At 34.1% G+C, this 141,610-nt stretch overlaps 16 protein-coding genes and 1 long non-coding RNA gene across 31 annotated transcripts; 7 read left to right on the top strand and 10 right to left on the bottom strand.

Moving 5' to 3' along the window:
• Nucleotides 1-1,792: 1,792 nt before the first annotated feature.
• Nucleotides 1,793-3,556, top strand: LOC131603930 (UV-B-induced protein At3g17800, chloroplastic). The gene is made up of 3 exons (XM_058876402.1): nt 1,793-1,952; nt 2,039-2,352; nt 2,573-3,556. The coding sequence occupies exons 1-3, from the start codon at nt 1,863-1,865 to the stop codon at nt 3,378-3,380; spliced, it is 1,212 nt and encodes a 403-aa protein (XP_058732385.1). The 5' UTR covers nt 1,793-1,862; the 3' UTR covers nt 3,381-3,556.
• Nucleotides 3,557-4,594: 1,038 nt separating this feature from the next.
• On the bottom strand, nt 4,595-6,773 carry LOC131603931 (purple acid phosphatase 3-like). The gene is made up of 7 exons (XM_058876403.1): nt 6,466-6,773; nt 6,234-6,390; nt 6,031-6,138; nt 5,807-5,934; nt 5,596-5,724; nt 5,387-5,454; nt 4,595-5,299 (listed from the first exon to the last, which is right to left on the bottom strand). The coding sequence occupies exons 1-7, from the start codon at nt 6,673-6,675 to the stop codon at nt 5,086-5,088; spliced, it is 1,014 nt and encodes a 337-aa protein (XP_058732386.1). The 5' UTR covers nt 6,676-6,773; the 3' UTR covers nt 4,595-5,085.
• A 749-nt stretch (nt 6,774-7,522) lies between these two features.
• LOC131603932 (annexin D5-like) lies at nt 7,523-10,679 on the bottom strand. Of its 2 annotated transcripts, none has more exons than XM_058876404.1 (5): nt 10,042-10,679; nt 9,482-9,843; nt 8,907-9,122; nt 8,724-8,813; nt 7,523-8,435 (listed from the first exon to the last, which is right to left on the bottom strand). In XM_058876404.1, exons 1-5 carry the CDS (start codon nt 10,115-10,117, stop codon nt 8,232-8,234), a joined length of 948 nt encoding a protein of 315 aa, XP_058732387.1. In that variant the 5' UTR covers nt 10,118-10,679; the 3' UTR covers nt 7,523-8,231. The 2 variants fall into 2 exon arrangements, with proteins under 2 accessions (XP_058732387.1, XP_058732388.1); XM_058876405.1 differs by having other exon boundaries at nt 8,278-8,455.
• A 1,821-nt stretch (nt 10,680-12,500) lies between these two features.
• On the bottom strand, nt 12,501-19,822 carry LOC131603927 (annexin D5-like). Its single transcript, XM_058876400.1, has 5 exons — nt 19,641-19,822; nt 19,195-19,556; nt 18,905-19,120; nt 18,722-18,811; nt 12,501-12,936 (listed from the first exon to the last, which is right to left on the bottom strand). Exons 1-5 carry the CDS (start codon nt 19,714-19,716, stop codon nt 12,733-12,735), a joined length of 948 nt encoding a protein of 315 aa, XP_058732383.1. The 5' UTR covers nt 19,717-19,822; the 3' UTR covers nt 12,501-12,732.
• Nucleotides 19,823-21,232: 1,410 nt separating this feature from the next.
• On the bottom strand, nt 21,233-23,806 carry LOC131608210 (uncharacterized). Of its 2 annotated transcripts, XR_009285533.1 has the most exons (4): nt 23,509-23,806; nt 22,901-22,953; nt 22,689-22,755; nt 21,233-22,411 (listed from the first exon to the last, which is right to left on the bottom strand). It is a non-coding gene; the product is annotated as an uncharacterized LOC131608210 (long non-coding RNA). The 2 variants fall into 2 exon arrangements; XR_009285532.1 differs by lacking the exon at nt 21,233-22,411 and having other exon boundaries at nt 22,418-22,755.
• A 1,919-nt stretch (nt 23,807-25,725) lies between these two features.
• On the bottom strand, nt 25,726-30,182 carry LOC131603926 (uncharacterized). 2 transcript variants are annotated; one of them, XM_058876399.1, is made up of 10 exons: nt 30,025-30,182; nt 29,759-29,933; nt 29,403-29,684; nt 29,168-29,306; nt 29,041-29,079; nt 28,873-28,947; nt 28,719-28,778; nt 27,821-27,885; nt 26,329-26,419; nt 25,726-26,096 (listed from the first exon to the last, which is right to left on the bottom strand). In XM_058876399.1, exons 3-10 carry the CDS (start codon nt 29,627-29,629, stop codon nt 26,046-26,048), a joined length of 747 nt encoding a protein of 248 aa, XP_058732382.1. In that variant the 5' UTR covers nt 29,630-29,684; nt 29,759-29,933; nt 30,025-30,182; the 3' UTR covers nt 25,726-26,045. The 2 variants fall into 2 exon arrangements, with proteins under 2 accessions (XP_058732382.1, XP_058732381.1); XM_058876398.1 differs by having other exon boundaries at nt 25,727-26,096; nt 29,767-29,933.
• A 1,641-nt stretch (nt 30,183-31,823) lies between these two features.
• On the bottom strand, nt 31,824-32,680 carry LOC131606023 (protein MAIN-LIKE 1-like). The gene is made up of 2 exons (XM_058878310.1): nt 32,231-32,680; nt 31,824-32,177 (listed from the first exon to the last, which is right to left on the bottom strand). Exons 1-2 carry the CDS (start codon nt 32,678-32,680, stop codon nt 31,824-31,826), a joined length of 804 nt encoding a protein of 267 aa, XP_058734293.1.
• A 16,263-nt stretch (nt 32,681-48,943) lies between these two features.
• On the top strand, nt 48,944-53,890 carry LOC131603923 (uncharacterized). The gene is made up of 8 exons (XM_058876396.1): nt 48,944-49,075; nt 49,211-49,467; nt 50,444-51,779; nt 51,958-52,237; nt 52,471-52,578; nt 52,663-52,941; nt 53,186-53,329; nt 53,424-53,890. Exons 2-8 carry the CDS (start codon nt 49,221-49,223, stop codon nt 53,610-53,612), a joined length of 2,583 nt encoding a protein of 860 aa, XP_058732379.1. The 5' UTR covers nt 48,944-49,075; nt 49,211-49,220; the 3' UTR covers nt 53,613-53,890.
• A 207-nt stretch (nt 53,891-54,097) lies between these two features.
• Nucleotides 54,098-56,613, bottom strand: LOC131603924 (putative D-cysteine desulfhydrase 1, mitochondrial). Its single transcript, XM_058876397.1, has 8 exons — nt 56,408-56,613; nt 55,958-56,329; nt 55,790-55,881; nt 55,623-55,715; nt 55,246-55,303; nt 55,058-55,171; nt 54,728-54,825; nt 54,098-54,576 (listed from the first exon to the last, which is right to left on the bottom strand). Exons 1-8 carry the CDS (start codon nt 56,576-56,578, stop codon nt 54,372-54,374), a joined length of 1,203 nt encoding a protein of 400 aa, XP_058732380.1. The 5' UTR covers nt 56,579-56,613; the 3' UTR covers nt 54,098-54,371.
• Nucleotides 56,614-72,397: 15,784 nt separating this feature from the next.
• LOC131606022 (uncharacterized) lies at nt 72,398-89,064 on the top strand. Its single transcript, XM_058878308.1, has 5 exons — nt 72,398-72,493; nt 77,643-77,750; nt 77,838-78,116; nt 88,612-88,752; nt 88,873-89,064. The coding sequence occupies exons 1-5, from the start codon at nt 72,398-72,400 to the stop codon at nt 89,062-89,064; spliced, it is 816 nt and encodes a 271-aa protein (XP_058734291.1).
• Nucleotides 89,065-90,176: 1,112 nt separating this feature from the next.
• Nucleotides 90,177-92,545, bottom strand: LOC131608209 (putative D-cysteine desulfhydrase 1, mitochondrial). Its single transcript, XM_058880130.1, has 8 exons — nt 92,318-92,545; nt 91,862-92,233; nt 91,693-91,784; nt 91,526-91,618; nt 91,287-91,344; nt 91,099-91,212; nt 90,769-90,866; nt 90,177-90,529 (listed from the first exon to the last, which is right to left on the bottom strand). The coding sequence occupies exons 1-8, from the start codon at nt 92,423-92,425 to the stop codon at nt 90,325-90,327; spliced, it is 1,140 nt and encodes a 379-aa protein (XP_058736113.1). The 5' UTR covers nt 92,426-92,545; the 3' UTR covers nt 90,177-90,324.
• Nucleotides 92,546-93,227: 682 nt separating this feature from the next.
• On the bottom strand, nt 93,228-97,060 carry LOC131603922 (uncharacterized). The gene is made up of 5 exons (XM_058876395.1): nt 96,671-97,060; nt 96,117-96,178; nt 94,274-96,010; nt 94,018-94,132; nt 93,228-93,939 (listed from the first exon to the last, which is right to left on the bottom strand). Exons 1-5 carry the CDS (start codon nt 96,789-96,791, stop codon nt 93,338-93,340), a joined length of 2,637 nt encoding a protein of 878 aa, XP_058732378.1. The 5' UTR covers nt 96,792-97,060; the 3' UTR covers nt 93,228-93,337.
• A 1,519-nt stretch (nt 97,061-98,579) lies between these two features.
• On the top strand, nt 98,580-105,102 carry LOC131603919 (pentatricopeptide repeat-containing protein At3g16610). Of its 7 annotated transcripts, none has more exons than XM_058876386.1 (4): nt 98,580-101,218; nt 102,294-102,405; nt 102,525-102,623; nt 105,061-105,102. In XM_058876386.1, the coding sequence occupies exon 1, from the start codon at nt 98,796-98,798 to the stop codon at nt 101,124-101,126; it is 2,331 nt and encodes a 776-aa protein (XP_058732369.1). In that variant the 5' UTR covers nt 98,580-98,795; the 3' UTR covers nt 101,127-101,218; nt 102,294-102,405; nt 102,525-102,623; nt 105,061-105,102. The 7 variants fall into 7 exon arrangements, with proteins under 7 accessions (XP_058732369.1, XP_058732374.1, XP_058732371.1 ...); XM_058876391.1 differs by having other exon boundaries at nt 102,537-102,623; nt 105,061-105,090; XM_058876388.1 differs by having other exon boundaries at nt 102,533-102,623; nt 105,061-105,090.
• Nucleotides 102,576-108,068, top strand: LOC131603920 (probable ADP-ribosylation factor GTPase-activating protein AGD15). 2 transcript variants are annotated; one of them, XM_058876392.1, is made up of 8 exons: nt 102,576-102,623; nt 105,061-105,155; nt 105,230-105,288; nt 105,364-105,454; nt 105,538-105,592; nt 105,789-105,885; nt 105,992-106,193; nt 106,502-108,068. In XM_058876392.1, the coding sequence occupies exons 2-8, from the start codon at nt 105,105-105,107 to the stop codon at nt 106,688-106,690; spliced, it is 744 nt and encodes a 247-aa protein (XP_058732375.1). In that variant the 5' UTR covers nt 102,576-102,623; nt 105,061-105,104; the 3' UTR covers nt 106,691-108,068. The 2 variants fall into 2 exon arrangements, with proteins under 2 accessions (XP_058732375.1, XP_058732376.1); XM_058876393.1 differs by lacking the exon at nt 102,576-102,623 and having other exon boundaries at nt 102,923-105,155; nt 106,502-106,679; nt 106,778-108,068.
• Nucleotides 106,945-108,101, bottom strand: LOC131603921 (uncharacterized). The gene is made up of 4 exons (XM_058876394.1): nt 107,594-108,101; nt 107,433-107,520; nt 107,256-107,372; nt 106,945-107,181 (listed from the first exon to the last, which is right to left on the bottom strand). Exons 1-4 carry the CDS (start codon nt 108,049-108,051, stop codon nt 107,137-107,139), a joined length of 708 nt encoding a protein of 235 aa, XP_058732377.1. The 5' UTR covers nt 108,052-108,101; the 3' UTR covers nt 106,945-107,136.
• Nucleotides 108,102-118,733: 10,632 nt separating this feature from the next.
• Nucleotides 118,734-138,527, top strand: LOC131603916 (rhodanese-like domain-containing protein 8, chloroplastic). 5 transcript variants are annotated; one of them, XR_009284551.1, is made up of 11 exons: nt 118,735-119,078; nt 119,155-119,208; nt 119,279-119,428; nt 119,716-119,878; nt 121,146-121,237; nt 121,623-121,726; nt 136,469-136,741; nt 136,870-137,011; nt 137,496-137,551; nt 138,235-138,254; nt 138,360-138,527. XR_009284551.1 is itself a non-coding variant. In XM_058876382.1 (10 exons), exons 1-9 carry the CDS (start codon nt 118,788-118,790, stop codon nt 137,502-137,504), a joined length of 1,275 nt encoding a protein of 424 aa, XP_058732365.1. In that variant the 5' UTR covers nt 118,734-118,787; the 3' UTR covers nt 137,505-137,551; nt 138,185-138,527. The 5 variants fall into 5 exon arrangements, 3 of the variants coding, with proteins under 3 accessions (XP_058732365.1, XP_058732364.1, XP_058732363.1); XR_009284550.1 differs by having other exon boundaries at nt 138,185-138,254; XM_058876382.1 differs by having other exon boundaries at nt 118,734-119,078; nt 121,146-121,233; nt 121,622-121,726; nt 138,185-138,527.
• Nucleotides 121,769-132,218, top strand: LOC131603917 (large ribosomal subunit protein uL5-like). Its single transcript, XM_058876383.1, has one exon. It carries the CDS (start codon nt 122,187-122,189, stop codon nt 122,727-122,729), a length of 543 nt encoding a protein of 180 aa, XP_058732366.1. The 5' UTR covers nt 121,769-122,186; the 3' UTR covers nt 122,730-132,218.
• Nucleotides 138,528-141,610: the final 3,083 nt, after the last annotated feature.

Genomic DNA, 141,610 nt, shown 5'->3' with positions numbered 1-141,610 from the left:
TTTGAGATGTTTTGGAGAAAAATGATGAAATAGTGAAGGAGGGAAATTTGTATATGCAGGAATATTTTCGGAAATGAACTTCCGAAAATATTCACGTTTTAAAATTTTTTTAACTTCGGAGATGCATCTCCGAAAACACCACTTTTTTGGTGTTTTCGGAGATGCATTTCCGAAGTTAAAAAAAATTCAAAAAAAAAAAAACTTCGGAGATGAATCTCCGAAGCAGGGGCAGTTTTGGTTTTTCGTTGGGGGTGACCCCCATAGGGAGGTGGGTAAAGAAATTTTCATAAATTTTATCATCTTTCATTCCACTCCATCAATTATTTGCACATTATTCCAAAGACCGGTCTAAAATTAAGTATCGAATTGAATATTCGTAAACCTGAGATCGTTTGGCCTTCGTGTGATGATAATAAACAACGTTGGGGAGTTGTTACTTTCGAACATTGGGAGGTCGATGTCGGGGATGAAGTTGCTTGTAGTGGCTATTAGTCGAGATGAAGACTTTATCGAGGGGTTTTCCATGAAAAGAGTGGTCAGGTTTGTTAAGCTAATGCATCTCTTGCAATAACTAAGTGGTTCTCAAAATGATTTTTCTTTACTTCGATCTTGCATGAGTATCACCAAACTCTTTTTGACCTAAGAACTTATAAACCTAACCATATGGAGAAAACAACTATTTGGTTTGATAAAGAGTTACAAAGGGCGGATGAAGACATCATGGTTGGTGGATGACTTTTTTTCGGGGACCTTCAATAGAAGGTGACTTCTTTACTTATTAGAGTTTGAGGATTGGGGTTGTGTTCGACAATAATGGCTTTCTCTTATGCTTTTGTGTCTTCTAGGGCCCAATGTTAGATGTTATAAGATCATATATTGAAAGACAACAAGATATATGGTATGAAACTTGATTTTGAGAAAACTTTGAATGATCTTAGTGTTGTGATTCCAGATTTTGACCTTAGTAGTTTTACTAGTAAGAACACAGTCTCTCCCAAAGCACAACATTTCGTGTGAATGCCCTTTTTAATAAAAATGTTCAAGACATGGTTGTAAAGTTTGACATGACGATATAGATATAAAGAAGTTTTTGGTTATTTGCAAGCATCGCATGCACATGATTTTCTCTTTGTCATTCCTATTGATGAACTAAGTCAACATGTGTCTCTGGTAGAGTACCGTATTATCCTTAAATATCAACTTATGATTTTGTCCTGTTTGTCGCAAGGTGAGCTTGGATACATTTGGGAGAACACACGATTCATTTTAGTGAGTTTACAAACTTAAAATACCAACATGCCTTTTTTAAGGATGTATTTGATATATTTCAGTGAGCCGAAGTATTCATAAAGAATGAGACGAATATGAGTTTCTTGACTGATTCGCTAAAGGGGAGATCAACACTTAGGCCAACAGATATTCGTGTGTACAGATGGATAGAAGATAAACATGTATATGCAGATTTGACCGTGGTTTTTCCACTAGTAGGTTTTACCGTGAAAGAGAAATTCCTCAAAAACTCTTAAAATAAAATGATCAGACATGCGAAGGAGGGTTCCGATAATCAGTATGTTTTATACACTTTTGATTTTTTAATATTTTGTATATCTATCGTTTAAATTTTGTTGTTGTTTATATATTAGTTGAAGTGGTGAGTTATTGAATGAGTTGATGAGAGGGTGTATATTTAATTAAAATGAAAGCAGGGGATTAAAATGAAATAAATAAAATAGGGGACGAAAGAGCAAAATAAAAAAGAATAGCGGGCATATAAGTGGTTTGGAGGCAGAGTCCGAAATAGAATCTAATCCAATCCGACAACAATCAAAGATCTAGCTAGACCTTTCTTCCTTCCATCAATTATGGACGTAGCAGCCACCGCCGCGTCAATCTTCGTTCCAAGACCTACCAACGGATCTCGCCTTCTTCACTTTCCTTCTTCTTCTTCTAAGGTAATCATTTCATTTCATCCAAACTAGTAATGCTTTCTTTATTAATTCAAAACTTGATTGATTGATATTAATGTTTGGCCTTCCAGCTATGCACTTCCAGACAAGTTCATAACCATCGGAGACTCTCCCTTGGAATTTCAACCACAAGAACACCAAGAAGACGAGGAGGAGGCTTTGTAGTTAGAGCTGCAACATCCGACGACAACACCAACAAAATTGCACCTCTTCACTTCCAGTCTCCAATCGGACAGTTTCTTTCTCAGATTTTGATCAATCACCCCCATCTTGTACCTGCTGCCGTCGATCAGCAGCTTAACCAGCTCCAATCTGATCGCGAGGCCGATCAACAAAACCCAGATCCTCCTGCTCCTACAACCTCCACCGATCTTGTTTTGTACAGGTTTCTTTCATTCTTTCATTTTCCATTATATACTATTTACTTTATTTTAGTCTTCCAAGAATGGCAGGGAGGTGGTTTCAAGCGTTGGCTTACCGAGTTCATACAACTTACTCTACTTTATGTTTTCTTTCTGCTTGCTGTTTTTCTATATGTCAACATTAAATTGTAAATCAACTTTGGTTTGGTGTTAACCATTGTTCTATCTTCTAAACTTTTCCAGGAGAATTGCTGAGGTCAAGGCTAATGAAAGGAGGACAGCTTTGGAAGAGATCTTGTACACGTTGGTTGTGCAGAAGTTCATGGATGCTAATATTTCTTTGATACCCTCTGTAACGGCAGATCCATCTGGTACACTAGATTCATGGTCAACTGAAGTTGGGAAACTTGAGAACCTTCATTCTCAAGAAGCCTATGAGATGATCCAAAACCACTTGTCTCTCATTTTGGGTAACAGAGCAGGAGATTTATCATCTGTTGCTCAAATAAGTAAACTCAGGGTAGGCCAGGTCTATGCAGCATCAGTCATGTACGGTTACTTTCTTAAGCGAGTTGACGAGAGGTTCCAACTGGAGAAGTCCATGAAAGTTCTTCAAAATGCAGCAGAAGAGAGTGGTGATCATCAAACTATCATGGATGATGTAAGACCTGGTAGTGAACTGGGCACTTCTCATCCTGAAGTATCAACCTGGCCTGGAGGCGACGCCAGTCCTGGTGGATTTGGCTATGGTATCAAGCCAACCAGGTTGCGTAATTATGTCATGTCCTTTGATGGGGATACCCTCCAGAGATATGCAACAATAAGGTCTAAAGAGGCTGTGAGCATCATTGAGAAGCACACAGAGGCATTGTTTGGAAGACCTGAAATGGTTATAACACGGGAGGGGGCAGTTGATTATTCAAAGGATGAAAACATCAAAATTAGCTTTGGTGGTTTAAGGAGACTTGTTTTAGAAGCTGTCACTTTTGGTTGTTTTCTCTGGGATGTTGAGGGCTACGTGGATTCGAGGTATCATTTTGTCTTAAATTGAGTTGTGCCTCCTCCCGAATCTCCGAAGGTAATGTTTTAGTGTGTCAGTACCTAGTACTGATCAATAGGATACAAGTTAATGTAGCTTGCCGTTAAAGATCCAAATGTTGTATATACTAATACTGTGATTGTGACTCTAGATTTAACCAATGAAGGTAAAGTTTTTTTCTTCTTCAATCGCTGCTTATTTTGTTTATCCTTTTTTACAAGTAACAAATCTTTATAGTGATCATGATTAAACTAGTAAAACACCAGTCCATTTGCACTAATCCGTTGCTTTGTTGTTTATATAAGATTGATAGTATTATTGATCGGTGAATGTGTCCCTAGAAATTATCTTGTATTTGTACCCTTCCGTTACTTGTTTTTGGGCAAAAACATCATTTTCTATATTGAAACATCATCATACTATAAAACTTACAGTAAAAGTTCTTAAAAAAATGTACTGCAAACTAGTTATATTGGTTTTTCTTTGCGATGAAATTCTTATATAGTATTTTCTAATAAAAACTAGTTGATTTGGCTGAGAACCTTTTCTTTTTCAAAAAAAAGTACTGAGTACTGATCAATATGATATAAGTTAATGTAGCTTGCCGTTAAAAGTACAACTGTTGTTAATTAATAGGTCTGTATATACTATATAGTGATTGTGACTCTAGACTTAACCAATGAGGTGAAAGTTATTTTCTTCTTCGATTGTTGGCTTGTTGCTTATTTTCTTTATCCTTTTTACCAGTAACAAATTTATAGTAGTCATGGTTAAACTAGAAAAACACCAGTGTATTTGCACAAGCCCGTTTATTTGTAGTCTATATAAGATCAGTAGTATTATTGATCGATAAATGTATCCCTACAAATCATATTGTATTTGTACCCTTGCATTACTTGTTTATGGGCAAAATTATCATTCCCTATTTCCTTTTCCCTCACTCTACCTTCCCCTTTTTCATACTAAAACATACAGTAGAAATTTCAAAAATCAAAATGTACTCTAAACTAGTCATTTTGGTTTTTCTTTGCTATGAAATTATTGTATATTTTAAAATATGAGCTAGTTAATTTGGTTGAGAACTTTTTTTCCAAAGAAAAAGCTATTTATGGGTAAAATACCTGAGGTTTTCAGTAATAGCTTGACGCCACACATATATGTACATTTCCTAAACTGATATAAACAAATACTGATACAGAAGAAAAAAAAAGTCACTCTGCAACCAATACTGTAACACGACTACTGGAACCATTAGATTATTTAGTTTTAAATAAAAGGCTGAATTGCCAAAAAATACATGTCATGTAATCTGACAGTAATTTTGGATGACATCACAGTTCTAATGAACAAATGCTATAGAATATAATTATATGTCCCAATATCCTAGAGTCTTCATTCTTCAGCTGCATATCAATCACAGGATTTGGATATGCAAGCTATGTGATACGTCCTTACTCCTTAGACAATATATATGCTGTGGTACAGTAAAACCCCCACAGACTATGATCACAGAAGCATTCTCTGGATATTTGGAATGGAAGTTTTCAATGCATCCCGCTGATGTTGTGTTGCTTCTTTGAATAATATACACACATGTATAATTCATTATTAAGCTAGTTAATATCATTCTTAAAGCGTCCTGATTTCACAAATTTCCCCAACTTATTTAGATTAGGAACCTCCTTAGATTATCTAGATGCGGATTCGACAGCCTAACTTATATTGCATAATGTAACCCCTTGGACAGATTCACAACATGCAACACTTTGCCAAAAACATCATAATAGACAACTTTGGCATTCATGTGGTCAAGTTCAACAGACATAAATCCTTGACCATCATAGTAAAACTTTACCCCATCTCCCCCATTTTTATCAATGTCTCCTTTCCATGCCTTTGAACCTCCACCACTAGTTAAGAACTGTATTTGGCTGCAAAACCACCCCATTTCATCAAGGTGATTGGTGGTTCAATAAACAAACAAACAGACCCAATTTTAATTAAGTTAATATACAGACCTGCTGGTGCTACTTATGTGTTCCAAGCAATGGTCGTGCCCGTTCATGTACATATCAACATTGTTGGCCTGCAAAATTTCATTGTAAAACGATAGAGATTCTAATCTGCAAATTAAAAATGACATACGTATACCTTATCTCTAGAATAACTAGGACAATGTTTTCTCATTTTGAGTGCTCGTTAAGCTATAGATAATATGAGTACTGACCTCAAGGATTGGCAGTAGGTGTGGTAAGAGTTCTTTCGTGTCGCCGTGGTGTCCTATGCTTCGCACAGGATGATGTCCCACAACAATCTTCCACTTGGCAGTAGAATCCCTTAATGATGTTTCCAGATCCTTTGTTTAGAATTAAACACAAAAAAAAAGGGATTAATAGATCTCCTTTTATCTTTACAATTTCTGTGATGAGGAGACTTACCTTCAAGAGGTTTGATAAATATTTCTTCCTTGGAAGTACACCTCTCCAATCATACTTGTGATCCTTTGGCTTCAAAAAGTACTTGTCCACAAAAGGAGTTGTATCCACAAAGAAGAACTCGGCGATTTCTAGCAAGTTTTAAGATTTGAACAAGTGTTAATTAATGATTATGCAGAGGCAGGAGCGTATTATTGAATTAACAAGTTAGATTAATGAATTGCTACCTGTGTGAACGATAAAAGATCTTTGGCAAAACCATCTGTGATCAATATTCTGAAGAATTGGATTTAATTGAGCTTCAACATCCCCCCTGTAGTCATGGTTGCCCAAGACTGAAGCAAACAGATCATGCAGATGGATTACATAAACGAGTGAATGAATATATGTATGTATTGGTTGCTAGCAGAGTTAGAAGTCACTCACTGACCATTATACCATTGCTTTTGAAGGCTGTTGGCAGTGTAGATATCTGAGAAGGAATATTGAAATGCAGGGTCATGTATACCGGTCAATCCATCATCGTAGAAGTTATCTCCGGTTGATACCACAAAGTCAATGCTTAACTTGTCAGCAACCCTTCCCATCTAAATAATAAAAATGGTTGTAAGTAACTTGTCAAGAGTGGAATGCATAAAACAATACAAAAAAGAATAAGAGACCTGATAAGCAACTTGAGATTGGTTGTAGGTTCCTTTCCTTCCCCAGTCTCCAATGACGAGGAAGCTGAGAGAGGCATCTGCTTTGCCAGAAGGGTGGTCAAAGCGTTGGAGCTCAGCTGATGCTACACTTACAGCAACAACAACAGTGATGAAAGCAGGAATCCATAGCCAGAAGGGGCTTACGCTAGTCGTTCCTCCTAAACCACCCATGTTATGTTGTGTTTGTGTGCTGTGCTAATAACAGACACCAGAACACTAGTTATATATAGAGAGAAGTGGGTTGGATACTTGGATAACATGATATAAGTATTTGCAACTGATATCGTATTTGTATTGTGGGATACAAGTAAATTATCCATATATATAAGAAAATGAAGACAAATAATTATAGCCAATAGGAGTTGAAGGTAAGCAAGAATATAAACCAATGGCATAGAGTGGGATATGGCATGCACATCATAGTCAAAAATGAAACTAGCTTGTAGTTGTAGGTACGTAGACGCAAACAAACAATGGTGTGTCAGTGGGTCCCATACCAGGCACCTTCCTTGCATCTTCTTACTTGAGTTTAGAAACAAGACAATATAATAATATACCTTACTAGCTACGTAATGCAATGCAACACAATACAATACTAGGAGTATATATAACTGAAGCAATGTGAGAAAGTGATACCGTATGTATCCCTAACTAGTACTAACTTGTAACTTATTTCTTGCAGGTTGTTGAATTCACAATTTGCTTGTTGTTGAATTCATTCCACCTCAAAAATAAGATTAAGACAAAGACAGGAGCTTAATAGGAATTCATTTATCATTCTGCTGAATCCAAACTCAATCATGTTGTGAAGAAAAAGGATTGATGGATGGATGTCTTATTGTCTCAGAATACAACAGACAGGCAAGTGACCGTAACTTGTTGTCTTAATAACAAATATATGTAAGAAAGGATAACAGATGTACACCACTAACAATATTCTCCTCAACAACTCAATATCACATTACCAAAATTATCACTACTGTCTAATAATTCTAGTTTAACATAGCTGTCAAAAAATTAAATTAATTTAATATAAAATATTTTGCATTCATATCATATATTTTTATTACCTTTATGAGGGAAACAGATATTCAATCAGGAAGAAAATTAGCAAAAATTTGAAAATACTGTGACGGGATTTTGTCAGAAAATCAACTGCATGGACCACCGTTGATTGATATAGAGTATTCTGTTGTGTTGTGTTAATCAACAATTATTGGTTGATGAAGTTAGAACTTCACGTACGCAATTGAATAACCAATATGCCACGCTCTCCATGAACAAACAACCATAAAATATACTCTATCTACCCAGGAATATTCAGAGCCTCTCTTAAACAAAACATATTTTATTATAATATTCGTATCATCAAATGTATTCTTACAACCTCAAGTATAAAGCTAAGATGGCTTAGCTAACTGTGGAACTGTAATTGATCATCAATCCCAAAAAAAAATGGAAAAGAAAAAGAATTCGGAGGAATCAAATTACTAACGTTTGCCATGGAAACAAAAAATCAATAACACTGAGAGCTACATACATATATACATACATACACACACATATATACAAAATGTCAATATGTGCATTATGGTACAACTTACAAGCATATAAACTCACCAAGCACCGCCTAATTCACAATATCAGTAAAGAAAAATTGGAAGTGCTTATATATTCAACATCATAGGTGAAAGTGAAATTATTCCTCAGAACATGTATTTTGGCTACTACTCGTTGGGACCTAAAAGTGAGAGCAGAAAAGCCCTGTAGTAGCCGGATGTTTCCGAGTGAACTGCATCATTTAGTGTCTTCTTGTATTTCTTTAAATATTCATCTTTGATATAATGTAGATCAAACTCACTCCTTGTTACAATCACCCTTGTGAGTTTCTTGTCATCGGTCCCCAAGCCTTTCATTGCTCTACGTAGGACCTGCATACATAGTAGCAAAACTAAAGAAATTGTAAAAGGTTTCCTCTATGCTTTAACACAACCAAATACCACATAAGTGCTAACGATACAAAGAGATCTTTCAGTGAAAATATTTTGTCTCCTAGAAACTATTTTAACATTAAGTCTAACACATGCATCTTATGCTACACCAGTTATCCTTAATTTTTAAAGTGAGGAACTGTCAGAGAATGCAAATTGCTTTTGTCGACGTCCAAGTTAATGGAATTACAAGAATAAATTACCAAAATCTAATGTCCAAGGGAGTACCTTTGCAAAATACTTAGCCGGATTCTCGGCACATTGAACTATTGTCAAAAGTGCACGACCAAAATATCCTGATGTTTCTTTCTTTATTGCCTGTCATGAATTCAGCATGGATAAGCATCGGAAAAATACCTTGATATAGACAAAGACTATGCTTAAGGGTATAAAATTGGGGGTTAGAAATACCTTTTTCAGTGAATGTCCATACTTGCTACGATAAAACTGATTTATTGCAACCAACTGTGCTGCACTCCGTTCACTGATTATTCGCACAAAAGTTTTCTCATCTGTTCCTAGTCTCTTCTCACCTGCTTTATATAGAACCACCGCATCACTCTCTCCCGTTTCTTTATCAACCTCAGGGCCTTCATGGCGTGGTGTGCTTACATATGCTAGTAAAATCTGGACAATATTTTTGCATAAGCTTATTAATAACAACAGCTTTGTGGTTTGAATATCTCCGAAGTAATTCATCAATGTGATTATCACCGAAATTATAAACCAATGGAAATATATGAACAAACAAGGTTTTCCTCAAAAGACTTATGCAGCGACACATACTTAAACATTGGAATTAAACAGGTAGACACGAATTTTAGTCGACAACCTCCCTAATAGATAGCATATCATCTTATAATTGTGACGAACATTTAGAAAACCATAGCAATTATGAATATTTGAAAAGCTTGAACCAGTTGTAGAAACTAGAAATAAACAAAAGAAAGGCATGCTCTCTATAATTGGTAGGAAAGAAGATAGACCTTTTTATGATCGCGAGAGGTATTTCTTTCAATATCGCGTTCAAGATAAATGCCGAATTTAGTAAAGTATATATGCCTTAAATATTGGAGTTGGGATGGAGTTCTGGAACATATAATTTCAGTGGCAGCTTCAAGGTTTTTGTTGACGGTTAGAGTCTGTTTAAGAATGACAGCATCGCGTCCAGCAGGGCAATGCATCCAAAGTAGAACAGCATTCTCCAACCGGCCAGAAAGTTTGGAAGAAATTCGTTTGAGAAGATCCTGAGAATACAATGATGTGTATTCATGTTGGAGATAGGCACGCTGAGTAGCATCTCGATGAGCAAGTATATTGATGACAGTACTAGTATCACACCTAAAACCTATGAAAGGAATGAATGATATTAGTATTAAAAAGAACAAGAGTTTCCAAGAATGAATGCATAAAAATGAAATGAATTAAGGGTATTATGATAGGAAAAGAAAGAAAGGTGGATAATTGGATGCGAATGAAATGAAACCTAGAAATGAATGAATGCAGAATGAATGAATGAATGAATTAAAAGAAGGTACGTAGGAACCTTTGAAAGCACGGTGAAGTTGCATGGCATCGTCTTTTGGAGAAGGAGGAACAGGTGGGATAACAAGGGTAGACATTGAATTGTATGGAAATTGTGGAAATCAAAATTCAAAAGCAGAAAAAGGTTAATGCAAATGCAACGCAATTAACATTGTAAACCAAAACAATAACGCGGTCCTATGTTACTATTATTTGTTTAATTTTTTATTTTCAAAGGATTAATAAAACTGAATCCGAAGCGGAAGATGTACCGATTTAGACAAATAGAATTACAACCATTCAAATGATTAACAGAAAACAAAACATAACCTGCAAACAAAATCGAACATGTCATATACACACTAAACAGCCACGTCCTCCCTGCTAGTTATATAAACAAAACAAACAAAATCGAACATGTCACCTAAACATTTCAGACACAATTTCAAATTCGTCAAACATGATTTTTGATAAAACAGTCTTCTGCATGCTCTTCTTCTTCATGATCAAACATCCATTTTCACTTAAAACCCTTAAAAAAATCTTCCATTCTCAATCAAAAGTTTTGCACTCCAAAACTTTATTCTTGTATTTCATCACATCAAAATGATGAAAAAGAAGCTGGAATTTAAGATATAGTTAATGTATCTCATATCTCATTGCTCACCCTAATCTGGTTTTTGAGTTGTAAAAGTTAGCGTTGGATTCGGAAATACATTTCAGGAGTTTAGGTGAGTTCATACGGAAGTGCATTTCTGTTATAGTTTAGTGTTCATTTCAAATTGTTTTTTAATTATTTTGAATATTTTCTATTATTGTTTTCTATGAAGTTTTTATTTTTAATTTTTTTATTAAAAAAAAAGTCTGTTTAGGGTTGGATAGCTCGCAGCCTATCTAGAGCCAGACTCGGGTAGTAATTTTTGAACCCATATTATAATAGAAATTTTTTGACGCGGTCTTAAAAAGCCTGAGACCTGCTAGGACCGGAAGGGCCGGGTAGCCCGTTTTGATAGCTCTAAATCATCCCATTGTATGTCACCTTATGTCTAAAAAGAAGAATAGCGTTTCTGACATGATATTGAATATGGTGCATCCAAAAAACATACTTGCAACATTGACATGTAAAAGACCCGAAAATATCTCAAATATCAAGCAAGTATACAATATTTGTGTCCTTAACAACAAGATATTAAGAGGAAATAGAACTAAAATGCAACAACCGTTAAAACTACCATATGATAACAATTATGCATCTAGGTACCGAGTGTGCGAGGATGGAGTAATTGTCTAGGATATATTTTCGACTCATCCTGATTCCATAAAGTTGTTCAACACGTTTTTTATTATACTCATCATTGATTCAACATATAAGACCAACAAGTACATGTTTTCACTATTGGAAATTTTTTGGTGTTACCTCTAACGAGAAGACTTATTTTGTTGGTGTTATCCTGGAAATTCCGACTAAAAGAAAGTCAAAGCAATTTACGTTGAGGAAGTGTTGAGTGTTAGTTTCTTCGAGCAGTTACGAATGTGGGATAATGGTCTTTTCAGCAAATACAAAGTCTGACAACGTTGAACCGCTTCAGAGGATTAAATTGCATATTTTTTTATAGTGTCTTTCTACTTGGAGTAAAATTGTCGGAGATGGTTATCTTTAGACTAGTATAAATAGAAAACTCATGCATTGTAGTCAAGGTCACAAAATTCATATACTTCTCTATAAAACTAGAGTACTTGAGTCAAAGAGCAAAATAGTTTGTGAGGAACATATATGAGTCTACGTCCCTTTTCATTATCTTTATGTTTCCTTAATTGAAACACTTTATTTTATGTCTTTTATTGTACTATTTGCTTAATATGGCTAGAAGTTTAACGAAGGCGCTTGATTAGAATCTCGAACTCAAACTCATTTTATTCATAACTAACACTACTTATAAGTGGCATGTTTAAAAGTAAAGTAAAACATATTTTTCGTTAAAAGTGGCATGTTTAAAAACAACCTATTTACGACTGAGAAGATGATAAAATTTGCACCCTCTTTTATCAGGAAAATAAACCACAAAGACAGATTTGAATACAAGAGAATCCAACTTAGTTTGATTTTAATGAGCATGGCCAAAAATAACGCTCTCAAATACTCGAGATTCAAAACTCTACATGATAGAAGAAAAAAAAAATAGATCAATAACTAAACATAACTAACACTACTTATAACACATGACAAGAAACAAAACTTCATCACCCAAATATGATTTTGAAAAGTTCGAACAATTTCAAACAAATGAATTTTTGTTTACCTAAAATTATTATTGACGTACTGTTTACTTTAATTAGAATATATTCTTTAATATCTTAAATTGTTTGTATCAAATTATAAAATTGAATAAACAAACCATCTTCAATATTTTATCTTTAACTAGAAATTGAAAATAAAAAAATGAAGAGAAATCAAATTACAAATGTTTGGCAAGGGAAACAAAAAAAATCACCCACACTTTTATACATACATACTTATAACAAACCCATCCATAGATTCATATACATATATGTATACAAAATGCCCGTTAATATGTGCATTATGATGCGACTTACAAGCAAATAAAATCACCAAACACTGCATAATTTACAATATCAACAAATAAAAGATTGGAAGTGCACTTATATTCAACATCATAGTTGAAATTATTCCACACAACATGTATTTTGAGTTCTACTGGTTTTGACCTAAAAGTGCGAGAAGAAAAGCCCTGTAGTTGCCAGATGTTTCTGAGTGAACTGCATCATTTAGTGTCTTCTTATATTTCTTTAAATATTCAGCTTTGATATAATGTAGATCAATCTCACTCCTTGTTACAATCACCCTGATAAGCTTTGTGTCATCAGTCCCCAACCCTTTCATTGCCTTACGTAGGACCTGCATACATAGTGGCAAAACTTAAGACATGCTTATCTCCTAAATTATCTTTGGCTATAAGAAATTTTAAAAGAATCTCTCAATGCTTAAACATAACCAATTACAGCATAATTTAGTGCTAACATTACCAACAGATATTTCAATGAAAAAAGAAATGTTACTCATATATCTTCAGCATGTTGTGGTACATACAAAATACATTCAATAAAACTAAGGGAGATTAAAGCTGTAATGAAAACAAATATGACAAAGCCAGTGAGTCACCAATTACACAGGTGGACCCACATGCAGTAAATGGAGGGAATAATTCTGTTGCTAACCAACCGGAAATAGCGGAAGCACGTAGAAGTGAGAGATTGCACAGGGAAAGCATCATGCTCAAGGGATACATGAGAACATGAGATATATTTAATGCTTGTAATAAGAATATTGAGGACATGTGAGATTTGTGATCTTTCTGCTATTCTCTCTCTCAAACTCTTGTATGAACCTTGGTTAAGTTGTCATTCAATACATATTTCCCTTCTATTTTCCATTGTTTAACGTCACTGTTTCATTGGTGCTTTCATTACACCATGGCTAACCCAAAAATAAAGGAAATGCAAGCTAAGATCAAGCGCAATGCAGAGGACCTAAGTAAGCTTCAGGAGGTGATGTTCGAGCGGTTCAAAAGGTTGGAAGCTGGAAACTCTTCCAGATTCGATCGTATGGAGGCGGTGCAGATGAGTTCTGAAGCCAAGTTTTCTCAAATTCACTCTGCGCTCGACATCTTGATCCAACAAACTCCATCAAAAACCAACCGTGGTGCTGGACTCACCAACAAACCGTCATTCCAGGTGAGAAACGTGAAACTCGAATTCCCTCGATTTGATGGTACGAACGTACATGAATGGATCTTCCGTGCGGAGCAATTTTTTGGCTACTACGATACTCCAGATTCAGATCGTTTAACAATTTCATCGGTACATCTTGATAAGGATGTGGTACCATGGTATCAAATGATGCAACGATCTAACCTTTTCAATCATGGCTTGAGTTTACACGCGTGTTAGAGTTGGATTTCGGTCCATCCATTTATGAATGTCCTCGAGCTACCCTGTTTAAGCTGACCCAATCTAGTACAGTTGTGGAATATTATTTGCAATTTATTTCATTAGCTAATAGGGTGTATGGTCTTAGTAATGATGCTTTGATTGATTGTTTCATTAGTGGATTAAATGTTGATATTCGTCGTGATGTGCTGATTCACACACCCACGTCCATTGTTAAAGCAGTGTCTCTAGCAAAGGTCTATGAAGAAAAATATACACCCATTACCAAACAACAAAAAACCAACCCAACCACTTATACGCCAAACAGATCCTTCCTCAACAAACCAGATAATAACCAGAAAAATATGGCCCCCATCCTCCATACACCTCCAACCCGACCAATGAGCCAAAACCAAAAAAAATCTTAATATCAAGAGAATGTCACCAGCTGAAATGCAAGTGAGAAGAGATAAAGGTCTTTGCTATTGGTGTGATGACAAATTTCCATTTACACACAAGTGTCCTAACAGGCAATTGATGTTATTACAATAAGATGATACTGATGCAGACCAACTGCTCGAGACAATGCATAAGCCACCAGACATACCCACTGAAAACCCCGAGACCACCCAAACTGAACACCATCTATCTTTGAATGCCATGAAAGGAACTAGTAACATGGGTGTGTTGAGATTCTCCGGTTCAATTGGACATATTCAGCTGCAAATTCTCATTGATGGAGGTAGTTCCGATAGTTTTTTGCAGCCAAGAATAGCAAAGTTTCTCAAATTACCTGTTGAACCAGCCCCAATCTTCAAAGTGTAGGTGGGTAATGGTGAGATAATGACTGCTGAGGGACTGGTCAAAAACTTACCAATTGAGGTGCAAGGACATAAATTGGAAGTGCCAGTCTACTTATTGCCGGTGGCTGGAGCTGATGTTATATTGGGAGCATCATGGTTAGCAACATTAGGTCCACATGTTGCTGATTATGCAGCATTGACACTCAAATTCTTCTTGAATGGGAAGTTTGTGACATTGACAAGAGAGACTACTAGGGCACCTGCTCCAGCTCAATTCCATCACTTTAAGAGACTTCACACTGCTGATGCAATCGCAGAATATTTCACCATTCAATTGCTAAAATCTCATAAGCTGGAAGATACTTTTAAAGAGTTACCTACTAACACTGAACCTGAAATGGCAGTATTGTTACACAGTTATAGAGATATTTTTCAAGCACCATCATCTCTACCTCCTGTCAGAGCACAGAACCACACTATTCCCTTATTGGAGGGGTCAAATCCTGTTAAGGTCAAACCTTATAGGTACCCTCATAGTCAGAAAACTCAAATTGAGAACATGGTTCAAGAAATGCTGCAGCAGGGGATCATTCAACCTAGCACAAGTCCATTTTCATCACCAATCATTTTGGAGAAAAAGAAAGATGGAATATGGAGATTTTGCACTGATAATAGAGCTCTTAATGCTCTAACAATCAAAGATAGCTTTCCTATTCCAACAGTTGATGAATTGCTAGACGAACTGTTTGGAGCTAAATACTTTTCTAAATTGGATCTCAGGTCAGGCTACCATTAAATATTAGTTCACCTAGAGGACAGGTACAAGGCAGCTTTTCGAACTCATCACGGTCATTATGAATGGTTGGTCATGCCTTTTGGATTGACAAATGCCCTTGCGACATTCTAGAGCTTAATGAATCACATCCTTCAAGATCCTTTAAGAAAATATGTCTTAGTATTTTTTGATGATATATTAGTTTTCAGCACCAATTGGATGGAACACTTGAGACATTTAGAAGAAGTTCTCAAATTATTACAAGAGAATACCTTGTTTGTCAAGTTATTCAAATGCTCATTTGGAGTCCAGGAAATTGAGTATTTGGGTCACATTGTGAATGGAGAAGGTGTTTCTATGGATAAAGACAAAGTCAAAGTTGTCTTGGAATGGCCAACTCCCCAAAACATCAAGCAATTGAGAGGGTTCTTGGGCTTGACAGGGTATTATAGAAGTTTCATTAAGTCATGTGCTAACTTAGCTGCCCCTTTAACAGATTTGCTAAAAAAGGATAGTTATGTCTGGAACCGGCAAGCAGATACTGCTTTTCAGAAATTAAAGTTAGCAATCACTTCTGCACCAGTGTTGGCTTTTCCGGATTTTAAAAAACCTTTTGTTTTGGAGACTGATGCATCAGGTATTGGAGTAGGAGCTGCTGCAACAAGATGGCCATCCTATTGCTTTCTTTTCAAAAAAATTAGTGCCTAGAAATCAGAAAAAGTATGCTTACTTCAGAGAAATGTTGGCTATCTCTGAAGCGATTTCCAAATTTAGACACTATTTGTTAGGTCATAAATTTATAATTCGCACCGATCAAAAGAGTTTGCGGAACTTGATGGAGCAGACCTTGCATACACCAGAACAACAACAGTGGTTGCATAAGTTTTTTGGGTATATGATTTCATTATTGAGTATAAGCCAGGCAAGGAGAACATCGCTGCGGATGCTCTATCTAGAATGATGGCATTGACTTGGTCAGAACCTCGATTAACAATAATTCAAAGATGCATTACAAACAAATCCTCACTTATTGGATATTATGTTCAAGTGTAGCACAAATACTCAGTCTCACCAGCACTACACAATGAAGGAAGGTTTGCTATTTTGGAAAAATAGAATTGTGATTCCTACTCCATCTGATTTGGTCCAAAAAGTGTTACAAGAGTATCACAATTCTCCGAATCAAAGCTCAATTTTACTGGCCAACATTGCAGAGAGATATACAAGAATTTGTGGAGCATTGTATAATCTGTCAACAAGCTAAGACAGCCAACACATTGGCGGCAGGGTTACTCCAACCTCTTCCAATACCATCACAGGTGTGGGAAGATATAGCCTTGGACTTCATTACAGGTTTGCCTTCCTCACATGGTTATACTACTATTATGGTAGTGGTCGACCGTTTAACCAAATATGCTCACTTTATGGCCATGAAGTCTGACTACACTAGTAAGTCAGTAGCACAAACTTTTATGAACAATGTTGTCAAGTTACATGGTATGCCTAAATCGATTGTGTCCGATAGAGATAAGGTTTTCACTAGTGCTTTTTGGCAACATCTCTTCAAACTTCAAGGGACTACTTTAGCCATGAGCTCGGCGTACCATCCGCAGTCCGATGGTCAAACAGAGGTGCTTAACAAAGGTTTGGAATTATTCTTGAGATGCTTCACATTTCACAATCCCAAGTCCTGGTTTAAGGCTCTGACATGGGCAGAGTATTGGTATAACACGGCGTTACAAACTAGCATCGGCATGACTCCATTTAAGGCCTTATATGGAAGATATGTATCGCAAGCTATGAAGCACAGACACCCCTAAAACGACCCCGACACCGACACGGCGACACCGTTAATAATTTTAAAAAATAAATAAATTAAACGTAATTGTAAGTGTCGGTGCAGGTGTCCGTCATCGACACGGACACGGACACGCCTGATTTTAGAGGTGTCGGTGCTTCATAGTTTCGGACCCGCCACCACTGCAAGAAGAGTTGCTGGAGAGAGATAGAATCTTACAACAATTGAAAAGCAACTTGGAAAAGGCTCAACAGTATATGAAAAAACAAGCGGACAAGAATAGAAGGGATGTTCAATTGCAAATAGGAGAGCTGGGTTAGTGAAATTGCAACCATACAGGCAGCAATCTGTAGCACTAAGAAAAAATCAAAAGTTGGGAATGAGATATTTTGGACCCTTTTAAGTTTTAACCAAAGTAGGTGAAGTTGCTTATAAGTTGAAGTTGCCGGACCATGCTAAGATCCATCCAGTTTTTCACATTTCTCAATTCAAGCCCTTTAAAGGTGTTCCTCAAAACCAATATATGTCACTTCCTCTTACTATGAGTGATAGTGGACCAATCATTTGGCCCGTAGAGATTTTGCAAGCTAGAACCGTCATCAAAGGGTCACAAAAAGTTTACCAAGTCCTTGTGCAATGGGATCAGCAGCCTATCTCTGAAGCTACTTGAGAGGATGCAGTAAGCTTGCAGCAGAAGTTTCCACTTTTCAACCTTGAGGACAAGGTTGATTTCAAAGAGGAAGGCATTGTAATGAAAACAAATATGACAAAGCTTCTAGAAACCAGTTAGTCACCAATTACACAGGTGGACCCACATGCAGTGAATGGAGGGAATAATTCTATTGCTAACCAACTGGAAATGGCAGAAGCACGTAGAAGTGAGAGAGTACGCAAGGAAAGCACCAGGCTCAAGGGATACGTTAGAACATGAGATATATTTAATGCTTGTAATAAGAATATTGAGGGCATGTGAGATTTGTGACCTTTCTGCTATTCTCTCTCTCAAACTCTTGTATGAACCTTGGTTAAGTTGTCATTCAATACATATTTCCCTTCTATTTTCCATTGTTTAACGTCACTGTTTCAAAAGCATAGTTTGAAAATAAAAGGTTTTTTTCCCAGTAACTCACAGCAAAACAAACAATAAATTAAGAATACTAGTTTCAAAGCAATCTAGTTTTTCCTTGTCTAGTAAGCGCATACAGCTATTTCAGAGGGAAAATAAATACTCTTTAACAGTTAGTTTAATATAAGCATCTTATGTTTCACCACCAGGTATCCTTATTCTTACAAGATGAGGAATTGTAAGAGAATGCAAATTGTTTCTGTCTATATTCAAGTTAATGGAATTACTTAAAATTAATATCCAAGGGAATACCTTTGCGAAATACCTAGCAGGATTCTCAGCACATTGGACTATTGTCAGAAGTGCATGAGCAAAATGGCCTGATGTTTCATTCTTTATTGCCTGGTATGAATTCAGCTTGGATAAGTGCCACAAAAAAATACCTAGATAAGGAGAAAGACTAGGCTTAACGTTATAAAAAAGGGTTTAGAATACCTTTGTCAATGGATGTCCATACTTGGTTTTGTAAAACTGATTAATGGCAGCCAACTGCGCCGCACTGTGACCACTGAATATTTGCACAAAAATTTTCTCATCCGTCCCCAGTTTCTTCTCACCAGCTCTATAGAGAACCACCGCATCATTCTCAGCCATTTCTCTATTAGTCTCAGGGCCTTCGTGGCGCGGTGTGTTTAGATATGCAAGTAAAATCTGGACAAGGAAATGAAAACGAAAAATAAACAACAGAAAGTGTCTAACTAACTAATGACGGAAAGAAGAAATACCTTTTTATGATCGCCAGAGGTATTTCTTTCGATATCATGATCAAGAAAAATGCCGAATTTGGCATGGTAAATCTGCCTTAAAAATTGAAGCTGTGCTGGAGTTCTGGAACATATAACTTCAGTGGCGGCTTCAAGAGCTTTGGTGACGGTGAGAGACTGCCTAAGGATAACAGCATCACGTCCGGCAGGGTCGTGCATCCAAAGAAGAACAGCATTTTCCAATTTGCCAGAAAGTTCGGAAGATAATCGTTTGAGAAGATCCTCGTAAAACATGGAACGGTATTCTTGTTGGAGATAGGCACGCTGAGCGGCATCTCTATGAGCAAGTATATTGATCACAGCGGTGGTATCACATCCAAAACCTATTTGTCATAAAGAGAAATGAATTAAACCTAGCTAATTGTGAAATAAATGATTTGATGATATATAGGAAAAGAAAAGAAAACCTTTGAAAGCGCGGTGAAGTTGCATGGCATCTTCTTTTGGGGAAGGAGGAACAGGTGGTAGAATCACCGTAGACATATTGTTCTGGAAACAAAAACAAACCAAAATGAAATGAGGAGAAAGAAGAAGAAAAAGCGTGAATAAAACGCAACCAGTAACTGACAGGGTATCGTGTCATTAATTCATCAGTTACCCGTATTTAAATACCAAAAAAGAAAAAAAACATAACGCGGTAGAGTTGGTAATATCTATACGTCATGTATTATTAGGATCTGTCATCTGTTTCCGTTATTAGCTCAATTCTGCCCTTTTAAAAATGTTCCGTAACTTAACCCAATTCACTTTTTGTTTTTTATTATTATTATTATTATTATTAGAGTTTAATTTATATCCACTGACAGTGTAAAATTATTTTACACTGTCATCCAATACAAAACTAACAAAGTGCCTTGTCATTAAAACAACTTTTAATTTAAAATGTGATTTATTCTGATACAAGGTTGTGATTGGTTGACAGTGTAAAATAATTTTACACTGTCAGTGCATATAATTTTACACTGTCAGTGCATGTAAAAGGTTCATGCACTGACAGTGTAAAATTATTTTACACTGTCAACCAATCACAACCTTGTATCAGAATAAATCACATTTTAAATTAAAAGTTGTTTTAATGACAAGGCACTTTGTTAGTTTTCTATTGGATGACAGTGTAAAATAATTTTACACTGTCAGTGCATATAAATTAAACTCAATTATTATTATTATTATTATTATTATTATAATACTTTTTATATTATAATTATTATTACTTTAATATTATTATTATTATCATTATTATTATTATCATTATTAATATTATTTTTTATTATTATTATTACTATTATTATTATTATTACTTTATTATTATTATTATTATTATTATTATTATTATTATTATTATTATTATTATTGTTATTATTATTACTACTTTATTATTATAATTATTACTATTATTATTATAATTATTATAACCATTATTATAATGATTATAATAATTATAATAATAATAATTATTTTTATTTTTATTATTAATATTAATATTACTATAAAAGAAATGATAATAATTATTAAAAATTTATATATTTGTAATTGTAAGTATTAGAATTTAAATTCTGATAATAACGTCAATTTTAAAATATTGAATTCTATCGGTTAAATTAAAGTTATAAATAATTATATATTACTTATAAATAATCAATATTTATCTTAAAATTATTAATGAAAAACTTCTATATATTCAATTCAATTTCAATGTTACTTTTCACATTATTTTTCTAAGAGTCTATTTATTCTCTTTCTTTGTTGATTTTTATTCATATATTTCACTTCACTTTTTCTCATGCAACAGCATGTATCCTTTCTCTACCATGTCGTTTCATTTTCAGCTTTTTTATACCATTTTTTACACCTACGTCATATAGGGAGAAGTTGTTGTTATTGTAGTTTATGTGCTCAACAAATGTACAACTAAGAGGCTAAAGGAAATCATTTCTTTAGATAAATGTACTCAAAAGAAAGCAAAATGTGAGCCATTTGAAAATATTTGGTTCTGTTTGTTACAAACATGTATCAAATGCTACTAGAAGGAAATTAGATTACAGAAGTAATGTCATATTACTTATAGGTTACTACTCTACAAGTGCCTATAAACTCACTAATAGAGTTGATGTAAGTAGAAATGTGATAATGAAAGAATCAGAAACATGGAATTGGAATAAGTTTGATCCTGCTTCTGGAGCTGAAGGTGTTTCGGAAGATGCCTCTGAAGGAGAATCTGCCTATAAAGAAGATTTTGCCTCTAAAGAAGACTCTGACGGAGATTCTGAGTCTGAAGGTGACTCAGACTCTTATGGTAGTTCAGTCTTTTATGGTGGTCCGGCATCTGATGGTAATCCAGTCTCTGGTGGTAATTTAACCTCTGAAGGTGATCAAGCCCCTGAAGGTGGAACTTGTGAAGGTGTACCTAGCTCTAAAGGTGAACTTGCGTAGTTCCAGAGACCACAAAGAATTAGACAGATACCAAGGAGACTCGCAAATTTTGAATTATTGCATGAAACTGAGATTGATTCTAAAGGAGAAGTCATACAATGTACCATGATGGTGGATGTTGAACTAGTCAGCGTTCATGAGACTCTCAAGAATAAAATATGGGTGAAAACCATGAAGAAAGAACTTGAGGCCATTGAAAGAAACAAGACATGGGAACTGGCTGTTCTACGAAAGAACAAGAAAAGGTGCAAATTAATTTTCCAGGTGTACTACAATCATAATTATCAGAGAAAAGATGCAAACTGTTTTATAAGTGTACTACAGTGTTTGTTGAAAAGCTTATTCCAACAGGCCTATATCTTATTTAAGACCATCATTTCAACTTTAATTTTTTGAGTTTTTGTTGAAAAGTTTATTCAATTTGGCTCATAGAATTGTTTGCTGATGTTCCCTTGATTTCATGTTTCAACTCTAGTAACAGCCTCTCTATTCATGTCATAAATGATACTTCAATTAAGCTGAAAGTTATCCTCCACAAACACCAAAATGAAAGAGGCTAATGCATTAGGCTGCAATTAAGTTGTCGCAGTGGTCTAGTCCATAGTCCCTTCACATTTAACAAACAATTCAACTGATGGCCTCAAGCTGGAAGTTAATTTGACCATGGACCAGACTTAAATCTCATTTTATAGCCATCAAGTTCTCAAATAAAACACTGATAGTTATATAGCAAAACCGTTTTGATCTGGAAAAATGGTTAAAAAAATATCAGGGGGGGAATCTCATTTTTATAATAATATAGAATTATAGATAAAGAGGGATTGAAGAGATAGATATGGCAAAAAGTTCACTTGAATAGCTAGAAAAATATGATAGTATTCATTGATAATGTGCGGTAACACTACACATAAACAACATGCAAGACTCATGTATTTTTAATTTAAAACAAATTATGATGTTCAAAATTAATAAATGGCTAGTATATTATGCCTAATGATTCAATGTCTAGAGATGTTTTGTACCTCAACTTCAAAATAATCTGCATAAGGTACGTCAGTGACTTCTTACGATGTTTGTATAACCAAATGACTGGATAAAGTAACAGATACATGTCAATATAACACAACTTTCTGAAACTTCATATATTTCATGTTTCAGTGCAGTAACGTTATTCCTAAAAAAAAAAGGAAAACACAAAAGGGAAGATGAATTAATCAAAAGTCATAGCACTAACCTGTTCTTATAAACTCGATATTTCTGGACCTCATGGAAGCCACCCAATTGTGCCTTTGAAAATGAAAAAAAATCATGTTAAATAGCAGAAAGGAACAGCTCCTCAAACATTGTCAAAATTCCTTGAATATATTAGAGAAAGATTATTAATGTCCAACATAAGTCGTAGGTATCTACCTGTTAATAATTTTTTATTAAAAATGAAAAACAGAAGCTGGAAAATCTAGCATAAACCGTACCCATGGTTCCAAGAAGAAGAAAATAAGTCCTTTAGGCTTTGTTTGGATTGATGGAATCGGATGGAGCGGAGCGGAATGGAATAGAATAAAATGATATTCCATTGTTTGGATAATATAAAAACGGATGGAGCGGAGCGGAAATGAGTGGTATGGATTTCATTCCATTCCATCACTTACCACCATATTCCTTCCCCTCCGATTTGGGCGGAATGAACATTTTGTCTTATTCCGTTCTAAAATTTCCAAACAATGGAATGGTATCTTCGTTCCGCTCCGTTCCATTCCGCTCCATCCCGCTCCATTCCAAACAATCAATTATTTTTTAAAAAAAACTATGGAGAATGAAAGTTTTAAGTTGAAAGAGTGTTACTTGAAGAATTTGATTCAGATTCAGAATATGAAGGTTATGAAGTTTGAACTTCATACGCTTCTTCTTTGAAATAGCCTCTATCAACAACATCTTCACATCACATGATTTTTCATCTTCGTCAGACTTTTGGTTTGAAGAGTTTGCAGGACGAGACGGGTGTGGGTTTGTCAAGAGGAGAAGGAGGGGATTTTTGGTTGCCAAGAGGAGAAGGACGAATGGGGGCGGCGACGGTCTAGGGTTTAGGGGAAAGAAAGGCCAAACCCTAAGAGATGAGGTAGAACAGAAACTCGGAAGAGATGGAAGAGAGAGAAAGCGACAAAAAGAAAAGAGACGTGGCCAAACACTTATTCTTTAACATAATGCACCACTTGTCATGCTTTCATTAGTCCAAATTAAAAATGGATGGTTAATTTGTTAGTTACCAAAATATCTAATTTATAGTGTAATATTTTTTAGTGAAAAGGACATAATTGACCGTTTGGCCAATTGATTAATAAAGGCTTGATAGTAGAATGGTAGAATAGTAGATAGATAATATAGTAGAAGTAGATACTAGATAGATAGGAGAAATAAATAATTCAATATTGGTAAACGATACACTATAAAAGTTGAAGTTAGATGTGAATTATAACAATAAAGTATTCCCTCCAGCCTGAATTATAAGCATTTTTTTTAGGTTTTATTAAGTAATAAATGTATGTGGTCTACATAAACGACCATATACATTCATTATTCAATAAATCTAAAAAAGAGAATATTTGCTTATAATTCAGGCCGGAGAGTAAATATTAGTAGGGTTAATATCTATTTTGCCCCCTACCATATGGGGTCGGTTTGAAAAACCCCTTGCCAAAAAAAAAAGTTGCAATTATTGCCTTAACAAATTTTAAAAGTTTCAATTTGTACCTTTACCAGCCACATAATCAAAAATGCTGATTTGACAGATTTTTTTTTTTAATTTTTAATGATTTGTTATTCCACCTCATTTAATCACCCAGAATAATGACTTTATTACCCTTACTTCTAACACTATTAAAACACATTTTTTTTTGACATTTCTAGTTTCATTTCAAACCCTACTTTTAGGGTTCTTAATCTATTCGTCTTAAAAAAAATCCTTAAATGAAACTAGAAATGTGAAAGAAAAAAACATTAATCAACATTGTAGAGTGATGATAACAGAAAACCCAGTTCATTAAGGATGGTGTCGACTACAAAGAACACAAGTTGTGTTACTCCTAAAGAATTTACAGCAAGAACCTCCTAACACTCCAATTTTCATCTCTAATTTCTCTAACAACAAACAATAACAATAGCAAACCATAAAATTACACACATAACTAAACACCCCAATCAAACCAAACAAACCCTAATCCCTCACTTCTTCGCCTTCTTCGCCGGAATTTTAACGCTATTCACCTTCTTCGTCGGACTCTTAACACTCTTCGCCTTCTTCACAACCTTCTTAGCAACTGCCTTCTTCACCGGAGTAGCCTTCACACTCTTCGCCTTCGGCTTCACTACAACTTTCGGCTTTGCAGCGGTTTTGGCTTTCGGCTTCACTGCAGCTTTGGCTTTCGGTTTCACAGCAGCTTTGGCAACAGCCTTTGGCGTCTTGGTGTCAGCGGTGGTTAAATGAGGTGGAATAACAAATCATTAAAAATTTAAAAAAAAAATGTCAAATCAGCATTTTTTATGACGTGGCTAGCTAAAGATACAAGGTGAACACTCTGATACCCTTCTGTTTTGTTGGGTACAAGTACCCTCATCCAATCAAACAAGATTATTCATTGTCATGTCATCTTTTAAATTATTTTTATTTTAAAATAAATTAAAATTTTTAATTAATTTGCACTAAAGGTTCTAGTACCCAACTACTTATCATGGGTAGGGGTGGAAATAGGCTAGGTTAAGCTTTATAAGACATGGGTCTGACCTATGATAAATTTGAAAGATTAATCGTGCTAAATAGGAAACAGTTACATGTTCAAACATAATTATCAAACAATATTCACAAAAAGATTCCAAAGGGGACATAATCACCTTGATCAATATATGTTCTAAAACGTTTATTTTTTTACTAAAACATTTATTCCAAAGGGGACATAATTTGGGGAATGAATCTTATGAGACCAAATTGAAATGTAAAAAAAAAAAAAAAAAAAAAAAAAAAAAAAAAAAAAAAAACTTAAAGGGACTAAAGTGAAATTTAAGAAACAAGCTAAGCGACTAAAACCCCTTATTTAGCCTAAACAATATTTTTAATTCAACAAAAAAGTATAGCATTATACAGTATAAAATTAAGTATTCCATCTTTGAATTATTTACTAAAAACCAATAAATCTTCAGAGGAATGACTTAATTCAGCAGCAAAAATATGTATGCATTAAGACCAATATTGAGATATTTACAAATTTTAAGAGTGGTGCTTGTGATACTCTGGAACTGTTTTCCTACACATTGCTTTCCTTTAAAATTTTCAACGAGCTCAAAATCCAACCTATTCACCAACCACCATCATGAAAGGAACCACTTGGCTATTCCTCAGCAATATCAGATGGCAACTTATATGTGCGGATGACACGAATCTGAAGCGAAAACAAAGAACCAAAAGTGGAATTCAGAAAACGATCAAGTAATGCTCTATGGAACCAAAAATCAATAAGTATGCTATGTTTGAGAGGCAAATTTGAAAAGATATGGAGAGGGGAGTAAATTAAAAGAACACACACGCATGATAAATCACCAAATAAGCAAAACACAGAGAGCAAAGCAAATCAAATTGGGCAGACAAGTTAAAGTAGAGCATATAAATATTGCCTGAGCTAAAGCATAAATTGTTCGCAAGATTCTAGCATAATCTGTTCCCAGCATTTGAATAACCAGATCAGCCAGAAATGTTCCCCAAAGCCTGTTCCAAATGCAAAAACAAAAAAGATCAGAAATACCCCTTTAAAATACCTCAAACAGTAATAAAACATGAGAGCAAGGAGGGAATAGATATGCCGCTGATAAATCTTAAGGGTACATCGTACTGAAAAAATATACGGTGAACGGAGTTCCCTGATAACTCAACAATTATTTTCTCACACTACCAATTATTCATGCAAAGAATTTATTTTAATCATAAACTCTCCCAAATAAACTAAGTCACCAAATGTAGAAGGTAGAGAATTCATTTCTGTCCAGCGACAGCTAAGACTAACTGAAATTGAAAAAAAAAAAGGCTGCTTTGGACACGGATTGAAATAAAAGCAAGGGACTATGTGGTACACATAAAAAATGGTTTACCAGATGCACAATATATAACACATTAGATCTACAAATTTATAAATTAACAGTCAAGATTAAATGTGTGCACCAGGGGTACAATGGTCTCTCTCACTTCCACATTCTACCCCGCCAGCCAGTCCGTGCATCTTCCCGATGGCCCCTTTCCATAATCACACATACTGCCGCCACATTCCACACATGACTCTTGGCTACCCCTCCCCTTTCCCAATACTGCTTCCATAGTCATTGAAGAGATAGCAGGTTATAATCCATATTGTATATAAACATTAAAGGTCCTAGGATTCTAAGTCTGTTCTCTCACCACAATCATGGCATCTATTGTTGAGTTTTCAGTGCTTGGACGAGGGTTTTAATGGAAAAGCCTAGAAGTGTAAATATGCCCAAGCATACACACGTCATTAATGGGCTTGTTATTAATAGTGGGTCCATCATATGCATTACTCATGGAGCAGAATGAGATAGAGAAGTTGTCTTATGTAAAGAACTGAAGTTCCAGGTAGTTTTCTTGGGGGATTTGGGGTAAGTGAATTTGGTTTGCTTCAGGCGCAATATGGTAAAAGGACCTATGATGTAGAGAAAACCTTGCACAAATCTCAAATATAAAGCCTATCACAACTAATCATTAAGAACGAGAACAGATCTATTCATATAATAAACAAACAAATCTAATAAATTCTTCTAAATAAAATACGAACAAGCACAGAAGCTGAGGTTGTTATTAATATGATAATATCTAAACGTGTCTGGTGATTTTTGTCAGTGAAACAACGAAAACCTATAAAGTTAAACCATAAAAGAAAATGTAAAAGTCAATGATTTTTCCTTAAACATGAATTATTATAGGACAAATCATGGTATCTGTGCAGCTAATTCAAACTAATGAGAAAATACTTGCACAGTTGTTGAACAAACAATGAATTTACGATTTAATTTGTTACTTGTTCAATTAAAAGAAAGTTAAGTGTACACAGATGACTGCTAGAAATTGAAAGTTATTAAAGCAAGGTGTAGGACATACACAGGTCCAAGTAATGTGAGCACGCTTCTAAAACCCAGATATCTTGATGCAGCACCAAGAAAACCCTATAACAGGTCAAACTTCAGATGATAAACATGTTATAAAATCAACACAAACTGAAAGACTAACTTATTTTTGAAAAATTAAAACAAAATACACAGTAAGAGACAAAGAAAATAACTATTTTTTGAAAACAACTATTTTTGTAAATATCAACATATCATTGATTATTTTTGAAAAAATAATTAATGTTAAGTGATATTTACATTTTTTTTTCTTTTATACTAGAACTAAACCATATAATAATATTATGTCCAAGAGGTGTCTGCTCATGCTAAGAGCTTGACTTCGTACCCTAAGATATTAGAACTAAACTGTATAATAATATTATGTCCAAGAGGTGTCAGCTCAGTCCTAAGAGCTTGACTTTGTACCCTTAAGGGACAAAGAATAAATCTCACCGAAAACGTCTGTAAAATGAGCATTAGTGCCGCCGTGATTAGTATAAATTTCTCCTTCCCCAATTAATTTTTAAAAAAACAGTAATAGTATTATGATTGCGCAGATTCAGAACTCTCAAAATAAATTGGTTGAACCATGTATTTACTTAAAGAATAATTTTAACACAAGAGTGAATTTGTACTCCTGCATCTTACTACAAGGTTCTATGATGAGAAAGAGTCTAAATTTAAATTCATTTCATGTTTGGGTATTTAACAGGTGCTTAGGAAGTTGAAGTTCCAAAAGATTGCTTACAACATAATATGTTTTGTCTTCAAATAGTCCAATTTTATCTATAAATCCGGAAATATACTTGGTGCATTCTTGCCTATGAATAACATTTTTTTATGAAATAATTGACAACATAAGAAGGAAATCAAATTATCATGTAAGGCACCTGTTTAGCTGCAAGCAAAGCAGTTCTGGATTCTAAATTGATCAAAGCTAACTGTCCACCCTAGAAATCATTTAGAGCAAAATACATGTCTAAGTTATTGTTGAGAAAGATTGTTCACATTACCAAAACAACTATTACAGGTACCAATGCATACCTTCTTCAACAACTCTTTCTTAACCTGGTAATTAGCAGCTTCTCCAATCAATTTTCCAGATAATTTCCTTGCCAACTACAAGTCATCGTCTAGCCATGAAGAAGTGTAAAAAAAAAACCAAAATGCTTTCTTTTGGAGAATAAATAAAAGACAAATATATTGTTTTACCAATTGATAGATCTTTGCCAACGTAAGTATACTACCTCCCTATGGATGAAAAAAATGAAAAGAAAATATCACCTCAAGTTTACAATAGAAAAGATAGTGAAGCTTAAAGTGAAAAAATAAAAACAACCTTTAAAAGAAGAGATTGAAAGTCTTGTTTTCCAACGTTTGACTGCATTTTCCATTGATTGAGTCCAAGCTGTAGAGTTCCTTGAGCATCAGACTCGGTGGATACATCCAATAAGGCTGTATCGTTTTCTGATTCTTCACTACAAGAATATTGAAGCTTTAGTTGACTATAACTATTAACTAGGTAAACAAGTATAGAAAATTGATTTTGATATTAAAAAAAAAAGGTTGATTACTCTGAGTTATAGTGTAAAAGGTGGAGGAATATTTCTAATTCAAGGTCGTGAGTAGAGAGTTTGGTTGAGCAGGGAATACTCAATTTATTCCTTAGTTGAAGCAAGACATTTCTGTAAGTGGGTCTCCAACCCCTTAAAGTTGAGCGTGCATCGGCTGCTAAGTAGAAAAATCGGGACTCGAGTGTGGCTATAAATTGTTGGCGGAGTTGAATGTCTTGTTCAACCATGCTAGTTGTAGTTGGAGTTGTTAATGTGATGGATTTGAGCAAAGGACTCAAGTAGCTGATGATAAGTAACAGTTATTATTAATATTATGAGAAAAACAAGAGTAGCTAGCCAGTCAGTGACAGACTCACCCACCCACCTTGGACCGAAAAGGATAGTTTGAATTTCACATAACTCAGACTGAGTAGCAAGTTCAAGGGCGGAGCGCAGCTCGGGATCGAAGTCATAAGAAGAATTAACATTTTCCGTATTTTGACAAAACAACTTCACACTCTGACGGCGATTCAGCTTCCGCGAAACCAATTCCTACAATTGAGTTGGGGAATGCGTAAATAAACAAGGGAATTGAATATTCAGAAACGGAGAAGAAAGTTAATTTCAATTTCAGAAAGTGTACCGTTGTAGGAGGAGGAGGAGGGTAGAGTTTCCATTTCCAACAAGAGCAAAAGCAAGATGGGACGAAGAGCACTCCCGCTGTATTTCCACACCACATCATCAACATCTTCTCCTTTCAGGTTCGGGGCTCAACTTTCATCTTACAATTTCAATTTACAATATCAAAATTATCTCTCTCCTCCATTATCACAACCACCCTCCATGTTGGCAATTAAAAACAAAATTAAATTTTAAATAAATTTAAATTCTCTTTCTTCTTATTGGTTGTTCCTAAATATATGGATTTAGGTCCGTGTCCATGCAAGAATTGCTATGTGTTTAGTGAAAGCTTTTTAAATTTTCTTTTTTTTTCTTTCCAATTTGAATCCCCTTTTAGTATCTTTGTATTCTGGAAGGTGACTTTTGGAGAAATTTACCTGCCACTAGGGGTGGGAATAGGCCAGGCCGGCCTACAGGGGCCTATAGCCTAGCCTACTTAAGGTCAGGCCAGGTCAGTCCTATTTGATAAAAAGGCTAGGCTTGGGCTTTTTTAAAAGCCTATTTAATAAAATAGGCCAGGCCCAGGCTATTAAAAAAGCTTATAAAGCCTTGTAGGCCGGCCTATATTTTCATATATATTAAAATTAGTCTAAATAGGTTGGCCTATATATTAGAAAAAATGTTAAATAGATTGGTCTATATATGCATATATATTAGAAAAAATGCTAAATAGGTCGGTCTAAATGTTCATATATATGCGACCTATAAGGCTTCTTAAGTAATATGAATTAATTAAAAATATTAATAAGAAAGAGGCTTTTAAATAGGCTTTCAGGCCAGGCCAGGCTTTTAAAAAGGCCAGGCCAGGCTGAAAAAACGAGCCTATAGTAGGTCATAGGCCAGGCTTAGGCCTTGTAAGTTTATCGTAGGCCAGGCCCAGGCCTTATAAAGCCTAGCCTAGCCTAGTTTATTCCCACCCCTACCTGCCACCCCTAAATTGTACCTTTCATCTCTCAATTTTTGTTATTCCAATTTTATTGTTGGAAAAAAAATTGAAAAACAAAGAATTTTCGAAATAAATTTCTCGTATGCACATAAAAAATTCCGGTAAAAAATATCAGAAATTCTGTTAATTTTAAATTTTCGGTACGACGTACCGGAAATTTAGTTTATTTGAAATTTCTGATATACTAGAATATTGAAATTTCAGGTATACCGGAAATTTCAAATAAACTAAATTTCCGATATATTTCAATTTTTTATTTTTTAAACGGTTGAGATTTTGCCGACACTTTTGGAGGGTCCTGATTGTCAATTTTATGCTTGTTGTTTGTCATATGATGTTTGTTAACTATGTTTGTTTGTTATTGATGTTATTTTCTTTATCTACTCGAAACATGTAATAGCCAAAAAGATTATGCAATAAATAAGATGTTTGTACAAAATATACAAATAATACAATGATAACAAGATAAATCTACATAGGTCCTCCACGGGCAACATCCGCCAACCTAGCTAAAATATTATGGACCTCACCATCAGGGTTCACCAGATCCATGAGGCTATCCAAGTGAACTGCGATGCACTACAGGCGGCTATCTTGGTCACCAGCAGGAGGTGGAAGTAGTGGTGGTGGTGATGAAGAAGCTCTGGTACCTGAAGATCCTGGAACATCAGATGTTGCGGCAGATGGGGGACTGGCCCTAAGGTGCGACACTCTGAAGAACCACTCCAGGTATCCATCCCGACACTGCCTAAACTACTGAACCGCAACGGTTGTATCCATGATCTCACAGGGGAGCTGAGGATGTGACTTTGAAACTAGCGATCAATGCCACCAGCTGGAGCCTCCGGGACCGGCCGTGGGGTGCCCTCTATATAACCAAACTGGCGTAGACACCTCGCAGGCAAGTGTCTAGCCACATGGCTCTCCCATCTGACATAAACTGAATATAAGGAAGATGCATCAAAAGGACGGTGCTCGTGATGACCTATATACGGTGTCCAGATGACATCATCTAGTGTCAGAGCATCCAGCCTTTGTCTGTACTCCATCAAGGGTGCCTCTCCTAGAAGGTTCTGTTTGGCCTTCCACCTCATCACACAGGGGTTAGAAGCCGCACAATGTTGGGTCCTCTGCTCACAGATGCGAAGGAAATGCTTGTAGATCCAACACTGCCCATGCAAAATAAAATTAAAACACAAAAAAACCATGTAAGAATATATACCTGTAGCAAGCTCAAAAAACCAGCAAGTTGTCTGATGTCAGGACGAGATGCGGCATCAAGCGTCGTGTATATCATCGTCAGAGCAACCATTCCCCAAGCCCAACACGGAGTATCAAGGTCGCTAAAGAGAGTAAGATAGCGTACATCTATATAATAAGCAGACTTGTCCGCAAAGAGAGTACATGCCACTAGATGTAGCATGTACGCCCTAGCGGCAACCTCGTACCTCCCTGCATCGACAAGCTGTTGATAAACCTTCCTCAGCCAAGACATCCTGAGGTGAAAGCCCCGAGTGTCACCAAACTCCTTGAGCACAACTAGCTCATCAACCTCTAACGCATCCCTCACCATCTGCACCGCCGTCGTCTGGTCCCTATGAACTGGTGTAAAAAATGTACCAGCTATTGGAAGGTGAAACAGGGCATGTACATCATCCAAAGTCACTGTCATATCCCCGAATGGAAGATGGAAGGATGATGTCTTTAGGCGTCATCTCTCTACAAAAGCTGATAATAGAGGGGCCATCCAGCATCGTCAGGGAGCATCCAGCAAAGTCCAACAAATGGATCTCCCCAACGATCCTCGCCACCTCCTCAGGCATCGGTCACTCGGGGAAGTTCTTCAACTTCGACCCGTGAGAAGTGAGCCTCAGCACTTGAAGCTCCTGTAACAAAAAAATACAATTAAAAAAATACAATTAAAAAAATACAATTAAAAAAATACAATTAATACACAATAATATTAATCAACGTTACATACCTCGCCCTGCCATATCCAAAAAGCGACATGGTCAGCATAGCCTATCAAAACGGACCTGTCAGAAGGTCCTCTTGGAAAATCCTCATAAGCGTGTACTGATGGCTCTGTAGATGCACCTGTGGTGGTGTCCGTATCATGCATCACCCGCTCCTCAGCAACCCCCTCATCAGCCACAGTCACCCGCTCCTCAACTCTAACCACCCCTTCATCAGTAACAAGTACCTCTGGCTCAACCCGAGCAACCTCCGACTCAACCCTAGCAACCACCGACTCAACCATAGCAACATCCTCTCTAGCATCCTCACCAACCTCATCCTGCCCGTCCACAACAGTGGAAGCTCTACCACCCCGACGCCGAGGTGCACAGAACCCCCTACTCGCCTGTGCCTCCTTAGCCCTCTGTTTCCGTTAGAAACCGGTCGGAGCAACGCGTCCAGCACGTAAGAGTGACGTACCAGCCTCATCAGCATGAGCACGAGCCTCGGCTCTATCGATGGCCCGACCCGCAACTGTACTATCCTTGCCTCTAGTCCTCACTCTAAAAATTAAAAATTTAAGAAAAATAGAGTTTTTTAAAAAGATACAAAATACCGGGAATTTCAAAATTTACAGTATTTTTAAAATTTTATGATACCGGAAATTTTGCAATTTTGGGTAAAAAGTACCAGAAACTTCATAAAAATACCGGAAACTTACTTGTATTCGCAAAATTTCTGGTAAGCTCCTCAAATTTTCGGTATCTCCCAAGAATTTGAAAAACCCGGTGCTCTCTGGAGTTTTCAGAAAATGTGGTAAATGATTTTTGTTGGGCATTTTGATCTTTTCATGCATTTTGGAGGTGCCATGGCTAATTTGGGGGGTGGCAAGTTGAATTCTTGGGCTTTTGGCTCACCCAATGTCGAGCACACCTCAATTCATTTCTACATCCAGGACAATCTAAAGTGATGGCCCAATCTGTTGGAATAGTGGAGAACCCATTTCCCTTGTGCACTTCACCTAATGACACTTCACCAACTGCACTCTCAGTCTTTGTGTGACTGGTGAAACCGTTTTCCCCTTCATAACGGACAAGTCCATCCACGATCTAGGTATTGTAGGGCAGTTGACCCAACACGATGAGCACGAGCTGCTCATCCTTACTTTCATGTGGAATTTCTGACAGTCACCATTATGGGCCTGAACACTCTGCCTATAACAGAGACCATTGGTCAAGCACTGAGCTCATTATGAATACTCTCCTCTGCAGGAGGGTCAGGTATTCGATTCTAAACCCTTTTTCATTTACCTCTTCACCCAAATTGACTTAAACTTCGGAATGCTTGCACGGCTTCAAGGTCATATAAAATTAATATCTCTGCCTCTTAAGATACACACTAGTCTAATCCTAAATATCTCTTATTTAAGATCGTCACTAACTTGAGTGTCAAAATTATTCCAATTACACTCCCTCCATTATGGTCTCTTCGTTGTGAATTTGAATTTGGGATCAAAATAAATTATATTTCTATCAAAATAATTAAAATTGGATCAGACATTAAACCAGAATAAACATAAATTCAAAGTTTAAAGGTCAAACCGATATTACATGAATATTTTAATTTTATTTTTCAATAGAATATATTATATGATAAAAATAATTTAACAATCATAATTTTGTATCATTAAATAATTAATAGTTTATATTATTGAGTAGTGAAAAACTGTGATTAAATTAAACTAGAAGAGAAATATTAAATAATAAAATAATTGAGACAAATGAAAAAAAATTAAGAAAATCTACTATATTTTATTTATTTAAATATTTTTATAGGGATTAAATATTAATGTTATTATTATTTTTTTATTATTATTATTTCTATTATTATTGTTGTTAATTTAATTTTATCCTTTTTTGGTATTTAAAATAATTTAAATATGTTGTTGCTTATATTAGTATTATAAATAGTGAGTAAGGATACTCTTCATTTCTCAAAAGAAATGGAAGTGTCCATTACTATAGTTTTCAAGAAAATAAAAGATATAAATGCACGTATTTTTAAACGCGGTGACATTAATTACACATTTATACACCAAAACTATAGTAATGGACACCTCCATTTCTTTTGAGAAATGGAGAGGATCCTTACTCATAAATACTCTACTTGGTTAGCTTTTTATTGAGTCCCACATCGGACATGTCGCGTTTAAGAATGTGCATCATGCATTATAAAGAAAAAAGTGAACATCTTATCACACACTTATTAAATGGGCGTACTTGAAAATCTAAAAATATTTTTGGGTAAATTCATAGATGCATCTCCGAACGCATCAAACACCAATTTTTGGAGAAAAACGATTCACAGATGCATCTTTGAATTTTTCCTAAGGTAAATTAGAAGATGCTTGTTCGTAGTCATATTTGTTAAAGTTAAAAAATTTTAATCACTCGATAGACATTTGATGCACCAAAACACTAAAATCAGAGAGAATGACTTCATAGCCCCACCTTACATTTGTGTATTTCAATGGTCAGAGACAACCGCTTCTGTTTAGGGTCATCGAGGAAACATTTGCATATCTAATATCTAAAATGAATACTCTTCTGCGCTTTCCAGAAAATTGCAGAATTGTGAAGCTCGAGTATCGCTCACTGCGAATGAAATTTTCTTTTCAACAATATTGAAGTGAAGACGGATGAAGATCTAAAGGTTTTGTGGAGTATTTTTCTCTGTTATGAATCAAATGATCTGATTGAAGTGGATGCGAAGATTTAAAGATCCTTCGAGGATATGATCATTATGTTGCAACATCCCGATGAAATGGTTATTTAATGTTGAATTTTATTTCACGACTATCTATGTAATGAATGTTTTTATTTAATGAAATGTTGGTGTTGTTGTTGGTGTTGGTATATTTTTTATTTTGCAGTCACAAGGGGAGGGGAGGGATTTTAAAATCAATTTACCTTTTTATCCTTATAAATATTATTATTTGTGCTTAGTAAAAATAATTCTTAATAAAAACTTATTCATTCATAAACCATAATATAACCGTAAACAACAACACACATTAGTTGAACTATATATCTTCAAAGCAAATCAAACTATTATCTGATCTTATGATTCATCTAACCCAATAAAACAATTCCTATAGTTAAAAATAAATAAAATAAGGTTAGAATATTAAAAAAATTAAATAAATAATATTAGAGTTAAAATTTTTATTTATAACATAAATATATTATATTTACATATATTGTATAGTGATATTATTATTATTATTATTATTATTATTAATATAATAAAAAGAGTCTTATTACTATCTACAATATAAGAAAAGAAACTGTTCTGGAAAATACCAAAATACCCCACTGCTTTTATATGCTGCCACATGGACACCTTCTTCTATCAACCAATATTTGTCTTGCTTTCTTTCCTTTTTTATCATCACGTTTCATTTCATGATGATACATGCATTGTTTTTACTACTTCATTTGCTTGTCTTTTCAAAATCTTTTGTTTTTTTTAAATTGTTTATAATTTTTCCCTACTTCCAACACATATACCTGCTACATGCTGCTCATTCATTGATATTTGACCTACCATATTTTTATTTAATTATAGTTTTTCAAAAAATATCAACAAATACATGAGACACATATTTATTACAATTAAATAATAAATATAAAATAATTATAATTTTTATAACATTCTAAATAATTTTTCAACTTTTATTTTTTTATATATTATTATATAAATAACTTTTTATTTATATTCTGATATTATAGATTTAACATATTTATTGTTATTAATATTTTTGTAACATTCTAAATATTTTTTCAACTTTTATTTTTTTATATATTATTATATAAATAAATTTTTATCAAATAATAATTTATCAAAAAAAATGAGTTTTTTTTAACTTAATTGATGCCACATTATTCTAAGTAATTTCTCCAGCCAGGTAACCAAAAATACCTAAATACAAATACAATATTTTACATCAAATACCTATCTTAAGACCATTAATCAACTATATTGTGCAATAAAAAGTAGTACATACATGTTTTCTTTCTCTATTCATATTATCTCACATCGACACATCGGACAAGAATAAAAATGAGAAAGTCTTGAACATCGAAAAATCCATTTGACAATACATTCCTTATGAAAAATATGCGAGCATTTTGTATAGAAGAGCTCTGTCGGAGATCCATTGCAAAACTCCTCCAAACAAATTGAACATTGATCCATAAAATCTAAAGTAGTATCAACATCCAATTTTGGTGACAAGCCCACAATTTTTTGACCATTTAAATTATCATGATATTGATCAAATCCATCTTCTTCTATCGTGTGTAACGTAACATTTCGAATCAACACATTCATCTCTAATAATTTATGTCCACTGCTCTTAAGAGCAGCTATTCTAGCACACTTTCTCATGGAATGTAGAGTTGTGTCTATCATGCCTGTAGGCACACCATTGAAGATTTCACACAAGGTGCGGGTGGTGTTAGCATTCATGATTGTGTCGGTGTTATAGTTGCATAAGATCTCCGAAGGAATCAAAAAGTAGTCGTCTTTGAGTATTCTATAGTTAAAGATAAGATTTTTTGGATCATTGAGTGTAGAAGAAATTGTTAATTTGGTGTAACGAAGATGAATGGAGACATAATCATTCAAAGAATGAATGTTTTGTGAGATGGATTGAATCAGTTCAACAAGAGGAGTTAAACGTAAATTAAAAGATGAATCCATGAATAATTGATCAAGTCTAGATGAAAAATATGAGGTAGAATTAGAAAATTTGTGACTTTGAGTATATAGTGCTTTTATAGGCAAAAACTAAATAATATATTTAATAAGATTTCAGCTCATTATAACAAACCATATCTTTTAAGATTTTATCCCATAGTTTGATCCGAAAAACATTAATTTTAAAATATACCTAACAGTAATATCCTAAAAAATATAACAAAACTTTTTTTTACTTTATCTTTTTATAACAAACATAAGGTGGAAGATTGAGATAGAATCTAGCAACAAAAATAGAAAAACACTTTAAATTAAAAGCAAAAACACTTCTAATTGATATCTAAAAATTAATAACTTCTACTATGAAGTAAACTTGAAAACAAGAAAAAGTCTCCTCAATAACCGAAGCACCTGATAATATGGACATGGATATCGGAACTATAAAACATATATTTGACGATATTGAACTCGATGAATTTAATATAGGTATGAATAAAAATAAAAAATGTAGAGAATATTAGCATATATACAATATAAAAATAGAAATTTTAAAATAGAAAATAAAAGTCAATTTCAAATCAAAATTTGGTCGACAAAAACAAGTTGATTTGATTTTTTTATTATTTTAAAATAATCTATAATATAAAAAAATTAATGGTTGTGGAAAAGTAAAAAATACCCTTATTTAATTTTTTGTCACCATATTAAAATTATAATTTTTTGGTCTTTACACCATAAAGTTCTTAATTTTATTATTAAAATAATACAACTCTTATATTTTATCAAACTTATCAAATCTCTCTCAATTCTCTATTTTTTTCTCATTCATCACTTTCTCACTGCTTTCTTCCAAAAAAAATCTATTATTGATTTTTTTATATACGAAAAATGGTATTTATGATCGAAATATTTTTTAGTAAAAAATGATATACGGGAAAAATTTATTCAAAAAATCTATTATTGATCTAAATATTTTTATATACGAAAATTTAATATTGATCCAAATCTTTTTGTAAATGATACCAAAATAAAAATAATATTTGTATACGAAAAAAATCTATTATTTACGAAAAATGATATTTATGATTCAAATATTATTTATTCAAAAATGATATACGGGAAAAAACCTACTATTGATCTAAATATTTTTATATACGAAATTTACTATTGATCTAAATATTTTTGTAAATGACACCTAAACAAAAATGAAGTTTGTATACGGAAAAAAATATATTATTGATCTAAATATTTTTATATACGAAAAATGTTATTTATGATTCAAATATTTTTTATTCAAAAATAGGATATGCCAAAAAATCTATTATTGATCTAAATATTTTTATATATGAAAATTTGATATTGATCCAAATATTTTTGTAAGTGACACATAAACAAAAATAATATTTGTATATGAAAAACAAATCTATTATTTACGAAAAATAGTATTTATGATAAAAAAAAATATATTCTAAAATGGTATACGGAAAATAATCTATTATTGATCTAAATATTTTTATATACGAAATTTACTATTGATCCAGATATTGTTGTAAATGATACGTAAACAAAAATGAAGTCTGTATACGGAAAAAAAATCTATTATTGATCTAAATATTTTTATATACGGAGAAAATGGTATTTATGATTAAATATTTTTAGTCCAAAAATGGTATACGGGAAAAAATCTACTATTGATCTAAATAATTTTATATACGAAATAATCAAATATTTATTCAAATACGCGTAACCGAACAGAACCCGTGCGTATGCACGGGTTTGTTACTAGTCATATATAAGAACCGATATAAGTATAAGTATGTTATTATTATAAAAATAATAATATAATATCAAAAAGGAACTTCAACAAAATAAAAAGAAAAAAACTCACTTGAGAGGAACAACGCATCAATAGCAACCACACAGTAGAAAAAATAAACGCTAAATAATACGGAGAAAAAAATCTAGTATTTAATAATTCAATAAGGACAATTTTGAAATTAAAAAAGTAACAGAGGTTAAAATAGGGAAAATAATATAATTATGATTACTTAATCTTCCCTCCCCTCCGAATTCCTCCAATTTGGAGGGGAGCAAAAAGTGAGTCTAGGAGGGATTTTGCTCCCCTCCCCTCATCTCCCCTTATAAAAAATGAACCAAACACATATTTTTATAAATATCTCCTCCCCTCCCCTCCCCTCCATCTACTCCCAACGAAACGAACCCTTAATATCGTGACAAGGATGATCACAAAACATTACGAATGACGTGACACTCCTATCTTTTACTATATTTCTGTCAACATTTTCCTCATTCATTTATCCATCTTCTCATTCGTATCCCTTTTAATTCATAACTTCTTTGGTCCATTTTTACTTTCAATTATCAATTCTCTTCAACTGTCTACTTTCACTTATTCCCGTAAACGTTCATAAAAAATATGAATTGATTATGAAGCTTTAGATTATTTCAATTTATGAATAGCTAAAAGGGTTAATACCTATTTTGTCCCCTGCCATATGGGGTGTAGTTGAAAAATCCCCCTGCCCAAAAAAAAAGTTTCAAGAAGTGCCTCGTAAAATTTCAGAAGTTTGATTCTGAACCTTTTTCACGCCACCTCATTAAAAAGTCTGATGTGACAATTTTTTTTTAATTTTTAATTTTATTTTTAATGACGTGGTTGGCTTAGGTGGCATTTTTATTATTTTTTATATATTTTAATTCCATGTGGCATTTTTATTATTATTTTATTGTTTGGTTTTTGGTTAATATAAGAAAACATGTTAAAATTTTGTTGGAGGTGGAAGTTGAACCCACGAGCACCTAGCCACTGGGCTGGAAGCTCTGAGTTGTTATATGTTTGCATTTAATTGTTCTTATAGTATTCAACTAATTATTTGCATTTAATTGATAATTATATACAATTAATTATATACTATTTACTGTAACTTTTTTAATATATATTTTATATACCAAACTAAATTTAATAACGTTAATAGGAAATTAAATTAAATTAAATATAAATTGTTTAAATTAAATTAATTAACATGAATATAACGTTAATAGAAAATAGAAAATAGAAAATATAAACTAAATTAAATTAATATAAAAAATATTAATTAATAACGTTGACAGTAAAATAAATTAAATTAAATTAGATATAAATTAAACTAAATTAATATAAATATTATTAGTTTATATTTTATAATTTAGTTAACTTTAATAGTAAAACAAATATTAATTATTATTTTGTAATTTAATTAATATTAATTAAATATTAAATTTGTTTTACTAATAATGAGTTTAGATAAATATAAAATATAAATTTGTTACTTTTTACTAATAATATTTGTTTTACTGTTACTGTTAATTTGTTTTACTAATAATAATATTTGTTTTACTGTTACTGTTAATTTGTTTTACTATTAATTAATAGTTAGTTATTATTAGTTTGGAGATATGGTTGTTTTACTAATAATATTTATATTAATTTAGTTTATATTTTATAATTTAATTATTAACAGTAAAATAAATATTAATTATTAATTTATAATTTATAATGTAATTAATATTAATTAACTGATAAATATTAACTAATAACTAATAATTATTAACTAATAATATTTATATTAATTAATTATGAAAACATTAATTATTAATGCTAATAACGTTAACATTACTTATTATAATTTCGCTAAGGCATTTCTATAACAAAAATTAAGACGCAGTCTAGTGCTAATGGTGCTGGTCATGTATGCTTTGTGTCCTGGGTTCAACACCCATTAGGACCAATTTTTTTGTTCAAAATCAAACTTCTGAAATTTTACGAGACACTTCTTAAAATTTTTTTTTTGCAGGGTTTTTTCAACTACACCCCATATGACAGGGGACAAAATAGGTATTAACCCTAGCTAAAGTCTAAAATGTTTGCGGCAAGTAATAGCGTGTGAAACAATATAAGTGGTGTAAACAATTTATTTCTTACCCTAACCTTTTTTTCAACTTAATTAAAAAATGGTCGAGAAAAGGACTATGGTGAAAATGGTTCAGGAAGATAAGAAGAAAAAAAACAGGAGTGTGAAATAAAGTAGCATTACTCTATTACTAATGGGCTTTAATACTAAATTATTTGTAAGAATAAAAATTGTGAAATTCGCAAAATAAATCTCTTCCGCTATATAGCATTACTCTAAATAAAATAGGAGCAATTCTTGCATGGACACGGTCATAAATCTATATTCTTAGTCACAACCAATAAGAAGTTAGTAATTTTAATTTTGTTTTTAATTGGATTTATGGGGTGGTTGAGATTATGAAGGAGAGAAAAAAATTTTAATTTATTTTTTAATTAATTAAAATTATGTGATTGGTTGTGTGTAAAACAAATTCTTAGGTCCGTGTCCACCTAAGAATTTTCCATAAAATAGACTCTTGTTTTTAAATATGATTGTGTGATATTTACTAATAGACACAATGAGTGGGATAAACAAAATAAATTTATACCCTTCAAAAATAGAAGTATTTAATGAGAGATTTCTTTTCTATATATATACATAGATTTCTTTTCTACTAAGAAAGTTCATTTTTTTCTTGAAAGAACTATATATATATATATATATATATATATATATATATATATATATATATATATATATATATATATATATATATATATATATATATAATTTTATTTAATAGCATTTTAACTAGGGAAAAAAATTATAATTTTACATTTTCTTTCATTAGAATATTTTCATTAAAATATTTCATTTAGTTTATATTTATTAATTTAAACTTATCTCTTCTCAAATAAAAAAGACATTAAATTAAAATGTATTGCATACAAAGTTTTCAACATATGATATCAAACAAAATACAAAATAAAAAAGGCATACTACTTGGTCAAAATGATCCTATATCTAATTAGCAAAAAGAAAAATATGAATCATAATTAAATAATACTCATATTAAATATTAAGTATAATCTAAAAAGCATACCATCAGTCTATTAAGAATTCAAAATCACCTAATTCTTAATACATAATTTCTTATCAATTTTCTTGACAAAACAAGATGATTCAGTAGATTGGTGATTTTTTAATCAATAGTTTTTGTATAAGTAAACAATAGAAAAACTTTACGTATCTGAGTAATGATAACGAGAATCATGTGATCGACCAGATAGACTTTCATCTTCAACAATATTATGATTACCATATGATATCATATTTTGTGGCATATTGTTGCACCAATTAGGATTTGGTTGATAGTACCAATTAGGGTTCAATTGATTATTTGGATTTTGAGAAATCAAATAATCAATATTATAGTCATTTCCTTGATCTTGAATTTGGTTTCCACCATTTCTTGAAAAACCATGATTAATCCATCCAATTGTAACATGTTTTCCACCTTTCTTTAGGATGGATAAAATTTCCAGTGGATCTGCTTTCCCTTTCAGATAAATTATTCCAATAGATGGATTAACAATGTAACTCAATTCTAGCAAAGAAAAGAAATATATTGTTAAATTATTTTTAATATATTTCAAAATGTTTATATATGCTAATGAGAATAAAAATATACCTTCAAAATTTTCCAAAATTGTAGTCACAGATTTTTCCCATCCATCTGAAGGATCAACTCTAAGTTCACATTCCTTAGAAAAACGGAAAAATGTAGTTTAAATTCAAATAACTTTGCTGAGTTAAATGAGTATAATTTGTTCATATAGAATGAATATTTAAAGATTAATAACTTAAAAATTTACCAATTTATAAAATAAGAGTAATATTGAGTTTGAATAAATACCATGTAACTCAGGGAAGGCTTGCATATTCCTATGTAGTTCAGGCAAGTCATGCATATTCCCATCTGAAAATTCAAAAACCAAGCTAAAAAAATTATCAATTTTACTTAATTTAATAAAAATTACTTTTATTTTTAATTCATTTTTAATTATAACTAATTTTACAAAATTAATTAATTCAAAACAAAAATAATTTTTGACCAAATACAACATTTTTCACTATCAATTTTATATTTTATATTTTATATTGAGCGCAAAGTAACAACTGCCCTTTATCACGAAGAAATCACTATTTTAATAGCATTTCCTTTCTTTTATACAAGTATTTAAAATCATATTTTACCATATAATTTTCAATTTATTTTTTATGATTCTACCTTAATTTAAAAATCTGATTTATTTTCCATAATTCTTTTTGATAATTCACTTTAATTTTTTTCATGGTTAAACCGATTAATCCGGTTCGAATATCAGTTGTGATATCAAGCAATTTCAATCTCCTACTAATAGCAATTGCGGAAATCGAAAATGTGATCTTTTCTATCAAATTCAATGCTGACCAACTAATTATCGATGATTCTTCCTTAATATTAAAAAATTAATTTTCTGAAACTATTTTTTTTAATAATCCTCTCTGAGCTTCAATTGCACTATTTTTTTATTCTGTACATTGTACAAATTAAATTATTGTGATGTCAATTTCAACGGAATGAAAAAGAACCGAAATAAATATGAACTTGAACACTCGTTTAATTATAATAGCATAATATATAATATGAACAGTGACTTTACATTCAAACATTGTCAACCATGATGCTTTACCTATTGCAATAAAGTAATAATAATTCGAAAACATCAAAGAAAAGAAGAAAAAATAATAATAATAAACAAAATAAAAATTTAGAAAAAATAGCATACCGGATTCGTAAAGTTTTGAATGTTTTTTCTTTCTTTTTATCTCTGTTTTCTCTTCTTCGTTTTTTCTCCACTTTTACCAATTCCTTAAACTATTATTTATAGTAAAGTTTTGGTTAACTTATTTTAGGAAAAAAATTACTCATTATTATTTAATTATGGTAAACAAATTAAATCCATTTTTCCATTGAAAACTTGACTTAATGAAATAAACCATATACAATCAAATCAGTTTACCACTTATTGGAAATACTTAAATCAGTCAATTAAAAATTTATATGTCTCATTTTCTAAACTTTAGAAAAAAGTTTATGAGTTAAGTTGAGGAGACTCACCAGGGTCACAGATCATCAACAATGAGATAAATTATAATATTTTACTATTAAAATTAAAGAAATACTAACAAGTATTTTGGAGGTACTGTTTAAATGATTAAAGTGATAAGTTTTTTTAAAAAATGTGTGTATTCAATTCATTTTTAATGTATTGAAAATTAAAATATTTACATATATAAAAAATACTTTTTTTATTTAGTATCCTTAAAGAGTGCCCTGATGACATTCGTCAGGATGACCCCTTAATATTAAAAGAATTAGATCCTAATTACATTTTTTATTCATTTATATTTATAGCCGCATTAATGCATTAACATTGGATTCATCAAGAAAAAGAAATTAATAGTCACATTAATGCATTAACATTTTCTCTCTTGATGAATCCAATGATTGATATTTGTTCATCTAATCTCTTATTATAAAAAGCTTTCATATATATATATATATATATATATATATATATATATATATATATATATATATATATATATATATATATATATATATATATATATATATATATATATATATATATATATATATAGGGAGCGTATTCGGTGAGAACTGATATCTATTGTGAGAAACGAGAACTAACGATATTAACCTTCCGATTTAATTAACGCTTCAGATTTCTTTATTCCATATGAAGAGCATCTTATAGAAATTTTTTCATTATACTTAACATTTAAAAATTTCATAAATAGAGAATCTAATCATAATTATTTTTTATTTATTATATTAATATTTGGTATAAATAAAGACTAATATTTTTCTTATGTTAATATTTGATATAAAAAAAGATTAATATTTTTTTATTTAAAAAATTAAATAAATAATAAATTTTTAGTTTGCCAATATCTAATAAACTCCATAATTAATATATTATTATTAGAATAGTAAAATTTATTTAAAATGCTGGTAATTTAAAAATATGTAAAAGTAAATTTTTTCAATTTGCTGATAAATAAATCAACTCAATTAAAATATAGGTGATAATTTTAAATTCTTTTCAAATTAATATATACGTAATAAATCAATAATTGTTTTCTTATGGTAAACGGTCACAATAGTTGAAGATAAAAAATAAATATTTATTAACTTGAAAATAAATAAATTAACAAAATTAAAATATATGTTATCATTTACATTTTTTAATATTTTAGATCAAATAAAAATATAAGTAATAAATCAATAATATATTTTTATTTAAAATGTCACAATAGTAAAACATTCAAAAATAAAAAGTTGGTTTTATTTACAATAGATTTATTATAATTGAAAATTATAGATCAATATATTAGAACGTTATACTTTTTTTATCAAAACAAATTATAGATTAATATATTTATAATTATGTAATGAATAAAATTACACTAAGTCTAAAACATAAATTAAAGATTATGTATATAGATTATTCAAAAATAAACAGTGAATTGAATTATATCTATTTGAAAGTATAAAATAAATATATTATAAATAATTTGGAATGTTCATTTAATTAAAAACACAATATTGATTTACATCTATATATTCATTCGATTAAAAATATTAAAGAATGTGAAATCATTATTTAAATATTAATTTTGTTTTATTTTTTGTTTGCAATTTCGAAAAAAATTATATTTCCAAATTCTACAATTGTGAGCATTTAATATAAATTTCACTATAGTGATAATATTATAATAATTATGGCGCCTTTTGGATATTGGCAAACTAAAAATTTAAATATTATTTATTTAATTTTTTAAAAATAAAATGAATTGAAAAATATTAGTCTTTATTTATATCAAATATTGATATAATAAATAAAAAATAATTATGATTAGATTTTCTATTTATGGAATTTTTAAATATTAAGCATAATGAAAAAAAATCCTGTAAGATGCTCTTCATATGGAATAAAGAAATCTGAAGTGTTAATTAAATCAGAAGGTTAATATCTTTAGTTCTCGTTTCTCATAATAGATATCAGTTCTCACCGGATATGTTCCCTATATATATATATATATATATATATATATATATATATATATATATATATATATATATATATATATATATATATATATATATATATATATATAGGGGACGACTCAAGTGAGAACACTTGGTTATTATGAGAAATGAGAACAATGAATCACGACCATTAAATTTAATTTTAATGGACTGGATTGGTTTCTCTTTCTAGGATCCAGTCCATTAAATATTAAGGATCCTAGAAAGAGAAATCAATCCAGTCCATTAAAATCAAATTTAATGGTCGTGATTCATTGTTCTCATTTCTCATAATAACCAAGTGTTCTCACTTGAGTCGTCCCCATATATATATATATATATATATATATATATATATATATATATATATATATATATATATATATATATATATATATATATATATATATATATATATATATATATATATATATATATATATATATATATATATATATATATATATATATATATATATATATATATATATATATAAGAGTAAGTGTAGAAGACTTACTCCAAATCTTAACCATTGATTTTCATTAATCTAACGATTTTAATTGATAATTTAATCTAACTATTTTTGGAAATATTTTTCTATTTAAAAAATTAATTAAAGCTGTTAGATTAATGATAATCAATGGTTAAGATTTGGAGTAAGTCTTCCACACTTACTCTTGAAGTAAATATATCCTCCCTATATATATATATATATGGGTTAATGAACTTTTTCGTCCCTTTAAATATTGCATATTTTGTTTTTAGTCCCTCCAAAATTTTCCTTTAAGAAATCGTCCCTTCAAAATTTTTCTTCCGAACTATTGGTCCCTAACGTCAAATTTCGTAGCTAATCGGTGGCTAAAGTCGTAGCTAATTTCTAGCAAATTTGACGTTAGGGACCAATAGTTTAGACGAAAATTTTTGAAGGGACGATTTCTTAAAGGAAAATTTTGGAGGGACTAAAAACAAAATCTGCAATATTTAGAGGGACCAAAAAGTTCATTAACCCTATATATATATATATATATATATATATATATATATATATATATATATATATATATATATATATATATATATATATATAGGGGACGACTCAGGTGAGAACACTGGGTTATTATGAGAAATGAGAATAATGAATCACGACCATTAAATTTTGATTTTGTTGATTTTAATGGACTAGATTGATTTCTCTTTCTATGTTGATTTAAAATAAATATTAAGGATTCTAGAAAGAGATACCAATCCAGTCCATTAAAATCAACAAAATCAAAATTTAATGGTCGTGATTCATTGTTCTCATTTCTTATAATAACCAAGTGTTCTCACCTGAGTCGTCCCCATATATATATATATATATATATATATATATATATATATATATATATATATATATATATATATAGGACGACTCAAGTGAGAACACTTGGTTATTATGATAAATGAGAACAATGAATCAGTCCATTAAAATCAACAAATCAAAATCTAATGGTTGTGATTCATTGTTCTCATTTCTGATAATAACCAAGTGTTCTCACTTGAGTCGTATTATATAACCAAGTTTTACTTAAATTGCATAAGCTGACAATACGTAATAATTTGAAATGCCTGTACGAAATAGAAATGTTTCTGTAAGCATTTCATCTTTCAATTATTATTTTTTTCTTTTTTTATTATGAGAATTATTAGTATTGTGGATTATCAAATAATTTTTCGAAGATTATGTTTGGATAGAGTAAAATGAACGGAGCAGAATGAAATTAAGCGAAATAGAATAAAGATGTCATTATATTGTTTGGGTATTTCATGATGGAATAGAGAAATTTTGTCATTCCGCCTAAATCGGATGGTATAAAAAAATGATGGAAAGTGATGGAATGAAATGCATTCCATCTGATTCTGCTCCATTTCCATCCGTTTTAATGAGTTCAAATAATATAAGTTTATACCATTCTACTCCCACCCCGTAAAAATGTGTTAAACACTAGGAGTAGTCAAATATATAAATGTATAATTTATTTGAATTATAGATTGGTGTGTTGTTTCATGAATACAAAATATATTGATGGGGTTGAAAATAAAAATCCATATTTTATAGTGAAAGAATAATAACATGTTATTTAAATAAGTTAGAAAATGAAATTGAAATAAAAGTATTATGAGAGACAAAGAAGTGAAAATATATTGAATCCAATTTAGAAAGAAAAGCAACAAGTAGGGGACCAAAAACATTTAAAAGAAAAGGAGAGAATATTGGAGTCCCGACAGGCAGCAGAGGCAGAACTCAACTCATTCAAAGGTATTTTCTAAATGCCGCTTAGATCTTTGAGATTGCCCTATTTTCTTCTTCTTGTTGTTGCTGTTGTTGGTTTAATCATAATGGTATCCGTACGTACTTGACATAAAGGTTGTTGTTATTATTTATGTGTTACAGCTCTACTACAATGGCACAAGACACAAACTCAGTTGATGTCATTTTAGACTTTCTCAGGAGAAATCAATTCACTTCTGTTGAAGCAGCATTACGAACTGACCTCAATAATCATAATAATCACAAAAAGGAAGTGAAATCAAGTCAGATTATTAAAACACCTATACAACAACATCACAAGGAAGTGGAAGACTTTCCACCACTTCAACTCCCTTTGCCTCCTCCTCCTCTTCCTATTCAACTACAATTTCAATCTTCAGGTTGTTTCTCCTTATCATAACAACTGTGTCATTTCTATCTTGTGTTATTACTTTAATCTATAATATTCTGGAATCACATATTTTATCTACTTCTCAATAAAATTAGGATTGTCCATGCCTTATAGTACAAACTTCTATGTCTTTACTTGATCTAGGGCGCAGCAATGCCAATTAATTCATTGAAAGAAGCCTTTGCCTGTTCTTAATTGGTTAGTTTGTTACTATAATTAGCCCCTCTTTCTGTGTGCACACCCAACCCAACCTGTAGCAATAATTCATTAATTTGGGTCTGCCCTATTAAGTCTCGAGTCAGACCCAGCTTGCGGCTATGCAAACAAACAGTACATGATACCCCGCGTCTTGAAATTTACAACTCAGGGTTGTGCTTCAGATTTTCTTTAGAACAAAATTTTGTGTCTAAAACTCTTTCCCAAGGAAGTTTTTGGAAGGCTAACTCTATATTTTAACATATATTTGAGAATTTAAAAAACTTGAAAGAATAACACACTTCATTCATTTTTAGAAACATTTATAGCTTGTTTAATTTAGACAAGAAAACAAGTCCTCTCCTCCAAAACCCCCTTCCCAAACAGACCTTTAAGCTCTTTCATGTAAATTTGCCACAACCTTCATGCCGATGCGACAAATGTACTCTGTGTGCTGCTATTATAACTAGATACTCATCCTTAAATGATGGCTCGGGCCTTTGACTGTTACTGAAAATTCTGGATAAGCAGAAGAACTACAAGCTTTCTAATTCCACCCCTTTATAATCTATCCAATAGCTTCTTGAGCGAATGCATGCTAGTAACACATGCAACATGGGATGGTATTCAAGTAATTAGATCGGCTGTATTCAAAAGTTAGTTTTTATATTGTTATGATACTTTTATTTTTTGAATTTGATTGCGCATACCAAGTGATTTTCTGACTCACGTTATGAAGGTTGGCAGTGATTCTTTATTATGTGATTCAGGTATGAAGGGGGCTGCAGTGGGCAGTTGGTTATCCATAAGTCAGGGGATATCAGAGGATACGTCCGATCTTATATCAGGTTTTGCAACAGTTGGTGATGGGTTGAATGAATTTGTTGACCATCCTAACGAGTACTGGGACTCTGATGAATATAATGATGATGATGATGTTGGGTACATGAGACAGCCTATTGAGGACGAGGCCTGGTTTTTGGCACATGAAATTGATTACCCTAGTGACAATGAAAAGGGGACTGCTCATGGAAGTGTTCTAGATCCTCGGGAAAGATGTCCGGCCAAAGACGAGGACGATGATCAATCTTTGGTTGAGGAGGATTCTTACTTCTCTGGGGAGCAATATCTTCAGACAAATAATGTTGAACCAGTCACAGCTTCTGATGATCCTATTGGCCTAAGAATTACTGAAATGTATGGAAGGACTAATGGTAATTATTTAATGGCTCAATATGATGGACAATTGATGGATGAAGAAGAATTAAACCTGATGTGTGCAGAACCTATCTGGAAAGGCTTTGTCCCTCCAACAAATGAGCTCATCATGCTAGGAGAAGGGAATATATTGAATGATAGCTTAAGGTCACAATTAGAGGATATTTATATGGACGATGATCAACATGGTTCAGTTAGGTCAATTGGGGTGGGGGTCAAAAGTGATGCTGTAGATATTGGTAGGGAAGTTCGTGAAGATTTGGCTGGTGGTAGTAGTGAAGGGGGTTTAGAATATTTTCATGATCATGATGTTAGGCTTGGTGGTTTTAGACACTCTAATCATGATTTGGATAAGAGAAAGAAAAAGGGAAATGACAAGAGCGTGTCAAATAAATATGTCATAGGGGGTGATAAAGATGCACAGTTCCAGGTGAAAACACAAAGTGAACAGAAATTTGTATTTCCTCTATCTTTGAAGGATGGCCAGATGATTCAGCCTACCTCCGACAAGGCCCTGGGGTCAAATAACTGCATTGCAGATGAAACTGATAACTATCTTAATGCATTTTTGGAATCTGATGACACTCTTCCTTCGTGGAGGCGGAAGAGTACGGATTCTTTACCCGTTAAAAGTTCCAGGGATGCAAATAATGCCAATGCAATAAGATCAACAAACTCTTCTCCAACATCAGTCTCAAATTATGGATATTCTAAAAGAGATCGTGTCAAGCTAGAAGAGGATGAAAAAGTTGGAGTTGTAAGGGAAGATGGTCTAGGAACTCTAGAGGATGAAGAGGCAGCTGCTGTGCAGGAGCAAGTAAGGAAAATAAATGCCCAGGAGGAGGAATTTGAAACCTTTGATTTGAAGATTGTGCACAGGAAAAACAGGCACGTCTTCATTGTGTGTGCGTGTGTCCATTAAATTTTACTCCTTTTATTTTTGCTCCATGACGAGTTTGTGATGATTTCTTGTTAGGTTGCAAAATAAGTATGATTTGTTTATTGTTTTATATCTTCCATATTTTTAGCATTTATGGTCTTTAAGAAACAATGACTTGTTTCTCAGAACTGGCTTTGAGGAGGACAAGAATTTCCACGCTGCTTTAAATTCGATAATAGCCGGAAGGTATCATGTCACAGAGCATCTGGGATCTGCTGCTTTTAGCAAAGCTATACAGGCTCATGACATGTATACTGGCATGGATGTTTGTGTTAAAATTATAAAGAATAACAAAGACTTCTTTGATCAAAGTCTTGATGAGATCAAGCTTCTCAAGTACATCAATAAGCACGACCCAGCTGACAAGTATCACCTTCTTCGATTATATGATTATTTCTATTATCGAGTAAGTGGATATGCTATAAATCCTGCTAAATTGCAGTTATTATTTTAGACAGATCATTATTTATATTTTTTCTTTAATTTATTTTTTATTTGTGTTTCTACATTATCCATCGTCTGGACTTTTATTTATACGGTGTCACCAATTATATTTACAAATGTCTTATTTATCAATAGTTCAACACAATTCTGGTCAGCTGATTTTAGTGCTCCATTATTTTTTCTGTTCTATTGCAGGAACATTTGTTAATAGTATGTGAACTACTTAAAGCAAACTTGTATGAGTTTCATAAATTTAATAGAGAATCAGGGGGTGAAGTTTACTTTACGATGCCGAGATTGCAGGTTTGTGGTGTGTCATTTACATCAAAATGTCCAATGTTCGTCTTATCTGTTGTTATTTTAAAACTCATGAATTCACCTGTGCAGTCAATCACCATTCAGTGTTTGGAAGCACTTCAATTTTTGCATAGCCTTGGACTGGTACATTGTGACTTGAAGCCAGAGAATATATTGGTTAAAAGTTATAGCAGATGTGAGGTGAAGGTCATTGATCTTGGAAGTAGTTGTTTTGAGACAGATCACCTTTCCTCATATGTTCAGTCAAGGTCCTATCGTGCTCCTGAAGTTATTTTGGGACTTCCATATGACAAGAAGATTGATATCTGGTCACTTGGCTGCATCTTGGCAGAGCTTTGTACTGGCAATGTAAGAATAATAGATAATAACTACTATATTTCTATATCACTGTTGTTAAAATCGCAATTAAACTTATGTGAATGACCTGCTGAGTTTAACCTGTCAATCAATCCCGGGACACCTCAGTTGCGGGATTGTTAATATTAGTTTTGGGGGGAAATCAGTTGCAGAAATTGTTCTGTTCTATGTTGTGTTTCTTTTTTTTTTGTTTGTTTGTTAATATGTGTGACTTTTTGTATCCTCAATGTTGTAGGTTCTCTTCCAAAGCGATTCACCGGCAACACTACTTGCTCGTGTGATCGGGATAATTGATCCAATAGATCAAAGTATGCTTGCAAAAGGATGTGATACATACAAGTACTTCACAAAAAATCATATGCTTTATGAACGGAATCAGGTAAGAATTGTACATGTTTGGCACCTTAACTAATTTATATTGAAATTGATGTTTGGTGAGTAAGTGGTTTATTAATAATAATAATAATGTACAGGAAAGCAATAGGTTAGAATACTTGATTCCGAAAAAGACATCGCTGAGACATAGATTACCTATGGGAGACGAAGGGTTTGTTGAGTTTGTTGCTCATTTGCTTGAGATCAACCCAAAGAAGAGGCCGTCTGCTTCCGAGGCTCTGAAGCACCCTTGGTTGTCTTACCCTTACGAACCTATATCATCTTGAAACTTATTTTGGGAGATGTTAAAATCTTGTTGTACATGTTGTATTGTTGTGTAATGATTCTTTTATACTACTTAGTAGTAACATTTTTGTTGAGTGTCCAATTTTGCACCATTATTGGGAGCACCAATCAAGAAAAGAAAATCAAAGCTGGTGATAATGTATGGAACATGAGACCCAGATTGCATATACTTGTGTTTGGAGCAAACTAACTGGATCTTGTTAGTGCAAAGAAGAGCATTGTTTGATTTTATGAATTGCATTACAGATTTGCTTGCAAATGAGTTCATGCTGCATTAAAGGATAATATATTTCTCTATCTTATCTTATCTTATCTTATCTTATTTATATAAAAAATTAAATGCACTTTTAGTCCTGGTAAATTAGCGAGTTTTTAATTTACGTCCCTGTAAGTTTTTTTTTTTTTGGGTCAAATTGGTGTTTTTCAATTATGTTTTTCTGCTTTTTTTTTTATGCAAAATTCTGGATATAGTCATCCGACATTATTCCGGACATGCATCTCTGAAATAATTGGTGTTATGGTAAATATTTAGTGCGTCTTGATATACATCTCCGGAATCTAAAAACATTTTAATATTTTCGCACGGTGCATTCATGAAGTGCATTAACAAATTCGCCTTGACAAAAAACATAGCCAGAGTCACTTATTTATGTTGACATATGTGAACTTGAGGATTCAGTGTGTGGGCACTGAAATAAAATAAGATACTAGAAAAATAGATGCAAGCCATTGAAGAGTATCTAGAACATCTTTCCAGTTCCATCCTTCCTAGGAACAGATTCACTAACATCCATTCGCTGCCAATTCCCTACAAGAGAACCCAGCTGATCAACCTTGTCATACAATCCTAGGAGGCCGCCCGTATGTATGAACAGGATCTTCCTCCCTTCCCATTTCTTTGGATTTTCATTTATATTTTTCACCATTGCATAAGCAGCCTTACCACTGACAAGGAATAAACAATATTCAATCAAAACATGGCCTATAGGATGCACAATAGATGACCTTTTGTTTGTGGAATAATAGAGAAGACACAACAGTCTTAATGGATTCAAAAGAGCACTGCGACAATATACAAGGCGGGTTAAATAAATACCTGTATACCGGGTCAAGAACAACCCCTGTAGCTTCAGCGATTTCTTTTACAAATTTAAGTTCCTCAGAAGTGTTCATTGCATAGCCAATACCCTTGGCCTGTAAACAATTAAATTTTCGTCATCAATAAATAAACATAGCTAAGCCAGATGATGAACCAAGTCTTTCAGACCACAGACATGTGTTTTAAGAACCTCCGTGTTATGACTTGTCTTGCAAGCATATAATGTTTGCTGGAGTGTGATCATTGATTTTCATAATAAGAACCAGTATGTATATATTTTCACAAAAAGAACCACATATTGTCACTACCATATTAACATACACTCACATTTTGTATGTGGACAATATCTCTAGAGTTAACCCCGGCTTTGAGGCCATCAAGCAAGTCTTGGACAAAGTTGTGGAAGTAATCTGGGTCATCACAAACGGAGAATGCATGCACCTGCAGGAAGTGCCTAAATGACTTAAGCATCATGTAAAAAATTGTACTACGTGTGTTCTAAGCAGAAGGCATACCCTTGCTTTCAAGGTGCTCAATGATGAACCCAGTCCTAAACCAGCAATTGTGGCCCCACTGAAAATAGACAAATGTAGGTTGTTATTAGATGAAAATATACTTGATGACTGAATAGACAATGTTCTTTCATTATAATACAGCCTAAACTCACGTTCACTAGTAAGTTTGGTTGTAAATTCTGACATGAAAGCAGAAACATACAATTTTTCTTGGCCAGATCTTAATTTTTTATATTAAACCACAGTTTCAAAAGGAACTCATTATTTGCTCTAGAATACGTGATGCATTATAAGATGCCTGAAAGTTGTTATGGAAACAAGCTACTCTAATATCAAGAGAATTCAACGAAACCTAAATAAATGATGTAGAGCAGAACCTGCCACAAGCGACAGCGATATCATCAAACTTGAGATTGGTTGTTCCACTTTGAATCTGCTGCTCAATTTCCCTAATAGCTTCTATGTAACCCCTGAATAGAATAATTTAATCAGTGTGAGAATCTATTGAAGATAAAATAGTGTTATGTTTTATTCTGCGAGTTACCATGTTCCGAGAGAGTTTGATCCGCCAACGGGAATAACATATGGGTTCCTCCCTTGATTGATCAACTTTTGTTTGAGGAGACCGGCAAGAGTCTAACAGAAAAGCAAAGCAGGTCAGCATTGAATATTGAGAAATGAATTGCATTCGAGAAAGGAGATAGATACTTACGACACTTCCAATTTGTGAGTATTCTTCTTTGGATATAAGGTGAAGTTGAGCTCCAATCAAACGCTCAACGAGGAGATTACCAGTGAGAGTGGGATCTTGGTCGACAAGGAGCTTAGAAGTGCGGAGAATAAGAAAAGGGTCGAGATTCAAATACTTAGCGGCAACTGCAGTGGCACGACAGTGGTTGCTTTGAATGCCTCCAACGGTAATAACAGAATCAGCACGTTGGGCAATAGCATCGGCCATCAAGAACTCCAGTTTCCTGACTTTATTTCCACTCAATTGCATGCCGGAAAGGTCGTCGCGCTTGAGCCAGACTTCTGTATTGGGTGGGAGATTGGGAAGGTTCCATCTGTGAATTGGAGTGGGAAGCTGACACAAGAACAAACAAACATTGGGGATTATGATAATTAGAAAAACAAGAAGAAGAAGAAAATAATTACAACTTACATGAGCAAGAGAGATGATATTAGAAGGAATAGGGTCGAGGTGGGATGCCCACGAAGGAGGTGTGTAAGTCTTGAGACTCAGAAACTCAAAGCTGCTTGATGATGCCATCAATGCCTGCTGTTGCTTCAGAAGATGATGAATATTCTTGCCCTGGATCAACCGACCATACATTACAATATTTTTTTTTTTTAAAGGTGAGAACTAGCCTGCAATTTAAGATATACCCAACTAAATTCCGACACATATATTCTAATAATAGAATATATATATATATATATATATATATATATATATATATATATATATATATATATATATATATATATATATATATATATATATATATATATATATATATATATATATATTGACAAAAACAAACTCAATGAAATTCATTCAACACATGATGTTCAATAAAAGGAGGAATCATATGGATAACACTGCGTCTAGCCCAAAAATTGGCCGCCTTCGCGAGGGAATGGGCAACCGAATTCGCTTGACGCCTAATAAACTTCACCTCTAAGTTGGAAAAAGCATGTAATAAATTTTTAATAGACATAATAATCAAACTAAACTCCGAGCCACCCTCGTGGTTGGAGTGGATGGCTTGAACAACCGGTTGGGAGTCACTTTCGAAGATAATATTATCAAGGTGCAGAGCTATAGCTCCTTCAATAGCTTCTTTAAGGGCATAAGCTTCTGCTTCAAGGATGGAGAGGGTGCCAATATCCCAAGCAACACCTGCAATAATGAAATTACCCCTTTTATCACGAATACACCATCCCCTATTAGTAGTCCCAACATGACTGTTAAAACCCGCATCCACATTGCACTTTAACCATCCTTCCATTGGCGGGTTCCAACACGTGACATTCTGATGGTTATTCTCTCTCCCTTGAATTTTTTGTGCTGTAAGCCAATTCTGCCAGTTATGAAAAGCGATCACACCAAATTTAGATGCTTCCTCTTTCTCATTATGCCAAATAAAATCGTTTCTATTCTTCCAAATCACATCCATCATAACTGCAAATCTACCAACAACCATCCTATCTTCTTATCTACATATATCAAATATTAGAGATTTTACATCACTAAAATTATGTAAACGGGGCTCTAGAAGATCCGACAAACCTGCTGTCCTCCAACACTGAATAGTCGTATCACAACCAAAAAACACATGCCAATCATCTTCAATATTATTTCCGCAGAGCTGACAATCTGATGGGCAAGGTACCTGATGTTGACGAAGTCTGGTACGCGATGGTAAGCATCCCATACATATCCTCCATAACAAATGCTTGGTTTTAGATGGAGCTTTAATTCTCCAAAGACTATTCCAATCCTCCTTCCCACTATCATTATTTTGCCTCTTTTTAGAACCTATCCACAACTTGTAGCCAGACCTCACACTATACTCACCATTTTGTTCCTCTTTCCATACCAATCTATCTTCGACCACCTCTTGCAACAACGGAACCTGTAATATATCGCCGGTAGCTACATAATCAAACAAATCCTCAATCAGCCTTGTATTCCATTCTTTCGCATTAGGCAACATAAGATGTTTAACGGTAATATCGTACGTACCTTGCTTTTGGGGTCCAACAAGGCATCCTTCTCTTCTTCCCCTAAGCCAAGGTTCGTTCATTGCCTTGATTTGACTACCATCACCTATACTCCACCTGTACCCTAATGTTAAGACATCTCTTGCTTTCCACATGCTTCTCCACACAAAGCTAGGGTTATATCCAATATTTGCATCTAAGAAAGAAGTACGGGGATAATACATTGCTTTGAAGATTCTTGCCACAAGAGTATGCGGCCTTGTCAACAAATTCCATCCTTGTTTTGCAACCATAGCCATGTTAAACGCTTTATGTAGCGGGGAAAATCTGATATCGAAGCCATGAAATTGACTCGAATCAATATTTCGTTTTGAAATCGCCACCACGCTTTATTTTTTCAAAGGAAAAGGGAAAAGAACGTAAAACCCAAAGTTTTGTTTTTAAAACAAGAAAGAGATCTCAGGTACGGGTGTTGATTATATGAGGGGAAGGTTTAAAGCACCCCTCATATCCGTGGTACTCCACGGGAACCTTTTTGAAAATCTGTGTGTGTGTGTGTGCTAAAAAGGGTTTGTTTTATTTTTAAAATAAGCTCGGCAAAGCGTTAAGCTTTGGGCCTACATACCTCCTCGGTGCAATGGAGAAGTCAGAGCTAATGTAGTTCCGCTTTTGGGAAAAACGTTTTTAAAACGAATAAACACTTTGTTCTCGTTAGAGAGAAATACTCAGCCATTGATCTTGAGCATGAGAACAAACAAGTTCTTTGCATCGCAAATGAAAGAAGGGCGCCAACTCGGATAAAATCAACGAGTATGCCACTAACTCTCTCACGCGGAAAAGATCTCGTTATTATCAATCAATTTCAAAATCGTGGGGTATAACCACTCGTTTCGACAATTAACGGTGTCTAAACTTTTGAAGAAAAGCCATTAAGGGCGAAAGATATTTTTAAGAAAAGAGAAAAAAAAGTTTTGAAAAGGTTTGCAAACATAAGAATATTTTGGAAAAAGGGAGAAGATTTTGAAAATTTAAGAATGGGAGGAGATGAAGAGGCTAACCTAATGCATAAAATAAAAGCTAAGGAAAGAAACGGTCTAACCGAATAAGAAGCCAACACTTGACATTAAGAGCCAAGGTAGTTTTCCCATCCTTTGGATTTATCAATACCAACACATTAACACTTGGGGATCCAGATGAACTTATTGTCTTAGCACCATTTTTCATTAAGCACATTAAGATTCTGACGAAAATCGGGCAGAGTAACGGCTGTTTTCGGGTAAAATCCTTATATCAGTGCCTTGGAATTAACCATCAAGGGCTTTCAAGGAAATACCTGCACACATAAACATACAACAGAACAATGCCAGACAGACAGAACAATCACAGGATAGTAATAGAATGAGTCCAAAGGTACTAGGTCCATAAGTCCGAATCTCCAAAGTGCTAGGGATAGTAACCGATAGTCCAAAGAGAACCTTATGTATTTTTTAGATTTTGATTATTTATTAGTGTTTTAGCGAGAAAATAAAGTATGGTCCAAGTGGACAAAAGAAAAATAACAGAAGCATAAACATATGTCCAAGTGGACAAAGAGAAAATGACGGAAAGTAAATATGATGAAATGATAAAGTAAAGCGATAAAGCGAGAAATATAAAGAGCGGTAATATAAAGAGCGGTAATATAAAGGTGCGGAAATTAAAGTTAGTTGTTAAATGTTAAAGATAACCATCTTGAAACTTGTCAAGTATGTTATCAAAGTTAGTAGGAAGATCTATGGTGAGTGAATGATGTACTCGGATTTAAAGTCAATGGGGCTTATCAGAAGCTTGATAAAATCATAGCGACTACACGATAAAACCTCCACAAGTCTTAAATCAACCGCATACAATTCTCTTCCATGTTTGATCATTTTGATTCGGGACACGAAATATTGCGCTATGTTAAGCAGATCGCCAAGTGATTTATGTAGAAATCACCCTACAACGAGGCCGGTCAAAACTTTATGTGCTAATGTATGCGAGAAGAACGATATGTAGATCGCCTTCTGAAAGCAATACCGCACGAAAAGAAAATAGGTAACGATCTAGTCTTTACTAAGAATCCATAAGAATTCTCAAAGTATTAAGACTTTCATCGATCAAAAGAAAAAAAAGGAGAAGGAGAAGATAAAATGCATAAAGATAATCAACTCACACTATCATTAATATCATTCATCTAATATTATGGATTTGGTTCTTTCAAACCTATCAACATCCTAGATCCAATGATATTAATGAAATGGAGGAATAAGAATAAAATTCACAAAAGATAATCAACTCACACTATCATTAATATCATTCATCTAATATTATGGATTAGGTCATTTCAAACCTATCAACATCCTAGATCCAATGATATTAATGAAGTGGAGGAAGTAGGAAGCCAAAACAAGCATAAAAAAGGCAAAAAACCACATTCTGCCAGCAGGAAATCGATTTTATGCAGAGGGAAATCGATTTCCATAGTGCAGTTTTCAAAAAAAACAAGTCACGCTCAGCAGGAAATCGATTTCAGCCTTAAGGAAATCGATTTCCTCAGTGTAAAAATCAGCAAAAACAGCATTTAGAGGCATAAAACTTGACTTGAACAAATGTACAAACACCTTATGATCAAACATCAATTAGAGCACGAATTTTCCATCAAATCACCATCAAATAGCACCAATATAGCATCAAAGATGCATCACACACAAGCAACAAAGATCTACATCATGACATACAAAAAGGATGAAGAAAATTTACCAAATCTTGAACAAAACTTGGATCTACTTCAAGAATCACCAACACAAATCTTGATCTCTCAACAATTGAAGGAAAAAAAGTGAAATGGATGGTGGTTTAGCTCAAAGTTTGTGAGGTTCAAGATGTAACTCACAAACTTTATGAAAGAATGAAGAGCTTTCGTGAATTTGGTAGGAATGAGGAAAGAAATTGCAAGAGGTTTTTTGGCTCTCAAAAGCTTGAGAAATGAGAGAGTAGTGGGCTCTATTTATAGGATGAGAGCAAGAGTAGTGGTAATTTGGTCTTTTTGCATTTGGTAATTAGCTTGTGTTTAATTGGTAATTAAAGTGGCAATTAAATGGTAAAAAGTGGTAAAATGGGGTTTAAGTGGGTTTAATGAAGGGGTTAATTTTGATGAGGTGGAAAATTGGTAAAATGATCAAAAATAATCAAAGAAAAAGGTGCCAAAATGATGTCAAGCTTCCCTCCTTATATTTTTTGAATTTCGCCTTAAGGAAATCGATTTCCCCAGGAGTGAAATCGATTTCACTCTGTTCCAGAAGAGAAATTGGCGCAAAATACACTAGGGAAATCGATTTACCCAGGAGGGAAATCGATTTCATGCTGTCCAGAATGTGATTTTGTTGAAGATTGCTGCAGGGAAATCTATTTACCCAGTAGGGAAATCGATTTCATCAGTCAAAAATGTGAAAAATGCCTTGCTTATTGCATGTCTTGGCTTGGTACCTACAAAACAAAAGCCTACAAAGAAACAAAGCAATATTTTTGGTATTTGGGTTAGTATAATATGCATAAAAGATAAACAATCATTGGTGCTTGATGGTCCCTCTCATTGATGAGGTGAGTGCAACACCATAAACAAACTTCCAAGTGAAGCTCTTGATTAGTGATTGGGATATGAATGATATATGATCTTAGGGTCAAAAATTGGGGTATGACACTTTAAGATCCCTAAAGCCCAACCCACCTTCCGCCTTAGAATAAGTTAGCTTGTCCCACGCCATCCATCTTATACCACGAGTATTGTTATTTCCTCCCCCCCACCAGAAAGAATTCATCATCTTTTCAATATCATTGATTACCGCATATGGTAGAATAAAGATGCTCATGATATAGGCTGTAATAGATTGAAGAACCGATTTTATCATAATCTCCTTTCCCGCTTTTGATAAAGACCTACCCCTCCACGAATTAATCCTCTTCCAAATACGATCCTTAATAAAGGAAAAAGTGGCCTTTTACTTCTTCCAATCATTGATGGTAATCCTAGGTACTTTCCGGTCCCCATAACATGCCGAACTCCCATATTTCTTGCAATATCCTCTTGCGCTGGTTTGCTCAAATTCCGGCTAAAAAACACTTCAGACTTATTCATATTAATCTCCTGGCCTGAAGCGTCAGCATATGTATTAAGCAAATTCATAAGACGTGTCACCTCCGTGAGATTGGCCCTGCAAAATAGAAAACAATCGTCAGCAAAAAGCAGATGGGACACACTCGGTGCCCCTCTGCACACCTGGAATCCATGGATATCACCACTCGGTGCCCCTCTTCCTGGTTGAATTGGTCTGACACGGTTTGAGTTAATAATAACAGAGTAGTGCACCGACGTAACACACATCATAATCCAATGTATCCATTTCTCTGCAAAACCCATTTTAGCAAGCATGCCTCTCAAAAAACCCCAGTCAACTCTATCATACGCCTTACTAATGTCTATCTTAATAGCCAAGTGAGCCTTGTTCCCCGTGGTCTTCCGCTTGAGTGCATGAATGATTTCTATAGCAATCACCGCGTTATCAAGAATAGAACGCCCCTCAATAAAAGCCGATTGTTCCTCAGACACACACTTTTCAGGTAAAACCTTCATTCTGTTCGCAAGAACTTTGGACACTAATTTGTAAACCACGTTGCACAAAGATATTGGTCGGAAATCCTTCATGTCGTGTGGTTTAACGCACTTAGGGATCAGGCAAATATTAGTATCATTTAGAGATTGAGGGAAGAAACCTCTCTCCAACCAGTTCGTAGCCGCCTTCCAAATATCCACTCCACATAAGTCCCAAAAATTATGGAAAAAAGCAGGATTGAATCCGTCACGTCCGGGGGCTTTATCTGGATGCATCTCAAAAGCTGCTGTATGAAGCTCTGCCTTAGTGATGGGTAGCAGTAGCCTGTCATTCTCTTCATTAGTAACCCTCGGCTGAATGTTGTTAAGAACTGGATCATAGACACCATTCTTAGCTCCATAGATGTTCTCAAAATAGGATCTTGCAATTTCACACATGCCCAATTGATCCCGGACTTCATCTCTGTTTTCCTGAACCAAGATGTCAATTAGCTGTCTATTCCTTCTAATCGTTGCGGATAAGTGAAAGAATTTTGTATTGCGATCACCGTCTCGCAGCCAGTGCATTTTAGCTCTTTGCTTCCAGTAGGTATCCTCTCGAATAAGGGCCTTATTATACTCACTTTGAGCCTCGATAAAACGAGACGTCGAGACCGGATCCTGCTTATCTCTACATTGTTCCATTGTTTCTTTATTTCTCTGTAACTCTTCTTTATTTTTTCTATTTCTGTCTCTGCTCCACCTTCCCATCTCTTCTGCACATAAGGAAAGACGTTGCTGCACCTCATTAGATTCACCTCTTCGCCACCCATTGTTAACAACTTCCATAATACCCTCTTCTTGCAGCCAACTATTCTCGAACTTGAACGTATATTTCCTACCACTACGATGGACAGGATCACAGTAGAGAATTATGGGACTGTGATCAGAGTGAGATGCTATAAGATTAACAAGCTTGCTGTCCGGAAATAACTCCATCCATGTCGAGGTCGATAAAGCACGGTCTAATCTTTCCTCCAAAGCATGGTCCGTACCACGACTCTTAGCCCAGGTGAATTGATGTCCTTCAAGTGGAATGTCAGTGAGCTCACAGTCACTAACAGCTTGTTGAAAACCGGCGCACAACCAATTTGGGTGAGGGTAGATACCTCGTTTGTCTTGTTGAGTCAGGAGATCGTTGAAATCACCAATGATACACCAAGGCGCATCCGACATTAACCGTAAGTTTCGTAGTAACTCCCACGCTTGTCGCCTTCTGCCCCTATCAGGATATCCTTAGTAGCACGTGAGTCTCCACATTCCTTTAGTTTCATCTCGAATCTCCATATTAACATAATTCCTTTTAAAGTTCACAACACTGCAACTTTTAGTGTCCCTCCATATAACCGCTAAACCGCCACTCCTACCTTCTACATCCACAGTGAAACAAGCTTCGAACTTCAACGAAACACGAATTGTCTCCATCTTACGAGCTTTAGATAACGTTTCCGATAAGAACAAAATATCTGGTTTGTACTGTTGAGCCAACTTTCGTAAGTTCGGAATTGCTCTGGGGTTGCTCAGCCCACGGCAATTCCAACTTAATATTTTCATAATTCCCGGCAGTCCTGGCTGCCAGGACTTGCCGATAAAAAATGCTGACTCTTTGCATCACTCTTTGCTGCTTTCTCTTCCTCACCATCTCTTCTTCTTTTCTTATATGCTTGATCTTCTTCATTGGCTTGGTTGTAGGGGTTTGGATGGGGTTCAAAAAGATTGTTGTTGATGATACGTAGTTGGTTATCAGGTTGCAGGGTCTCAATGTTCAGGTTACGGTTTAAGTGGTTTTGTTTCTGGTTACTATGGGATGTTTTTGTTTGCAGAGTTTTGCTCTTGAATTTGAAAGGTTTGGGGTTAAGGGCAGATGAAGCTGGGCAAGTATTATTTTTAATAAGGCTTTGGTTTTGGATGGGATTGGTTATCGGGTTAGAACAAATCAATTCTTGTTTGGAATTTTTATGAGATGAGGGGTTACGGCTGTCATGTGTGGATGGAAATATTTCATGCACGTAAGGGTTGTTTTGATTGGTTAAGGTTGTTACTGGTTGGTTGGGGTTTGTGGGGTCGTGTCCACTAGGTGGGGTCGGGGTCAAAATTGGTTCATTGATCATAAATTGGCTTTTTTGTTTTAATGGTAGTGGGTATTGGGTGGGGAATGATGAGGGAAGAAAATTTGTCGGTTTGCTGTTTTGGAAAGATTGGATTTGGGAGAATTGTTGTCCCCCACTCAGCGGTGCACTATGAATTTGCTCATGATTGAGAAATAATTGTTGGCTATTAATATTCTGATTGAGAGATAAATGATGTGTTTTATTGTTGTGTAACGCATCATTAATGCCATTATTATGCACAATCAATGTCTGGGATCTTGTCGGCATTATCGCATCCGTGTCTCCATCTACCAGTGATACTTCTTCACTTGCATCTCTACGGATTTGACTATCACGCGCCTGGGTAGAAACTGCAGCATGCTCACTATTTGTTCCACCTGAATTTTCATTCTTTAGCCATCTCGATGAGGACCCACCCCCGTATCTCCTTTGATCTGCCCGAATGCTGTTAGACCACCCCCGGACTCCATCATCTTCCGCCATAGCAAATCGCACTTCACACCTTTGTTCTGAGTGACCCAATATGCCACAGACAAAGCAAAAGAGACTTAGTTTCTCGTATTTGAAGTTTACAATGCACCACTCACCTCCTTTATTTTTTACTCTTGTCTGCTGCTTCAGTGGATGCCTGACATCTATCTTAACACGCAGTCGCATGTATTGACGCCAAAAGCTCGTATTGTTGTTTTTATCATATTCGATAAACTCACCACTATAGTTAGCCATTTCTCTTCCTACCTTCTCCAGCATGAGACCCGCCGGGAGATTATGAACTTGCACCCAGAAGTCCACCTGAAATAAAGGGATGTTTTCAATTTGTACTCCCATCCTAACTTTCTCAAGAATTAGCAGATGGTTGTCAAATGTCCATGGCCCTCCCTTTACTGCTGCCTCCATATCAAGGGGATGTGAGAAATGAAATAAGAATAATTCATTCGTCGCTTGTTTAATAGTAACACCCTTTACCGGTCTCCACATATCCGCCACTCTCAATTTCATCGACTTCACATGAATGGGCTTATCACACAAGAATCGCCCAACTAGACACCATCTAAGATCCACCACTTCTCCACCTTCTTCCTCCAAGTCAAAACAAAAACCTTCCTCTTCACCTTCCTCTTGAATGGATAAATTCTCAATACTTGGATTAGCCATTCTGAATCACTAACTCAGACGTTTGGACCAAAAAAACCAGGAAAGAAAACTGACCAGGCTTCTCAATAGAGAAGAAAAACGGAAACCCTAGCAGAGCCAGGAAAACTCTAATTTGATTTAGTTTTATTTGTACACAATAATAGAATATATATTAAAAATCTTATTCTTCATGTTAATAACTAGTAACAAACCCGTCGTTTGGAACGCGGCGCGTATTTGTTTCACAGGTATATTTTTTTAAAAAAAATATTTGGTTATCCGTAAAAAAAATAATAATTGAATGTATAGAAAAATGTTGGTACTCGTATAAAATAATACTTTTATGTATATAAAAATATCTGGTACCAGTAAAAACATTTAGATCAATAAGATCATTTTATAAAAAAAAAACTAAGAAATATAACTAAAATGACATATTTTTATAAACACGTTTAAATATCTATGAAGTGTACATTTTATATATATATATATATATATATATATATATATATATATATATATATATATATATATATATATATATATATATATTTATATATATCAATTATACAGGGGTGTAAGCGGATCAGAAAAACCAATTAATCCAAACCAAACCAAACCGAAATAAAACCAATTGTTTATGAATCGGCAAAACATGCATCTAGAACCAAACTCCAAAACATAAACATGCATCTAGAACCAAACTCCAAAACATAAAAAGTAGAAATTATAAGTCACAAAAACTTGATTTCACTAAACTACTTCTCTAATTTCCCGCCTCAAATGTTGCTCTCAATATCGTCATTATGATATGTTATAGTCTCCTTCTTCGTATTCAAGTTTTCTTCGTTGAAAACCAATCAACCGAACCAAACCAAACCGGTTAGTTTGGTTCGATTCTATTTTTTAAAAATGTTAAGAACCAAACCAAACGGATGAAGATATTATCGGTTCGGATCTTTTTTTTTTAACAAAAACCGGTCCAAACCGATCCGATTACACTCCTATTTATACAAACATTAATAATTAATTTCTATGTATACTTAAAATACAAGTTGGTATCCAACTACCATCACTATCATAATTCATGACAGAGTATTGTTTTTTATCCTATAGAAAATTATATTATTTTATCTACTGATTTAATAAAAATAATAAATTTATTAGAATAATTGTTTTAATTACGGGAATAAATTTGAAGATAAAATTTTTCTCTCCTTGGTTACTATAAAATAAAATCTATTTAAGTTAATGATATTTAATATTTTTTCTTAAAGATAAATATTTTCTCTCTTAAACAATTTCTAATTTATAAAAATATTTTCTAATAAAGTTATAAAACAAATATGATCATTACTGATTATTATCATCGATTATTAACTATTAAAACAAATATGATCATCAACTCAAAAACAGTAGAATAAAAAATAATGGAAAGATTTGATTTTAATTAGTTAAAATATTTAAAATTGATAGCATAGAATCAAATAATTAAAAAAAAAATTATTTTACTAGGAAATGAAACTAAATAGAAATAAATATAATTGAATTTATTTGTCCAAAAAATATTTTGAATTATAATTATTATTTTCTTAAAATATAATTGTTATTTTCAAAAAAAATATAATGCAATTTCTCGATGCAAAGTACAACAAAATTAAAATTGGTATTTATTTGATTAATATATTTTTAAGGGGTAATTTATTTATATTAAAAGTGATATGATACTCATTTAAAATGAGAATATAGTAGGGACAATGACATGATGATTAGTAAATGTGAACAAAATGGTATATGTTATAAAATAAAGAGAAATAAGATAAAAGGGAAGAGAGAAAGATATAATGATTTTGTATTATTTTATCGGTGTATATTTTACAAATGAGGTTGGTCCTATTTATAGGACAACATAGAGACAATGTAATAAATACACAATATTATAAATAAGGAATAAGATGCTTGTGAGACAATCATCCAATTATTCATAACACTCCCTCTTGGATGTTTGTTTTGGATATGCCTCGTTAAAACCTTACTAGCAAAAACCAAGTGGGAAAAAAATCTAGTGAAGGAAAAAGAGTACAATATCCTTTTAAAATAAACTTATTTCTCCCCCTCAGCTGAATGTTTATTTCTCCCCCTCAGCTGAACAATTATTTCTTCGACGATAAAGACCAATCCTTTTGCACTGAAAAGTCTTATGTAGTACTAAAAGTTTCTGCATGATTATATGAACTTGTTTCTATTGCATCTTTCCCCAATCTTCATGAAATAGTTGTACCACCACATGTAAATAAACAAATAACCTGTTTGTGATCTACCATTATGCGGATCTGGCAAGTAACTTGCATCTGCTTAACCTGTTAATTCGAATTTGGATATTTTGGCATAAAATAGACCAATGTCTATTTTACCTCTAAGATAATGAAGCATATGTTTGATTTTGTTCCAATATCTTCGTGTAGGTGAAGAACTGTGTCTTGCTAATAGATTGATAGCAAGATAAATTGGTGCTTAAATTACACTAGGATATGGTACTTCAGGACCAATTACTTTTTCATTCTCTTCTCGAGGTCTAAAAAATCGTCTGCAAATTCCATGATCTAACATCATAGAGGTAGACAACATACGAGATTTGTCTATCATATAAGAACATTTTAACATTTTTCTATATACGAGATTTTCTCATATAGAAATGTTTTAATTTTTTTATATAACCTTCTTGGTATATAAAAGTTTCATTTTCTAAATGTTCATTTAGTAAGAACTTTTTCTTTCCCAAGTCTTTCATCTCGAATAATTTCCTTAAACAATTTATAGCTTTTGGAATCTCTTCAGGAGTTCCAATAATATTTATGTCATCAACATAGATAACTATTATTGGAAATTATTTTCCCTGTCTGTTTATAAAATACAAGGACAAATGGAGTTGATTGTATATCACTCTCTAAACAAATATTTACTAAGACCGTTATACCACACGTGTCTAAATTGCTTCAGCCCATAGAGAGATTTTTCATTTTATGGAGTAGTTTCTCGAGATTCGAAATTATGTGTCTCTGAGATATAAAATCCTTTAGGGAGTTTTATGTAAATGTCACTATCAAGTGAGCTGCATAAATAAGATGTTACAACATCCATCATGTTTATATTAAGCCCTTCATGTACTACAAGGCTAATAAAATATCAAAAAATTAATTAAATCCACTACAATTGGATATGTTTTATCAAAACCAATCTTAGGTCTTTTTGAAAATCATTAAGCCACAAATCAAAATTTATACCATTACAAAAAATCATCTATATCCCATTGATTTCACACCTTGAGGTGTTCGGACTACATGTCCATAATCAAGTCACTTGTAAAGTGAGTTTAAATATTATTCAATTGAATATATTCATTTTGGGCAATTCTCACTTTGTCTACAATATTTAATAGACTTTGATTTATGATCTGTTCATTTTGACTAATTCTCACTTTGTCTATAATCTTTGATAGACTTTCTTTCATCATCCTCGTTATCATTTATCATATTTAGCGCTATATTGATACAAATACATTGCCAATGTCGAATTTATTTGGCTATCTTAATTTTGGTTCCATTTCAATTCATCCATGACATAATTTATCGAGATCTCTTTATTGCATATTTCAAGTACTTGATTAGTTCGTCTGGAACTAAAAATAAATTATGTCAAAGTGTTTTTAAAATTTTCATATCCTCACTTGGGTCATCTTTAACTTTAATTTCTTTTCTAGGTAGAGGACTTTTAACATTGAAACCGATTTTCATACCACGCTTCAGGCGCAGTTACAACTCATTTGCAATATTAGATTATTCAATAGTTGAATCCATTGTGAGTGGAATATTGACAGATGATAATTTATTTCATAAACTTTGCAAATGAATAATATTTTGAACCTTTTGCTCATATTGGTTTGTAAGATGATCAAGACAACAATTTATTTTAAATTGTTCATTTGAACTTTTGGTTCACTCTTCAGATGCACAATCTCTCCCCTAATATAGGAAAATTTAATTTCTCAATAAATAATCAGCCTACTGGGCTGCAATCAAGTATCCATTTGTTTGCTCAAATTATATCTCAAAATTGGGATTTATCTGAAATATATTTTTCCAATATTCTTTCAAGACCCGTCTTAGTGTATTATATTGGAGCAATTGAAAACTACACAACACACCCAAAAGTTCACTTAGACGATAAGTATAAGGTTATTAACCTAAAATACATTATACATCAAGGAAGGAGAAATATATCAAAATGTGTTGGCATGATGCGCATAAATATCTTAATATTCATGTTTTGCGTGTTTCAAATATCTAATTTAGAATTTATAATCTCACAAGTATCAACCATACAAATTAACTTTAGACGTCTAAAGAATGGATCTTCAAGTCCATTTTTTTCATGAACATATGCTACAAGATGTTCAATATTAATTTTAATAATACATGTGATACAAAAAAGTTCTGAAAAATTCAGATGTTGAGATCTTAGTCTTAGAAAACAATTTCACAAACTGCTGGTGTAATACGGTGAACTGACTTTATTTGAAATGTTGCGGATAGAAAGAGTCGCCACCGACTTTTATTTTATCCAAATATTCAGAAAGGCTAAAAGAACAGGAAAAAACCTTTTTTGAGAAAAACTGAGTTCGGGGGGGTAATTATGCAAAGGGAAGGTGTAAGGCACCCTTTGCATCCATGGTTTTCCATGGGCTCTTAATTGCTTTGCTCTTTGAAGAATTTTAGAAGAAGTGAATATGGACTTTAGCTCGTAAATGAGCGTAGCCATTTTGAAGGTTTATGAGAAAGAATATGAAAAAAAGTTTTAGCCAGAGCAAGGCAATTAGGGGCAATTACCTTAATAATGTAGAAAACAGTTCGTTTAGCCTTTCAGGGTGAAAGGGTCTGTCCTTGCCATAAGAGGGCATGAAGCCTTTCATTTGGAGGTTGAAGGGTCATCGAGAGTTCGTTCGCCATAAGACTGTCCCATGCCATAGAGAGGCAGGTAGTCTAAGGGAAGAACCAGAATAGCCTTTCGTAGGCAGCCAGAGGATACCTCAGCCTTTTCGTAGGCAACTTCCGAGGGTCGAGATCATGTTTAGTGTATCGAAGACAGCATCATTAGGGACCCATGATCTTAATCGAGGCAACATGGCTGAGGTATCCTCGTATTCGAGGGACATGGCTATTCTGCAAAAAAAACACAAGGCAACAGGCAATAAGCAACAGGCAACAAGAGGGGTTACCAAAAAAGTGTGCGTGGGTGCAACAATCATGTGGTTCAATTCTAAATACATTATCTTATAATTAATTACTCTAAATTGATTAACAGGCTTGCACTCCCTAGGATTACTAACCACAATAATTAATATTACACATTTTAAGTGCCTTTAAGGCCAATCAATACAAACCAGAAACAGATACATAAGAATATGGGGAAGGGAACAATGAAACCAGCGGGTTTGACATAAGTAATAATTAGGCAGAGAGATAAGAGTTTAGGGTTACCGATTATTTGTGCTTTGGTGGTTGGCAAACCCTGAAAATTGGAAAAGGGAGAAATAAACAGAAAATGGGAGTGAGTGCATTATCAATTCAATGACAAATAATGTTAACCCTAATTTAATAAAAATGGCAAAAAGAAAATAAATATGAACAAAACTTAGCTTTGGATTTGATCTGATATGGTTGGCAGTCTCGGGGTAGCCTTGGGGTCAACCCTGAAATTGGGCAAAACAAAGGCAAACAGAAAAAAATTGAGTGTAGGCGGAGTTCATTATATTTAAAGGTAAACCCTAAAATAAAAAATAAAAATATTAAGATAAGGATTAGATTGGTACTTAGCTTCGTAAAAGGCGTGGCGCGTAATCGGAAGGCATCTGATAATAAAACCTGAAAAGAACACAGAAAAATAACATTTTTCAGTGTAGGGCAAATTCTCGCAAATATTAAATCGAGTGAAAATTGAATTGAATAACAATCGAATTTAATTAATTATTGGTCTTCTACCTAATTAATTAAATCGATTAAAAATAAAATATGGATCTTTAAAAGGTCAAAATATATTTTAATTGATTAATCACAATTAATTTATGAATAAAAACAATTCAAACAATTTTTAAACTATTTTAAAATAAATAAAATAAAAATCGAATAATCGAAAATAAAAATAAGTTAAGATAGAAAAAGAGTTTTTTATAATTTGTAGAGAAAAAAGAAATTTTTATATAATATATAAAAATATTAGCAATATTAAAAATAAAAAACAATGTTATGTAATAAAAGAGAAAAAAATTGAAAACTTAGCTGGATGATCCAGTGTGGTAGTTCCTTGAGGGTACACCATGAGGCAGCGTTTTTGATCCTTTTGATCAGCGCTTATGAAGATCTAATGGCAGCCAGCGAGGGTACACCATACGCCTGATGAGGACGCGCACTGTTGATTGCCCTACAGAATTTTGCAAAGACAATTTCCCAAAACAATGCAAGAGGCAGGGATCGAACCCCTGCCCTTGCGTATCAAACACTTATATCCAACGCGCTCATCACCAGACCACCGCCCATTCGCTGCTAACCTGGTAATTAACAAGCATAATATATGAAATTAAATGAACAGAATTTTTGAATCAAGATCGCGCGCCCCTGGCTTCGTCCCTGTCCTTCAACATTCTGCAAAACCCAAAGGCTTTTACCTACGGTTCCTAAACGTGGTTGTAGCCCTTATCAACCATAGCTACGCAATACGCAATGGAAATTCAAAGTGAGGCCATAGATCAACTCGTTTTGACCTGCCGAACACGATGATGACCCTGTTTCGGTCTAATTTCAACTCCAACGCAAAGCCCTAATTTTGGACCTTCACGACCTAACAATGGCGGATGAGTGTTCCTGCGCTTATACTTAAATCAAACAATCCAGACACGTTGTATAGGGCCTCACGGTTAAGAATACATAATCAAAACATGTTTATGATACTTGTATAACCAAAATCGAAGATTAAAAACGAAAGGCAAATCGTGGCTTGGTGGTGATGATTCTCGGCGCCTTAGGACATTGCAATTATCGTCACAGCTTCAGGAGTGATCCATGAACATCAATTAATCTTCAAATCTCCTTGAATGAGGCTGCAACTACAAAAACGTTTCTAAAAATTTCTTCAAGTTTGCACTTGATTAGGATTCTTTTTAGACCGAATTCTCCCCCTGGGCATGTGAATGAGTCCTCTATTTATGTGTGACTGAACTAGGGCAACAAAAATTCATCAAATCTTGGTGATTTGCTTGATTGAAATTTGATTTTTTGGATGAATATTTTGATGTAAATCTTGCCATTTTGACCAATATTGTATCTTCTCTTGCCAATCTTGTATCCCACGAATTTTGGAACAAATATGGAGTTATTTGAAGATTAAAATTGATCAAAATAATATCTTTAATTAATTCTTTGATTTCCCTTTGATTTATATGTATTATATCACTTTTAAATGAATAAAAATCCATATAAAATCAAATAAAACTCACTAATTCGTGAGAGTTGGATTGGATGTCTTGGATATCATAAGGAACAAGATTGGGCCAAAAAGGCTGGGTCCCTTTGCAAGAAAATTCATTTTGAGGCCCTTTATTTCACATTTTCCTCCTCAAAATCGCCCAACTTTGACAAGGCATATCTCCCTCAATTTTTGAGGTATGGAGGAGTTCTAGAATTTTTTGGAAACCTCAAGATGTCCTCTACAAGCCACTTTGGAAGCTTTTTTCCATTTGGAGAATTTATCTTGATGATATGGGCTTTGACAAAAAACTGCTTTTGGTCGACTTTCAAAAAGAACCTATAATGTTTTAAGTCATATCTCTCAAGTGAAGCATTTTTAGACTTGGCATGTGAGAGACAAAGTTGTAGAGAATTCAATTTCCTTAAAAATGAGCTTTGGATGGGAAATTGCTGATGTTCCATGTAGGAGTTATGGCTGGTCAAAGTTCAGTTGACTTTCTCCTATGAAAACCCTAATTTAGAAGTTTTTGGATTTGTTGATTTCTGATCTTTTCTTGATGAACCATGATCAATTCTTGATCAAATGGTTAATTATACTTCATAATAAGGATGTTGACAAAAAATCAGGAATTTTGACTGTACTTTGACCACAGTTGACTTTTAGGTCAACCTAGTCGACTGTTGACTTTCTGAGCAATTGAGTGATCAATCTTTTGAATTGAGACCTGAGATTTGTCATGGAAGTAATGTGGGGTATCATAGACCCATATAGGATGCCTTGGAACCATTGATTCATCGATTTTCCTTTGAACAAACCAAACCCTAGTCTATGAGCCTTGTATAGGAGAATGTTTTATGTATTGATTTGAATTTGAATAGGAGAAATAGTATGGGCAAATTTTGGGGTATGACAGCTGGTGTTGAGTAGACAATAAATATTTGCATCATATTTTAATCGATGCAATAATTAATGTCATCAATAACTCAATTTCTCGTATTTTTTATTTTCCTTTAGAAACACACAAAATTTATTGGATTGAAGAAACTTTCGGTTCTTCAATACTAGTTTTTCAGTTCATAAACATATTCTTGATCTTTTAGTTTAGAAAATAATTTCACAAACTTCTGGTTGTGAGTAGACAACAAACATATGCATGATCTTTTAGTCGATGCAATAGTTAATATCATAAAATATTTATATCATCTACATGATTGGTGTATTGATTCACAAATACCACCTTACATATGTTATATAAAAACTCAACTTATAAAATTTTAATTTTTTTTAGGAACATACAAAACTTATTGGATTGAAGAAACTTCAGGTTCTTCAATGCTAATTTTCGCATCATAATACATTCGAGATGACCCAACCAATTTTACCAACAATACACTTAAGTGTGATTTATAAACTCCTAGTTTACAATAATACATATATGTATTTTAATTATTATAAATTGTTTGAATCAACCATATTATTATCTAATAAATAAATCTTCATAAACAATACATACATATTCTTATTTGATTTAATTGCTTTAAATTAAATATAAATTTATTTCATAATAATATTACTCAGGTCACACACATTTATTCAAAAGAATTCTATGCAATTCAATTTTATTTTATCATAAAAATTAAATAAATTTCATACAAATATAGAAACCACATTATTACTAATTAAGCGTGATGGTCAATAAGGAATGAGTCAAAGTAATAAGATTGTATTATTTAATTACTATAAACTATAACTATGTAATATAAATTTAAAAAATATATAAATAAAATTGTTGCACCAACTGACATTAATTAACCAATATAAAAACTATGTTAAAATATCAAACACATCTTAATATTTGACAAAAGTTTCTTAATTTAGAAATCAAATAGCAGCAATAAAATATATAACATTGACTAATTGATACATAAATATATTAAGTGATATATTATACATAATAAAATTTATTCAAGTAAAATATTTTAATATCAAACACATATACAATGCCTCAATCATCAAAGACAATAAAAAAATAAATATTATATAGCCAATTCTTTAGTGAAATATATAGATTTATAATCTCAAACATATAACAAATTATATTCTAACAATTTTAAGAAGATTCTAACACAGTCAAATGTTAGAGGAAAAAATTAGAATAATATACATATTTATAAACAATAATTTAAAATAAATATAATCATCTTTCTGAAATGCGTTAAAATTATTAGTTTATAAATGATGATCAAAGAAAAATAAGCATCATTTTGAGATGCGTTAAAATTATAACCATCCTTTTGGGATGCGTTAAAATTAATTGTGTCATTCTTCTAAAATGACAATTATTTTATGAGCATGTTACAAATTTTTAGATCAATATAACAAAAAATATTTATGAAATCCTTCTAGGGTATTCAATATTATTCTTTCAATTTTTCTCGAATTGGATAATATTATTGATGTAATCCTTTTGGGATTCGTTAATATTATAGATGCAATCCATTTGGGATTCGTTAATATTATAGATGCAATCCTTCTGGGATTGTTAATGTTATCCTTCAGAGATGCTTTATATAATAAACTCAATATTATCCTTCAGAGATATTTGATAAGTTTTTCAGGAACTATATATAAACTCATTACTATCCTTCAGAATATTTGTTAAGTTCTCCAAAAACTATATATAAACTCATTTTATTCAATTTTTCATGAACTCATTTTGTAGTTCTTCAGGGACTCAATCACAAATCTTTTATTAATAAAAATAATAATATTTGCATTTTTTTTAGGAATGCTTGATAAGTTCTTCAAGAACTATATAAAAATTGAATATTATATTTGATAAGTTCTTTAGGAGCTATATAAAATCTCAATATTTGGATATTTGATAAGTTCTTTAGAAACTATATAAATCCTTATTACTATCTTTCATGGATATTTGATAAGTTCTTTAGAAACTATATAAATCCTTATTACTATCTTTCATGGATATTTGATAAGTTCTTCAAAAATTATATAAATAATTTCTTTTGCTATCCTTCAGGATGTTTAATAAATTCTTCAGGAACTATATTAATAATTTGTTTTGCTATTCTTCGGGGATGCTTTAACAAGTTCTTCAGGAACTATATTAATAATTTGTTTTGCTATCCTTCAGGGATGCTTTAACAAGTTCTTCAGGAACTATATTAATAATTTGTTTTGCGATCCTTCAGGGATGCTTTAATATTATTCATGCAAATTATCAGAGATGCATGAAAATCATCACTGATTTTCTTTTTCATTTTCTAATCAATATATTTATAAATAACGCATAGAAAATATATAAAATATGAAAGAAAAATAAAGTAAATAATAGTACCTCCTAAGTCTCAAAGCTTCGTGCTGATAACGTGTTATAAAATAAAAAGAAATAAGATAAAAGGGAAGATAGAAAGATAGAATGATTTTGTATTATTTTATCGGTGTATATTTTACAATGAGGTTAGTCCTATTTATATGACAACATACACACAATGTAATAAATACACAATATTATAAATAAGGAATAAGATGCTTGGGAGACAATCATCCAATTATTCATAACAGTATATAATATATTAATGCAAAAAGAAAGCATAGCAACATCACGAGATGTGTGTTGTGTTGTCCTGTCACAACAGATAAAACTTAGTTATAATAAGTCTATCTTCCCACGTGATCATTACTATTAAGAAATGCATTGATATCCTCGCATCACATTGAATTTTAATCTTTTTTATGTGTCTTTGATCTATTCCACTTCTTTGTATTCTCTCTTTTATTCTCACACCAATTAATTTATTTACACTAAGTAATAAAAATATTATTTTTTAAAAAATCATGTTGTCCTCTTTTTTTTGGTAAACATGAATATACTTATAATTACCATAAATATCAAATATTGATATTAAATTAAAATAAATCACACAATAATTGTAAAAAAAAATTAAAAATAAAAATTAATGTTGCATTAAAAAAGAATATTAATTTTTTTTGTAATGAAAAGTAATTATGTGATTACTAAAACAACTTTCCATCCACTTTTTTATATACGATACGCAAGGTTTTTGAGATATTGCAAAGAAAAAGAAAATATAAATTAAGAGACGACACTACAATATAACTTAGGCACACAAATAATCATTATTCATCAATAGTTCAACACAATTCTGGTCAGCTGATTTTAGTACTCCATTATTTTTCCTGTTCTACTGCAGGAACATTTGTTATTAGTATGTGAACTACTTAAAGCAAACTTATACGAGTTTCATAAATTTAATAGAGAATCAGGGGGTGAAGTTTACTTTACGATGCCGAGGTTGCAGGTTTGTGGTGTGTCATTTACATCAAAATGCCCAATGTTCATCTTATCTATTGTTATTCTAAAACTCTTATGAATTCACCTCGTGCAGTCAATTACCATTCAGTGTTTGGAAGCACTTCAATTTTTGCATAGCCTTGGACTGATACATTGTGACTTGAAGCCAGAGAATATATTGGTTAAAAGTTATAGCAGATGTGAAATCAAGGTCATTGATCTTGGAAGTAGTTGTTTTGAGACAAATCACCTTTCCTCGTATGTTCAGTCAAGGTCCTATCGTGCTCCTGAAGTTATTTTGGGACTTCCATATGACAAGAAGATTGATATTTGGTCACTTGGCTGCATCTTGGCAGAGCTTTGTATTGGCAACACTATGCCATAAAAGACCTACAACAGCGCTTTTTTGGACTTTAAAACCGCTGTTGTAGGTGGCGCTGCTATAGGTTTTAGCAGCGCTTTTGATTTAGGCCAAAGCACTGGCGTAGGTAGGCCTAAAGCAGCGCTTTTTCTTAAAAAGCGGTTTCATATATTGGCATAAGGCATCGCTTTTTCTTAAAAAGCGCTTTCATATCTAAGCCTAAGGCAACACTTTTCTGAAAAAGCGCTTTCGTAGGTGTTTTTAATAAACCTATTATTTTTATAATTTCTAATATTTTGACATATCTCAAATTCTCACAAATATTTTGAGAAATATATTTATTATATTAAACAAATAAAAATTAAAAACATGAAGGCCTGTCATTGAATCTTGAACATGGTTGTCAAATTATGAATAAAAACATGAAGGCCTGTCATTGAATCTTGAACCAAAACTAACCATAAACTATAAGATTATTTCTTTTGGATGAATAAACTATAAGATTCTTGGTCAATTATTAAATGACAAAAAAATATCATCCTCCATATTAAGAAACATTATAAACATGATATAAATAAAAGTGAATCTAGATTTTGCAATAAAATAAGCTAACAATTGTTAAGACAGTCGAAAATATACTTTACTGTAGTGCTAGCTAAAAGACAATTTTGCAATATTGAATCACAAGGTTGGAAGTAAATTTAAAGGTTTGATCCCTTCAATAAATAAGTTATAATTTTTCCTTGTAATTGCATTGGCTACAGCGCGTGATAGGATACACATACACACACAAGGATAAACAAAATATAGAAAAATATTCATACCTTTAGATCAAAGGTAAATGACATGTACCCTGTTAGAGGACAGTGAAACTCCAAAACATCGTTGTTGTGAAAAACGATACCAATAACAAAGTATAATAGGGAATTATAGGGGAGAAGAAGAACACAAGAATTGGTTATAACTGCTATTCTTTTACTTTCTCTTAAAACAAGATTACAAGTTTACAAGAATAACAAATAACCTCTCTCACCCTAAATTAGGATTTGCAGCTTAGCAATGATGAGAGACTAGTATGCTATTTATAATAAAACCTAACATACTAACTAATGGGCTTTTTCCACAAGGCCCATTACACAAGTCAACTTAATAAACAAGCTAACTTAACAAATTAGGGTTTAAACACTAAAACCTAATTTAACATGCTAACAACCCTAGCATCTTCGACACAAGCATGTGAACAACCTTCGACTTCATGCTTAACCCTGTCGAACCAAGAAGCTACCCTTCGGCCATACTAGAGTTCGATCCAAAATCTCACAAATCTCCACCTTGGATCTAACTCTACAACATCAAGGGAACAAACTAGCTTTCTTCATGCAGCTTTATCAACTGCATACAGTGGAAAAACTTGCAACTCGACAATGTCTTGGTGATCATATCAGCAGCATTGTCTTCAGTCGAAACCTTCAGCACTTGGACTTCTCCACGCTCGATTACTCCTCTGACGAAATGCAGCCTCACATCAATGTGCTTAGTTCGCTCATGATAGGCTGAATTCTTCGACAGGTGTATTGCACTTTGTTGAACTTCACTCTGCAAGATTTTCCAAGTACACAGGGTTCACAAAACTTCAGCTTTTCGACTTTGTCTCCACCAAGCAGATTTTGTTTCCCTAATTCGACCAGGCCCCTTTCACTGACATGGCCCAATCTCATGTGCCAGATTTCTGTCTTCGACAAAGGTTTCGTGGATACAACATTTGTCGAACCACTTACAACTTCAGCCTCAAGGGTATACAAGCCTTGTTTCTTCACGCCTCTCAAGACTTCCTTCGAACCCTTCATGACTCTTAGGATACTTTTCTCTCCTTGGAAAACATATCCTTTCTTGTCGAATTCACCAAGAGAAAGCAGATTTCTCTTCAAATCAGGAACATACCTGACTTCAGTCAACAACCTTATTGACTCATCATGGAGCTTGAATCTCACAGATCCAACACCTGCAATCTTGCAAGCCTTGTTGTTTCCCAGCAATACTGATCCACCATCTTGATCACATAATTCCTCGAACAAGTCTTTGTTTGGAGTCATGTGCCAAGTGCAACCTGAATCCATAATCCACTCTCTTCTCGAGTCACTGCTTGAAACTACAAGAACATCAGATGATTCAAAATCATCTTGAACGATGGCTGCATTGCCATTATCCTTACCTCCATGATCTTTCAGGCGTTCAGGGCACACCTTTCTTGTGTGACCCTCCTTCTTACAATGATAGCATCGAATGCCAGATGCTTCGCCACTGTAAGACTTTGACTGGCTTTTGCCCTTCTTGTCGAACTTACCATTCTTTCGTAAGAGTTTTCCTTTAACGGCCAAACCTTCGCCAACAGTCGAAGGTTTATGCTCCTTTCGTTCATTCAAGTCCTTAGAGTACAAGGCTGATTGAACTTCTTCAAACGTCAGGGACTCCCTTCCATACAAGAGAGTTTCTTTGAAGTGAGCATGTGATCTAGGCAAAGAACACAATAGTAACAGCGCTTGATCTTCATCATCGATCTTCACATCAATATTTTCAAGATCAAGAATCAGCTTGTTGAACATATCCAACTGCTCAGCCAATACTTTGTCTTCAATCATCTTGAATGAATACAAAGCTTGCTTCAGGTAGAGTCGATTTACCAGCGATTTGGTCATATACAAACTTTCAAGTTTCACCCATAACCCTGATGCCGTCGTCTCCTTTGATACCTGCCGGAGAACCTTATCACCAAGGCTCAACAAAATTGTGCTGTGTGCTTTCTCGATCATAGTTGTCTTCTCCGCTGCCGTTAATGCAGCATTCACGGCTGCCTCTCCCTTCAACGCTTCCAAACAACCCTGCTGAACCAGTAGGGCTTTCATCTTCAAGCACCACAGACCGAAATCATTCACTCCGGTGAATTTTTCAATCTCATACTTTGTTGACGGCATCTTCTCCATGCTCACCGCACCAATTTGTTGTGAAAAACGATACCAATAACAAAGTATAATAGGGAATTATAGGGGAGAAGAAGAACACAAGAATTGGTTATAACTGCTATTCTTTTACTTTCTCTTAAAACAAGATTACAAGTTTACAAGAATAACAAATAACCTCTCTCACCCTAAATTAGGATTTGCAGCTTAGCAATGATGAGAGACTAGTATGCTATTTATAATAAAACCTAACATACTAACTAATGGGCTTTTTCCACAAGTCCCATTACACAAGTCAACTTAATAAACAAGCTAACTTAACAAATTAGGGTTTAAACACTAAAACCTAATTTAACATGCTAACAACCCTAGCATCTTCGACACAAGCATGTGAACAACCTTCGACTTCATGCTTAACCCTGTCGAACCAAGAAGCTACCCTTCGGCCATACTAGAGTTCGATCCAAAATCTCACAATCGTCTTATGTCATTTATTTTGTCGTCAAACGTTATTCACACACTTGTTCATCTTTATGAGATGAGAAAAGAGAACGATGATTAAAATTGGTGTGCATATGTTAAACTACGAGCACAGTCTGAGTGTAAAAATTGAATGACAGGGGTCTGATGTAATTTAGTTCAATTGGCTACTCCTGCCTTCATACGCATAAACCGAACATAGAGATCTAACTTTATATCAGCAACATAAATAATGAATCAGATAAAGAAGCATGCAGCCACTCTAAACGGCAAGAATAAAAAAACAGTACAACATACTCTTCATTCTGGCTATGAACAGCAACAGTTGGAAAAAGTGGACCCTTAATGTCTTTGTAAATGTGCCAATATGTAATACCCCGATCCTCCGACATAAGTTAATTATCATTTAATTGGTTAAGTGATGATTAGAAGGCATATTGATATTGGCTTATGTTAATTATTTAGAATTATTATGAGAACAAGTGGACTAGTTAGAATTAAAGGGATTTGGTTGGATATGAACAAAATGGCATTGTTGTAGATATGGCCTAGTTGGAAGGTAAGTTGGGTATTATTCTTCAATTGCATGGTCATAAAGTGGTAGTAAAGACTATATTCCTTCCAAGTCAGAATTTTTGAAGAAGAGAGAGCATAGGAACATGGAAAGAAAGAAGAACTCATGAGGCAAGCTCCATTTTCGCTACTATTGATACAGCTCCACTAAATCAGGTATATCTCCCAACTCGTAACTCCGATCGTAACGACTCTGGTCCCATTGGAAAGCTAACGAATTTCTCTTCGATTTGCACCTATGGTTCGCGTTCATAGCTTGGTTATTGGTGGAGATAAACGCATTTGAAGATTGATGATTGATGCTGAAAGTGAGTACAAGAGTGATTACGGGTTTGATCATATTAGAGGTGAAGTGTTGGTCAAAGAGAGAGTTCAATGGCAGCAAGAGTATTCTCATAACCTCCATTAAATACATGGTGAGTCCTTAGTTAGAGACTTTGGGGAAAATCATGGGAATTGCATGTTTGGGGTTTAGGGATTGTGAGAAATAATTATAAATCCATGACACTAACATGATAATTGTGCTATTTGTTGGTTGTTAATTGTTATTTGTTGGCTGGATATATCTTCAAATCGTGCATGCAGGTGGATTCACGGGGTTAAAATACCCCAGGACAGAACTGATGAGTTCTGCATTTTTCTGTGTCTGCTATGGTCCGCTAAGCGGGCTAAGGCCGCTAAGCGGATGCTGAGCATTTTTCCAGAAATTCGCGGTTCCGCTGAGCGGACCCAGTTTGCCCGCTGAGCGGAGGATGCTGTTGTGAAGAAAATAGAAATCGCGAGCCCGCTAAGCGGACGTGAGGCCGCTAAGCGGGGAAACAGTTGAGGTTCGCCCCTGGAAAGCCCGCTTACAGGCCGCTAAGCGGTCAGTGCTGGGCAGAATTATATTTTTCCTTCCCCTGAGGGCAGTTTCAGATTCTAATCATAATCGGACCCCTCCTTAATTATTAATATGCATATGAATGTCTGAAGAGTGGTGTTTTATGACACACATTACCGATAATTCCATTCATTTTGTTTATGTGGAATATTATACCTAATGTTGGATAAGTTTATTTCATCAATTCCTTGTCTATTCAATTGTGATTGATTTTGATTACCTTGATGAGATAAGTATGGATCTATGTTGATGTCCAATGTTTTGGTTGAACATTCGGATTGGTTTGTGTTATGATATTACACTTGATGCGTGTACGTATGCTTGAATCGAAGTGGCCGGGGGTTAGGTTGGGATATACTTCTTACTATGATGTAAGGTATTATCCTGGATCATGTGGTCCGTGGAATAGTCCGATGTTATGATCAGAGGTCGCGCACCTGAGCTACCGTTGTAGTGTTCTCGTGAGTGCCGTGAGGGGCCTATACTCATTGACGATGACACATTTGCGTGCACGGTATGGTGGGGTTATGTGGCCATGTAGGCTATTACATAATGATTGTAACTCACCTCTAGTAAAGTCATGTAGACTAATACTAGGCTTTCGCCCGGTGGGACCATGCGTCAAGGTGGCGGTTTGTACTCGGTGTAACCCACTTGCGTGAAGAAGGTTAATGGGACAATGACGCCATTTAGGCTAATGTCATCTCGCGGCCACTTAGGCTTGTGCGAACCCGTTTAACCATCTTGCAGTGAGCTTGTACAAGTCCCTTGACACTAGGCATGGGTGGACTCATCGAGGGTGCGTTCGTTCCATAATCTAGCCGAGGTTTATTTCACTTCTTGATTCCCCGTATATGGATACGGGTTTTGCATACTTGTTTGTGACATACCTGGGATATGATGAGTCCTATGGTGGACGATTCCTTGTTTTCTCCGTACTTGTACCGGGTGTGAGGATAACCCCGAATCAATGGTGGATTCGGTTTTGATGCATGTACCCTGTAGTACCGAGTGGACCCATAGGATAGGAGGACTCACTGAGATTTAGTAATCTCACCCCAATCAACTTATATTTTTTTCAGGTGCAGTTTAGTAGCTTTTGGCAGATAGTAGGTTCGGATTGATGGCTTGAAGTGGTGTTGGCTCGAAGACCTCGTCAGATCTTATCTTTCCGCTGTGCAAGATCCATTGAAGGCTCATGCATTATGCTTCTTAGTATATTTTCCATGTCTTATTCAATGTAGATCTTCTTATGTATTTGGCTTTTGTATGTACTCAATATCAATTTTAACGTTTCATGCATAATATACTAGTCAATTATGTGTGGGGTGTTACACAATAACTCGCCCATTTTTACTGGCATCAAACAAAAGAAGTAAAAAGATCTTGCCATGGAAACAAATGTGAAAAAATGTGTAAACAAGTAAAAAAGAATGATGACTATCCACAATTTTGTATAATCAACCACACAATTACCTTGTTTTTTAATGTCTTATCAGCGCCTTTAATCACCAGAAGCTTTACTACATCATTTCCCTGAGTTTGAACTGCAAGATGTAATGGTTTCCAGCCATCCTAAGACATAGCGACTGAATTAAGTTTTCAAACAGTGCTCCACAAAAGTATAAGAAATAGATAAGCTAAGTATTAGAACAATTCACCATACATTGTCCTGAAGATTTATATCCACATTATACAACAAAAGCACTTTAATTGTTGGGACAAAAGCTGTTTGTACAACATAGTGCATTAAGCTTCCGCAATAAGAAAGTCCTCAAAGCATCCTGCAAATAAGAAGACAATTTAGGGAATATGCATATGCATGAGCCAAATGTTAATTCCATAAAACAAAGCATCCTGCAAATAAGAAGACAATTTAGGGAATATGCATATGCATGAGCCAATGTCCGAAGGAGTTAAAGCGGCATAATGTAATCAACTTAAAAGAGAATTTACTTTGGCATAGAAAGATGAAGCTCTAAAATAATCTTTGGAGGAAAACGCGGCTTCAGCCTGCACCATAAACTATTCTAGTAAAAAACTAAATCGGTGTTATGGTATAAAATACCTTGAATTTATGTTGCCAAGCAAACTATATGAAGTCACAATAAATGCAAATAAATGTTACCTGCACTAAATATACTTGGTCCCTTTGAAAAGGGTCGCGACAATTTGCTAAAGCGGCAACATATTCTTTCATGTCAAGATACACTTTCCACATATCTCGACCTTATAGTCAATTTATCATCCACTAGTTAAATCAATTTATCAGTAGCATCATAAAAATCAGAAAAGGAAATTATGATGAAATAAATCTTACCTCCTTGATAGGGTGTCCAGGTAAAGGCTTCATAAACTCAGAAGGGTAAGGGTAGTTAACCATAGCCAAATAACTATATGCAGACTACAACCCATCGAATAAATCTCCAGTGCTCTTTAATTTCCTTCAAGAAATTTTAACTAAATCAACACACTTGAAATAATATAGATATTATTATAACTCACAATCATGTAATGCAGAAATAGAGACAACTCTTGGAAAAAATGGCTTACTGACAAAAGTTGAATGTTTTGCTCAGAAATTCAAGGCCATCGCTAGTTTGACCCTTAGATTCTATTTCATCCCATGACTGTTTTATATAGTTAAACAAGTGGAACTTTCGCGCTATAATGATACAAATAAAATTGTTAGTGCTATAAATAAATTCATAGCATGTACAACTAACAGAGCAATGAACGACGACGACAATCTCACTTGCGGACTAACTAACCTTAAAACCATTGGAAACAATGTCATAGAAAGTTTCTAGTGGAACAATATCTTCAAACTCAAGAATTGGAGCTGAAGATGCTAGTGCCCCAATAGCAATATGAGGATACTTTAGTCTCATCCATGCTGCTAACATTGTTTCATACAACGTTCAGATAACTCATAAATAAATCAACAAGCCAATTTATCAATTTTTATGATGCTAGTGGATGTATTTAGGTCGCGACAATGTATTTATTTCTATACATACATTCCCCTAATCTCTCATTGTTTCCAACACAAATAAATCAATAAGAATACAAAGCATTAACCTAAAAACCCTTATTCCAGCAATGCATAAACTCAACACCTTGAACACTCTTAATAACAACAAACGAGGTTGCAAATCGCACGCACAGAAAACATACAGTTGAGAACAAACACATGATCTTGAAGGATAGAAAAATACTTAGAAATGGGGGGTTTGAATAAGTGTAGCTTTAAAACTTGTAAGATAAAAATTATTTGCACAATGATTTTTATCCTGGTTCGTTGTTAACTAAGCTACTCCAGTCCACCCCCTTGGAGTGATTTACCTCACCTGAGGATTTAATCCACTAATCACACAAGATTACAATGGTTTTCCACTTAGACAACTTCTAAGTCTTCTAGAGTATACTGATCACAACCTAATCACTCTAGGAACAAACTGCTTAGATACCCTCTAAGACTTTCTAGAGTATACTGATCAACAACCTGATCACTCTAGTTCTTACAACTTAATGTAAACAAATTCTTTTAAGAGTTACAATGCTTCTTATAAAGCTATAATCACAACTGTGATTTTCTCTTAAGTTTAAGCTTAATCTCACTAATATATTACAACAACAATGTAGTGAGGTTGAGGATGAAGTTTGAGAGCTTTTTGAATTTGACAGCGTTTCTGTATATTTGCGCAAGTGTTATCTTCAGCTTCTCATCAGAACTTCAATATATAGGCGTTTGAGAAGATGACCGTTGGGAGCATTTAATGCTTTGCGTAATCCGTACAGCATTGCATTTAATGTTTCACTCTTTTGTCAACTACCTCGAGCCTTGCTTTCGCTGTGTCTGCTGATGTTGCCTTTAATAGCTTCTAACATTCCTTTTGTCAGTCAGCGTAGCCTGCCATCTTGTACTTGCTTCTGATATGATGTTTGTGTAAACAACGTTTGAATATCATCAGAGTCAAACAGCTTGGTGCAGAGCATCTTCTTGTCTTCTGACCTTGAAGTGCTTCTGAGCGTGATACCATGAGAACTTCAGTGCTTCTGCTTCTGATCTCAAGTTCTTATGATGCTTCCATAGACCATGTTCTGATTCTGCTTGACCATCTTCTGATGTCTTGTCATACCATGTTCTGATGTTGCATGCTGAACCTTCTGAGACAGTGCTTCTTGCGCTGATTTTGTGCATACTCTTTATGTAATTCCTGAAATGGAAATTGCGTAGTATTAGAGTACCACATTATCTCATACAAAATTCATATACATTGTTATCATCAAAACTAAGAATATTGATCAGAACAAATCTTGTTCTAACAGATCTCAACCGCCGGAACAGTTCCAAGCTGGAGTTTTCTTCACAAAATGAATAACCTCCCTCTTCCTCTGATAATCCTCGTTCCCAACTTTCTTCCTGAAGACTCCTTTAGCCGTACCCAATTGCAATTCAGCGCTGAGAGTAGGGAAAAATGGAACAAAGACCACATCAGCGTCACGTGCGTCAAGAACCCGTTTTGCAAATGACCCAGATCGTAATTGAGGAAGAGTCATGAGATCCCCCATGACCAGTACTCCGCACTATACTGTTTGATAATTGGGTTCTCCGGATACGGTGGAATTTCTAGGGTTTTACCCAAATTGGTGGATCGAATTTCACGGTCGGCATCAAAGGACCAGTAGCGGTTGAGGAGGCCGTAGTTGAGGGATTTGGGGAGATCGGCGATGTAGACATTGTTGCGATGAAGAAGAAGATCGTTGTGACGGTGAAGGAATTGAAGGGTTTGAGTTTTGGGTTGGAAGGGTTTGAGTAGTGGGTTGTGACGGTGAAGGAATGAAGGGCGGGGGAGAAGGAAACGAAGAAGAAGAAAACCTGGATTTGAAGTCTGAACTTTTTAGGGCTTTTCAGTGAAAGAGATTGTTTTCTAATTTCAGTTTTAATTATTGTTTTTTAAAATAATTTAAATTAAAATAAAATCTAAACCCCTATAAGGGTAGGGGTTCGATCCCTGTGTTGAATCTTTTTAATTTTAATTATAATCTAAACCCCTATAGGCTTTGCCAGCGCTTTCAGAGAAAAGCGCTTTTTAAGGTGTATAGTGAATATGGCCTTTAGCAGTGCTTTTCAAAAGCGCTGGCTTAGGGCCCCATATAGCAGCGCTTTACATAAAACGCTTCCTACAGTTCACCTGCCTTAGCCCTTTAGCAGCGCTTTCTATAAAAGCGCTTTCGTAGGACCCTCATATAACAACGCTCTCTTTCTTTGTTTTTTAGTTTTGTTTTTTGCGAAACATATAGCAGCGCTTCTTCCATAAAGCGCTGTCTTTGATGTGCTGCTAAAACACAATTTTGGCATAGTGCAATGTAAGAATAATAGATAATAACTACTGTATTTCAATATCACTGTTGTTAAAATCGCAATTAAACTTATGTGAATGACCTGCTGAGTTTAACCTGTCAATCAATCCCGGGATACCTCAGTTGCAGGATTGTTAATATTTGTTTTGGGAGGAAATCAGCTGCAGAAATTGTTCTGTTCTATGGAGTGTTTCTTTCTTTTTTGTTTGTTTGTTAATATATATGACTTTTTGTATCCTCAATGTTGTAGGTTATCTTCCAAAGCGATTCACCGACAACATTACTTGCTCGTATTATCGGGATAATTGATCCAATAGATCAAAGTATGCTTGCAAAAGGATGTGATACATACAAGTACTTCACCAAAAATCATATGCTTTATGAACGGAATCAGGTAAGAATTCTACATGTTTGGCATTTTAACTAATTTAAATTGAAATTGGTGTTTGTAAGTAAGTTGTTTATTAATAATAATAATAATAATAATAATAATAATAATAATAATAATGTACAAGAAAGCAATAGGTTAGAATACTTGATTCCGAAAAAGACATCGTTGAGGCATAGATTACATATGGGAGACGAAGGGTTTATTGAGTTTGTTGGTCATTTGCTTGAGATCAACCCAAAGAAGAGGCCGGCTGCATCCGAAGCTCTGAAGCACCCTTGGTTGTCTTACCCTTACGAACCTATATCATCTTGAAACTTCATTTTGGGTGTTGTACATGTTGTGTAATAACTATTTTAGGCTATATTTTTGTTGAGTATCCAATTTTGCACCTATGTTGGTTGGGAGCAGCAGTCAAGAAAAAAAGCAAAGCTGATGATAATGTATGGAACTTGAGACTCAGATTGCATATACATCTGTTTGTTAGTGCAAAGAGGAGCATTGTTTGGTTTTATGAATTGCATTACAGATTTGCCTGCAAATGAGTTCATGCTGCATTAACGGATAATATATTTCTCTATCTTATCTTATCTTATTTATATAAATCAAGTTTGAGTCATTCTTAAGTTAAATAAACATAAATAAGTTAAATATAAAAACTAGAAAAATCTACTGAAGTATTATGTTAGGCAAAGACTCCTAGTTCTCCTCCTCGTGTACTACAAAGCACACCTTTGATTGAAATATATTGTAAAACTAAACATACATGATTGATTGAAATGAAATTTGTCATAAAATGTAACCCTTGGATGTTTGATTTAATAAAAAAGCATAGATTTGATAAGTGAGAATTTTTTAGAGACTAGTGATATTAAATTTATAAAATGAAGAAGGAAAAAACAGGTTGGTATATATTCATTCTTACTCGACATATTTATCAATTTTCTTTAATAATTCATCAATTGGTTTATGAATTTGTATATTAGTTTCCTATAGTTTAATAAAAAAAACAAAAAGTATAACAAGTGGATACACTAACTATTTCCTTAATTTATCTCTTCTTTTTCTTTTTTGCAATGAAATTTTAATTTCTCTAACTTTATAATTTTGAAAATTAAGTTTTCTAGGTAAATTGTAAAGATATACAAAAATAATGTCTATAATATTTAATTAGAATAGTTTATAAAAAATATGTAAACATAATATCATTCCAAACATTCATATAATATATTGAGAAATTGAATTTTTTTTATTATAAAATCTTAAGCACCATTAAATAAATCAAACATGAAAAAAAAACTAATAAACCAGTCAAATATTAACTTGTAATTTATTATTTTTTTTGCTCAATTTATTAAATTCATTTGTGCTTTATAAAAAAATGTGAAAAGTTAATTTTGATATTTTCTTCTGTAACTCTTTAGACGTCCAAACATAATGATAGTGTCACCATCGTTTTATTCTCATGACTTCAGAGATGGTTTTACAAAATCAATATATATATGCGTCTTATTAACAAATAACATAGCCGAGTCACTTATTTATAATGACATATTTGAACTTGAGGAGGAGTATCTAGAACATCTTTCCAGTTCCATCCTTCCTAGGAACAGATTCACTAACATCCATTCGCTGCCAATTCCCTACGAGAGAACCCAGCTGATCAACCTTGTCATACAATCCTAGGAGGCCGCCCGTATGTATGAACAGGATCTTCCTCCCTTCCCATTTCTTTGGATTTTCATTTATATCTTTCACCATTGCATAAGCAGCCTTACCACTGACAAGGAATAAACAATATTCAATCAAAACATGGCCTATAGGTTACACTTACCAAGGAACTGTGAATAAGGAATTGTTAAGTAGAGAGCCAATCCTACTATAATAAGTTTGTGAGCAAGATATTCGTGTGATGCACAATGGATGGCCTTTTGTTTGTGGAATAATAGGGAAGACACAGTAGTCTTAATGGATTCAAAAGAGCACTACGAAAATATACAAGGCGGGTTAAATAAATACCTGTATACCGGGTCAAGAACAACCCCTGTAGCTTCAGCGATTTCTTTTACAAATTTAAGTTCCTCAGAAGTGTTCATTGCATAGCCAATACCCTTGGCCTGTAAACAATTAAATTTTCGTCATCAATAAATAAACATAGCTAAGCCAGATGATGAAGCAAGTTTTTCAGACCACAGACATGTCCGTGTTATGGATGCAAGCATATTATGTTTGTTGGAGTGTCATCATTGATTTCTCAATAAGAAGCATTATGTATATATTTTTTCATGAAAAGAATCATATACATCTTTAAACCATATATTTTCACTAGTATAGTAACAATACACTCACATTTTGTATGTGGACAATATCTCTAGAGTTAACCCCGGCTTTGAGGCCATCAAGCAAGTCTTGGACAAAGTTGTAGAAGTGATCTGGGTCATCACAAACGGAGAATGCATGCACCTGCAGGAAGCACCTAAATGATGTAAGCATCATGTAAAAGGGTGGACTATGTGTCTTGTAAGCAGAAGGCATACCCTTGCTTTCAAGGTACTCAATGATGAAGCCAGCCCTAAACCAGCAATTGAGGCCCCACTGAAAATAGACAAATGTAGTAGGTTGTTATTAGATGAAAATATACTTGATGACTGAATAGACAATGTTCTTTCATCATAATACTCATTATTTGCTCAAGAATACATGATGCATTATAAAATGCCTGAAAGTTGTTATGGAAAGAAGCTACTCTAATATCAAGAGAATTCAATGATATCACCTGCCACAAGCCACAACGATATCATCAAACTTGAGATTGGTTGTTCCACTTTGAATCTGCTGCTCAATTTCCCTAATAGCCTCTATGTAACCCCTGAATAGAGTAATTTAATGAGTGTGAGAATGTATTGAAGATAAAATAGTGTTAAGTTTTATTCTCCGAGTTACCATGTTCCGAGAGAGTTAGAACCGCCAACGGGAATAACATATGGGTTCCTCCCTTGATTGATCAACTTTTGTTTGAGGAGATCGGCAAGAGTCTAACAGAAAGACAAAGCAGGTCAGCAATTGAATATTGAGAAATGAATTGCATTCGAGAAAGGAGATAGATACTTACGACACTTCCAATTTGAGAGTATTCTTCTTTGGATATAAGGTGAAGTTGAGCTCCAATCAAACGCTCAACAAGGAGATTGCCAGTGAGAGTGGGGTCTTGGTCGACAAGGTGGTTAGAAGTGCGGAGTATAAGAAAAGGATCGAGATTCAAATACTTAGCAGCAACGGCAGTGGCACGACAGTGGTTGCTTTGAATGCCTCCAACGGTAATAACAGAGTCAGCACGTTGGGCAATAGCATCGGCCATCAAGAACTCCAGTTTCCTGACTTTGTTTCCACTCAATTGCATTCCGGAAAGGTCGTCGCGTTTGAGCCAGACTTCTGTATTGGGAGGGAGATTGGGAAGGTTCCATCTGTGAATTGGAGTGGGAAGCTTAAACAAGAACAAACAAACAAACAAACAAACATTAGGGATTATGATAATAATTAGAAAAACAAGAAGAAAGTTAGAACTTACATGTGCAAGAGAGATGAGATTAGAAGGAATAGGGTCGAGGTGGGATGCCCATGAAGGAGGTGTGTATGTCTTGACACTCATAAACTCAAAGCTGCCTGATGATGCCATCAATGCCTGCTGCTGCTTCAGCTTCTGATCTGCTTCCTCAGGCTCAGGCTCAGGCTCAGATGATCAATGTTCCCGGATCACCCGACCATACTTAAAGGTCAGACCTAGGCTGCCATTTAAGATATATCCAATTAAATTACCACACATATATTCTAATAATAGAATACATTTAAAATCTTAATTATACATTATTTTTTGTCCTATTTATAAGAATTTTTTTTTTAAATATATTAAATTGATAATGTATTTGGATATTGTCCAAATACAATATTTATTCCATATATTTTTAAAAAGTGAATTTTTTCTTATAAATGAAACCAGTGAGGAAGTATCATTTATACATTAACCATATTTTAATAATTTGAAATTCAAACAAAATCAAACGCTCTGCTAGGGTCGAAAACATATTGTGATCGAAAACATATTTTGGCTATTTGCACTTACCCTATATCTGTTATCTCAGATCTCCACTCTTGTCGAATATGCTTGAGTCGACAATCTCAAACTAATCAGATGAGTCAAAAATTTCAGGTTAACAAGGGTATAAATTAAATTTTGCCGTGACAAAAACCATATTTTAGCCAAAAATTATTTACCAAAGCATATCTTATACCAGTAAGTTGCTTTGCTTCCTCCTATAAATTACTCACAAACAATGAATTCACCACCACTTGTGTCCACAAGCGATTAAGCGAATAGGCCTCTCCTCCCAGAAGGATAGGCTGAGAGGTGCACAACACAACACTAACCGTTGTCTTTGGATTTGAATGTAATGTCAACAAATCATTATATAAGAAGTGTATTAAATTTAAAATGAAAGTTCTCTGTTATGAAATCCTTACCAGTTCCAATTTACAAACAGCAACCAAAATTGTATTCAAAATAACATGATCACATAAAAAGGTAAAATTTTCACTTTAACATGCAATAATCTTTGGTGATTTCATCCACTAGTACACTAAGGATATGCTTTTCCGTATCCCTTATAACATCATATTTTTCGATAAATGCAAACGTTTCATCATTCCAACCAAAATCCCACATGCAGTCTATGTCTGGACATTTATCATGGACATCATGTTCAAGCATCTTAGGCAGGTAGTCCTCACCATCAACTTGGCTACTTTCTTTCCTTCCGTACAATTTAAGCTTCTCCATGTCATCATTCAGCTTCCTAACCAAGTCATCTAGGGATCTTACTAAGTTAACAGTACTTGTGATTGATGATATGTTTGAACAAGTATGAACTTTGAGTTCTTGACGTATCCCTTTTCTTTTCATCACTTCGTAGCCGCAATCTAATATCAGTTTGCTACTTTGGTCTTGACTGTCTTGACGACCACCTCGAAGAATACCAAACGGAATGTTTAGCCTGAAAAGTGCTTCTGCAGTGTTGACGAATAATTGACTCATGACCAAAATCCACTTGAGGCGGTTTTCACTTTCTGTTAATGGTTGTTGGATGCTTATATTTTGATCTTGTAGTTTCACACCCATTTTATCTTCCAGGACTCCTGTAATATTAAACAAACTTGGTAAAATCTAGAACTCTAGTTGATTTCATTCATCTGTGTTAAATTAGTTATACTCACCATTTGTTTTACTTTTATGATATGCAACTCCACTAGTCTTGAATCCCTCATGCGGTGCCTCAGGAACAGCTCGATCTGGCAAATTGAGTGCAGCCGGTTTGACATCTTGGTATTGCTATAAATCAAATTAAGTTCAACAAAGGACTATATATGTTAGTTTCTGAAAGACATATCATGGCACTGTTTGAGTTATATTCTGTTCACATGAAAATAATTGACGGCTTTAGACCCTACTCATTACTCAATCAGTGCTTACCAAATCATTGGTCGGTTCTTGGAAATCTCTACCATTGCCAGAATTGTGCAAGGTAGTAGGAGGAAGCAGTTCATGTTCTATGGACTTGCTAAACCTTTTTCGCTCTGCTCCGTTCAAGACATTGAATTTGCAAGACGCTCTATCACTAGCTTCTTGTCCATTTCTTCTACTTAACATTTGTTCCATCTTTTCAGGCTTTATTTTCTTGCTGGCTGCAAATTTATGATCCTTGAGTGTTTGCCTTCCATTAGCTCGTTCTAATTCTTGATATCTTGGGGAAGACTTCTTCCTATTAGTAATTTCTTTTACTTTCTCATTGGATGCAACTAGAACATGATCATCACTTGATTTCTTGAAAGGTGTGGGTTGGTTTATGGATGACTGGTGCTTCTTCTTCTGAACATTATCGGTGGATTGTTTTGATGAATAATTGGGTGTCATTTCACTTGCTCCACCTTTGGAGAGTATTGACTTTTGAACTACGAGATGATCCTGAGACTTTTTTTCATTGCTCATCTGCATGTGCTTGTTTGTAGTCGTGTGTCCTTCTTTTGCAACCTGAATGGCAGGTTTAACTTGTGGTCTTCTTTCGTGCATATTATTTAGATTTTGAACCGGATCATTGCGCTTGGTGCTTCTTCCCTTCACCGTGACACTGTTATTTTGACGATCCTGTTTCATTCCCGTCATCACCTCAACATGACGAGGAGAACCGTTGATGATGCTGGCCTTGTCAAAGTCCTTCAATGTTGGTTTAACTCCAACCACCTCAGACTTGGAATAATAGGAAGCCTTTTGATTTTGGAGGATCAAATTTTTATCTGCACCACCAAACATCAGGTTTTTGAAGGATCCAACCGCCAATTTTTGGTCTTTGATCAACTTGTCTGTTTGTTTGCTTTTCAGTGTAGTGCTGCTGCTTCCTTTGGCAGAGTGCTTGGATGATGCAATATTACTATTACCTGGATCTTTTTTCTCAGGAAGGTTGTCAAGCCCCATTAGTTTGGCTATTACGTTTGGAATCCTTCCCTTGTCTGCCGTCTGGTTTGATATATCAGCAGTTCCAACAGTGTTAGTTGATAAGCGCTTCTGCTGAGAAACTTTTATCTTTCTGGCTTCCTTAGAGTTGCTGATGGTAATTGCTCTCTGCATCTGGTTGTCAAATGAGAAAGTTGGACGTGCCAGTTGCATTCTCTCCATCCTCCACCTCTGATCCTCTACATTATCCTCTTCCTCCTCCTCCTCTTCTTCTAATAGCGTGATTCGATTTTTGTTCTGCGCTTGAGAGGTGATCATAAACTCTGAATTTTTTTGCAGGTCAACTAGCATCCCAAGGGACTCTTCCAAATCAATAGCTCCTTGTAATAGTTCCTTTGCAAAATGTAATGAATATGTATCCATGTTAATGCCAGTAGAGCAACAAGCTCTCAATATGTGGTTTAGTTTCTGGGCACCTTTAGATATCTCATTTATCTGCACATGAGAGAGGGTGCGGCTAGTTGGAGCTAGTTGCCTGTCCAAGTTGCTTCCTCTATCCATTGTTCCTCTTTGAATTTGGTGAAGGAAACCCAGAATTGAATTGGTGAAAGACAAATCGGCCCTCCTTGGTTTCCCTCCATTACTCTGAAAGGAGGCTTTCCCGTATGGAATAATCTGATTTGACAACTCTCCTCCATTCTTTAATGATTTCTGCCCTCTGCTAGACCTATTCACCATCTCCCCACATCTGGAACTAACCTGAAGGACATCACACAGACACCAAACAATTTGATTTAACCACCAACACAACATAATACTGATTGCTATTTATGTATTTATACAGGCAACACCAAACATTACTTACAATTTCATTTGCTCTTGTATTTGTCGACCCTCTGTAGGTTTGCTTGGTGTAAGCATATGCATCTGTTTTAACATTTTGCCAAAATTAGATATTATAATCATATTTTTACTATCCACCGAGAACTTATGTTTCATACCTTAAAGTACTGAAAAGAACAAGTACGAGTGTACTCTTAATGTTTTGTTTAGTAAATCATTGCCTTAACAGAAAAATTAAGACTCGAGTCACATTAGTCAGGTATATGTTGGAACTAACTAGTTCTAGCTGTTGAAAAACAAAAATGAAATTGCAGGCCTGTGATGTTAGTGAAAACTTGCAATATGGTAGGGCAGCACCTCTTTTGAATTAATAGTTTTCATTAAAAAAAAAATTGACAATTTAAATTTTGAACTAAGTGCTTTGAATAGAATTTGTTGATCTTTATGATTAAATAAGTTAAAGTTAGGGATCTGATTACTCCATACAACTGATATAGCATACTCAATATCATAGCAGAGAGCAAATTAAGAAAAATGATTGATTGAAATAAAAGAAGCAATGAAAAGTGTTAGTACCTATAGGTAAATGGTGGGATTGGTTAGAGTTGTTGGAATGTGAAGTAGTAGAAGCGATTCGTTCTTTCCTTAGGCGCAGATCATCGAGAAGCTTCTGTGCAAAATCTGATCTCTTAGCCATATTGTGGTGTGAGAATGTGGTGGCGAGGGTGAGGGTATTTCTTGGAGGTAGTGGAAAAAGAGAGAAATGGTTGAGAGGGTAGCATCAGAGTTGGGTGAGGGGTGAGGTCTGTCATGTGTCATGAAGCAATACATCTCTCAATGTTGGAAACTGAGCAAGATTGAAGTCCAAGTAATAGGCACTTATTCACTCACTATTCGGTGCGTGTAAGCATATATATCGAATATAATATCAATCACTTTTATTCCATTTCAAGCAATTTCTGTGGTGAGGTGATGTGAGATCTATCTCAATATCTAACATGAGGCTTCCTACCCAAGTTTCTTAACCAACCGCTCACTTTTTCTTTGCCTTCTTCCACATATATTCCCTCTAACTAAATAAAACACCTTCTTTCGTTGCCCTTCCTTTACTATATATATTCTAGAGTATTTTGGGCTGAAAATATCACTTTTATTTTTAACTTAAAATTACTTTCAAAACTTTTATATTTGTTTTGTACCCGTAGTGATGGTTAGTAAAGTCAATTTCAAATACTTTATATAACAGGTTTGACATTTGTCTTACACAAATATTTTATCAGAAGCAATTTAATGTGATTGTCTCTGATTTATAGGACCTATTAACGATTAACGGTGATTGGACCAAATTGATTTGTAGGCGCTCTTCTCTTTAAACTTTTTTATATTAACTATTTATTAAATTATGAGTCCTAATTGATTAAATGATCAAATAAAGTTAAAAATACTGATTAAATTTAGGGTTAAATATGTTTTTGGTTCTTATAAATATTTTAAATTTTTTTTCAGTTTCTATTAAAAAATTGACATATATTAGTCCCTACAAAATTTGTATGCATGAAGTTTTAGTCCTATCATTTTTAAAAAATTTGAAAACTATTTAATTATCCTTTAATTTTTAAATTTTTGAATTATTTTTTTCCCACATGTTTAGAATACTATAAAGTATTTATTTATCAAACTTTAGAATTTTTTAAAATAGGGAGAGTTAAATATGAATTCTTAAAATTTTTAAAGATATTGATAAAAGTAATGAAAATATTGACTTAGAAATCAAATTTTGAGTTTTTTTTAAGGAACTTTTTATAACGTTCTAAATATGTATGTAAAATAATCATTCAAAAATACACATCGGTTTAACAGTAGGGACTAAAACTACGTGCATAATAATTTTGTGGGACCAAAATATGTCATTTTTTTTAGTAGGGACCAAAAATAAAATTTGATAATTTTATAGGGACTAAAAACATAACTTAACCCTTATTTTTATAATATATAAATAATTACAATAAAAGTAAAAATATTGTTCCTAAGTTTTATGAAAATAATAATATGTAAATGGTTGTTAAGTTTATATACTTTTCTATTTGTTAGGACGTGAACTTGTGACCTATAAAAAAAATTACATATGTAGTATATTGTATTTAAATTTTTGTAAAATAATTTTAATATCAATTTATTTATAAAAAAAGAAATATGTTAAGATTATTTTAGATATATTATATAGAAAAGATATGTAAAATTTCTTTTATTTTAATTTTATTAATTAAAAAACAATTCAAAGGAAAATAAAAATATCATTTTATAAATTTTATGAGAATATATAAGAAGTTATTCGATTAATTTTTTTTTTAAATTTTTAGTTTTATAATTAAAAATTAATTGCAAGAAAAATAGAAATATTACTTTGTAAGTTTTGTGACAACATATAAGTAGCTTTTTTTTTGCATTTTTTAGGATTGGAATTCATGATCAAATACAATCTCAATGTGATTTTGATTTTGAAAAGTGAAATACATTTTTAAAAAATGTCACATAACAGCCGTAGGTAGCCATTGGTGTATAATTTTCTTGTATTCCTATTCCTAGCCTTAATAGTTACTCCACCATATGAAAATTCAGAAGTACGAGTACTACTTTGGTATTCTCTAACATTGAAGTTGGCCACCGTAATCATAATAGCGAAACTTACACTTGAACTAAAATGCCCACTCTTTTCACTCGTACATGTTTCAAACGTCAACAACCTTCATTCCTCCTAATCAATTATCAAAGGCACCGACAGATTACAACATCTGATGCAGATGCAGATGCTATCACCCGTTACCATATTTCACGTAATGAAATCAAACTTGCCCGTCGTGTGTTCGATCAAATTCCTAAACCAACTCTTGTTTTGTGGAACATGATGATCCGAGCTTATGCTTGGGCTGGCCCATTTCAACAATCCATTCACTTGTACCGTCAAATGTTGCAACTCGGTGTCACGCCCAACAACTTCACCTTCCCTTTTCTTCTCAAAGCCTGCTCCGCTCTACAAGAATTACAACTTGGGAGACTTATACATAACCATGCCTACATACTTGGTCTCACAATGGATATCTATGTTTCCACTGCTTTGCTTGACATGTATGCTAAGTGTGGCAATTTGTTTCAAGCACAAACACTATTTAATACTATGTCCCACATGGATAGGGATGTTGTCGCCTGGAATGCCATGATCACTGCCTTTTCATTTCACTCGCTTCCCACTCAAACAATGCACTTGGTTACCCATATGCAGCAAGCCGGGATTGCTCCTAATTCTTCAACTCTTGTATCTATTTTACCCACAATTGGGCAAGCTAATGCACTACCCCAGGGGAAGGCTATTCACGCCCACTCTCTCAAGAAATTCTTTTGTGACAGTGTCGTTCTCCAAACTGCACTTTTGGATATGTATGCTAAGTGCCATCAATTATCTTATGCCAGGAAAATATTCAATACCGTCAATAAGAAAAATGAGATATGTTGGAGTGCTATGATTGGAGGTTATGTACTACATGATTGCATGAGAGATGCATTGGCTCTTTATGATGACATGGTATGTATATACGGCTTGAACCCCACACCAGTCATTCTTGCAACCATGCTTAGAGCCTGTGCACAACTCACTGATCTGAAAAGAGGAAAAATCTTGCATTGTCACGTGATTAAGTCTGGGATACACCTAGATACAACAGTAGGAAACTCACTGATATCAATGTATGCCAAGTGTGGCCTCATGGACGATGCAGTGGGGTTTCTTGATGAAATGGTTGCAAAAGACACGGTTTCATATAGTGCTATTATTTCAGGATGTGTGCAAAATGGCTATGCAGAGAAAGCTTTACCTATTTTTCGCCAGATGCAGTCATTTGGGATTGAACCACATTTGGCAACCATGATAGCTCTACTTCCTGCTTGTTCACATTTGGCCGCTCTACAACACGGGACGTGCTGCCATGGATACGCAGTTGTTCGTGGCTTCACTAATGACACCTCCATTTGCAACGCCATTATTGACATGTACTCAAAGTGTGGAAAGATTACTGTGAGTAGGGAGATTTTTGATAGGATGCAGGATAAGGACATTATTTCATGGAATACAATGATAATTGGTTATGGCATTCATGGGATATGCATAGAAGCACTTTCACTATTCCATGAATTACGGGTATCAGGCTTGAAACCTGATGACGTGACCCTAATTGCTGTTTTATCTGCATGTAGCCATTCGGGACTTGTCACCGAAGGGAAACATTGGTTCAGTTCCATGAGCCAAGACTTAAACATCAAACCAAGGATGGCACATTATATATGCATGGTTGACCTTCTGGCCCGAGCGGGAAATTTGGATGAAGCATACACTTTCATTCAAAGGATGCCATTTGTGCCTGATGTTCGTGTTTGGGGTGCATTGCTTGCTGCATGTAGGACCCATAAAAATATTGAACTTGGTGAAGAAGTGTCAAAGAAGATCCAGCTGCTGGGACCTGAAGGTACTGGAAATTTTGTTCTTATGTCAAACATATATAGTTCTATAGGAAGATGGGACGATGCAGCACATATTAGAAGCATACAAAGGCACCGTGGTTACAAGAAAAGCCCGGGATGCAGTTGGGTTGAGATCTCTGGGGTAATCCATGCATTTATTGGGGGCCATCAATCTCATCCACAATCAGCAGCCATAAATAACAAGTTGCAGGAACTGCTGGTGCAGATGAAAAAATTAGGATATCGCGCAGATTCTAGTTTTGTTCTTCATGATGTTGAAGAAGAGGAGAAGGAGCAAATTCTCCTTTATCATAGTGAGAAAATAGCCATTGCGTTTGGAATTCTAAATACTAGTCCCAGCAACCGCATTCTAGTTACGAAAAATCTGCGGATTTGTGTTGACTGCCACTCTGCAATAAAATTAATTACTATCTTGACAGAAAGGGAGATAACAGTTAGAGATGCAAGTCGGTTTCATCATTTTAAGAATGGAATCTGCAACTGTCAGGATTTCTGGTAAGAAAATGCCAAATGCGGATTACCGGGTCTGGTTATAATCACCCACTGCCACTGGCAAGTATTCACTCTCCTGAACCACTTTCACTTAACCAGGTAATGTCTTTTTGTCCTTTTATTAGTTTGTTTTATATACTTTTTTTATTAAATTGATCCTGACAACTGATAAAAAAGAATTATGCTTATATCTCAGCAGAAGCATAGAAGGTATGGGTGTTAGGGAAACTATGTTTCTTAGGCTCTTAAGGGACAAATAATTTTTGATAATTTGGAGAAAAGTGTATTTCTTAAATTCAAAGACGGAAGAGAGTGCATTCGTTTCTGTACCAAGACAGCATTTATTTGCTTATAACTAGAGTGTGAACTCGTGCGATATTTGGATATTTGTTGGGTGTATTATTTTTTTAAACATAATATAAATTTTAAAGATTCAAGAATTAAAAGAGAAACAATCAAATATTTATACTAACATTGAGGGGGGAAAACAACACGTTGGAATAATTTTTGTCATAGATTAATTGAGAATGTTACTTTTACATTTTTTTTTCCCTATTGATGAGCTTGAATTATAAGTGGTAAAAACACTAAGTTCGAGTAAAAATATATAGAGCCTTAATTTATATGGATTTGAACGTTTACTTGACATCAAAGCAAGAAGGGGAACCAACTACAAAAGAAAAGTGTACTGTTTGCAATATATTAACCTATGTTGTCAATTGCACACTATAGCAGAATAGCTAGCATTGGCAAGCTTTGGCAAGCTTTGGCGTGACGCTTTTGGCCTGCGAGCCACCGTCAATATCACCTTTTATGCCTCCATCTACATGCATTAATAGACCCCCACCCTACTTCCAAGACTACTTGTGCCATTTTCAACATCACCTATCCTGTGCTGAACTTTCCAATCCATACTGGGAATTCGTCCCAAGAGTCACTAAATACTATTTAGTGTATTATGCTTAAGCTTGACTTTAGTGTGACGGTCATTTAACTTGTTACGAACCAGAATTCAGATTTCTTTTAACTATACTTGTGTGACGAACTTTTTTTTTAATGTAAACGCAGTATTGTGCTGCCTGTAATTTATTACGTGTACACCATTAATATAGAGATAAGTCACTGTTTTTCTTTTTTCCCAATGCAATCTGTTATCTGTGTTTTCTCTGTTCAGATAGCTCATCTAAATGCCGACCATGCCGATCCATATGCTATGGAAATTGGAATCAGAACTAGTGAGAAAGAAGCTTGCTCAAGTTGGAGCTCACATCCTTCCAGCACCCTTGGTAATTATTTTTCTTCTAATTTTCATCTGTGGGCAAGTTTTATGTCCCCTTTCCAACAGGGAGGAAAACTTTGGGACTTGTTTTTTAATGATAGTATAGAAACCTGATCCTTCTCGTAGTTGTGAAGTTAGTCCGATGCGCACAATTACGGGAAGTGGTGTTGCTCGTGGTCCATCGCCTCGGTGGAGGGTGATACCTGCCAGCAGTCTGACGCCCAAGTAAGTTTTTTATTGTATGCAATAGGTTTTCTATATAAAAAGTGTGTGTATATTGACCCAACAACCTCATAATTTGTGTAAGCAACAATGTCAAGATGACAATGTTTGAAGAATATATACATTTTCCTCGTGAGGACATAACATAAGATTGGTCAAACACAATTCACTATATGTCTCTCATTTACTTCTTTCTCCTACTTTCTCTTGTCAATATCTCAAAAATTTCTTCAAATACCCCCTCTTCTCTTTTACAGTAAATCCTTTAATTTTCTCAATCACCTTCTTCTTCTATAAATACACATAAAATTTGCATTAATTGTGATTCTTAAATTAGAACCTAAAATTGCAAACAATAATATCAAGACACATTAAAATCACAATTATAACTTATTTATATTATAACTTATTTATATTGGTAAATGTCAACAAAAAAAACTCAATAAAAAACTACCTAATCCTAACAAAATTGAAAGAGAGAAAGTTAACAAAACTAATAGGCGAAAAAAAAGTTTTTGAGTTTCTAAAATAAAATTAGTCAAAAATTAAAAGATTTGATTAAATTATTAGTCTTAAACATTATTCTATTTCAGAATAAAAATATTTAATTTAATTTTTTTAAAAAATAAGAGATATTAGAGAACAATCTTTTATTTATCTTAAAAGTAAAATAAGAGATATTAAAAAATAAAAATGTAGTTTTAAAAAAAAAATAAATTAATTTCTAATAACTTTTCTTATTAAAAAAGAAATGTATTGAATATTAAAATTTTCTGTAAAAAAATGATCTACTATGTCTTTTCAAATTAGTAACATGTGAAACATTTGATAAAGTTGTTGAAAAAATAAACAAAAGAAAGAGAAGATGGGGAAGCTATCCACAATGAGAAAACAGCAGGACAAATGAGTAATTTCCACCACACTTGATTTTCTTATATGATAGAGGACAAATGAGTAATTTCCACCACACTTGATTTTCTTATATGATAGATAAGTCATTCTTGTTTTCATATTTCCACTCTTTCCCCTACCTATTGTGCATGGTGTGGTGTGGCCACTCATCCGTTAAAAACAAGTGATATAATAAGAATATTATTTTTAATAGTTGAGACTAAATAGAGTATTTTCAGTGGTGGAGCTAGCATAAAATTTTCCAAGGCCAAATATTTTTGAAAAACTAATATGTTAATATTTATTTATAAAAATTACAACAATTTAATAAGAGTTCATTCGTTTCAGCTTTATTTAAAATTGATTTTTATACTATTATATATTTTTGTTTAAAAAAATTTAATTTTTTTTATCAAAGCTTCAAATAAAAAGTTAGGTTACATAATTATTTTTAAAATATTATCTTACGAAAATTGAATAATTATGTTATTTGCAAGAAATTTATTGTCTATTTTATATGAGTCTTCCTTGATAATTTTAATTACTAAAAAACTTTCATTTATAATTTTTTTAAAAGTCAAAATGGAGTGTGGAGGGTTAAAACCGTCACACTATAATTTTCAAACAATATGGAAAATTTGTTCGAATAATAATTTCCAAATAAATATATAAGATGTTCCATATTTTACTATTCGGACGACAAGAAATTATTTTAAAACGTTCTAGGATTTGAGACTTAATAAACATTCTCTTTTTTTATCATACTAACAGTCACATTTACACATACAAAATTAAAAAATATATATATTATTTGTTTTAATTGTACCATATAGCTAGTATTATGAACATCATTATTAATATTTCCATTTTATATTTATATCAATAAAGATATTTTAATAAAATCACAGTTGCCTTTTTATATTATCACTGTTTCCTAAGTCAAAAGAATATTATATATATTTTTAATTTACATGAATTGATTAAATGCAATTGGGAGGGAGTGGTATATTTGAAGCAGGAGAGATTTTTGTATTAAAAAAGAGGTTGGTAAAGAAAAGAGTTTTCAAGAAGTGGATAATTAATTAAATCAAATTAGAATAGATACTTTAACTATTATTTATATTTTAAAATTGGTGTCATTTTAACAATAAAAATTCATTTAAAAATAAATATCACTTTTTAAAAAAGAACTTTTTGAAATAAAATATTTTTATGGTGAAAAATACTATCAATATAAATTAATTTAATAAAAGTCTCACGTCTTTTCACAATTTTAGTGTAGTTGTTTGTTTGCGAGTAATGAAAGATTTGGTGTTGGTGTTGCCAACCAAGTTGAGGTGTAAAACAAAAGTGAGGAAGAGTGAGTGTGATGATTTGATGTTGTTGGCATAGTTGGAGTTGCCGTCCGAGAGAGATGAAGGACACGATAGCAATGCCGTTTTTCTCATTAATAATATATATAAACCGTTATTAATAATATATATATAAGCAGTTAAGCTTTGCTTTGCTTTTAAGTTTTTGTTTATTGAGGTTTAACATACATTTTCAGACCTCTCTTGTTCAGTCGTTGTTGTTGTTGTTGAGTCTTTAAACATGAATGGGAAAGCCTCCATCTCTAAGGAGCTCAATGCCAAGCACACCAAGGTCATAATTTGTTTTGTTTCATCCATGCATACATATTTATTTTTGTTCAAGTTTTGACTGCAATGCATCACCAGATCTTGGAAGGACTTCTAAAGCTGCCTGAAAACAGGGAATGTGCTGATTGCCGGAACAAGTATACATTCACTTCACAACTCATTAATTACTTTGATTATGATATCACTAAACTATAATTAAGTAAATATTTCAGGGCTCCGAGATGGGCAAGTGTGAACCTAGGGATTTTTATTTGCATGCAATGTTCAGGGATTCACAGAAGCCTTGGAGTGCATATATCAAAGGTTTGCTTGGTTCATCACCACTTTTGTTGCATATTTCCCTTTCTATCATTAAATTGAGTCTTCAAATTATATGCAACAACCAGGTGCGGTCCACAACTTTGGATACATGGTTGCCGGCTCAAGTTTCTTTCATGCAGTGTAAGAAACTATACATTCTGTTTCTTGCTTTATTAATGAAGATTATCATTGAACTAGTTATGACAAGATTTAAGCGATTCTTCTATTACAAGTTAGGTTTGTGGAGTTGGTTAAACCCCCTAACCTCAAATTTTGAAATGCTATCAAAGCTATCTGTTACTAAGATAACAACTTTTGATTTGCATTTTATATGCAGTTATGGGTAACCACAAGTCAAATAAACACTGGGAGACAGATCTTCCTCCCAATTTTGACACAAGTAGATTGGAAATTGAAAAGTTTATCCGTGCCAAGTAAATCTCTGATAGACATTTTCAAGACATTACTTGAAATTAGATAATTCAATTTTCATCTACTTTTCCATTTTCCAATTAAGTTAATTTGTTCAAGATATTTCAGGTATGTAGAGAAAAGATGGGCTTCAAAAAATAAACTAGAATCAACTTCAAAGTTGGCTGAAAATATTGTGAACTTTAATGAGTTGCCATATGGTGGGGCTAGGAGTGGTTTTCCGAAGAACAGTAGGAGACTTTCTCTTGAAGAAAGCATTCTTGTAAACCACTTGGCACAAGTTCTGCCGCCTGTAACAAGATCCCGTGAGGTAACCATGTTTTTTCACAAGTTCTGTTCCATGATCTAGTGTGTGAATTTTATACTTATTTCATTCATAGATTGGATGGTAGGATAGAAGGGAGCCATAATTGTTTACAAAACTACTGCACTCGTGTGTTTAACCGTAGTAGTGTAACTGTAAACAACCTGCAACTTTGTCTTGGTCATGAAAAAAACACTTGCAACTTATTCTCTACAGTCCCCCAATATGCTAAGTTCTATTGTTCTCTTTCTGCATTCTAGTCTAACTGCATGTATTTTAGCTTCTCTTACAATTATTTCTACATCTGGAAATAGATTCGGGGTTCTTTGGACAAGCAAAAGAAGAGTTCACCTCCATTAAAGAGACCGTCATCATCAGTTGATTTTGACAAGTCCCCAGGAAAGAGTGCTGAATTTTTCAATTTGCTTTGCATCCATGACAATAAGCAGACCTTGTCAACCGTACCTCCTTCAAGCTGGGCTACATTTGATTGTATGACTTGACAATAATATACTTTAGTCTTTAACCTTTAAAATATTATTTCTCATAATATATAGACAGATATTAATTCAGTACATATATATTTGCAGGAGGGAGTGTGAATGGTGCAAGTATATAAATCATTCAGTTAGTTCTTGGTGCCGATGTCACAAGTAGAATTCAGTACTTTTTATTTTGGCAAACCTGGAGAGATTTCTTTTTATTTCCCTAAACCCAAAGACTTACTGCGTCTGTAGCTCTTAAATTACTGAACAAGTAAAATCCAATCCAATCTTATTTGACTATTTATTATACAACATGAGTAAGTTCCTACCTACAGGGTATTTTTAGTTGTTGAGTTGCATTTTTTTTATTAAGTACAATAAATGAATTAAATTAAAACAGATATTATGCAATAAAGCTCAGTATTATATTCCTCTGGCATTCAGAAGGCAAATCCTATCATGTATTATTCAACACGAGCAAGTTTTTCCCGAAGCTTTGTTATTCGGGCCTGAATAGGGAGAAAAACGATTAGTCCAGTAGAATATCCTCATGAAGTTTGTTTAGATTGAATGGTAGAGTTACCTTGAAAGATTTAGAACGACGGATGGAAGGATCTATATCTAAAGCGGCTAAATATGACTGCTCTGCCAAATCGAAATTGTTGAATGCCAAAAAGGCATCACCTTGGCAGATATAAGCCTGTTAAATTTAGCTGATCAGATGTTTGTTTATATGAATAGAAGTGAAAAATGATGATACCTCAGAATAGTTAGGAGCTAATAGCAAAGCCTCATTAGCATCTTGGAGGGCAGCCGAGTAGTTGCCCAATTCCATCCTTACCAATGACCTGGTTTTACGACAAGTTTAGAAACAAATTATTTAGATTTGGGAATAAAATAGAAAGATAAAATTTAACAAACCTGCATTTAAATGTGACATGTAAGCCACCCAATGGTTTCAAATCTATAGCCTGTGACAGCAAAAGGTCGGCCTCAGAAAAGTTTTTGTTCTCAAATTCAACATCTGCCCTCTTCCTCAAAGCAAGCGCATCCAAACTAGTTTTGGAATTATCTCTTCCACCAAACATCACCTCCAAACAACGAGAAGCCGTCCCGCAATGACCCACGATGATGCCATCTGGAAGGAACGCCAGGTTGGGTCCGGCGCCGCACTTTCCCAAGCAGCCGGAGGACTTAACGGCGACGTTGGGAGGAGCGATACCAGAGAGTGTTTCTAGGGTTTGAAAGGATCCTTGTTTCCGGCAAGCACGGTTGGTGCAAACCCGTATTTCTTGAAGCGGTTGCTGATGTGCTTTGGTGTGACTTCGTTTGGGTGATGGGGCCGACGCCACATGACAACCGACGAACAGAGTGTCCATCTATTTCAAACGCCACTCTATCCTTCTCTCAGGTCTTTTTTTTTGCTTTATAGCACCGGTTTAGTCCGGTTCGGGGGCGAGTTCTCTCAGGTCTTTTACTCTCAGGTCTTTTACTCTATCCAAATACTGTTATTTCAAACACCACTAATTTTAAATTAAACAAAATTATTATTATTTATTTTCAAAACATTAAAGCTCGTTTATTATAATTTAAAAATTTTAATTTTGATATTCGGTTACTTATTAAAGATTAACACGTAGTAAAATTATAAATTTAAAAATATATATATATATATTTCAAAAATAATATCAATCAAAATTTATTTAAAATAATTTTAAATTTGATGAACAGATAGTGACATCTTAAATCCTCTCAGTTTTGTAGGAATGAGTTAGGCTCAATCACATTTTTTAATATGGGAGTATATCCTCGTTTAAGATCCGATGAACCACTTGTTATCAGGTTTTTGCTATCAGGCCACCCATAATTTATTTTCGCGCTCTAGATGTTCAATTCTGGGCGTGAGGAGGTGTGTTAAGAGTCTTACATTCGATAATATATGACATGAACATATGCTTATAACTGGAGTAATGTTCATCCTCACATTTCTTAACAAACTAGTAAATGACTCGTATGTTCGCACGGATCACGCAATATAAAATTTATTATGAAATTGTTCAATAATTCGTTAGCTATATCGGAATGTATAATGCAGGATATATAAAACATAATCAAATGTCTATAAACAACTAATTAATATAAGGCAAAATATCCTTTTTGGTCCCTTAAGTTTAGCTCATTGTTTAAAAAGGTCCATCTGACGTGGCACTTAGTCATATGTGTGGCACGTGACTTGGCACACATTCATCTTCAAGGTCATTAAAATTCTGAAAAAACATTCCAATTTTTTTTATTTAGTCAAGAATCGAACCCAAGTTATTTTGACTTGCAAGCAATAGCAACTTACCACTAAATCATTTCACGATTGATGTTTATTATTTCAAATCAGTTACACTAATCATTAAAATTATATTAAAACACATGTCATGGTAACATCCCAAATATAGTGAACACTGAAGCAACTGGAAAACTCATCGAAACAATGAAGTTTTCATCGAGTGTTTATTTATCCCACGAGAAGGAAAAGGAAAATATCCAGTAAAACCTATAAGGAAAAGCAAGGTCTTACGACCAAGAGAAAGGGTAAGAGAGTCGGTACACAAAGGGAGAAGATTAGCACCCATCACGTCTGTCGTATTCGATGGAATCCACCCTTGCTTGTACTAATCTAATGGTGTAAAACTAAAAATCTAAAGTTTAATACTAAGGGAATGCATGTAAAAAAAACACGAAGAGAAGAAGGAAGTTTTTACAAAGTTATGCTTGCTTCGGCCCCACGACCAAATGCATACAAATCCATATTAAGGAATCAGTGCATCGTAGTTCGGCTCAAAATTTTCTATTTGTTTGTGTTTTTTATTGAACGATGCTAATTTCACATTCTACTGCTGCTCAACCTTTAGAAAGGATTTAACATGTTCTTACCTAACCAGTCAAAGCTAAAAAGCAAAAGAGATTTGGTTTATGTTTTTTGATGTAAATAAATGAGGAATTAATCCTAATGGTGGGACATGCATCACCCCTCTACTTATTTTTAGATTTTGAGACTTCAACCCAGGGCCGGTCCCGACATTTTAGAGGCCCAGAGCAGACAAATAAATGGACCCTATAAAAAAATGGTGTTTTATTCGCCTCCAAAATGAAGAAGAATCTCCCAGACAAGATAAAAAATATGAAGTCTTGGTTGTTTCTAACAATAAAAAGAATTTCAATGCAAATAAGTAGTCATCTGCAAATCGTAAAAAAATTCACAATTGAAATATGATTAACTGAATTAAAAATGAAAATATTTAAGTGCCTTAATTGCTCCAATTTTCAGGCAACATCCATCATCTTAAAGAAATGAAGTGGCGTTTTCTCTTAATCTAATTGCGAAAAACCAAATCATATGGCTAGAAAAGATAGGAGTAAGCATAAACCATATCCCGACCCTTATACGCATGTTTACTTGATTGGTAAGTAATTTATTTCTATATAAAAATAATAATAAATAAAAGTACAAGTGATAATGATTTAATTTCATCATAAAAATTTAATACTAAATTAAATTAGTTAATATGACAAACTTTTAAATATTTAATTATAATATATAAATAATCTAAAATTTATACTAAAATAAATAAAATTATAAAGATTAAAATAAAATTGTCACAAAAATTATCGTAATTTATTGCCATATTTATTTATTGAACAATTAGATTGTGAGAGCTGAATAATGGAGTGTTCGTGTAAAAAGACTAATAATTTAAATAATGGAGTGTTCATATAAAAAGACTAGTTCATATAAAAAGACTGATAATTGAAAATTTGGCTGGCTGCACCCAAGTCTCGAATCGGTAACACTAGGCACCTTATGCAATGGTTAAACCACTGGGCTATGCGCAATGAGTTGTTGTTTATTTCCCCAAATCATATATATTTTATGATTTCAGTATTATAACTTATTAACTCCACCCCCAAAATTGAGGCCCCCATTATTTTGAGGCCCTGGGCTATGGGCCTGCTTGCCCTGGCCAAAGGCCGGCCCTGCTTGAACCACACAGAAATAAATCTATGAACAGAGAAGAGTAAGTTTAGGGTGTGGACTTGCTCACTCTTTTTGTAACACCCCACATTTTCTCTATATTAATTTAATTAAGATTTAAATTAATTAATTGAAATTATTTAGTATTTTAATTGAATTAAATGGAGAAATTGAGAAATAGCATAATTGGGCCATAGTTGTAGTTAGTAAAGAGGGGGTGTCATTTGTTGAGCCTTTTACTAAAGTTGGTTTATTTTTCATAAAAGAAGGAAAATAGAGAAATTGGAAAAATAGAAGAGAAAGAGCATTGTTGGAGAAAAGTGAAGAACGTGAAAGCTGAAGGAGTTCGAAAGTGCGGAGAAGAGGAAGAACCCAAGATCAACTTCGAGGTAAGGGGGGACTCTTCCAATCACTCTCTTTTATCAATTCATGAGTAATAGGATTGAATTGTATGTTGTTTGATTCAATTGGGATATAGGTTAGGTTTGTAGTATTGAAACTTTAGGTTCAATTCATGATTAATGATGCAATTGGTTACTGCGAGTGATGAATGTTGTTAGATGTGAATTGTAGTGTGTTATGATGGTGTTTGGTAATTGAAATTGGTTATGTTTTGGTGTGGATTTGTATTGGAATGAATGGGTGATGAGTAGAGGAATTGAAATGCTGTCAAACTGAGTTTTTTTTGTTCTGGGCACGCTGTAATCGGGTAACAGCCATGCTATAACCGGTTACCATATGGAAAAATAGAAAAAACTGGGAGTTTTTTAGTGTTGTAATCGGGTAACAGCTCTGCTGTAACCGATTACAGGCGAGTTTTGAAAATAGAGAATAGAGTTACGTAAACGCGTAACCGGGTAACAGCCCTGCTGTAACCGGTTACACCTGACAACTTTTCAAAAATCTCATTTCTTAAATAATTCATAACTTTTAAACCGTAAGTCCGTTTTGGGTTTCGTTTTGGGCGTTGAAAATGTAATTTAATTTCCCATCTAATAAAAATAGCTTAAAGAGCATTATCTCAGTTTTATTTCAAAAACCCGATATTTGTGGTGGTGAATTATACTTGTATGTACAAGTAATATATGTGTTTATGTAGCGGTGTTGTGGCAATATATTTGCTCTGTTGATGTTGTGGTTGGCATGACGTAATTATTACATGATGGTTGAATGATGTTAAATGGTATATGCATTATTCGGTGTTAATTCGGTGAGTTGAGTTGTGATGAATGGTGTACATTTATTGTTATTGTTGATTATTAGCATGCTTAAGATGATGCATGCATACATAATCAGAATTGTGACTGTCCTGGTGGTGTTGGTCAGCGGTAGCTAATTCCCATTATGCAGAATTAATGAGTGGAAGTAGATGTATCATTGACGACGGTGGATCTGTGAGATGGGTTGATCCTATGGATTGGTACGACATGCATGTAGTTGCATTGCATTAGGTTGTATGTATGATTATAACATGAATGGAAGATGTCCAATGTTATAATGTGGTGTGATTGATTTAATTGGTGTGTTTGATGTATTATTTATTGAATGTCTGAATATATTCAATTGGGTGAATAATATGCATGATATCTTGTTATTTGTGGATTTATAGCATTGATTAATTGTGAATGAGACTCACCCTTACTGTTGATATTTTTCAGATTAAGGAGTAGCGGCTTGTGCTTGGTGAGGATAACTCGTAGAGTCACTTCGTTTAGTTCGGTCGTGTCGGTGTCATGCCCTGGTCTTGTAACACTGGGAGACGTTTATTTTAGAATTGTTTGATGGATTATTTCTTATGTTGGAATGATGTTTGGTGGTTTTAAATCGGTGAATTTTTATGTGGATTCCCGATTGTTTATGTTATATGGAATCCTTAAATCATGTTAATCTACCCATTGACTCAATCATACTAACCCATAATAATAAGGATTCTCCCCCTTACCTTGAATCAATCTTATTCTATCTTCTAGTTTCTCCCCAAATCCCCTTCTCTTCTCTTCTCTTCTCTTCTCTTGAGTTCTCTTTTTCTCTTCTCTACTTTCTCCTCTAGCATCCTTTTTCTTCTTTTTCTCCCAAACGAGTTATAACCTCTAAAATCTTATTTTCCTTACTATCTCTATTCTTAATGGGCTTAACCCACAAACCAATTTCATATTCTATTTTTACTACTTAGGCCCAATTAGTTATATCTCTCTAATAACTTAATGTATCATATTTCTGGTCTAATCTTAATTACTCGGAAAATTCTCAAAACGCTAAATATTAACTCACTAATATTTCTAATACTAAAAATATTAAATTTTTTTATTAAATATCGATCCGATATCCCAAACTAATACCGACTAAATCGTCCTAAAACGCGAAAATTTTAATAAACATCACAAATGACTAAATTAAGAAAATAATTATTTTTCTGAGCGTTACAGAAGATAAGAAACTTATCCCTTGAAGATAAAACATTAAAACATTCTCCTCGAGGATGAAGGTTGGTAAGAATGAACCGAAACCATATTCTAGCAAGAAGTTTGAGATTAACTGGATCATTGAAGGTACACCTGAAGGAAGTACTGAGATTCTTTGGAACAATAGTGACAGCCATGTGATAAACGGTTCTATGATTGTAAGAACCAGGTTCAGAAGGACACCCAATAGATTCAGCAATAGAGGATTGAGTGATAATAAAAGGAATATCTGATCAGTGCATTTTGATGCACGTTCTTCCATGTTTGTGCTCAAGCATTTATTCGGTTTGTTTTATTTATTTTTATGTTTTAATATGTTTTTATATTTTATTTTATTTTTGCACTTATTTATTTTTCGTATTAGTTTTTCAACATTAACGGCCTGCACGAATAAATTCGTAACTAGAGCTTGGAGTATCGGATTGAAACTTTCTACCAGTCGTTGGAAAGCTAAGAGAAAGAGCTACGACTTTTGTTCAGAAGTCGAGAGCTGAATCGGACTGTAGCAGGGCCAGAAAATTCGTGCAAGTTGCAGCATTAGTTTATTTTAGTGTTTGGGTCATTTGTAATGGGCTGGGTCGACCCGGTTAAATTGTGAAACGGGTTTGGGTGTTTTCACCTAGGTTAGACAGCCAAATTCACTATTCACGAAACACTGTTGACATTGTACTATTCACGAAATCAGAAACCTTGTACGAAACAATCGATGGAGAACTAATCCCTATTGGGTTGATTTGCTGTAATTCAGATTCCAAGACTTGAGGTTAATATTATTTTGCAATTTAATTTCTATTCATATCAATCTTATTTTGTGTCACTCGTTTGCTTAATCTGAATTATTATAGAATAATATTGTTAATTCGATTGATTTATGCTCCCTGAATTTGTATGCGTTATATCGTCTGCTTAATTCGTTATTCCGCTAATTGTTGAACTGTTTGCTTAATCCGGTGAAAGAGGAACATAATTCTTATAATTCCATTCTCGCTTGTTGAATGCTATTGTGTTCGAATGTGAATAAAATCCACAGAATTATATTTATCGATGATAGTAGGAACCGAAACAGCAGATTAGCTTAATTCCATAATCACTTATTTTCACAAAAACAACTTATTTTATAATCAGTTTTTTCGACCTACCAAACCAACCCCCCCCAATTTCAATTTCGGTTAGTAAATTCAAGAATCCTTGTGAGACGATATTCGAGTTACCGTTATCGTCGTTACTACAGTTTTTAAAAATAACTCGTTTTTGACTCGCGCGCGACAGTGGATCAAATTGGCGCTGTTGTCGGGGATTCTTGTCGTTATTACTTGATATTAGAGTCATAGGTTTAGTGTTCTCGCGTTTAGGCCGTAGTTTCCTCACGGTTTTGGCCAATTCGCGTTTAGAGTCGAAAAAATCAGTTTTTGGAAAAAATTGTGTTCGATTGTAAAACGTTTTTGTAATTATTTATTGTTTTTTCAGTTTTGAAAAATTCCAAAAAAATTCCCAAAATTCGTATTTGTCTTAATTAGTTTAAATTTCGTGTTTTTATATTTTTATGAATTTATTTTAGTCGTTTTCCTTCTTTCTATTTCTTTCTGCCTATATGGGACTTAATTGGTATTTTTGTCTTTGTTGAAACCATGGCTGAACAAAGAACCTTGACGCAGTTGGCTGCCCCTGATGTGAACTTTGACGTGTGTTATATTCGAGTATTTAATTCTGAGTTAGTGAGCTATATCCAGTTATTATCTTGCCATACAATCTTAAGACATTCATCTAAGCAGTTAAATTTGTACGGGAAATAAAGTTTTTAAAGTTTACAATTTGGTCCTTCAAATTTTTAAAAATTGCAAATTGGTCCTTAAACTAGACGTCTACCCGCACGATTTGCGGATAAGTTTTGTTTAATAAGTAATAAATATTATAGTTTAAATCAATAGTTTAAAATATAATGATATGAATTAGTAATAGTTTAGTAGTCTGTCTATCTTTAAAAATTAACAATGTATATTTTCAACAAAATTAAAAAATAAAATAAATCATAGATTAAAAATAATAAAATTAATAGAGTAAAATATATTTAAAATATTTTCGTTGTTATTATTAGTATAGAAAAAAAATTATATACTAATTAACTACAAATGATTTAAAAAATAAATGTAAATATTATAGGTAGCCTATCATAATAAATTATGAATTTGTGAAAATTTAAATAACTTGCGTTATTTATTAATGGAGTGAGTGGGGAGATTGTTTCAAGGTAGTTGGTTTGTAATCACTTTTTAATTGAAAGTGGGATTTACTTTTTATTATTTAATAAATTAATTATTAATTATAAGAATTTAATTATTATTAATTAATTATAATAAAAAAAATTTTGGCGGGAAGAAGTTATAGGATTATAATTTAAATATGATGATATGATATGATATGATGATATGATGATATGCATTCAATTCAAACAAAATAAATAAATAAATGAGATAAAAAATATAAAAAAGTATGAAAAAAATGTAGCATTGACAAGTCAGCAGCATTAGTTGCTAAAACAATATAATAATGTTGGCATTGTGAATGGGGTCTGGGGTTAGAAATATTGGCTGCACTCTATTTTGTGCTTTGTAATGTTGATGGGCATGTCTTATGCCGGTATATATTGAATTTTATTTGGCCTTTTTAAAAAAAAAAAGGCTTAAATGCAACTTTGGTCCCCCTATTTAGCATTTTTTTTGATTTTGATCCCCCCACTTTCAAAACCACCATTTTAGTCCCTAATTTAAGTTTGTTGCTTGAATTTAGTCCCTCAGTCAATTTGGGACAGATTTTTTATGACGTGGCGTGTTTTTATATGATGTGTCAACGCCAGGTCATTTAAATATTAATTAAATTAATTGTTTTATTTCATATTTTATTTAAAATTTTCATTAATTAAAATAATGTCAATTAATTTAAGCCAATTTTATATTGTACTATATATTTCTCACAAAACCCTAAATGCCTCTTCACGTTTCAGATTAAGCTTCCAGCAGCTTTCTTCCACCCTACCGCCAACATTCTAGCCTTCTTCACCATTCCTTAGATCCAACATTTTTTTCTCTTTGTTCAAATCTTCTTCTCTATCTTTCCTAACCATTTCGTATTACACCCAAAAATGTCAGAAACAAATTTCTCTTTTGCCTCCTCAAATTTATCCGGTGCTAGAAGAAGAGGTGGTAGATGTTGGTGTGGCCTTGAATCTCCGTTGATGACTTCGTGGACTTACGAGAATCCAGGAAGAAGATTTAATGGATGTGGTAATTACAAAGTGATGAAGAAAAAACAATGTAACTACTTTCAATGGTATGACGAAGACATGAGCGGCCGAGCAAAAGATGTGATTAGAAGTTTGAAAGACAGGAACGACGAACTTGTGGACTTATTTAGGGACACCAAGAATAGGGAAGAATTTCTGCAGATGAAGATTAAGTTTATGTCCTATTTTGTTGGTTTTTGTATGGTGTTTGTAATATTAGGGGTCTTTGTACTGGTTGCAACATATGTAGTTAAATGAGATACTCCAATGGATTTAAATGGTTGTAAAATGCCTTGTCTCTTAAATGAAATGTTTGTAACCTGTTATTGTATCTTTAGTGAAATGGTTGTAACCTGACTTATAAAGAAATTGCACTGTTTTAATTGTGTTTTAATAAAATGGTTATAACCTGTTTTAATGAAATTGTTTGGAAGTGAAAAACACCATTCCTGTTTCTATCATAACATTCCTGTTGAAACATGTTTGTGTCATAACATTTCTGTTAAAATTGTTATAATGAAATGTGTTTCGAAGTGAAAACACCATATTAAAACACCATACTAAAACAACCACGTGAAAAACATCATGGTGTGTAGTTGGCTTTTGAAAAACACCATATTAAAATAACTTGTTTCTGTCATGCACAACCATGTGAAAAAAACATCATGGTGTGTGTAATTGGCTTTTGAAAAACACCATACCAAAGTAACCTGTTTCTATCATAACATCATGGTGTGTTTATTTGCCTTTTGAAAAACACCATGTCATTAAAAATACATACAAAGAAGCATAGTTTCTATCATAACATCATGGTTTAGTTACCAAAATAACAGTATACTCACCAAAATTACATACTAAGGCCAGAACACAATAGAAGCATAGTTACCAAAATAACAGTATTGCACAACCACGTAACAGTAGGGTACCTAACAGCATAACAGCATACAACAAGAACATAACAGCCAGCCTAATTCAAGTTTAAAAATGACCCAAAATGTTTGGTCATTACAAAACAGCTAACAACAGAATATATCAAACAACAAAGTAACTATTCTTGGGTTGATGGCGGTGCTTGGGATCCTCCTTCAATGACCGTTTGTCCAGCCACTTTGTCAACCTTCTTTTTCCCCGATGATGTATTCGGAGTCTCACATATTGACTTTTGGATGGCCTGCAACAGAACACAACTAACTCACGTGACATGTTCAACACTTTATAAATCAAACAACTTAAACTATTCAGAATCTGGGACCACATAATCTGGGACCACATAACAGTTTAAAAATTCAGATTTGGGACCACATCATAAACAATTCAGAATTGGGACCACATCATTTACAATTCAAAATTGGGACCACATCATAAACAATTCAGAACTACAACCACGTCATAAGCAATAGAAGCATATGAAACACATCATAAACAAAGACCGAATGGCTTAGTGAAAAGGACGAACCAAGAAAGAGTTACCTGGAAACGAAGCTTGGGGTCGCCATTTCTTCAACTGATGAAACGAACAGCGTAAGTTCAGTAAACGCAGAGGGTTGTTCGTTGTTCAGATGAAAACGAAAACGAAAACGAAAACGAGATGAACAGTGTGAAAATGGAAACGAAAACGAGACGAACGAGATGATTTCAGACAATTTCTCACAGCAGCCTAGGGTTGTTCGTTGTTCCTCTCTTCATTGTGTTTATGGTTCTTGGGAAATTTCAGAGTAATGAATGGATTATGAGAAAACCCTAATTTCTAATTAAATTAAATTGGGAAAAAAGAATTTCCATAATTAATATTTCATTATTATATTATATTAGTGATTTTAATGGAGGAAAATGACGTGGATTTTGTTTCAAAATGCCAGCTCATATAAAAACACGCCACGTCATAAAAAATCTGTCCCAAATTGACTGAGGGACTAAATTCAAGCAACAAACTTAAATTAGGGACTAAAATGGTGGTTTTGAAAGTGGGGGGATCAAAATCAAAAAAAATGCTAAATAGGGGGACCAAGAGTTGTCCATTGGAGATGTATTAACATGCATTAGAGCATCTTCAATGGTGGTATTTTCTTTTGAGTTCTCCACCTAGACATGCCACATCATAGTACCATTGCATTGCAATGCAACTATGAAAAAATTGTGGTACCCAATCAAATTAGTTTATTAGGTAAAGTTGTGGGCCCAATAATAACTTTTTAGAATTATACAATTAAAATAAAAATTATAAAAATTATTTTAAGATGATGTGGCTAGTGGGACCCATAAAGAACCCAAAAATGGGTTGCACCATTGGAGATGCTCTTAATAGCACTCGCTTTGGTATTTGGTGGTGTGTTCAGTGTTAACGGGAGGATGGGGTGGTGCAGCGAGGTTATCACACTGTCACTCGCTCCTCCTCCTGTAGGTTTATTCAGCAATAATAATAAAAGTGCGGTGTTTCAATTTCAAAAGCCTTTGTTAAAATTCAAATTCAACAACTCCACTCTTGTTATTCATCGGAACCCGCCGTTGGCTGCTCAACTACAACAACCGTCGTCGTCGTCAAGTTCAAGGGATTTTGTTGTGGTTAATTTCTACCATTTTGTGTTCATCAAAAACCCACAGCAACAAGTCGCCAAACACCTCTCTTTCTTGGAATTGGAGGTTTTCTCTTTCTTGGAATCGGAGGTTCTCTCTTTTTCACGCTTTAATTAATTTTAATTTTCCTTTGACATGACAGGGTCTAGACATCAATGGAAGAGTTTATTTGAATGAACAAGGGATTAATGCGCAGGTATTTATTTCTATAATCCGATTGGAAAGTCTTCCAGGCAGTGTTTTGATGTGGTATATTATTACTCCAGTATAGTGGGCCATCAAAAGACGCTATGGCGTATGTCAACTGGATAAAAGAGGATAGCAGGTTTTCCGACATCCTCGTTCAGATATCTCCATCACAAACTGGACACACCTTTCCATCATTGAAGTTGCGCTATAAGCCTTCATTAGTACAGGCAAGTCTTATTTTAAAGGACTTTCCAAATTGATTGCTTTGGAGGGGAGAATTTTGAAGGACTAAGTATATTTTGGTATATATATTTAAAGCTTTAAAAAGTTGAAAGAATAATAGGATAGATAATCATATGACAGTTCTAACACAAATCTTTATGGCAACATTTTAGAGCTTTAATAAAAATAAGTCCTCCTCTCCAAAACCCTCCATCAAAACATGTTAGTGTCTTTATGTATATGATACATAGCTGCAGCCTTACAACAACACTATCAACTTATTTATCTACAGTTTAAAGGTGGCATATCAGATCTTTCATTGCTCGATCCTTCAATGCGGGCATTACCTTTATCACCTTCAGAATGGAGAAAGAGATTAGAAGTCATCAATAAAAATGATCCGCATTCAAAAGATTATACCAACAGAAATAACATTATATTGGATGTGAGAAATGGTATACCTTCTACAGTTCCAAAATGAATATAACCTTTATTTCCTTAATTTACTTTACCCCTTTTCCCCTCTTTTATGTTCTGATCGGGGTTCAGACTATCTGGCATCTGAATCAAATTGCTTATGTTAATAGCTTCTCTCCTTAAAGAGGACTTTCCAAATGCCGAGTTCATAGAGTTATCATTATGAAAGTGATTAGTGAAGAGTTATTTCTGTGTGTTTATGTTTAGAATATATAAGGGAAGACAGGGAAGAATTTATCATCGTGAAATTGGATAGGAAAAGGGCCATTTTGGCATTTGGGAGGTGCAAACCCTCGAAGTTTTGCAATATCATTCTGTAATCAAAGGGAGTTTCCCTATTTCTTATTCTATATCAATTGGTTTCTATCATAACTCTGGCAGCTAAAGCTCATGGGGTGATTGGAATGGCAAGGCACCGGTTTATAAAGAATTAGGCTAAATGAAAGGTCTTAATCACCACAACGTGAAACTGCCCAAAATCTGGTGGCCAGTAAAAGCAGAAAGAACTAAACACCCAGCATGGCTACTGGCCAAAAATGGGTCGGGCTTGGCAAGAAGGGCATGCATGAGGTGTTCTTTGGTAGGCCCTATAAATTTGATCAGAGGGTGACCTTGAAAATGCCATGAAGAAAGTCTCTCGAGCATGGTATCACTGATGTGCACATGGTTTTCCAGGGAAACAAGTAACAGTTATTCGCCTTTACTGGTTGTATGCCCCACTTTATACCACCACTTAGTTGGGATGATTTACATCAATAATAATGAGTTAGGTCATTGTGGTGGACCAAACAAAGGAATTAAATATTTGGGAGCATGGTGGTAGTGGATTAGGTCATTGAAGATATAAGATAGTATCACTCTGATACCATGCTGGAAGAGAGAGAAATTGGGATGGGCAGCACACTTGATCTCTAAGTTATAGCTTGACTCCTAACAATCAATATTTGACATAGTGATCAAAGGGGTAAGTATGAGTTAATAGAACTTTGTAGCTTAATAATCAGTGGCTAAGTTGTAGCATATTCCCTAGCTGTTCAGCATAATGTAATTGGTTATATCTTCTAAAACAAATGCTAATATATTATAGTCTAACACTGTCTAAGGAATGACTTCTTTTGGCAATGGCATGACAGTCTCAAAAGGAAAATTCGTTGTTCATATTTATCTGTGTACTATTTTAGAATATTTATCACTGCAATGGTTATAAATTCTGAGTCTGAATATAGTATTGTTGCCATTATTCAGGTTATGAGTGGGACATTGGACATTTTCGTGGGGCTCAACGGCCTAACGTGGACTGTTTTAGGAGCACTTCATTTGGATTGTCTCAAGAAAAGGTCCAGTCATATTTTGATGTTTCATTGACGAAATGTAGGCTGATTTGGGATTGATATGTTATGATAAGCTGAAATATGCCATCAAGATGTAGAACTATTTTTAGTCAACGTAATGCTATAAAATCTTGGTTTTTGTGCATTAAATATTACTAATATTGATATTCATCATGGAAACACTTTTAATTTATCAAATTTATTATGATAAAATGTAGCATTCTAAGTTTCTAGCTGCCAATATGGGTTACATTTAACTTATTTTTTGCATCTGGCTCAGTATTGTACTGAGCTTTTCATACATCTTAGATTGGGATCCATGAATCAATGGTTGCAATTTTTTCTATATCCTTAATGGCTGGTAATGTACTCTTTAATACGCACTTTTCAGATCACTGCTTCAGACCCTTTGTCAAATGTAGATAAAGAAAATGCAAACATATTGATGTATTGCACAGGAGGGATTCGGTGTGATGTGTATTCTACAATACTGAGGTAAATTATTACATCATGATTTTTATTTTGCTTCCTTGCATTAGTTTAGAATCAAAGAATCTAATTCATATATTTAATGTTGGGGTTACAATTATAGATTAGAATTTGAATGAACAAATCATATTTGTTACCATTTATTGTATTTATTGTATATATGCTTATTACAAATAATACTAGGTGGTCAATCCTGGATAGTGGAGCAATTGATCCCAAAAGTGAGATAGAGTGTAGCAGAATGACTTCTATTTGATATTAACTTTTTGGACAAATTATATAAATAATACTAAAATGTATATTTAATGTAAAGTTAAATAAATAACTTGGTTAAACTTCATGAAATATTCATAATTAGCAATAAAAAGTCAGAAATCTTAATCAAAGCATACATTTAAATACCAACAAAAATCAAGCAAACAAAGAAGCTTGGATCTCTAACACTTACAGTAACTAAATATTAAAAATGGCTTCCGAGACGAAATTGGCGAATCCTATGAGGGATATCAAGGTTCAGAAGCTTGTCCTCAACATCTCCGTTGGTGAGAGTGGAGATCGTCTCATCAGAGCTGCCAAGGTGCTCGAGCAACTCAGTGGACAAACCCCAGTGTTTTCCAAAGCAAGGTACACTGTCCGTTCCTTTGGTATTAGAAGAAATGAGAAAATTGCATGCCATGTAACTGTTAGAGGTGATAAGGCCATGCAACTTTTGGAGAGTGGACTGAAGGTGAAAGAGTATGAACTTTTGAGGAGGAACTTCAGTGACACTGGATGCTTTGGCTTCGGAATTCAGGAGCATATTGATCTTGGAATCAAATATGATCCATCTACTGGTATCTATGGTATGGACTTGTTTGTTGTTTTGGAGCGTCCCGGTTATCGTATGGGTCGTCGCCGTAGATTCAAAGCCCGTGTCGGAATCCAACACTGTGTTACCAAGGATGATGCGATGAAATGGTTCCAAGTGAAGTATGAGGGAATGATCCTTAACAAATCTCAGCAGATCTGAGTTATTTCGAGTTAGCTTATTGTTTTTGGCAGCTATAGTTTGTTGTCTTTTGAATACTTGCTTAAATTCTGTTACAATTTTTGATGGATTGTTATGATATTTTGAATTTTCTGTTATTTCATGATGGAAAAAAAATAAAATTAAAAATGGATGTTCTAGACTTCTAATATAGGAATCAATTATAGATAATACTCATCTCTAGACTAAATTGTTCATCTTTATCACTCTCATCACTACTAGATTTATAGATGTTGTCCTCCTCCTCCTCATCATATTCAGCATCATCAGTTTCAATTTCTTCAACATCTCCTACCACCATATCGTGTGCCACTGCACTAGATGCACTTGCAGCTGCCCTCTTTGCTATTGTTTGCCGCCTATTGAAAGGCTTATTATTTGCCCCACTTGCATAAATCATGATCAGAACCGGTAATAATCATATCATCAACATAAATAAGTAGAAGAACAATACCATTTAATGTGCGATGAATGAACATGGATGAGTCAAATTTACTCTGAGTAAAAGAAAAATCGAGTATAGTAGTTCGAAACTTTTCAAACCATGCTCGTGGAGCTTGTCGTAATCCATATAGAGAGCGTTTGAGCTTGCACACCCCTTCAGATGAGGAAGGCAGCCCTGGAGGAAGGGTCATATAAATATCTTCTGCTAAGTCTCCATGAAGAAATGCATTCTTCACATCCATTTGGGTAAGTGGCCATCCTTGAGAGGCAGCAATAGTCAAAATGGTTCTAATACTAGTCATTTTCGCGACCGGTGCAAAGGTCTCATCATAATTCACCCCATACTCTTGTTTATTGCCTAATGCAACCAATCGAGCTTTGTAACGATTAAGAGTACCGTCTGAATTCAGCTTTACCGAATACACCCATTTACTCCCAATAGGCTTAACACCTGGAGGTCGAGGAACAATGTCCCAAGTGAAATTTTCTTGAAGGGCTTGTAGTTCATCGTTCATTGCCGTTACCCAACGAGCATCTTTAACTGCCTGAGAATAACAAGTAGGAATAGGTGTACCAGATAGAGTAGCAGTAAGAGAAATAGGGCTATATTCATACCTATCAGGTGGACGAGACACTCGTTGTGAGCGTCGCAGAGGTGCTGGTGCAGGCTCAAGTGACGGATTAGTGGCGGGAAGGGACAAAGTCGGAGCGCGTCTGACATAAACATGACCTGGTTTAAATCGTTCTACAGGAAGAGAATCATTAGAAAAATCAACAAGATTAACAAAATCAATAGAGGAAGGTTTAGTATTTTGGAAAAAATATTGTTGATCAAAGAATATAACATTCCTAGATATGCGTAAGCGACGAGAGGTGGGATCATAACACAAGAAGCCTTTATAAGTGGTACTATAACCCAAAAATGCACACATAACTGATTGGGCGCCAAGTTTATTTCGTTCAGAAGGTGGAAGATGAACAAAACATACACAACCAAATGGATGAAGATTAGTGTAATCAGGATGTGCATGAAAGAGACGAAAATAGGGAGAATCAAGCCCAAGAACCTGAGAAGGAAGATGGTTGATGAGAAAGACAGCTGTTGACAAAGCTTCAACCCAGAATTGGGGAGGGACAGAGGCAGCCAGAAGCAAGGAGCGCGTAACATCAAGTAAATGACGATTTTTGCGTTCGGCGATGCCATTTTGTTGAGGCGTATAGGGACATGAACGCTGAGACAGGATGCCTTTTTGTTGCAAAAATTCCTGAAAAGGATGAGAAATATATTCCCCACCGGAATCCGTACGTAATATCTTAATGGTGGTCTGAAATTGCTTTTCAACGTAAGCCAAAAATTTCTTAAACATTGCAAAAACTTCAGCTTTAGAACGAAGAAAATAAACCCAAGTAAAACGGCTAAAGTCATCAATAAACGTCACAAAATATTTATATTTGGCATGGGATAAAATTGGAGACACGCCCCAAACATCACTGTGAATAATTTCAAAACATTTTTCAGCACGATGAGCATGGAGAGGAAAAGGAAGAGTTTTGCTTTTGGCAAGTTTACACACTGAACAATTAAAAGATGAGTCAACACTGATATTTTTGTGGCCCGATAAACCTGTTTTTATTAAGTGAGACAAAACAACGAAGTTTGGATGTCCTAATTTATTATGCAAATCCGCAAACGGATGTGAGACATCAATACAAGAAAACGAAAAATTAGAGGAATGAAACTGGAGCGGAAACAATCTGCCTACTTTAGGTCCCTTCGCGATCACTTTCCCCGACACTTGATCCTGCACAAAACAACCGTTACGAGAAAAATTAACATTATAGTTATTATCCACCAATTGGCCAACGGAAATTAAATTAGAGGCAAGTCCTGGTGACACAAATACATTGTTAAAGGAATGATTGATATCACCAACAGCAGAAATAGACAGAGTGTTACCATCAGCAATTTGAATGTTTTGGGTGCCCTTATAAGCATGGACATTTTGTAAGTGTTTAGGGGATCCAGTCATATGATTAGAAGCCCCTGAATCCACAAACCAAGGTGTTGAAGCACTAGTAGACTTACCCTGAATGCCCAAAGCTGATAGAGCTGAGAGAACAATCTGTTGCACCTTCTCCGGAGTCAACGTATCAGATGCATTAGCGATGATAGGAGTAGACAAACCAGCAGCTTGGGTAGTAGCTTGAAAGGCTTGGGTAGGGCGCCGAGCAGGTCTCGTGGGGCACTCAGTAATAATGTGATCACGTTGTTTGCAGTAGTTGCAGAATTTCTTACTGCAGTTGCGAGCAATATGACCAAACTGTTTGCAGGAAAAACACTGGACACGCCGCGTATCACGTCTGTCGGCTGTATTTTGGGCTGAATAGGCGACTGTGAGAGCATCAGTAGTATTCTGGTCCGGTGACATGCTGTTTTGGGTGAGTAGGCGCTGCTCTTCGCGGAAAAGTTCCCCGACACAAACTTCTAAACTAGGAACTGGATTACGGTTAAGTAAAGCTGCACGAGCCACTTCAAATTCTGCGCGAAGTTTCATAAGAAACTGATCGCGTTTGCTGACTTCATAAATATTTTGAACAACTGCAAGGGATGTTTTAGGAACATCAGCATGCAAGATCTCAGAATGTTCAGCCCATAGATTTAGAAAACCAGAGTAGTAATCTTGAATGGACAGAGAGCCTTGTCGATAATTTGCAATATCTAGTTCGAGTTGAAAGCGTTTCGCTGCATTATTCTGATCGTATATAACCTTAAGGTGATCCCACATGGCTTTGGCGGTCGAGAAGGAGCGCAAATTATTAACCATTTGAGGCTCAATTGAGGCAAGGATCCAAGAAATTATTTGCGCGTCCTTTGTTTCCCATGTATCTAACGCAGCCTTCTCGGTTGGAGTCTTCGAAGCCCCATTGAGATGACCAGACATTCCTTTCCCTTTCACATACATTTCAAATTGAAATGCCCACGAAGGATAGTTTTTCCCAGTAAATCGAACACAAAAATTCTCTCTTTCTTTTTCCGAAGCCATGAAACCAAACAAAAACCAAGAAACAGCGACAAGAAAAAAACGAGTGCAGAGAGGACCAAAAGCAGAGAAGGGGACCAAAACAAGAGTCACCCAAAACTAAACTAGAGCCGAACCCCAAAAAAATCGAAAAACAACAATGTCGAAGAGAACACTTATCAACAAAAATCTGACAGGTTAGATCGATAACCTACTGATACCATGTCTGAATATAATTCTGTCAAGGATACAAAACCAGAATTTGTGTTTTCTCTGTTGTATTTTCATTGATCTGATGCTATCCATATATATTACATAAGTCATAAATGGCATTAATAATACAAATATTCTAATTCCTATAATTTATATATAATTAGACAGCCTAACCTATATTCAGCAACTAACATCAAATATAGTTATAACAAAATCACTGCAATAAGTATTCCTTATTGACAGTCCTCCTCCTCCTCATCATATTCAGCATCATCAGTTTCAATTTCTTCAACATCTCCTACCACCATATCGTGTGCCACTGCACTAGATGCACTTGCAGCTGCCCTCTTTGCTATTGTTTGCCGCCTATTGAAAGGCTTATTATTTGCCCCACTTGCATTCGTCCAAGTTAAATTGTCCTCTTCATTAACCAATTATTCAATAGGTTCACCATCTTCTCCTTAATCTCCCACTACTAACCATTTGTTACTATAATCAATATCATTCAAGAGAATGAGATCAATTGTAACATCCTTCTAACCCACAAGGAATATTCATAATATAATACGAATTAACATCAAATAAAATCACCAACAAGGGTGTCACATCGTCACAAAAACATCACAATAAACAATAGTCCTGCTCCGTAACACGGGTTCTCAACATTTATTTAAAAACTAAATTTCATTTAACATAGCAACACACAAATAGATTATCTCACAGCGAAATTCACAACTTTAACATCTTTAGAAAGATCTTCATAAAACATCAAATAAATCTCATGGTTCATAAGTATAACTCAAAGCATCAACATCCAAATGTAATCCAAACTCAAATAATTAAAGTGAACATAATAGTTCTAAACATAATGACCCCATCTCCGATTTTACGTATCAGAGAAAGACTCTCTTCAATCTAAACAACGGTAAAATGACGCCATGATGCTATCCTTAAACTTCAACGGACTACTCCTGATTACCCGCGCGTTACTCATGTGGAGGCAACATTCAAACATAAAGGGTGAGTATTTCATAATCATTATGTAAGACATAAGGAATATATATAGTAGTTGTATACAAATAACCAACCATACATATACTGATACAACGTATCTATCATATACACATACTTACCCACACCTGCACATCATCACTTATTCACCACATCATCACCTTATGATTCAATCGCCATATCAATTAAGTACACCACATCACAAATAATCAATATCATCAAATCACACATCATCACAACAATGCAATGCAACAACAATGGACTCATGCATGTGGTACCAATTCATCACCGATGACTCCGTCATCGTTCTCCAAAGATCCCCACCATAGGATCGATTCCCGCTTGGAATCGGAGCTCATCAACAAGTTGCACTCAATCCGCACAATGGGATTAAGGGCCATCACTGGACCGAGGTCCTACAACATCACTAGACTTCCGTCCTACAATTATGCTATGAATGCATGATGCTCAACATCACAAAATCAACGACCACAGCTAGTCAAAATGGCATCATCATTCATGTATTCAACAAAGTCGTATCACCATTCAAACATACAACATCACAAATATCTTATTCTACACCAAACGTGCACAGTAAATTCCAGAAAATTCGTAGAAATTATAATAGAATATAAGTTACCATGTTATAAAATCAATTTTCAAAAATAATAATTTTCATTTTCAGGGACCGCGCTAAGCCCCATTATACCGCGCTAAGCGGACTATCTACTGTAATCAAACCCATTTTATTTTTCAGAGCGCGCTAAGCGGGCTCTCTACTGTAATCAAACCCATTTTATTTCTCAGAGCGGGCTCTGCGATTCTGCAGAAAATTCTTGCGCGACCTACATTTAACCAGTCCCAATCTTTTGCCCAAAAATTGATGTTAAACACTAATTTCCTGCGATTTAAGGTCTATAATCCTAATTCTAACATGCTTAACTCATTATAAACATCAATTTACACGCATTCATCATATCTCCAATCATCTTCATCAACCCCAAATATTAGAGTAGAGTATTGTGTTAGTATTGTAGGACTGACACCTATGTTGTTAATAGCGGCCGCTACGGCCGATATCGCGGCGCGGAGCGGATTTTCCGGCCAGGCCGCTTCCGGTGTTACCGGTACAGCGCGACATGAAGAAGCGGCTTGAAGCGGCCGCGAAATTGGGTCTCGGAGCGGTTCGGATGCGGCCCGATCCGGCCGCTTTTCCTGTTTTCGCAAAAAAAACCCTAAGTTTTGTATTGTTCCGGGTCGGGTCGGGTACAAAATAGGTTTAAAACGTTAAAAAAAACCCTAAATTCTGTGTCGCTCTCAATCACCGTTCACACGCCTCTCTCCTTCTCCTTCGCACATCATCATCATCTCCCCGCAGCTCTCCATCGCACGTCATCTCCATCTTTCTTCTCTCCATCCCACATCATCAACTCTGCTGCAGCCATGTCAACTCCTCCTCCTACTAATTCTACTCAACCATCATCATCCAAGAAGAATACAAAAGGAAGGCAAACAAACTTGAAGGCAAGCATAGTTCGTTTCTTTTATCGGAATGGAATTGATTTGGACGTTGCAAATTCAAGAAGTTTCAAAATGATGGTTGAAGCTATTGGTTTGTATGGTGCAGATTTGAAGTACAATCAAATGTTGAAAGACTTGGTTATAAAGTATAATCAAACTTTGAAAGAGCGATTTGAAAGTGATGTTTTGATTGATCCTTTGGTCATGGATGGTGATATTGATACCAATTACCCATGGTTGTGTGGAGATGAAGATGAAGATGAAGAGGATGAAGATGAAGATGAAGAGGATGAAGATGATTAAGTTATAGATGCTTAAGTGTTAGTTTTCTTGAATTTTATTGTTATTTGGAAGTATGTTTGAATGTTTTGCTTAAGACTTATGCTAATATGTATTTGGAAGTATTTAATTTCTAAGACTTAATGAAATTTGTTTTTTTTTGGATATTTGCTAGTTATGTTTTCAGCATGTAAGTGTCATTACAATTTTTAGTTTTTAGTGTCCGCGTCGTTGAAATAGCGCCCGCTCCGCTCCCCGCTTCCGCGCCGCTCCCATTTTTGGGTTGACCGCGCCGCGCCGCTTTCCGAGATTAACAACATAGACTGACACCTGTCCTTTGTATTCTCCTATTACCTGCTATTGCAGGTCACCTGTTACTCATATATAAGTAACATGTGCTACTCTTTCTAGTGTAATGAAAATCAAAGATAACAGAATCATAACTGAATTAGTTACAGCACCATGAAGTGCTTCTCTCTCTACTCTCTATCTTTCTAACATGGTATCAGAGTCTATCGATCGGACCATGGGCCGCCCACCATTAATATCCACGCACCAAGCCCAAAAGAGTGCTGGGCGTGAGGGGGTGTATTAGGAAGATCCTAAAGTTCCATATTGGTTGGAGATAGAGCATTGAAAGAGTATATATAGAGGGACACTCCTCACCTTACCAACCGGTTTTGTAAGGATGAGTTAGGTCAAACTCTAATATGGTATAACACCAAACCTTCTAAATCATGTTAATGGAGGATTTAACTCTATCTCATGTGATCAATCACCAATACAACACTCATCATCATCATACAACATTTTATTCATACAATCGAACAAACAATCATCATGGAGTCATCAATTTCATCAAGAACAACCCAAAACGCCCAACCTACAATTATCATTCCCTTAAATCAAACATAATAATTAGGATAACTCCCCTTACCTTAGATTATTATCTTGATTAATTCTTTTCCCGAATGCCACGGTCGTTCTTCTTCTCCTCTCTTGCCCTAACTCTCTTCTTTCCTCGTTTTCTCCAAAATTCTACGACTAATGAAATTCTTCCCCTTTTTTCTCTTTTTACCTAATTAGCCTTAGGACCCCTATTATAAACTTTCAATCATGCCCTCACTAACTCTTCCTCATTATCTCTTATTTTATTTTATATAAATAATAATGTTAATTATATTATTATTCTAACTAACATCTTAATTTAACTACCCCACACATCAACATAAACGTCACGCATCACATAATCACTTCAAAAACATCAAATAATAATTAAATAATTAAATCTAGTTATCAGAGTGTTATATCTATCACATCACTCACTCATCTCTCTCTATCTTCATAGCTTGGTTATAATTTAATATTAAGTAAAATACTAAGTTACATGCTCAAAAATACTTCTATTGCACTCACGCTTTGAAGAACTGCAATGTAACAATACAATCACAACATGGTATCAGAGCTGGTTGACCCACTGTCTTCCAGAGAATTTTTTTTTCGTTTCCGCAAAACATCCGGCCATTCACGGCACTACACGAGCGCACCACCGCTCCTGACGACTTTTCCGGCGAAGTAACCATACTGTCGGCATCGTCTCCTTCCAATCGGCAGGTATCACAAATCGCCGCCGCGGTCCGCCTTACAACGCGCCCTCACACGCCTCAGTCGTCGCCGTTTTCGCCGCCGACATCGCCTTCCTGTGCTTTTTCCAGATTTGCTCTCGGTTTTTGCATCCAAGCAACCAAAAATCATGGGAGATACCGATTCCGCCACTTTTACGAAGGTTCCACTTATCCCGTGTGAGAAACTCACCGGAACAGCCAATTATAATATATGGGCTGGTGCTGTCAAAATGTGGTTTCATGGTCAAGGACATGAAGATCACTTAACTACAAAAGCAGAAAATATTACCGCCGCCAAACGCGATAAGTGGAAACAAACAGATGCTTCTCTATGCACTGTGTTATGGTTTTCCATAGCAACTAATCTTCAAGCACAATACCAAGCCTTTACCACTTGCTATGAGGTTTGGGAAAAGGCTAAGAAAGTGTTCTCCAATGATGTCCATAATCTTTACAGCGTCATCACCAAACTCAACTCTTTGAAATTGGAGAATATGGATATGCAAGCCTATCTGAGTAAGCTTGACGCGTTAAAGGCAAATTTCACAACCCTAATGCCCTTTACCAAAGATCCAACAACTTATGCTGAACAACAAAGTAAGTATTTCATGATCGTGGCACTTGCCGGACTACCATCAGAGCTTGATTCTGTCCGGAACCAGATTTTATCAGGATCCAATGTTCCAAACTATGAAGCAGTTAGTGAACAACTATTGCGTTTGGCTACACCTCACGCCTTTGGACCGGTCTCCACTCCTTCTCCCACTGAATCATCTGCTCTTGCTTCCAACTATCATGGTCGTGGTGGACTAACCGGCGGAAGGGGTGGACAACGTCATGGTATTCGTTGTAACTATTGCAATCGTTACGGTCACATTGAAGCTGATTGTCGTACAAAGGCAAGAGAACAACAACGACAACCACGGGTCGCTGCCGTTGCTCAACCGGACAACACTAAAGACATTACAATTTCCGCCACTGATTACAATGATTTTCTCCAATTCAAAGCAGCCCATCAACCATCATCATCTGTTGCTGTTGCTCAGTCGGGTAATCCTGTAGCCTTTGTATCTACATCTTCTCTTGGTCCTTGGGTCCTTGACTCTGGTGCCTCTGATCATATGACTGGTAATAAATCACTTTTATCTCACTTGTCTTATTCTGATTCTTTGCCTTCTGTCACTGTGGCTGATGGTTCTAAAATCAAAGTTCAAGGCCTCGGTCAGGCACACCCACTTCCAAACCTGTCTTTAGAGTCTGTTCTTTACATTCCTGGTTGTCCTTTTAACCTGATATCTGTTCATAAGCTTACTCATACTCTTGATTGTTCAGTCATTTTTAATAATAATTCTGTTTATGTTCAGGATCGACGTACAGGACGGACGATTGGAGCAGGGAGTGAATCTGGAGGATTATATCATCTATCTCTACCGGTGGCATGTTCAATTTCTTCTCAAGACCTTACACATCAACGTTTGGGTCACCCTAGTCTTAATAAAATGCGTCTTTTAGTTCCTGGTTTTTCTAAGCTTTCATCTTTTGAGTGTCAGTCGTGTCAATTAGGCAAACATACTCGTAGTACTTACTGTCAACGAGTAAATAAAAGTGTTGCATCACCATTTGCTTTAGTTCATTCTGATATTTGGGGTCCTAGTCGTGTGAAGTCTACCTTAGGATATTACTATTTTGTAACTTTCATCGATGATTTCTCACGATGTACTTGGTTATTTCTAATGAAAAATCGTTCAGATGTTTTCCAAATATTCCAAGAATTTTATGCTGAAATTAAAAATCAATTTAACACTTCCATTAAAATTTTACGTACTGATAATGCTCGTGAATATATGTCATCCCAGTTTCAATCTTTTTTAACATCACAGGGAATTATTCACCAATCATCATGTGCTCATACACCACAACAAAACGGTGTTGCCGAACGGAAGAATCGTCATTTAGTTGAAACCGCTCGGACACTTTTACTTCACCATAATGTACCTTCTCGTTTTTGGGGTGATGCCATCCTCACAGCTTGTTATCTTATCAACCGAATGCCTTCATCGGTCCTTCAAGATCAAATTCCATACTCTATCTTGAATCCACAACATGACCTCTATCACATTCCGCTTCGCGTCTTTGGTTGCACATGCTTTGTTCATGATCTTAGTCCAGGTAAAGACAAACTCTCTGCCAAATCTCTAAAATGTATTTTTCTAGGCTACTCTCGTATACAAAAAGGATATCGTTGTTTCTGTCCTCAACTTCAACGGTACATTGTTTCCTCTGATGTTACATTCTTTGAAGGTTCCCCATTTTTCTCTGCCTCTGTGTCACCCGATGAGACTTGTAACTTAGATGCTCAAGATGTCCCTTCTGTCATTCCCACACCCATTAAACCTCCATTGCAGGTCTACCAGCGTCGGACACCCCGTCCATCGGAAGTTAGAGATGATATTAATCCACCAGCACCATCTCCTACTCCAACTGTTCCTCCAGCTACGTCACCTGAACTTGACCTCCCTATAGCATTACGAAAAGGTATTCGATCTCATACTCCAAATCCTAAATATGTTTGTGTTTTAAATTATGACCGTCTTTCTACTTCCTATGTGTCTTTTGTGTCTGCTTTGGATTCTGTGTCTATTCCTAAGTCTACAGGTGAAGCTATGACTGATCCCAATTGGCTTCAGGCGATGATGGAAGAAATGGCTGCATTGCATTCAAATAACACTTGGGATATTGTTACTTTACCTTCCGACAAAACTACAGTAGGATGTCGATGGGTTTATACAGTGAAGGTTGGACCAGATGGTAAAATCGATCGTTTTAAAGCTCGTTTGGTAGCCAAAGGATATACACAGATATTTGGTATTGATTATGGTGACACTTTTTCTCCAGTGGCCAAGATTAGTTCAGTCCGTCTCTTCCTTGCAATGGCTGCTATTAATCATTGGCCGCTTCATCAATTAGACATTAAAAATGCCTTTTTACATGGAGAATTGGAGGAGGAAGTATATATGGACCAACCTCCAGGTTTTACCGTTCCCGGCAATTCTAGACTTGTCTGTAGGCTTCGTCGGTCTCTTTATGGTCTGAAACAGTCTCCACGTGCTTGGTTTGGTCGCTTCAGCTCTGCCTTGATACAATTTGGTATGACTAGATGTGAATCAGATCACTCGGTTTTCTTTCTTCTTTCCTCTACCGGTCAACGCATCTTTCTTGTGGTCTATGTTGATGACATTGTTATCACTGGAGATGATACAGAGGGTATCCAACGGCTCAAAACGCATCTTTTCAACAACTTTCAGACAAAAGATTTGGGTCCACTCAGATACTTCTTGGGTATTGAAGTTGCTCATTCCTCGTCAGGCATTGCAATTAACCAACGTAAGTATGCATTAGACATCCTCAATGAAACTGGTATGCTTGATTGTCGTCCAATTGATACTCCTATGGATCCCAACGTCAAGCTACTTCCGGGTCAGGGGGAGCTGTTGAAAGACCCGGGAAGATATCGACGTCTAGTGGGTAGACTCAATTATCTTACCGTCACCAGACCAGATATTACTTTTGCAGTGAGCATTGTGAGTCAATTTCTGAATGCTCCTTGTGATACTCATTGGAATGCAATTATTCGGATTCTCAGATATATAAAGAATGCACCAGGAAGAGGCCTATTATATGAAGATAAGGGTGATGCTAAAATCACGTGTTATTCCGACGCAGATTGGGCAGGATCACCGTCGGATAGGAGATCCACTTCTGGATATTGTGTTCTTATTGGAGGAAATATGATCTCATGGAGGAGCAAGAAACAAAACACAGTTGCACTATCTAGTGCTGAAGCTGAATATCGTGCTATGGCAGCAGCATCAAAGGAACTTGCGTGGCTCAAGAATTTACTCTCTGAACTTAAGTTGGGAGACCTTCAGGACACAAGACTCATATGCGACAATCAAGCGGCACTTCACATTGCATCCAATCCGGTATTCCATGAACGGACCAAACACATAGAAATAGATTGTCACTATGTAAGGGAAAAAGTACTATCAGGAGAAATAACCACAGAGTTCGTCAAATCTGAAGATCAATTGGCTGATATGTTTACCAAGTCTCTTAAGGGTTCTCGAGTGAATTATATTTGTAACAAGCTCGGATCATACGATATATACGATCCGGCTTGAGGGGGAGTGTTGAGAATCGGGTACAAATCAATTAGTATTGATTTGTATTCAATTAGTCATAAGTGTAAATTATATCATTACCTATTGTGTATTTTGCATATAAATATACAGTATGTGTGATCATATTCGACACACAGAAATACAATCACAACAGTAACAATTATTTTCATTAATATTCACTCACATTGTTATGTGCTAAATTTGTAAGCAATGAACTTCTTCTGCTTAGCAAGAGCTAATGTTGACCTTTGTCTTATTGCTCCACCCAATCCAAAGAGGCATCCGGCTGTCCTATATTCAGATAACTCAGCTATAGTCATGTCACAGACTCAAGGACTTTCACTTAAGTATCTCAATCAGGGAAGGATCTAGAAATATGTAAGACGGGAGGCCAAAAAAACTTAATTGTTTGACACACGTTGTATGAGTGTCATACATGTGCCGAAGCAAAGAAAAAAAACATTTTTTAGGACACTTATTTGAGTTTTTCGACACGTGTCATACTGCAACACGCCTACTCCTAGAGGTGTCCGTGCCTCATAGGTACAAATTCTGACGCAGTGGGAAGCCGCCCAAAGGAATAGCAAGCGCTAAACCTTGAATGAAAACAGGGTTGCAAGCGCAAACCCTATACTATAGATAAGCTCTGGAGTCCACCAGAAATAAATAAAACTTTGGATTCTATTATAATAAAAGAGATAATGCTTATGGCCATGCCAAAGGTCTTTAAATACATAAAACAAATAAACCCTATTGAGCCTTATGGGCCTTTAATCCAAAACAAAATTAAATAAAACAAATAAAACAGAAATTGCTTAAATATTAAAATGCTTTCCGACGTGCGGTTTCTTCTTTGATATGCACAATTCTCCTACATCAAATTCCCCTTAATATCGGAGGGCTCAAAATTGCATTGGAAATGGATTTTGAAAGTGGGTTTGTATGCCTACTTTATTTTTTGGTGATTAATTTGTATGTCTACTTTATCTACTCGCCGAAAGGGAACGGAAAATTCATAATATTCCTGTTTTGCGAGCCGTGAATGGTGAAGAACTGCTTGTCTAAGAGCATGATTGACAAAGTAGACAAGGAGATGTAAGAACTGCTCAGTCTAAACTCTTAAACAAAATTTGGAGCTGGGAGGGAAAGGAAATGATATGATTTGGGGGAAAGGAGAAGAGAATTGGAGGATGGACTCCCACTTTGTTTGCAAGTCAACCCCCTTTGCACGGGGTAATCCGAAAATACAACTAAGATTTTGGGTGACTAAACTCTCATGCAAGAGAAAGTCTAGCCTTAGACCTCTCTCTCCTACTCCCCCCTCTCCTAACCCCCCCACCCCTCCCAAACATAACTTAGGAACTGAAGTTGTGTTCTTTTTTTTTTATTTGCTAATTTTGATATATTGCTTTGATGCCTTGTGACAGGCAGCATGGATTTCAGAATTTGTATACTCTGAAGGGAGGTGTTTCTCACTATATAAAGAATGAAGGTGCTGCAGAATGGATAGGAAATTTATTTGTATTTGACTCCCGACTGTCTCTCCCTCCTCCTGTTTACTATCCTCAGGCCATTCCTGAAGGTAGGATGACTCCAGTTTCTAGAGATGATAAGTTCGCCAAATGCTACATATGTAATGTAGAAGTCAGTGAACTGAGACATCGGAATTGTGCAAATCTTGACTGTAACTTGCTTTTTCTGTAAGTCTTTTTGTTGCATTTGTCTTCTTTTAAACTAAGACTTAACCTGCCTTTTGGTGATTTACATTTTTCTCTTCAATTTGAAATGTGATTCATTGAAGTAAAGCATGTTAACCTTTGTTTTGCAGATGCTGCAGAAAATGCGTTAAGGATCTAAGAGGATGTTGTTGTTTGACTTGTACTACTGCCCCTAGGCTTAGACCCGCTTTAATTGGAGAGCAGAGATACAGAAAATGGCACATTTATCGTGACATGGATTTGCAAGGCAAGGTAAGAATTTCAACTTGATCGCCAAAAAACAATATTGTCAAGGAGGGATCAACTTATATTACTTAATTTTTATTTATTTATTTAAGTAAACATTAATTGTTAGATTATTTAACTTCAAATTTTAAATTTATATGATGATAAGACTACTTTGTTAGTGGTACAGTGCTCAATAACTTCATATTTGATGCATATTTTACAGAACTGACCACTCAATTGGAAGTATATATCATACCAATTATTACTATAATTTTTTACAATAAATTTAAAATCATATGGTGTTGAATTGTGTTGTAATTAACATTTTAAATTTATTGAAAAAATTATAGTAATAATTAAATAATTGATTATAATTTTTTCTATAGAAATAATCTTTAATATGTGATAAATACTTGAGCAGTGTAAAACTACTCGTGTTGCACCCGTATGATTTGATCATTTCTGTTGCATATAACATCAACAGTTGATAAATTACCTTTTTATTCAGGGGAATTGAAGTATTCTTGAGTGGATGAAGTATCCTCGCCAATAGGTTTATGACTGGTAATTTGCAAAGCAACTTTTAGCATAAACCCATGGTTAGATGGGTTTATGAAGTATTTTAATCTGATTATTTTTGGGAATTTAACATTGACTGATTGTTATTGATGCTGGAACATGTCTCTGTTATTATTGCCAATAAGTCATTATTTTCATTTTGCAGTGATTTAGTTTTCTTATAAAAACTTTAGTATTATGATTGGGTAAAAGACATTTCAATAGTAGAAGTGGTGTAAAAAGAAAGACATATTAGACTCATTGCATTTTTCAGAACATTTTATTCCTTTGGCTTACTCAATTTGGACGTGCAAAAAAGTAGTACTTTTTTCTCCAGTTCTCCAAACCTATGGTGAAAAGTAAAAAATAACCTCCGTTTCCGAAGATGCAATTTTAGATGTGCTGTTTTCTCACAAAATAAGCACAAATAAAATTTTCAAAGATGCATTTCAAATACACTCCATAATATCCGAAATACAAACGTCTAAATAGCTTAAAATGCATTCATTGAGGTTTTCGGAGATGCATCTTCCTGTACACCCCATAATATCTGAAATACAGACATTTAAATAGCTAAAAATACATTTACGGTTGTTTTCGGAGATGTATCTTTAAATATATTCCATAAAATTTTTGCAGATGCATTTCCGGATCAATTTTGACAAAAATGGGGTGATTTTTTGCTTTAGGAAGGATGAGGTGATTTAAGGTGCGTTCGAAGACGAATCTTTGAAATATCTGAGGATAATTTCGAGTTTTCAGATGTGTGAGCTACTCCAAGATTTTTTTTTCATGATTTTTTTTTTCATGTTAGGATTATGAAGGGGTGGCATAGCCTGGGTTAGGCCAGTTGATTTTTGTCCATCATGGTCAAGGTGATGTTTTTAGCTATTTGATATATTATTATTTAAATTGAAAGGTTGTGATGTATGATAGATTACTTATTAATAATTTTTTATTAAATTTTAATTTTAATTCTTAATTATTTAACTTTTTATATTTAATAATATTAAATTGGTTTTTATTTAATGGTAGAGTAATGAACTTTAAAGAGAGAGAACTCAAAAATTTATATATAATCCAAATCAAAATCCAGAAAATTTCATACACATTAGATTCCTTCATCAATTTAGGAATACTCAACCATGAAAAATTCATATTCATCTACCATCTTCATCTTTCATCATCTTTAAAAATTTAGATTCGTCCATCATCTTCATCTTACATCATCCATAATCATTATCCATTATCTCTAACAATCTAATTTCATCCATCGTTTTCATCTTCCACACATATTTATCCATCATCTTCATTTTTCATTATCACTAAAATCTCAGATTCATCCACCATCTTCATCTTTCACCTTCATGTAGGCAATATCACTTCAGACTCGTCTATAGTGATGCCATGTAGGCAATATCAATAGTGCTTTCGCCCGGTGGGTCTTCAATCCACTTGTTAAAAATTTTCTCAAACTCCTTTTGGATCATGGTGAAAAATGGCCACAAAGTTGAAAGAAATCCATGGTAAAACACTTAAAATTTCTTTAAGTTTTTTGAAAATGAACTTCTTAATCCAATATCTCTCAAATTAATCACTTTTTGAAGAAATGCTACTAATGAAAAAGTTGTTTATTTGATCAAAATAAACAACATTTAAGTTGGGAGATTTTTAAGTGTGTAAGTGAAATTTAAAGTTCCTAAAATGAGGCCAAAATCACTTAAAACCCTAATTTTAACTTTTGTTGACTTTTTGATTTTTGATTGATTTTCTTGATTTTCCTTGGTCAAATGACTTTAATAATCATGGGTTGATGATTTTGATTCAAAATTTCATAGTTGACCAATTTTCTCAAAAGTCAAAGGTTGACCCATATAGTTGACTTTTTCTAAATGAACTGCAATCTTGTGGATTTCAATTGAATCAAGCTATTCTCTTCAAATTGATGATATGAATGGATAAGAATGTTGATTTGGAGACCCTTGAATTATAGTTTGAGCCATGGAGCAATGTCTTGATAAAAAGTCAACTCTCCAGATGAATTAGGTCAAAACCCTAATTTGGTCACCAGATTAAATTGAAAGTTGTAAGCCTTGAATTAAGCCGTCCTTGGGCTTTGATTTTGATGGAACAATCCTTTGAACACATGAGAATGTTAGAACCTTTTTGTGGGCCTCAAAACCCTAATTTTATCAGTCTCCTCTTGATTAGTCTCATGTCTTGGAACGTGGTGAAAAATGGCCACAAAGTTAGAAGAAATCCATGTGAAAACACTTAAAATTTCTCTAAGTTTTTTAAACATATACTTCTCAAAACAATATCTCTCAAATTAATAACTTTTTGAAGAAATGTTGTAAGTGGCAAAGTTTTTTGTTTGATCAAAATCTAAAACTTTCTTGTTCGTGTTCGAAATCAAGTGTTATGGAGTCATATTGACAAAATCATATCTCATTGCTCAAGTAATGTAATTCCATGCTAATGGTCTCTTGTGAAAGCCCTTGCTACATACTTCAATCCACTTGCTAAAAGTTTTCTGAAACTCCTTTGGGATCATGGTGGAAAATGGCCACAAAGTGGAAAGAAATCCATGTGAAAACACTTAAAATTTCTTTAAGTTTTTTGAAAATAAACTTCTTATTCCAATATCTCTCAAATTAATCACTTTTTGAAGAAATTCTACTATTGAAAAAGTTGTTTATTTGATCAAAATATACAACATTTAAGTTGGGAGATTTTTAAGTTTGTAGGTGAAATTTGAAATTCCCAAAATGAGGTTAAAATCACTTAAAACCCTAATTTTAACTTTTGTTGACTTTTTGATTTTTGATTGATTTTCCTTGGTCAAATAACTTTAATAATCATAGGTTATTGATTTTTATCTTCAAAAGTTCAGAGTTGACCAATTTTCTCAAAAGTCAAAGGTTGACCCACGCAGTTGACTTTTTCCAAATGAACTGCAATCTTGCGGATTTCAATTGAATCAAGCTCTTCTTTTCAAAAGGATGATATGAATGGATAAGAATGTTGATTTGGAGACCCTTGAATTATAGTTTGAGCCATGGAGCAATGTCTTGATAAAAGTCAACTCTCTAGATGTATTAGGTCAAAACCCTAATTTGGGCACCAGATTAAAATGAGAGTTGTCAGTCTTGAATTAAGCCATCCTTGGGCTTTGATTTTGTTTGGAGAATCCTTTGAACACATGGGAATGTTCGAACCTCTCAGTCTCCTCTTGATTAGTCTCCTGTCTTGGAACATGGTGAAAAATGGCCACAAAGTTGGAAGAAATTCATGTGAAAACACTTAAAATTTCTCTAAGTTTTTTGAACATATAATTATTAATCCAATATCTCTCAAATTAATAAATTTTTGAATAAATTCTATAAGTAACAAAGTTGTTTATTTGATCAAAATCAAAAACTTCCATGTTCATGTTTGAAATCTTGTGTTATGGAGCCATATTGACCAAATCATATCTCATTGCTCAAGTAATGAAATTCCATGCTAATGGTCTCTTGTGAAAGCCCTTGCTACATACTTCAATCCACTTGTTAAAAGTTTTCTCAAACTCCTTTTGGATCATGGTGAAAAATGGCCACTAAGTTGGAAGAAATCCATGTGAAAACACTTAAAATTTCTTTTAAGTTTTTTGAAAATAAACTTCTTAATCCAATATCTATCAAATTAATCACTTTTTGAAGAAATACTACTAGTGAAAAAGTTGTTTATTTGATCAAAATCTACAACTTTAAACTTGGGAGATTTTCAAGTTTGTAGGTGAAATTAGAAGTTCCCAAAATGAGGCCAAAATCACCTAAAACCCTAATTTTCACTTTAATTGACTTTTTGATTTTTGATTGATTTTCCTTGGTAAAATGACTTTAATAATCATATGTTAATGATTTTGATCTTCAAAAGTTCATAGTTGACCAATTTTCTCAAAAGTCAAAGGTTGACCTACGAAATTGACTTTTTCCAAATGAACTGCAATCTTGTGGATTTCAATTGAGTCAAGATCTTCTCTTCAAATGGATGATATGAATGGATAAGAATGTTGATTTGGAG

The sequence above is a fragment of the Vicia villosa genome, linkage group LG5 (genome assembly GCF_029867415.1).
Source record: "Vicia villosa cultivar HV-30 ecotype Madison, WI linkage group LG5, Vvil1.0, whole genome shotgun sequence".
Lineage (NCBI taxonomy): Eukaryota > Viridiplantae > Streptophyta > Magnoliopsida > Fabales > Fabaceae > Vicia > Vicia villosa.
Note: the sequence above shows the minus strand (reverse complement) of the source record. Positions and strands in the feature narration are given on the sequence as shown.

Bases quoted from the DNA above. Each gene is read 5' to 3' on its own strand.
- LOC131603930 (XM_058876402.1), top strand. From the start codon at position 1,863: ATGGACGTAGCAGCCACCGCCGCGTCAATCTTCGTTCCAAGACCTACC. The intron at 1,953-2,038 runs GTAATCATTTCA...TTGGCCTTCCAG, and splicing joins TTCCTTCTTCTTCTTCTAAG to CTATGCACTTCCAGACAAGT. The intron at 2,353-2,572 runs GTTTCTTTCATT...AAACTTTTCCAG, and splicing joins ACCGATCTTGTTTTGTACAG to GAGAATTGCTGAGGTCAAGG.
- LOC131603931 (XM_058876403.1), bottom strand. From the start codon at position 6,675: ATGGGTGGTTTAGGAGGAACGACTAGCGTAAGCCCCTTCTGGCTATGG. The intron at 6,391-6,465 runs GTCTCTTATTCT...TTTATTATTTAG, and splicing joins AATCTCAAGTTGCTTATCAG to ATGGGAAGGGTTGCTGACAA. The intron at 5,455-5,595 runs GTCAGTACTCAT...GAAATTTTGCAG, and splicing joins ACCTACTGCCAATCCTTGAG to GCCAACAATGTTGATATGTA.
- LOC131603932 (XM_058876404.1), bottom strand. From the start codon at position 10,117: ATGTCTACCCTTGTTATCCCACCTGTTCCTCCTTCTCCAAAAGACGAT. The intron at 9,844-10,041 runs GTTCCTACGTAC...TTCCTTTCATAG, and splicing joins ACTTCACCGTGCTTTCAAAG to GTTTTAGGTGTGATACTAGT. The intron at 9,123-9,481 runs GTCTATCTTCTT...AATATTGTCCAG, and splicing joins CCTCTCGCGATCATAAAAAG to ATTTTACTAGCATATGTAAG.
- LOC131603927 (XM_058876400.1), bottom strand. From the start codon at position 19,716: ATGTCTACGGTGATTCTACCACCTGTTCCTCCTTCCCCAAAAGAAGAT. The intron at 19,557-19,640 runs GTTTTCTTTTCT...TATGACAAATAG, and splicing joins ACTTCACCGCGCTTTCAAAG to GTTTTGGATGTGATACCACC. The intron at 19,121-19,194 runs GTATTTCTTCTT...TTCCTTGTCCAG, and splicing joins CCTCTGGCGATCATAAAAAG to ATTTTACTTGCATATCTAAA.
- LOC131603926 (XM_058876398.1), bottom strand. From the start codon at position 30,129: ATGTTGATGATGTGGTGTGGAAATACAGCGGGAGTGCTCTTCGTCCCA. The intron at 29,307-29,402 runs GTAATCAACCTT...ATATTCTTGTAG, and splicing joins CTTTTACACTATAACTCAGA to TGAAGAATCAGAAAACGATA. The intron at 26,420-27,820 runs GTATGTCCTACA...CATTTGGAACAG, and splicing joins CTCACATTACTTGGACCTGT to GCTTTGGGGAACATTTCTGG.
- LOC131606023 (XM_058878310.1), bottom strand. From the start codon at position 32,680: ATGACAGTGACTTTGGATGATGTACATGCCCTGTTTCACCTTCCAATA. The intron at 32,178-32,230 runs GTATATATTCTT...TTGCATGGGCAG, and splicing joins GTTTTTTGAGCTTGCTACAG to TGTTGGATCTACAAGCATTT.
- LOC131603923 (XM_058876396.1), top strand. From the start codon at position 49,221: ATGGCACAAGACACAAACTCAGTTGATGTCATTTTAGACTTTCTCAGG. The intron at 52,579-52,662 runs GTTTGTGGTGTG...TCACCTGTGCAG, and splicing joins TTACGATGCCGAGATTGCAG to TCAATCACCATTCAGTGTTT. The intron at 53,330-53,423 runs GTAAGAATTGTA...AATAATGTACAG, and splicing joins TGCTTTATGAACGGAATCAG to GAAAGCAATAGGTTAGAATA.
- LOC131603924 (XM_058876397.1), bottom strand. From the start codon at position 56,578: ATGTATGGTCGGTTGATCCAGGGCAAGAATATTCATCATCTTCTGAAG. The intron at 55,882-55,957 runs GTAAGTATCTAT...CTTTTCTGTTAG, and splicing joins ACTCACAAATTGGAAGTGTC to ACTCTTGCCGGTCTCCTCAA. The intron at 54,826-55,057 runs GTGAGTGTATGT...AATTGTTTACAG, and splicing joins ATATTGTCCACATACAAAAT to GCCAAGGGTATTGGCTATGC.
- LOC131606022 (XM_058878308.1), top strand. From the start codon at position 72,398: ATGCAAGAGGCAGGGATCGAACCCCTGCCCTTGCGTATCAAACACTTA. The intron at 72,494-77,642 runs GTAATTAACAAG...GTTCTACTGCAG, and splicing joins GCCCATTCGCTGCTAACCTG to GAACATTTGTTATTAGTATG. The intron at 78,117-88,611 runs ACTATGCCATAA...TCAATGTTGTAG, and splicing joins CAGAGCTTTGTATTGGCAAC to GTTATCTTCCAAAGCGATTC.
- LOC131608209 (XM_058880130.1), bottom strand. From the start codon at position 92,425: ATGGCATCATCAGGCAGCTTTGAGTTTATGAGTGTCAAGACATACACA. The intron at 91,785-91,861 runs GTAAGTATCTAT...TCTTTCTGTTAG, and splicing joins ACTCTCAAATTGGAAGTGTC to ACTCTTGCCGATCTCCTCAA. The intron at 91,619-91,692 runs GTAACTCGGAGA...TACTCTATTCAG, and splicing joins TCTAACTCTCTCGGAACATG to GGGTTACATAGAGGCTATTA.
- LOC131603922 (XM_058876395.1), bottom strand. From the start codon at position 96,791: ATGGCTAAGAGATCAGATTTTGCACAGAAGCTTCTCGATGATCTGCGC. The intron at 96,179-96,670 runs GTACTAACACTT...ATGTTAAAACAG, and splicing joins ATCCCACCATTTACCTATAG to ATGCATATGCTTACACCAAG. The intron at 93,940-94,017 runs GTGAGTATAACT...TTAATATTACAG, and splicing joins TCATAAAAGTAAAACAAATG to GAGTCCTGGAAGATAAAATG.
- LOC131603919 (XM_058876386.1), top strand. From the start codon at position 98,796: ATGCCCACTCTTTTCACTCGTACATGTTTCAAACGTCAACAACCTTCA.
- LOC131603920 (XM_058876392.1), top strand. From the start codon at position 105,105: ATGAATGGGAAAGCCTCCATCTCTAAGGAGCTCAATGCCAAGCACACC. The intron at 105,156-105,229 runs GTCATAATTTGT...ATGCATCACCAG, and splicing joins TCAATGCCAAGCACACCAAG to ATCTTGGAAGGACTTCTAAA. The intron at 105,593-105,788 runs GTAAGAAACTAT...TTTTATATGCAG, and splicing joins TCAAGTTTCTTTCATGCAGT to TTATGGGTAACCACAAGTCA.
- LOC131603921 (XM_058876394.1), bottom strand. From the start codon at position 108,051: ATGGACACTCTGTTCGTCGGTTGTCATGTGGCGTCGGCCCCATCACCC. The intron at 107,521-107,593 runs GTTTGTTAAATT...TCGTAAAACCAG, and splicing joins CATGTCACATTTAAATGCAG to GTCATTGGTAAGGATGGAAT. The intron at 107,373-107,432 runs GTATCATCATTT...TAAATTTAACAG, and splicing joins TAGCTCCTAACTATTCTGAG to GCTTATATCTGCCAAGGTGA.
- LOC131603916 (XM_058876381.1), top strand. From the start codon at position 118,788: ATGGGGTGGTGCAGCGAGGTTATCACACTGTCACTCGCTCCTCCTCCT. The intron at 119,079-119,154 runs GTTTTCTCTTTC...TTGACATGACAG, and splicing joins TCTCTTTCTTGGAATTGGAG to GGTCTAGACATCAATGGAAG. The intron at 136,742-136,869 runs GTAAGTCTTTTT...TTTGTTTTGCAG, and splicing joins GACTGTAACTTGCTTTTTCT to ATGCTGCAGAAAATGCGTTA.
- LOC131603917 (XM_058876383.1), top strand. From the start codon at position 122,187: ATGGCTTCCGAGACGAAATTGGCGAATCCTATGAGGGATATCAAGGTT.